Genomic DNA, 117,016 nt, shown 5'->3' with positions numbered 1-117,016 from the left:
GGGGAAAGTTTCATGCCACCCAGACAGGATGGGCTTTGCTTCAGGTATGTGTCATCAAACGGAAAAGAGGACTCTGAGGCAAAATGGTACCTGCGGTAAAGTAGTAGCACAATAATAAAAATGATGCCCAGACTCTTTCTACTGAGTCTAATTCGCAGTGGCTCACGGCCTTCATGTGCTCTTCAGAATAGGAATACACTCGAGCTACATAACAGCGGACGGAACACATTATGTGAGTAGGACAGGAATAGCAGAAGAGCAGGTGCCTTATTGAGTCATGTACACATTCTTTGGCCTAAGATGAAAAACATGAGGAAAATGATGAGGGGAAATGAAAGAAATTTCCAGAATCTATAATGAGCCTGGTGACGAAATACCGGAACATAAGTGAGATCAAATGCCGTATTCCTGGATGAATCATAGTTTCATCATTGAGAGGCACAGAGGACGTGCGGATGGATTGATCAATGATATTTTCATTCATACATTGTGGTTGGTGAGGAAGGATTATGGGCGGGGTCAATTATGGAAACAGTGACAGGCTACGACGAAGTAGGACGGAAAATCAACCCAGGATCGAATGAGAGCGATGAAGACGTAGATGGTCAAAGACTGACAGGGACCGCAATAATGAAGGAGATATCCAAAGAGACATTCGAAACATTACAAGCCCTTATGCCCTTTAAAAACACATCACACTGCGACATCAGATCAGTGGAGTGACGAATCAGTCAAACCTTTCCATATCCATTCATTGTCGGTTACCACTGCAGTTTAAGTACAGTGTGTTTCCTTCCTCTCGACTTTCTGGCCACTAAATGATTATTTACAGCCATCTAGTGGATGCAAATCAAAAATGCACTAAACGAACAAACCCAACATACTTTATCACTCGTTGACTGTTGTAAATGTAAAACGGTAACACTTAAAAACATCTGTTTTTACAGATAAAAATCGAGCTCTGCTGAAGACACATGTTGAGAAATGTGCATAAAAGTACATGAAACGCTTACCATTAATTACTCTGTCGTCCCATATGTCACTCTCAGAAATGTTATAAATGAGTATAAATGTTCCATTAATGTCTCTAAAAACTGCTATCGAGAATGAAGTAAATATGCCTTTATTTGAAAATCGAAAATGACCCGTACTCGCTCAAAGTGTCACTTCCCTCAAACCTTTTCTTTTTCTATCTGTCACTTTCCATTTCTTCTTTGAAAAATACTAATATGAATACACAGTCAATCAGCTACACACCTACATTCAAGAAAACAAGATCTTTTCTGAACTTTTGTGGGACAAACAGCAGCAACCTGCAAGTGGAAAGGCTGTGAAACCCGTGGAAACATTTAAGCAGCTGTGCTCCTGTCTCTACAGCAGGTGGCAGGAAGCCTCTGTGAGCAAGGCATTAGGCTGCCAACAACAACAACAACAACAACAACAGTTCAATTAGATTACAGCTGGATGTCTTTGATGTTATCTTCCGAATCAAAACTCTACAGCGGTAAACCACAGGTTCTGGATCAGTGAATCTCGGAGGATATCAAATGGCCGTTAAAATAAGCTTGCCAGATGGAAAGTTTGCTTTCAGCTTGTGTTTCGTCATTTGTCTGTCCCGTTGCACGTGTTTGTCTATTGGCAATCGGCCGAACTGCAACGGTCGATATTATGGACAAATCCGACTGGCATGAGGGGGAAAAGGCACCGCCACATGGATCCGTAAGAGCACATCTCCATGTTGGCCTGCTGGGGAAGGTTAAAAAAATGACTCTTCTAGTTTGTGCAAAAACGAAATCTCCTTAAATCTACGAATGTGGAGGTCCGGGGGCTGTAATTTGGGTCGCGTCCTCGTGTGGGTGGGTCAGGTTAAGTGGATAGGAGGAGGGTAGGGGGGATGGGGGGGGGGGGGGGGGGGGAGGGGGAGGTGTTACATCTCAACCATCGTCACACAGCTGTCAGGGTCAACGCGATCGAACATGCATCGATTTGGATCGCACAGCATTTCTCTGCGTCAAGTCACAGTCAACAACGCCGGAAACGCACGAACCCTTTTTCAAGCCGAGCTGGTGTCCGCCAGGCCTCGCGACCCGCGGCAGCGAGAGCGCACTTTATTTTGAAAGGCCCAAAAAAAGAGGTGTTCTTGAACCCGAGCGCAGCTCTCCGCACGGGACGTTTGGAGAGGGAGAGACCGCGGGACAAGTTTTGTGTAACTCAGTCGACGCTGGCAACGGATGCTCGTTGCCTCATAGAAGGTCCATCTAGCCTCCACCCCCTCATACCCTTAACCCTCCCCCCCCCCCCCCCCCCCCCCCCCCCGCACACACGCTCTCTCTGCTCACTTCTTTGCTTGTGGATGACAAGCGCGCCGCGCGAGGCTGAAGCCGTCAGACCGCGGGTGACATGGGGCTGCTGCATGCGCGGCGGACGGACTGAAAGACGCTTCGGGATCAGCCGACTCACGACGACGAACCCCGCAGTAAATACACACACATATAGATATATATATATATTTATATCTTAAATATACAGGCAAACAAGTTTCCATTAACTTGATTAAGCTAAAGACATGCAGAAGTTCAATTCCCCCGGCACCCACGGCAACACGCTGCCGCGGGACGCGGAGCTCCAGCTGCGGCTCGCTGACGGCGGAGGGGCCGGGGACGGAATGGAGAACGGCGGGGGGAAGCGTTTCCTCTCCAAGCCCGAGGAGGAGAGCTCGTTTTGCACCAAGAGGAAGATGCTCGTCGCTTTGGATTTAATTTGCCTCTTTGTCGGTAAGTTCGCGTCTCTTAAATGAATGCTTCCAAACGGGGTTGTTGTGTTATTACGGCGGGAATGCGCTTATTAATAAGACCACTTCATCACTGGCCTTTTACAAGTTTCTTGCATGCACAATAACTTTCTTTCAAAAGCCCCCCCCCCCCCCAACCCTCCCCTTCCCACACACACACACGAGTCTGTTGATTTGCACGCATGTGCGTCCACACGAGATCACGATCGAGTATTTGGAGGTCAAAAAGAGGTGGAACGAAAGGGGGTTTTTCGCAACAAAAACAAACAAAGAAAAACCACATTGCGTGTGGATTAGTTTTCCGCAGTAGTCAAATTGAAACCGTTAAAAACGGCTGAAAGTTTCAGCTCAGGCGGGTGGGAGGGAGAAGGGGGGGGTGGGGGGGGGGGGGAGAGGGTCAGCTGGCAAGAGCAGAGTTTCCCCGGGAATGAATCTGTTCCCATGGTAACTCCTAAAGTTCCCGCGAGGAGAACGTGGGAATGGGGGATATAAACATGCTTGACCTCTCTAACTGCAGCATCGTGTTGGGATGTGAGGGCTGTGCAGGATTATAATTCAATAACATTCACCCCAAAGTTTTCACAAGGACATTAAGAAACTTAAGCAACAACATGTTGACATCAACTCCAGCTTATCATGGTTACAAAATATAGAAAAGCAAAAGTGGTCGGAGTGATTATAATCGGCGCTCTAGGACTGAAACGCTTCGGGATCCTGATAAGATGTCAAATTTGATCACGGTTTGAATCAATATGAACCAGCACAATATCCATCTATTATGTTTGGATGACCAGTTGTGTTAGACTTGACAATTACACTTTCCCTCCTTTGGCCTTATAGCCGTTAATTTACTGTAATGAAGAGGTTCGACTTCTCGTTGGCAGAAAGTTTCTTGAAAGTTTCTAAAAACACAAGAATAATTCACAGTTCAAGTGCATAAAGTTGAGATTTAAATTTCATTGACCCGCAGGCTGCATATTATTGGTGTTCAGTAGGTCGAACTGACTCATGTGTTTTTAAACCCTAGCATTGCATCTTATTGGAGATTTATGCGTGGAAAATGAATTTGGCAAGAATCTAGTCACCAAAGTCAGAGAAGGAACAGGAAGAATATTTCTCTCTTCAACTGTCTGACACTTTAGAAATACTCGGATGGAATACCAGAACCTCAGAACCAGCCGCACTGGACTCTTTCAGCAATCAAAGCTCAAAGCATGACTTTTCCTTTTTCCGTGGGGTCCAATGGGGAAAGCCTGCCCAGGGGTGCGCCGCCCGCTCCTCTGGAAGCGATACCGCATGTGAAGCGCGAGGTTGTATAACTTCATCAGTTCTGACCTCGGCGTGTCTCACATGACTCTTTTCGCCCGGGAAGGGATCCCCGAGGGTTAGTCGAGCGAGTTGTTATCCGGACCGGCAGGTACGAACGAGAGAGGAGGAACCCGTCCAGGCAGCCTGGCAGGTCTCAGCCTCGTTGGCAGTTAAAAGCGTCCCAAACCCTGCAGCAGGCACAGCGACAGGCAGCCGCTCGGTTGGATGCTTTTTAACCCCCGGCAGGTGTGCTATTGGCCCGTTGGCTCAGCACTTTCTGCAGCGGCTGAAGTGACTTGGCAACCCGGCGTCAGCCGGCACCACAGAAGGAAACGGCCCCTCTCAGTTCTCCTCCTGAGACGCACGCCACTCGCTTTCTTTTCAGCCGACTGCGTGCCCCGAGTCCTACGCCTGCCCCCCCCCCCCACTCCCCCTCTAGGTCACAACACTTGAGCCACCGAGTCACTGAGCCTCCAGCTGGTCGCAGCCGAGAAGAGGGGCAGTTTGTCTTGTGACTGAAGTCCAAGGGAGTTCATTTTCTAGGCTTGATTTGATGGCTTGACACATCTCCATCTTCCTTTTAAGGCCACATTGTAAAAGTTGTAACGTTCTGAAAAAGAGAACGAGACAGAAACCGTTGGTACTGAAATGAGAGCATCGTGTTTAATCATATAGGACAAGAAGAACGAATGAATTCACCCGTTCTTGTCCCTGGAAATCTAATGACAGATCAGATTCCCTACAGATGTCTGGCCGCGTCCTGCCCGTCTCCGCTCTGTTAACCATCGTGTCAGAAATCAGTTGAAGCGTGACCTTGACTCATCTGCGGGCATTCGGCAGTGAATGCCAACACTTAGAGGGGATGAATCGAGCCCTTTATTTAGCTAAACCCGCTTATCTCTGACTAACTCACTTTCCCCTTGAAAATGCCATCCTCAGATTCCCTCAGACGGTCGACCAGCCGGCATCATTCATCCCGTAAAAGGGGCTCATTCACTAGTGTAACTGTGGAATTTGACCCTGAAGCATCCTCACCATGTTACTAGATAAAGAGGGACTTTTTCCCCAGCCTCCCTGCGTTTTACACTATTCTATCCACATTTACAGTGGCGGCATAAAGTTAGCACAATGTGGCATTATTAATAAACCTTACTTCGTCTGCTTTGGCACGCTGGGGTACTGAGGCCGCCTTGGCTCAGGTTCCCTGATCCTTCTCACTGTTGTTTGAATATGGCGCTGCTGTGACACGTGTGATGGATGCCACACAGAGATGGATTGCTCAGCTCGGTGTCGGCATCTTGCACACGAGCTGCAGAATGCGACCGTTTGCTTGTGCGTCCCCTTGTGTGTGTGTGTGTGTGTGTGCGTGCATTCCTGGTGGGACTGACCGAGTTTCGACATGGACGGGCCCTCTGGCTGGATCTAAGATCTAGAGTCCAGACACCCGGGCCAGGAGAAGTCTGGGGTTTGTCATATCTGAAGAGCATGCAGAGACAGGCCTCTCAGCCTGCACTGCCGTTTCCCTCCTGTACAGGTGGTCTTCGCTCTGTCATCACCCCAATATAGCCAGTTATTGGCTCGGTTAAGGGTAATTGGTAAATGATTGAAAGTGGCAGTTGAAAAGCCGCCGTTAGCTCATACAGCTTAGCGGTTGTGACATTATGGATGCCGCCAGGCATGACCTTCTTGTGGAGGTTAATTGGAAACTAGTTTCATACTTGATATGCACAAAATGTTAGGCTGAGTTAAAATGATACGAGTGAGAAGAAAAAAAAAAAGATGCACATCGTTGATAAACTGCATAAACTGTTCAAAACAAGTCATTTATTTTCTTCAGTAGTAAAACCCCCCCCCCAGCTTTTTGATCTAATAAAAAGTTAAATCTGCAATCAGCTATTTGCTCTCGAGTTTTTCTTTGTTCAAGACGTGAAGCGGCATGCCAGAAAGAGAAGGACGGTATCTATTTGACTGATCAGGGATCTGAAAAGGCTCCCTCCTTACAGCTTATCTCTTTTTTTTCCTTAGCCCGCTTCTCCTTTTCCCCTCTTTTCTTCAGACACACTCTCTACCGAGACTGAAGGTGTTCCAGCGATGCAGCGTTTTGTGTGTTTTGTGTGTATGCGTGTGTGTTTTGGGCGGGCGGTGGATTTATGATTCCTAGCCGTGTCCTCTGGCAGAGAAAGCTGCCTAGTGAGTGAGAAAGCAAGAGGCCCAACATGTCACAGCATGTCGGTTTGTATAGCGCCAGGAATATTAAATTGTCTCCTGTGTGCTTATTAATGCGTGTGTGCGTGCTCATGTGTTGAACTTGGAGTTGTGGGCGTTTGTGTGTGTGTGTGTGTGTGTGTGCGTCACGGCGGCTTCTAATGGGGACACCCTACAACAGCTGGCATGTGTGTGTGTCTGTTTGTTGACAAATTAGCTGGTCCTGTTTCGCTGAAGAGCTTTTAGGAAACGCTCAAACGCGCTCTGACGTTACGGAACACTGGGGCGTCGCACAGATGGAGAGCCATTAAAAGAGCTCAAACCATTAGTCAATGGAAGAAGAACTTTTTTCTCTCTCGCTCTCCCTCTCTCCCGTAAATCTACAAGTGCATCTCTTCCCCATTTCACGGCACCGCGGAGGTTTCCGGAATCCATTAGTTGCACCCTTCCTCACACCGTCTCACGCGGGCTCGTGTGCTTTGCGGGTCAATGCGTCCACCTTCGCCCACGAGCTCCCCGGAGCCAGCTTCAGGCCTTAGAGTGAGGAGGAGTCCTCGGGTGGGAGAGCGAAGAACGAGGGGTTAGAAGGGGGATTGGAGATCTACAGTAGGGGTCAGGGGTCAGACCCAGTGGCGCCAGAGGGATCTCTTCCACAGCTCTCTGTTTACGTCCCGTAGTGGGGAAGTAGCTCTGGGACGGATGGACGGTTTCCGACGGCAAATGGCTTTGAAATGTGCTTTTAACGAGGCGGCTGCAATCTTCTCCTGGATGACGGTTCCATAAGTGCTCGGGGTGGTCCATAGGTATAAGCCGTAATGACTAAACAAAGATGTCTATAGTGCTTTTATCCTCAGTGCTCATTAGCTAGAATGGATTTTTTATCGAGAGGCTTCCAATCAAAGTATCTCGCTGAATCTGAATGCAGCCCTTCTATCGAACTAATGATTGGTTCTGGTGTGTGTGTGTGTGTTGTGTCCCTCGCCCTTCCTCCCTCCCTCCTTCCTATAAGGAGATCGTCCCCCTTGGCGCCATGGCATTGTTACCCATCACCAGCACTTTTGTTAATCGTTGTATCACATTTCCCCTGCTGCAGCCTTCCCTTCATTCCCCCTTTAGAAGCTTCCCTATGATGTTGTCCAACCTGCACCCCCCTCCCCCCCATCCCCCTTCCCCCCCAAACCTGAAACGCTCCGACAAAACATATCTCAACTCTCGCCATCCACGCGAAACGACCACAATCGCGTTGCACCAAATACCTCCCCTCCAGTCTAGACCACACAGCCGTGTGTGGTTCTCACGTTGCAGACTGCCAGCCCCTCGCCCCTCTGCGCACACCCTAGACCTTCACACACACCGCGAGCACGCACAAGAGCTCCAGGTACACACCGCGGTGGCGGGTCCTTTAGGATCCGGCAGACACAGACAGCCCACTTCAGACCTCACCACTCCTGCCCTGAACTCCCGAGCCGGGCTCCAGGAAGCGAGTCAGTGAAGTGCGGAGAGGACAGAAGCAGCTGGGGGAAAGCATGTCTCCACTGGCCAGCTGTAACAGTAACAGTGAGAGGGGGTCGCCGCAGCCCTACTGGTGGAAGGCAAAGCAACAAGAAGGCAGCTGGAAGAGGCATTTTCGTTTCTTTCATTTTGAACACATTTAGACAAAGCAGAGGGTATCTGCTTTGAAGGGTTGTAGGGGGCCGATAGGCAGATGTTCAGCAACGATCCAAAACAGCCTTCAGTCCCACTTTGTTCTCCACTGATTATTTCACTGATCTTTGTGCTGCCATCGGGGCAGACAAAGCAGATGAGTCAGTGCAGGAGGGGGGGGGGGGGCAATAGTTATTCTGAATCCCACTGCTTTCCTTTACCTGACACGCCCTGTGAAGCTTTTAGGCATCAGGATGTGTGCCCTATGCCCTGTCCCATGGGCTATCCTGTTCCTGACTACTCGAGGTCAAAGCCTAACCTCGGTCCATCTTCGTATGGCCCAGAAAGGCAGCGGGATTCACAATTCACAACAAACTCATCATTATCCCACCCGTACTACCTGAATTGGCCGCCACGGATGAACAGAAAGAACCATCTCCCCGGTGAAACATGCACAACACTCTAATTAAGTTTGTGGCAGTTTATGGTTGCCAATGATAATCACAGTGTCAGTGCAGATGACTTCACCTCCTGTTCACTCGGACATGACAATACAACACTCTGTGTGTGTGTGTGTGTGTGTGTCTTCCATCGGTTCTTTTGTGCGTTTGAGCCTGTGTTGTGGTCTCTGTACTCTTCAAACAAAGACTTTTTTAAATATGGAACAGATGAAACTGTTGAAAAGACGTGGCTTTTCCTCTAGAAGTACCTGATTCAAACTAAACAGTGATTAGATGAAAGAAGAGATTAAAGGCTGGCTCATGTGGAGACACCTTTTTGCAGTTTAAGTCATGATGGCACAAATAATTGCACAAGCCCATCCGGCCCCAACTGGAGAGTGCTTTTTATGAGCATGTTACGTCACGCCGTTTCTTGTAATGTCTATCGTGCGCGGAAAAGATTCATATTACAACACTTTGGGGTTTTCCAAAGTTCTTTGCGAGGCTGGCTTGTAGGTAAACAACGGCCTGAAATCCACTGCGAAACATTGGCAACAAGCAAGCTGCTGAGAGGCCCGGCGAGGGTGCAGCACCCCGTAATGGTGCTGTAGCAAGCTGGGCTTCAGCCCCATGCTCAGCCTGGCTCTCAAACCTGTGGGCCGAATGGACCTCTGGCGACAGGTCACCCACTGAAGGTCTGTCCCCCAGGTCTGTCAAAAGGGCAGATCGAACGAGGCATGTGATGAAGCGTGTGATCATTAGGCTGTCACGGTAATCTATGAGGAGGCACAGGCTGTTTGCCGGAACAGCAGCAGCGTCCCCGACACAATCAGGTCTGTGATAATGAGCCCGTTCGCCTCAATGCATTCAGGATAGTTATGCACTTGCTCGGTGGATTCATTTTTTAAATTTTTTTTTAAACTGTGCTGGTGGGTTTTTCCTGGTTTGTTCGGTTGTCTATGCGAGTTTGGGTTTGGCTTGTTTGCATCCCAGTGTGGGTTTTTATGTTTGTGTGTGTTGTGGATTTCCTGCTGGTGGACGTGGAGTCGTGTTTACAGAGCGGCTCCCAGCAGAGCCCCGAATCTCTGACCTTCACATTCCAGAACCTCCGCTTATTCGCCTCCGTCTGCTGTTCCCTGCGCAGGAACCCTTGACCCATCTCTCTTGGCTCCATCTCTCCAGTTCTATCACCAAAGTATTACTGCCCTGCCCCCCCCCCCCCCCCCCGCCCCCCTCCTGTCAACTTGCGAGCCTCCTGGCCATACATTTTGGCCTAGATTACAGTTTGACACTGTGCTGATCAGCGGAGGTTACGAAACATGACTGCGAAGCAAGTGGGCGACTTAACGGCTCTGCCTTTAGTCACTTTCTCCGCACTTTCTCCTTCTTGTGTTTCTCGTTTTTAGTTGTTGTTGCTCTCCTCTCAGAATGAGCTCATTCATGGGCTGTGGTCATAGATGTGTAAATTAGAACCAGAAGAGTTTCTCAGAGTGAGGCACACAAACCCCTCTGCTCTAATTCCTCCTCTTTTTCCTCCCTCCCTCTTTTTCTTCTTCTCCCCCTTCTTTCGTTCTGTCCCTTTTGACTATTTGAAAGCATTCCTGCGCTGAGTGTCAGGCCCGGCGAGCAGCACATTCTGGCCTGGCTGTGTGAGCCGACCCACTCCTCCGCCTCCTCTCGGTTTGCCCTCACGGGCCTTCCCTTTTTGAGCATGTCTCGACCAGGTGTTAGGGTTTGCTCGCAGCTGCCTGACACGCTGATGTGAGGGTCTCTGGGGGGGGTTTCACGTCTTGTTGTGAAACCCGTTTGAATGTAGTTGTGAAGTGGGACACGGAAGCTTGTCATTTGTACAAGATTGTGAGGATACTGACAAGCTTTGCATGTGGCGTCTGGGATCGGAGTGTTTCGTCGGCCGGGTTGGTTTTATTGAGAATCTTAGCAGACATCTTTGCCACAGCGGAGGGACTTTTGGGTCACGGCAATACATTCTGAGTCTGTACCTTGACTCAATGCAATAATGGGGATAGAACACAAGCCGTCAGTACTGGAGGGTCTGAGGTCATAAAACATGCTGCGATGACCATGCATGGATCCCATTAGACATCCACGTGTGTTGAAAATGACCCTGATAAAATGTTCCTGCTGTAACTGCAGAGTGGTCCTTATTGGATAATCTGTCCATTACATTTATGGTAATGCAGTAAAATATTGATTATTTTTAGGGGACTTTCCATATTGAAGAATCAGACACAGAGAGAAGCTGTTATGGGGCGGTGCGGTAAGCAATGTTTGGAGCAAAATAATACCTTTGTAAGAAAAGGCGGCGTGTGTTAATTCATTGATAGTTGCATTGTCAAACTAAAAAAACTCCTTTATTCATTAGCTCAACTGCATGAAATGCACACCCATCTCTTGTTCTCTGTATGATCAGATGTTTACTTAATTCTGCTTCGTTCTGCGGCTCATTTCTATTCTTTTGGCTATTCATCTTTCATCTAAAGTAGAGCACTTCTACACTCAACAGTTCAGTCAATCTTTAGTCAGTATTCTGTTAATAAGTATTCCTTTGCATCTCAATGACGCACAGAGTACAATGCAGGAGGATTATTTTGTTATTTTGCGTCATCGTACTTAAACATACAGAGTATAAACACACAAGGATTCTAGTCAAACGTGTCTGGGTTTGTCATTTGCAACATATTTAAAGTGTCATTTGTATTATATTAACCAAAGAAAAATCCTTACCCACTCAATTTGATCAGGCCATATATCTGCAGGTCTCCACCAAGGGATGATTCACACAGATAAAAGGATTACAATTAGATCCGAGACCTGAGGGTAGTGTATGCAGGTGGGAGGAAGGAAACAGGAAACCATCCTTCAGGGCATTTATTTTTGTAAATAATCCAGAAAAAGACTCCCCTCAAGTATTTATCGAGTACTCCAACAATCTTTGCTAATGTAAACAGATATACAATGCGCCCCCTTTTAGTATGATAAACAAACTATGGTGGTGACACAGTGTGCACAAAACTGATAATAAAAGATGATAAGATAATAAAAGATTTGATGTCGAAATGACAAGCAGGGTTATTTTATTAGAACTCCTCAGATGATGTCCCCAATAAACTCATAGTAATGATTTAATGGTTTGACATGATTATACTGACATTTTTTATGAAGGCAGAAAATCTGACCAGAATCAATGAAAACTTCAAATAAAAGATGAACAGCAGATTGAACCTGTATGTGTAAATGTGTGTGTATAGTGTTGAGCGGGGTGCGTGGATGCCTTTCTGTAGGGTCAGAGCGGCTATGAGGAGACGCTTTTCGACGTGGCAACCGAATGAGATAAATGAGAGATTGGGGTTGTGTTTCCTATCTCTCTCTCTCTCTCTCTCTCTCTCTCTCTTTCTCTCTGTTGGCGTCAGAGCCGCTGTTATCAACGTGTTTCCCTCCCTCACTTTCATTCTGAAGCCCTTCTGTTTTGTCTTTCCGCTTAGGGCAGCTCGACTTTGACTGCAGAGGTCACCAGCACACTTACGACTACGGGACGTCTGATAAGAGTCGCCTCCTCGTGTGTTTTCTGTACATCAAACCAATAGATGGTTTCCTTGTTAAACTTTTACCAGTTGAGTGAGGCTGAATGGAGGGTGTGACTGTGTAGTGGTGATAGCAAACATGCCCATTAATAAAACTGAAACAAAGCCGATGTGGAAAACCGTGCGTGGGCGCGGCGTTCATTGTTCATTCATTGTTCTTCAAAACCTGTTTGCGTGCCGTTCTTTGTGTTTGAGTGTGTATTTGTGTGCTGTTCCTTGAGATGGATTTTAAGTGTGTATCCTGTGCACTAATTAGTCACGTATCCTACGAGCAGTGTTTTTTTGGGGGCCTGGGTGCAGGATGACAGGAAGAGGCTCAGAGGTTAATGGTTAGTCCCACGTTGTCTCTGCATTCCACGGGGTGACGAGGGGACACGGAGCACATGTGGCACTCAGAGGCTGAGCAGCACCGTTCGGGGCCATCAGAACACAGAACTAAAGCTGTGCAGCTACACGGCCGCCCCTTTTTCTGGGAATACAATCACACGGTTTTCCTTTTTGTCCCCATTAAGACGTTGCGCAACGTCTCGTCAGTGAACTTTCCCCATCAGGCCGGTTTGTTGGACCGTGACCCGCTTTTAATTAGTGACCAGCCCGGAAACGTCGGCTAAGTATTTGTAGGACAATGGTTAATCTCAGATATAATGGCTTGAACTAAAAGTCACTGCCTTTTGAATAAACAAGCCGTCGTTGCTACAGTGTGTTTACTGTCCTCTTTTGGCACACTGAGATGTTTTCTTTTTCCTCCTCCCTCATCCCATCTCCGCTGTCCTGCACATCCCCCTTGTCCGTCTGTCCTTCTGTGTCTGTCGTCTCTCCTTCTCCCTGCTCCTCTGATGGAAGGAGCTATTTGAGGAATGCTTCCAACCCCCCCCCCGGGAAATCTGGAAATGGTGTCACCAGATGACGGATGTCCTTTAAAGCTGCTCCCCTGATCCTCCTCGGAGGCCACCTTGTTGATGCTATCTCCAGCATCGTCGCTGCGTCTGACATCCATGCTCGCGGACATTCATCAAGCCATCTTTTGTTGTTGTGTTTTTTTCCCTCCGACATCCCATCAGCCTCCATCCCATTCTTTGCGTGCGAGTTGAAGGCGGTGACTCCGTACAAGCGAGGCTTCTTCTGTGGAGACGCCAGCATCACCTACCCGTACGAGCCCAGAGAGTCCATCCCCGACGACCTGCTCATTGCTGGTGGGATCATCATCACTGGTGTTACGGTAAGACTGTGACCCACCGTGGGTTTCTTTTGAAAAGAGTATAATGTGCTACTGTTTGGGCGATGCTAACCACATTTCTCTCGTCTCATTTCCTTCCCAGATCGCTCTGGGCGAATGCTACCGGGTGCGTTACCGAGGCGTTTACTCGCGGGCCTTTGTGCGGAACCGCTATGTGTCGTGCCTGTACAAGGAGCTGGGAAGCTTCCTGTTTGGTTGCTGTGTGGGTCAGTCCCTCACCAACATGGCCAAGCTGAGTGTGGGGCGCCTGCGACCCAACTTCCTGTTTGTCTGTAACATCACATATGCGTCCATCAACTGCACTCCGGGCAGCTACGTGCCCCACATCACCTGCCCGCAGCCTAATGTGAAGATGGTGGATGAAGCAAGGTATGTGTTTGTGCATTTTTATACTTTGCACTTCATTTGTTGACCAAAGGGAGGTGAATATCTTAGTTTGAGTCATGCAGTTCAAGGGTAACATCTTTTATTGATCTTTCTCTTTCAGGAAGTCTTTTTTTTCCGGCCATGCTTCCTTTGCAATGTACACCATGCTCTACTTGGCAGTAAGTCACACTGGCATCTTAAATACACACACACACACACACACACACGCACATAGACACACACACACACACACAATACAAATCTGGAATGTGACCTGAATTCATTCATTTCACTTATGAGGGTCAATACCTTGCGAACAGGAACTCTGTGTAACCAGTAACGAGATAAGCTAATTAAACATGCACAAACACATGTGCTGTTAAATATATTCACACTTCCAGTTCGGCAGGGAGGTGATCTTTGGGAGCGGCAATTCTCCAAAGGCATCCTGCTTCGAGCTGAAAGAGCTTGTGAGACAGAAAGCCGGGAGGGGGTGGTGAGGAGGGGGGGGGGGGGGGCGGGGGGGAATGAGGGAGTGAGGGAGAATGTTTTTTCCAGGGGGAACATGAATAGATGAAGAGGCTGCGCGGACAGAGGAGGCCTTGTTGTGGGTCTCATTTAGAGGAGGGGAGTGGAGGGCTGAATACGCCTGCTGAGAGATCGACAGGCTTCTTTCAGTAGGAGACACCCTCTCAACCCCCCCCCACCCCAAATCCCTTCATCTTTCTTTCTCTCCCACTCCACTGCCCAGTAGTCATGGGCACAGTGTGGGAGAGAGACGACAGTTGGACGGAGACAAAAAGCACATTAGCATCCCTAAAATGTCCACATTCCTCCTTATGCATTACTCCTTATTAGCCCCAACATTATAGTTCATTTATTGCCTTGTGTAAGCTAAAATCAATTAAATAAAGAGAGGATGTTGCTGTAAAAAATTAAAATAGGAACAAAAGAAAAGCTGTCCTTATTCTATTTAAACTTGTGTGCAATAGAAGTCCAAAAGCAGCTCCTCTCCAACAGAAAGAGACAAACAAGGACGAGAAAGGGGGGACTCGGTAAGAGGAATAAAAGGATAAGGGGTGAAGTGGTGTGAGAAAAAAACAAGTGTTTGGTGTTCGTCAGCCCTGTTCCTCCGGTTCCTGTCCACATCTCACAAACACAGACACACACACACACACACACACACTGCAGGCACAAACACACAGCCTGAAAGTTTACTAAACATTAGAGGAACTGGAGAGTCACACCTGTAGCCACATGCCACCCCGACCATGGCCAGTTACTAGTGTTTATGGCAGCAACAGTGACACCTGCTCTCATTTGGTTTAGGAGAGAGAGAGGGAGGGAGGGAGAGAGAGCGAGAGAGAAGGACCAGGTTACAGTCGGCCTCCTCACAGGAATGTAGGCCACATGCTCCAGACAGACCTCCAGCCTCTTCATAATGCGACCATCAGGCTCGCCCCGTGACCCTATTTTTACAGACACAAACATCCATTCTGTGTTCCGCGGCACTGAGGCAGGAGATGACGATGAACAAAAGAAGGAAATGGGTTTGAAAGTGTTAATGGACTCGTTCCAAGCTCCTCTTTCCCCTCTGGGAAGCAGGCTGTGGATGTCCATGTGTCGCTTGTTTAAGAACTGTCATTATTAGGCGTGATCAGCTCACGCATTAACACACAAATACCCACATGCTTGTGTTTATTTTTTCTGCAGTCACCCAAACAAGAAAATAACAGTATTCGTCCCACTCTGTAGTTCTACCTGCAGGCGCGGTTTTCGTGGCGAGGAGCTAGGTTGCTGCGGCCACTTATACAGTTCCTCTTAGTGATGATCGCCATCTACACCGGCCTGAGCCGCATCTCCGACTACCGCCACCACCCCACCGACGTCCTCACGGGCTTCATCCAGGGAGGGCTCACCGCATACTGGGTGGTACGTCAAACATTTCGCTGCTGTCTAAACAGTCTTCGACAACAGTTATCTTTGTCTTCGCGGGATTTGTATCCGTTTGCTCTCTTTTGACGGAGTCTTAAACAATAGGAGACGGAGACTTAGACAGTAGGCTCTCTCTCCCTCTGTTATTCTCACTCGGCTCCCTCGTGCTGTTTAGAAACAGAGGATGATTGACAGCGTGTGTGGTCCGTGTAGATGTATCCTGACATGTTGTGTGTCTTTTGCCTGCAGGCCTTCTACATCTCCTCCATGTTTAAGCCCTGCGCCCGTCAAGACATGTCCCCGACATCCATGTCCCTGGAGAGTCCACTGTCCAGCCAGCAGACCGTCTGTTAGCAGGCACATGCAATCATTTCACAAGTGGGAGGAGAATAGAAGGTAGACTTCAGAGAGTCAGGGAGGGAAATCTGATAGCACATGTTAGGAGCAGGTAGAGCGGGAATCCTTCTGAGAGAAGGACGGGATTCAAAAAGTACAATCTAACACATCTCTCGGGGCACACTGACACACACGCGTCCACGCGGTGACCTAATGTTAACACACTCACACATGTGAAATACAAGAAGCACATTTGACTGTAAGTCAAACCCGTCCAGTGAAAAGAACTGCGTAGTAATATTACAGATATTTTTTTTATATATGAGAAAATAAAATAAAAAAATTCTATTTTTCAAGAGGATTTCTAGAAGCTGCTAATGTTGATAGTTTTGGATGCTGGTAATGGAGGCATTTGGGTCAGTGTAGCTGGTAAGCTTTCATCAGAAATGGTGACCGTTTGCTGCAGGCTGCAGAGGAGGAAACGCCAGCCTCCTCTTTGTTTTGGATGTTGTGTTCATCTGGCATCATTCGGCTCCGTAACAAGCGGATACGGAACAAGCACTGGCTTCAATCTCTAACCATCTGTACCTTCTGTTGTGCCACGACTAGAATCAAACTGCCCTCCACAGCTACAACAATAACCTGAACATAAGCGACAAAAAAACAAACAGTATTTGAGCTGGAATACAATGTTATTCTTCTTTTTGTTTAACCAAGGTAGTAATGGTTAGGAACATGACCAAGTAACTTCCCTTCCTCACCACTACCATCTGTACTAACCACTTTGACTGTGTCTTAGAGGTGGAGGTTTGACTGAATTTTGTAACCTTTGACCTTTGTCCCTGGACTCCAATCTCTAAGCTGCACCTTGATTTATGCCACTCTGCACAGGAGCGCCCATGTGGCAGCCCTCCTGTGCATTTTTATTAATAGCACTTGAACGTACATAATGGAACCTTCTCCTTATAATCAATATTATGTATTTTATCACAAGTTTCAATAATCAGTGTTTATTTTTGTTCACGTAAGACTTATACACTATGTTTTTGCTACTTTTTAATGATAATTATTCAAATTGAATGTAAATAGCCATGTCATTTTATAAACCACACAGAATTTCAAAAGTATTAGTTCCAGTTTTTGGACAGTTTTTACATGTTCATTAAGTGTTTGTATTTACGTTTGATTCAATCAGGTACGGAGAGTTATTATTGTATCTGTTGTAACTACTAGACTGAGCCACAGATATTATCAGAAAGCTATATTTTATGTGTATCCAGTTATTGGTATTTGTTTGTTTTGTCTGTGAATGCCAGAAAGGCAAAAATAACCACTGTACTCAAAAAAACCAAACCAATAAAATGAATGTTGAATGTTCTTAACGTCTCTATTATTTTCCCTCTGTGTTGTCTCTCTCGCTACTCGCATGCTAGACGTGAATCATTTAGCTAGTTGTAAGTCAGTCAGCACCCAGCTATTATCTTTCATATGTATTTTTTTATTATTATACCAGACTCTCCTCTTAAGAGTTAAAGAAATTTAGGCAGAAACTAAATTGTGAACCCAGCACTGATAAGTGATCTAACCTCTGGTTTTGTTCATTCCTGTGCGCTCCTCGTTTTTCAATGCGGCTCTCCCTCGCTCTGCCCTGCTCTCAGTCCTTTTGGAGTGCAGTGGAGCATGATGGGCGGTTTCGGGGGGGCTCATGCTGCCATGGAGATACTAAGCCAGATACAGGTTGGGGTGTCTAAGGCGTTTTTGTTTCATTTCCTTTTTCTAATGCAAGGCTGAGAGAGACTGAAAAGCAGCCCAGATCAGTAAGAAAGGGCCAATGAGAGTGAGAGACAGACAAAAACATTTGGGCATAATGTTGAGATAAATGGAGATAGACAAGCAGGTAAACTGGTCCAGTAATGAAGGGAAGTAGTTATGGAACAGTTGGCATAACAGATGAGGCGGTTGGGGTGATGGGTGTGAGGTGTCAGGGTAAGAAGGAATGTGATCAGGGTTTGTTTCATAATACTGTAACTAAGGAGGCGAGATTCATTCCTGAGCAACATATACATATGCCTGTGCTTGTGTGGCAGGTTCTTGTCTAACCGTATCTCTACCTCTCTCCTTGTTATTGTCTCATGTTCAGGTGTGGGTGACAGAGCCGTGCGGGCGGAAGGCTCCTCCTACGGGCGCTCGGCTCATTACGCGGCCTGTCAAACATGACCTCTTGTTTACACTGTGACCGGTGTCCTCCTTGCCAGCCCTTTGACCCTAATAGAGAAGAATGGCACATTCTGTGTGTCCAAATTACTGAGGACCATTTACGCTGCTGTGAGTGTGGACACAGTGACAACATTAGACCTGCGCTGGTCATTTAGAAAGGGGGGGAGGCCTTGAACTCCTATCTGAACAGGTGAAATGCACGGCTGTCTGTTTGTCCACGTGCAAAAAATGGCTGAGCAGATGTTGAGAAGTGCTGATCGGCACACAGATAAGTGTGCAGCCGGTGGCACGTAGCTCCCCTGCAGCTCCTTTCCCACCCGTGGAAAGGACACTTTTATCACGTTTTGTTTTTTCATTGATAACATCATTGAGGCATGTGCAGCTCAGCCAAATTCCATTTAGGATCCTCCTTCGCCTTGTTTGAGTTGATGAAATAGTCCCTATAGAAGGCGGTGCAGAAAATACCTCGTCCTACAGGCCTCACAAAACTGTGAAAGCAGCCTAAGGCTGCGAATTGATTAAACTGCGGAGGGGAACAGAAATTTCCTTGCAAATTAATTTAGTCAAGTAAGAGCTTTTCGCTGTGGGTCTCCGAAGCCTCACAATCGTAGTCCCTGGAACTCTGCTAGACTCTTATCCAGCTGTGGTTCAATTCTTAATAGAATTAAAAAGGATTAATGGACTCCTTAGTTTGCTCAAGTTCAGGCTTGCTCCCCCAGCCTGAACTGTTATGCATATTTCTAAATCTCCCATAGTAATTACTCGCTGAATACACTGGCCCATTAGGACTGCAAGTGGGGACATTGTGTGCTGATGGGAGTCTGTTAAAAGTGTTACTTTGCATGTTCCTGTTAGATAAATCTCCTCGCTTCCCCTGTCTTGTCTTTCCATGGATTAGCATGTTTCAATAAACCAAAGCTGGCCCATTGAATAAGATCAACCCTCAAAAGCAGAGAGGAACGACAGGTGGACAGCAGGGAAACTCTGAAGTGTGTTTGTGCATTTCCCCACATACCAACAGAAAAATGCATACGTTATTTATCCGTCCAGCACATAAGGTATGTGCAGATAAGATAAGCACAATAACTGAGACATAGAGACTTAGACAGTTTTGTTGTCCTATCTGATGAGGACAGCATCGCTCGGCAAATACAAGCACCACACAAACCAAAAGGTCAGCTGCGGGGGAAGTATTCATATTTTCAGATGTATGAATTGCAAATAAGTTGTTGAGGGAGATGGAGTGAGAGACCCATCTGAGGGATGAAATGACCCTGTTACTAAGAGTTACCCTTAGACGTTCCTCTAGAGCCTAATTTCCTGTAAGCTTTTTAAAAAGAACAGTCACTCAGGCCTGAACATTTCACTGCGAGACCTGGTGTATTCTGTTGGGTTAACGGTTAATCAAGCCTCGCACCAAAGGCCTTTTCTCACCATAACTTGGCTGCTCAAAACCAAACCGAAAGTGGGGCAAAAAGTCTAATGATCTCCGACATAGTCATGTTCTTGTCTATGCAAGGGTGAAGTGTTACGGAAATACAATACAATGGGAAAAGGTTACCCGATAAGACCTGGCGCCGCAATGTGTGGTTTGTTTATTTAAATGTCAGATGTTTTGGGGTAGGGTGACCTTTGCTACCTGCAGCTTCTCTTCTCTCTGTGTGAGCACGAGGTGTTTCAGGTCAATGATCTTCCTCAGCTCTCTGTCAAACGCAAAACCAAACCAGACACAAGGGAGGCACGATGAAATAACTGACAGGTAAAGATCCGATCCAGAATGGTAACAAGGCAATTAGAGACTGTCATAACATTCTTCAATAAAACAAGCTCATCTACCAGGACCTAGACAAGACACATTGTCGAAAGGAGATACTGAACCACTTTGTTTGTAATGTGCAGTCTGCAGGATGACAGATGTGTGCGGGTGTCATCGTCTTTATTAACCTGCAGGCTGCTGATGGCAGACTAGAATACAAAAACAACATCATGGGAGTGAAATCAGCAAGGGCCTGCGAGGTGTCAGTGACAACTGCAGTGGGGAGGCTGGGGGGGGGCGATGTGCATTTTAGTGGTAACGTAACAGCGACATGACACTCAGCCCATGTGTAAAACCACCCGGGGAATCATGAAAACAGCTCATTCATCAGCCAAGCAACCCACAGGACTCAAGTGGACCTCATAAAGTAAGACAACGTATACAGCTTAGATCAGCAGAGATGATCTCAGAGTCAACTCAGATGTTTCTCCCAAGTGCATCGTCTCGAGAAGAGGACTTTTCTGTTTAATCCGTGTTTTTGCCTGCGTGTTTGCACGTTAAAATGCATGCGATTCTACAGCGTACACATCTGTGTGCGTATACCATTCAAGAGGTCGGATGAATCTGCTATTTTCCCACCCTTTTAGTTGCTAGGCCTAACAAAGTTAGAGAAAAAGAAACATGAGGGCAGTTTCGCTTAAGCGCCAGCCGGGGTTTACTGGGCGCAATGGAAGGATATATTCATGATGATCCAGTTTACTGAGGTGACTTTTTCAATGCTGGATGGCATGCACAAGAAAACGTCTGAGTGAAAAATGGCAGGGATAATTTAACAAAGTAATGAATGAAGCACGTTCACCAGAAACTAATTAGTGGAGAGCGGTGCGGTCGGGACCACAGGTTCTTCTCTCACCGCCTCTGGTCTGGGAGCAAAGAACTGTCCGTTTCTGGAGGCCCGGGCCACATTGCTGGGCCTGCTGGTGGGAAAGGGGGGGGGGGGGGAATAAGAGGTTCTGGTGCTTAGAAACTCTTTGTTCAAAAGGAACCGCTAAAATCAACACCACATGAGAGCTGCCTGTTGTAATTGTTACAATCTACACTGACATGTGTTGATGCAGATTTGGAGACGAATGTAATATGGCTTGCATAGTAATGTTACTTTCCCACAGGCATGGCATAGTAGAACAGCACACGAGAGCTTCCTTGTTTTTAAACTTGCTCAACTGTTTCACAGAGGGAAAAGGGGGCGGGATCAAGGAAACCATGAAGCAAAACTTGCACATTCTTGCTTAAAGATCTCGCTTTTTTTTTTCTCCTTTTCTGCAGTATAGAGCTGTCGGCCAAGTTCAGCATAACAATTTGAGTTAACGTACTCTAACTGTGTGTATGTGTGTTGCACAGGGAAGTGCATGCTGTATGAGCATGTGATAGTGAGGATGGTGTAATCAGGGGAGTGCTGGGACTGATTAAAATCCTTCCCAGCAACCTTTGGGGCAACAACACGGACAATCAACCTAACGTACACGTGCAGCCCTGCAGTGCACCAGTGCTCGTTGGATCAAAGGGAAACTGTGCACCGTGTGCATATGTTTTTTCATCTTTTCATCTGCACTTGTCTGTCATGTTAGTATGAGTTTATAGTTTTATGAGCATACTGTGTGAACAATAAGTATATATAATCTTCCTTAAATGTCCTTGTTATGGGCAACGTTGGACTTGTGAGTAATTTGTGTGTAATGCTAATCCGCTAACATCACTTACTAATGAGAGTGTGTGTAGCTAAAGAGCAGTAAGTAAAGCACAGTAAGTAGCAGACATTATCTGTAATGGCTGATAATAACCACATTATTGTTCTTAAATCATGATCAAACGTGATCTACTTTTTGGCACTATTGCACAACAGACGGACTATGGCAGCTTTTACAATGGATTGTTTCCGGGAATTTGGTGTAACTTCCGACGGCATCTGCTTACCATTGTTGTTAGTGCTAACCTTGGTGGTGGTGGGGGGGGGGGGGGGGGGGTGGTGTGGTTGCCCGTGTCCTGCAATTATGTCTCCTCCTTCCCCTTGTTTGTGGTGACAGATGATGCCGGTGAAGGAAACCTGCCGTTGGAGGGTGGGGGGTGATGGCAGTGATACAATCCCAGAGCTGGAACCTGTCTAGACACTGCACAGCTGTCTCCTAACGCCGGGTCCACAGATCATTAACTGTGTCAGACACATTGACAAAATAATGCCACATTTTGGTGCTAGTTATGAGTTGTGTGCTCAGCCGAGCCTCAAAGACCCAAGAGAAGGATTCTTACACTTACACATAAATAAATAAACCAAAGGGTGGCTCCACTCAATATGCGCATGTGCAGTAGGCCACAAGTGGAACGCAAACATTTCAGCTTCACTAATATCAGCTGAGCTCCTTTGTGTTTTTCATGTGTCTTACATTTCTGCTGTGCAAACGGTCCTTTTTTTTAGCATCAGAAATAATTCACTTTTTAAGTTTGCTGCTGTTGTTTTTTGCAGTGTGCTGCTTCCCTGTTCTTTTCTACATTCTCCTCTCTCTCCAATTTTTCAGGTGAGTGCGCCATCGCCCCACTGGCCCACAGCACAAGCGAACACACGGCTTTGTTTATTTAACAATAGGGCTCAGCCGAGTGTGAAAAGCTACAGAAAAGCTGCCTTAACAAAACATGACAGTGATACACACACTGACTTAACTGACATTTTACAGCAGCGTAGCAGCTCTCCATTTTTGCATCCCTGTCCCCAGCACCTCCTGTCATGTCATCGTAGCTGAAGGTGGCAGAAATTAAAAATTAAACACAGAGGGTGATTTGGCGTGAATTCCTTGCATACTTTCTCATGAGTCCCCTCTGTGTGCGTGCCGGTGCTTGTACATGTGCTTGTTTGTGCGTCAGAACAAAAAGATCCCAGTGCTTGTTGTGTGTTGTATTGTGTGTGTGTGTGTGTATTCGCGAGTGCGCATTTTTTACCCGCATGGCTACAGGAATAAAGGGCACGGTATAAAAATCCTTATTGTTTCGGGGGGGGGGGGATTATCCTTTACAATGTAGGGCTTTATCAGACGTCCTGGACTGCTGTAACAAGACACGCTGGCCCCGGGTCTGCCCGGCCTAAGACTCACGCCAGCAACGGATCACACGGGGGAAAAGAAATGAAGGAAAGGAAAGGAAAAAAATAAAAAATACACAATGGTGAAAACAATAGCGAAGTAAAGTAAAAAGCACTGAGGGATAAAGAGACGGCAAGGGGGAGAAAAGTGGAGTGAAAGAGAAAACAGAGAAGATTAAAACGGCAGGAGTGGAGCAAGTTTAACCGGAGGCCATGCTTCAAGCAGAGTGGTTTGTTTTCTGACAGAGATCCCTCTCAGGACATTGAGCTGGAAAACATATTAATAGAGGCCGTCCAAGTTGCTCGCTGATATTGCACAACATGTGCCTCGGCAGCATGTGAATACAATCTGCTGTGCATTAGCCCATGCAGTGCTTTGACATGCAGTGCTCTGTGTGTGTGTGTGTGTGTGTGTGTGTGTGTGTGTGTGTGTGTGTGTGTGTGCGTATTGTAGCTCACAGTATACAGTATATGAGGCACCCCCACCAAGCTGTCAAATACAGCCAGAAGTTGGTCTGTTTTGCAGAAATGGTCCAAACCTTTACTTTTTCGAGGTATTTTCAAATTGCGCTGTTTTATGAGAGCACCTTTATAAAACGTTCTCAGCAGGATGAGGTTACGGTGCCCAGTCTAACCAAGCTCTGTAAAGGGGAGCTGTGGTTTTGGAAATAAAGGGGGGAGGGTTGGCCCGCTGTGGCAGGGGCTTGTATATCTGTGCGGAAGGTGTAGGTGGGGTGTGGGTGGGCATGTTATTGTGTGGTGACATTTTATATTCACAGATTCTCGTGACTCCACTCATGAAGAATCCTCTATCTGATTTGCTAATTCTCTTTAACTAGCTGTAATCTTTATTACAGAGCAATCCAGGGGTTGGGCTCTGGTGAAACCCATATGAATGTGATAACTGTGTACATATTTCTCAATATGTGGGTAAATATGTGTGTTGGCTTTGGTACATTTCCTTTCCTGGAAATGCGTAGGTGTCCCCTTGTGATACCAAACTGTGCCATTTGGGGTTTGAGGCTTTATTAAACTGAGGCTGTAATAATCCCAGCTCGATTTGCCCTTTTCTAAACTCACGTTTCTTTGCTCTTGCTTTCTGAATGAGGGATTATGCTTCTCATCAATTAACTTAAAATCGCCTTGCTTCAATGTTTTTGCCAGCCACGGTGCAATCACTTCTAAGGTCAGGGTAGTATTCCAGGTAATTGTGTAGTTGCTAAATCTAGGGGGAAAGGTCTTAAGTCCAGGTTTGGACATATGTTTGTTTTGTTGCGGTCGACTTTCTACCCGGTGTATCTAGAAACCATCGAAGAGCTACAAAAAAAACTGGCAAGCAGGCCAGAACTATTGTTTCAGAGCCACTCAGGATTCTCCGCGTGTTGCCTCGCCTCAGCTTTGACTCCACAGCTCACACGCTCTGAATGGTGCACCCAGTTTTTGTTCTTAGCTGGCCTTCACAATTGTTACTTGCACAATGTTAAAAGGTTTATTTTACCCCTGTCCTTCTTCTCTGCCCTCATCCCCATGCACACAGAATGAGGTCTTGAGGGGTCGCAGGGCGGTTTGTCTCTCATCGCGTCTCTTCTAAAAGAAACAAGGAGGGATGAGTTGAGACGGATGGGGAGTGCCCTCAAAAGCAACAGGATTTTAATTATTTACCCTAAAAGTCCAATTGAGACGGGCTGGAATTTGCTCCTTTCAGAACGGGACGCGCCGTGTTTGTGGGAGTGCGGGAGAGCTTTGTGTGTGTGTGTGTGTGTGTTTTCAGGCTGTTCTGCGTCACTGCTGCTCTCTTGTTTATGCGGAGGCTGAGTGGATATGGAGAGGGACGGTGGGATATCCGAGCCTCCCACTGTCACCTGATATCTATGGAAAATGGATTGGATGATTGGACAAGTCCTCTTGCACTCAACTTTCCACCGAAGCCGAGTCCCTTTTCCCTCACGTTGCAAAACTGTCATTTTCATTAAGTGCTTGGCTCTTACCAAGAGGTGACAAAACAAACTCATAACTGGTTAATCCCACCAAAGTGGCCAATACGATCATCTGCTTCTCCTCGATATCCATTCCCACATCTATAAGCTAATGTGAAAAAGATGTTGAAACTTTTGCCTGCTCACACGCAGGTCGACGAGGGAGAATCAGAGAAGGGCAGACGAGAGGCCGGGTGAGACGGAGGGGAAGCAGCGAGGTCCATATTGAGTTACACAGACGAGGGTCTGTGTATTCTCGGTGGACCAGGGAAGATGCAGGGTAAATGAAGCGTGCTGTAGCATGGCGGCTTCTGCTTTATCTTTGCACTGTGTGTGTGTGTGTGTGTGTGTGTGTGTTGGACAGCGGCCTCTTTGAGCACTCTGCTCTCTCATGGTTCTAATATGTCGGGGGCCCCCGCTGTCCTCGGCCCCTGACCGATCTCCAAAGATAAGAGGATTAATGCAACCCAAAAGTGAAGAGGGATGAATACAAATGCATCCACATGATGGACTCACCAAATCACACAATCCGCACTGTGCAGAAGGATATGCTTATGCAACAACTCATCTGTTTCATTGTTTCAACATCTAGGTTTTGGAATTGAGGCGCTGTGATGCTCTGTGTCTCTGCTCATGCAAGTCTGTGACCTATAGCACAAGGGCCTCCCCTTGTGTTGTGTTGCAAAACTACAAATCTACTCATTTGCAAAGAACTTGTTCAATATGAATTAAATCAACAAAACATGAGGTTAGAAAGTTAAGTCATTCATTATTAAAATCTTGAATTTAATAACTGAGTGACGCAAATGGACTATGCTTCCTTGAGTCTTGTTTTTGGTTATGTTGACCTTGAAAACTATTTCAATATGTTTACAGGAAGCTTGAAGTGTATACACGCCTGCGCGTTACAGAATGCCCTGTGACAAAAACTTGCATGAGAATCACATGCTTGACAATGTTGCATTTTCATTCAGTTTTTGACTTGGTAGTTGTTCATACTTTTGTTTTTAAAAGGTGTTGTGCTACTGTGCTACTTGGACAGAGAGAGGGGGGAAGGGAGGAAGGCAAAGTACAAGTTTCAGATTTCCAAAAACTTCATGACTGTAGTTCTTCACGGAAAACCTTTTGTTTTTGACCAATGGACAACAACGTGTTGGAATGAAGTGATTATAGGAAACTATTCAGTTGGTACAAGAGACTGCTGAGACCTGCAAGTAATGCAGTGTTAGCATTGTCCCCTTCTATTTTAATATGTACTTCTATGAATTGAATCAATGAAATGCATTTAGTACAATACCAACCAAGCGATACAGACTTTTCAGGGAGTGTAAAAGATCTGTTATGATTTTGTATTGACCCAACATCACTAGATCAGTCTTTTTCGAAATGGAAGTCTAGACTGTAATCTACTCAAAGCTTTACCTTGGTCTCCACAGCATTGATCCTTCTGTGCTCCTCACTACTTGAGTCTGAACCGCAAACAGGGAATCCAGCTCCCTTGAAAGGGGAGAATGAAAGCTGTCTCTTTTGTTTGTGCCTGTAGCTCCTCTTTGAGGATTTAGGTGAAGTCCTTTTTACTGAAATGAGATTCTTCAGAGAAGATTCAGAGCAATGCTTATCTAGTGTTTGTTTCGCAGGGGAGGGGAGGGTCACTCTGATTCTCGCTGGGCCTCTATTTATTGAGGCTGGATGGACTGTGAGTATGTTTATTGTCATATTATTTTGTATTATTGATTAATCAATACACAAATGTGTACAACCTCTGCCTCCGGAGATTTAGGGGGAGTGAATGACAACAACAGAAAAGCCATTGTTGCGTAAGTCTGTGATTTGTCAATTACAATTCCAGGGATTCTTATTGATTATTTAAAACAAATTAAAAACAATATGTATAACTAGTATTATTAATGGAATTTTTGGGAGGGAGCTCAAGGCGTGCCGGAGCCAGTGTGGAGATGTGATCCCTCCACCAGGTCCTGGGTCATTCCCAGGAGATGCCAGCCACCCTCCTGAAGGAAAACTATTTTAGCCGTTTTTTACTGGTGACCTGGTTGTTTTGGTCTTCACCCGTCCTTCCTGACCACAGGTGAGGGCAGCAACAGTGGCCGGTGGCTGTGGGTGAGCTCAGTGCAGGGATGTCCTCCTGTTTCACATCCCGTAGCTGATGTTCAAAGGAAGCTTCCTAAAGCATTGGGAAAAAGTATTTTCAAAAGCAAGTTGTCGTCAGCTGGAGCCGCTCCCAGTTGGCATTGGCCCCAGGGCACGGCGCATCCTGGAAAGGTCAGCCGACTATGACGGGGGCCGACACATACAAACAGACATTCACACACAGCTACTCCCACGGCCAGTTCAGAGTACACAATGAACCTGAAGCTACACGTCTTTATCCTGAGAGGGAGCAGGAGAACCGGAGAGGACCCGCTCTCTTTCTGCGAGGCTCCACAGATCGATGGCAAATCGAACTGCACGAAAATGCACAGTTCCTTGTGCATCTTTAAATGGGTTAACACCAGTCGGAATTTCTTTCGCACTGTTGCTGACGGTGGTCAAGGGGACACACTCGCTCTCCGTTACTCATAACGGAGCACAGAGAGATTTCGCTGTCACAATCCACTTACCAGTCTCCCTCTTACCTTGTTTCACTTTGCCTGATGTTCAGACGGCCGTCAGGAGCAACTTTGTGAACAGCCCCCCCCCCCCCCCCCCCCCCCCACGGCTCCACAGCCAGTCCGACCTCGGGACTTGTCTGAGGTGTCCTCGGGTGTGGGAGCATTAACTAGGCCTTGCTGATGCAGGCTCACGTCTCCCTTCCTTGTTGTTGTTTCGGTCTCCAAGCTGCCAAAGCGATGTTTCGACATGACAGTGAAAGCCGTAGCTCTGGTTTAAAAGCGCTCCGACCCAGACCAGGTCAGCAGGTGGGATACTCTTTATTATGTTTTATGGCTTATTATCTGCCTTCTTGGTGCTTTTAGGTTTGGCAATTGTTTTGTTTGCTTCGCGCTGACGATCAACATGAAGAACTGGAGTACTGGAATGATTAAAGATTAAAGAATACATAAAGAACAAATAAATGAGGATATGCGGTACATTTTAATAGCAACTCCTTTGGGATCAGCTTTTGTATATTTATGCCATCCCATGATGCTTTGCATGCTCTGTTTTCTTCTCACAATATCAGATGATATATTGTCTAAAGATCTGACGTGTTCTATCATTAAATCATTGTGATGACATAAGCAAGAGATGGCGTTCTATGGCGTTGCTTTCAGCCGGTTTATTGGCTTGTGATCAACAAATCAGACATATTCCTTTGTTTTAATACATGCATTGGAAACAAGAGGAAAAACGAAAAACCCAAGAGCTGGTTTGTTACTGAGAATATAAAGGATGAGAGGATTAAAAACATTTAAACTAAAGTGCCACTTACACAGCTGTACTTCTATAACAGGTATAATGTATAGAATAAATAACTACATTTTGGGAACCCAGCCGTTTTATTTTGACTTGATCGTGACTCACTGTAGAGGCAGAGGCAGGCAGTATGTAATTTCTTTTCTTTAGTCTTCTAAAATAATGGTTCTAATAAATGCAGTATACATGATAAAATGATCAATTCTTGGGAAAATGTTTAAATAAACTGTTGAATCCATCTTGGAGTTCAGCACTTGATCATTTTTACCTTGGTTTAAAACAACTGAGGGCAGCTGAGCAGCTGTCCGTTTCCTACCACATGGGGGCAGTAAAGAGCGGTGAGAACAACGCCACCAAAACCCAAACAACACAATGACGCCTCTTATTACTTTTGTTAAATGATGCAAATGCATTTAATCATTTCGCTTTCACTTACAAACCATATATTTTACATACTAAATTTATATGATCAAACACACCGGTTGGGAATGAAATGCTTTTGTTTTAATAAATGAAAGCCAGGTATTAATTTATTGAGTAATGATTTGCATGTGTTTTATTTGATCTCTCTATTTTCTAGAACAGGGCTCTAATTTATTTATATATTATTAAAATATTAGTTTGTTATAATAAACCAATAATAGGACAGTAATTGAAGGATTTCTTGCCCTTTGATGTATGGTTTAACAGTGCACTGTTTGGGCTGAATTTAATACTCTCTTCCTCTGTCTCTTTGGTTCTGCTCAGACATGTTGTGACTCAATTTCCTCTTCTATTTTAAGTTTCCCCAAATGAGCGATGACCTCAAAAAAAAAGCCCCTTTTCTACCCCTCAGACGGACTGAGTAGCAGGAGGAGAGTGTGCCGGGGTTGTTGTGGTTGTTGCTCGTGTTTCGTGCGTCAGTGTGTGAAAGCGTCACTGTACTGCCGATGGAAAAAAAAAGGGTGATCGAATGGTCAAGGCCGCGGCGCCTCCCCTCCCCCCCCCACACCCTCAGGGAGTTTCACGGAGGGGACGTGAGCGAGGCGGGAGGGGGGGGGGAAGCGGGCGGATGGCTCATCACGCGTCGCCATACATGTACAACGTGTGTGTGAGTGTGAGGAGTGGGTGGAGAAAAAAAAGAGCCAGAGAGAAGCTGTAATCATGGATGAATCGTGTATGCTCTGATGCTCATAATAATGAGATATTGGCTAATTAGTTACTCATCGCACTCGGCTGTCAACGATCTCATGAGCAGTCAAGGAAAACCAAACTCAGTGGGAGCTGAACACTGATCACAACACTTTGCGCGTAAGAAGGCTTCAGGGATGCTAGATGGGCTGCAATAACTCAGACACTTAGTTGTGATATCCCTAACTGATTTCTCGTTGATTACAATGTTTTGTTCCTCCTCCGGAGTGCACTAAAGGTCGCCTACAGTTGTGTGCTGCTGTGGCTTAACGGACAGCTGCAAGCCAACAGCGCTGCGTTCGGGAGTTCAGTACGCTGTGCTCGCACGGCAGTTATTAAAAGATTACATCGGGGGGAATCACGCCACGCTGTATGATTAATTAACCTTGACTGATGCTTTGTAAGGAAGAATCCAGCCGATACCCACGGGTCTCCATGTACGTACACGTGGGAAGGTTGAAGGCATCTCCATGGTTGGTTAGAAACAAAGCCCGGATTAGTATGAGACCCGTCCCCCCGTACGGGGCTCGTTCTAGTCCCCTGTCCACACCCCGAGGCACCTGTACGGTTTTGTCTTCCTAAACTGACATCTTGCTTTGTCCCCCCCCCCCCTCCACCTCTCTGATCACTTTTGGCCACAGACCGGTATTTGACAGAATCGGCCCCCTGACCACCGGGTTAAATCTGCATATGCATACAGTTTGTAGATCAAAGGGGAGCTGACAGAGGAAAGGGGCTCGGTGGCTTGGCTCCAGTCTCCCTGCTTCCACTGGTCCGGGGATGAGCAGCACGGTGCTGACGTAACCTGCAGCGCGGCCCATGAATAAAACATGGCCACTATTAGTGCTTAAAGGACCCTTTTGCTTTCCAGTTTGAATCACGAGATGAGTTGCAGTTTATATGCAAACGGCGCGGCGAAACATTCCCTTTGAGATCATTTCTGTGTGCTTTCATGCTTTTATGTGTTAGCACACAATCAAATGGGCGGAACATTGGCTCACAACCACAACAGCAACAACCACAACGGCGACAATTGAGCTGCTTGAGATGTTCCCAGAGAAACCCGAAAGCACGAACAGTGTATATTTTCAATACTTTTTTATTAATATGTGCTGATACAAGGTCGCTCTGACCTGCGATGACACAAACACTCACAAAAAGATCATCCCCTTTGGCCCAGAAAGCTGTCAATGCAACGAGAGTGAGAAAATAAACCAAAAAGAACAAATTAAAACATTATTTCTCAAAGAAAAAAAGAAACAGAATCAAGGTGTTATATTGACCTTGCTTTACAAATGTCTCAGCGGTACATATAAATTATGTATTTCATAGAAAAGTCACAGAAAGCGCTGACAATGGTGCTAGAAGTAGAACCCCACATGACACAATATCAGCACTTGATTGTTTCTACCAATGCCTACAACCTGTTATGTAAAACCACTATTTCAGGGATGTCCAATACTGCCCCGGTTCTACTTTACAGAGCTAATTAATACAGCCCTTAGCTGATACTGAGAATACCCCACTCACACCTGCTATCGCCAGCTATTCTACCTCTTGTGACGGACACGGCCTCGGGCAGCGCGTGCGATCGCGGGATGGACGTCACTACAGCCGGGGGGACGGGGGGGGGGGCATGCAGCCACAGTTCTGCTCCCCCACGCTCACGGGGGCCGGCGCACCTATCCCGACTGAGGAGGCGCTATGTCTGTGGGGCAAAAGGTACGTTGGCTTTGGTCTGGGGCCTTGGGGTGTCTGTGTGCGGTGTGCCTCACACGTGTTGGTAGAAGCCAGTCCTCCACAAAAAACCCAACCTGTGCGTCAGAGATGGCCTGAATTTGCTGGCGCAGCTTCCCCCGACACATATTCAACACACAAGAGAAACGGCATAATCCTCATCACTAGGTTTATGCCAATACCCCAAAATATTCTTAAAACAACTCTATAATTATTCAGTATTCATGTGGACACGTAGCAAGGGACCAATAACAAAATAGTACTACTTTATCATTGTTTACATTTGCATTTCAAAAATCTGTATGGGAGAATCACCCTGTGATCTGTGTGAAAGCATCTCCCTTTGGACTCCTTTTCACATTTTCCTCATAAGGAAGCATCAATTAGATCAAACGGCAATCTAAGCATCTTTGTTTGATTCCATAAAGAAACTTAGGATCTGAAAAGCCACCTTGATCAATTCAAACCAAATAAAGTGAGGACCTCTGGAATGGAAACCACCAGCAGAAAGTAATCTGAAACACAAGCAGCACGTCGGTTGTCCTTATCTGCAGATCCCACCCTGCGCCGCCTGGCTGCGATGCCCCGGTCGCCCCCCCCTTCTCTCTCTCCAACTGCCCATGGCTACAAACGTGTGTGACGTCTGGTTCTCTTCGGTCAGGTGACCTCCTCTGCTGCTGCTCAACTCACGGACCAACCTCCCTCCTGCCCTCCTGGTGTGATATGGGCCACACAAATCACTGGCAGAAGATTAAAAATAAAGAGAAGGTCCGTGTGTGGAGGGGTCAACTGTGAGTAAACGGAAAAAGGGCCTGCCGGGACCTGCGCTGTCTGATGATAGACTCAACAATGCCGCAGCTCACCCGCCGCTGACACTAAGCTGCAGGGGGGAGACAGCACCGTGTCAAAGGTTGAGCGTCCCACCTTATAAACAACTTCACGCACACATCAGGCTCGCCACCAGGCGTTGGAGCGACACTTTCAAGCAGAGATGGAAAAAAAAATATAAGAGTATAGAAAAAAAAAGGCAGAGGGCGGGTTCACTGTGGTAATTCAGTGGCCACCGTGTTATTGTTGTAATCACAGGTTTGGAGGGCTTAAATGGCGGAGAACCTCCCACTGTGTGAGCATGGGCTGCAGACCTTCTGTAATCACTATCATTTACCACAGTAGAGCACTCCTCTGTTTATTGAGATATTAATCTGGGATAAACAAAGCTTTTGGCAAAACAAATTAACATTCTCAAGGAGGTGCTGCCCTTAATGGAGTCCATTGAGATTGATATTAAAAAATGCGGGTGAGATGCGGGGGAGCGGGGGGGGAAATCAAGGGTGGAAAGAGGTCCTGGAAAAAAAAAAGAAGAAGAACAAAAGAGAGAAGCAGGCCCAAGGTGACGCACATTCCTCCTCTCGAGGGGAAGTGCCTGTCTAAACAATGTCCCTCCCCGGGGGGGGGGGGGGAGCTGTCCCGGCTGAGCAGTAGATATCAGCATCAGCACATTATGTCAAATACAATGAGGCAGGAATGGAGCTAATGATGATGATGATGATGATGGGTATAAAGATGATGATGGCTGTCTTGCGTTCCCCATTAACACTTACGCCGTGGATTGAATTGTTCCATCGTCAGTCCTGCTTGTTAAAATACATTCAGTCGTCCTCGTTTGACCCCGTGAGCGCTGCCTCGCCGCGGCGCCCCCACCGGCGAGCCGCCAGACCCCAGCTTCACGTCGTCTGTGGCACATACAAGCGATTTGAATAACAAGGATAAACGGTGGCGTATCCTTGTAATCCCTCTCCCTTATCTGTCGTTAACTCCCTCTTGCTCTTTCGGCCTCCGGAGCCGGAGTTAAAAGCCGTCCTCTGGGTTCTCTTAGAAGAGGGACAGCCAGGCCCTCTCCAAATGTCACACTGCAGTGGACGCATCTATTTTCTGCTCACGTTTCCGGCCGCGCTCTTCGCTAAGCGCAGGTTTGCGAGGGAGACAGTAAAAAAAAGAAAGAAAACCCTCCCAAAGAATACAGAACAAGGCCGAAAATAGATCAATGTGAATAAATATTCAAATAACATACCTAAAGGATAAATAAACCATAACAAATGCAGCGTAGAAGAAGGCAAACTCTGAGTGCTTTTTTTAAAGGTCAGAGGGATTTCAGCTGGATGAAAGGAGCCTCGTGAGCATCTCTCTCCTGACAGCTAATTTCTCAAATGTATCGCTTGCATAAGGTGGCATATCGGAAACATGCTCCCCTCGATCCATCAACCCTGCTCGTCATTTTCACGGTGTATTGTCCGTCGCCCCCCCCCACCCCCCCCTCCCCCCAGGCGGGCTGATTTCTCCCGTCATCCTATAAACGCCACGGCAAGAGCAACTTCCATTTGAGTCGGAGAAGTGTGCATCCCCTTTGTGTCCCATGAGCATTCGAGTCACAGAAGAAGGAAAAAAAAACAAACAACGTTCAAGTGCGGGCACATACACACACACACACACACACACACACACACGGTGCGCACCAACAGGACACTTCAACACACACACTATCGGCCATTCAGACACATTCATACATTCACACTCACACAGGAAATGAATGAACTGTCATGTGGATAAATGCTGATTCCGTCCTAAATGCAATATTCTCTGACAGCTAAACAAACGTCATTGTGATTCATGCTGAAACCCATGTTATTAAACGCATGTCATCTGTTTATATCTTCCAAATAATAAGAGGTCGAACCGAATCACTTTGTGGACGCTGCCGGTCGCCCACAATGCTCTTTGGTGCCTGTGAGGCACACAATGACATTTGACAACATCTTTGTTGCTTGCCTCACACCCCCCCCGCCCCCACCTCAACCCCCCCCCCCCCCCCCTCCACCTCCTCCACCTAAACCCCCACCCACCTCAACCTTTGTAAATTCCACCTTGGGAATGCCAAAGGTCAAACATTATCAACATGGAACGGATTATCTTACATAAAAACTGTGCAGGGATATTTTTTTCGTTTTCTTTTTTTAAAATTTGTATAAATAAGATCTACGACACATTTCCATCTGTCTCTCTCTCTCTCTGCCTTTCTCCCTTTTTTTCCCCGCCGGAGGCACAGAGGAGCAGGAGAGCGAGCGATCAAGCAACTGGGGAGAGAGAGAGAGCTCATCATTCAGTTCACAAACTCCAAAACATTTTATTTTTTTCTTTTGTTGGTTTGTTGCAGTACAAGAAGTCATTTTTCATAGTATTTGTTACTTTTTGTTGCTTTTGATCATCTGGTGTCTTTATTTACATAGTAGGAATAAAGTAGATTCATGTGTGGCTCCTTATGTACACGGCTTTACCAATTGGTCGACCAGTGAGTTTGCGGTGTTTACAGTCTTGTTTGTCACAACCACACACAGGAAAACAAGTCCACTTCGACTGGCTAGGCTCTAACAGCAAAGTACGGGGGGGGGGGAGGGGGGGGGGGGGGGGGGGCGCGACACCTGTCCTCCGACTCCTTTGCGGCCCCCAGACGATGCAGACCCAAAGTCGACAAATTGAATACTTTCTTCAAAACAATAGCAAGGCAGTCATTTCACTTTTTAAAAGCCTGAAGCAAACAGCCAGAGAGAACGGTGGAGATGATTGGCCAGTCTCATGGATGCAGGTGATGCTGCTCTGGAAGGGTGGTGCAGCGGCTCCTCGGGGGCTTCGCCTCTAATTTTGCTCCACTTCTGTACATAGTCGAAGGCAACTACTCTGAATCTGCTCCCACTGCCTGCTTGAAACAAAGGCTCCTGTTCCCTTTTTACTTAGATGGAGTACTGTTTTCACTTTTGACGTTGAGTAATGAGTACTTCCAGATGAGTGAGCGTGTGTGTGTGTGTGTGTGTTTTTGTTCGCCTTTTGAACGCTCTAGTTTCGCTTCTGGCTCAATAAATGATATTTTTGGCAACAATGAAGAGCTTTCCGTGAGACATATTTTAGGTTATAATAGTGTACTATATTCCTTGTCTCCAACGCTAACTACTCCGATCAAAATGATTCATCCAAAAAGACCTGTGGATGGTACGAAAGGGAAATAGGACTAAATATAAAATTATATTTCCATCTCATGAAGCAGGTCTGAAGAGAAATTACATAAAAAACATTGACAGAGTTTTAAAGTTTTGAAATATGTGATGGTAAAGTGGGTGGATCGGTACATTCAGAGTGCTGGACTTGGTCTTAGGGTACCAAAGGAACTGGGAAGGACGGGTTTGGCGGCCGACTGAATGCTCCGCAGAAAAATACCCATCACCTCATCTCGGTGAGACGAGGCAGGGTTCAGGATAAAGGCTGAAGGCTGATTCTGCAGAGTCAGCCACGACTCCCCCCTGAACGTCCCTCCGCTCATTTGTTAGCGAAATAAAAGTCAAGACAAAGAAAGGCAACCAAACAAGCAGAGAGAGGAGAGACACGAGCACGAGGCAGGCTCTTGGCCATCACATTAGTCTCCGACTTCCTCCTCCGGGCTCCAGTCACAGGCTGGTGACCAGCTGCATCTGTCCGTCTCCCTCACTGTGGGCAGGCTCCGGCGCCTGGTGTCCCTCCCCGCTCGGTCTCCGGGGCGGAGCCTGGTAGAAGGTCTGCATGGGTGCCCCGCGGGATCCCAGGGCGGGCCTCCCCGAGCTGTAGTACAGCTCCTCGGGGGGCTGGGCCGAACGGGGCACCACCTCCAGGGGCTCGGGGCTGCTGTCGGGGTACGGCGAGTCTCGCAGGTTGGTGATGCTGGTGTACAGGGAGTCACGCGCCGGGGAGTCGGGCGCCCGCCCGCCCGCCTGCCCGCCGGCGCTCTGGCCGCTGGTGGCGCTGTGGCCGAGGCTCTCAGTGAGGTCGGCGGCGTAGCTCTCTGACTCCTCGGGGTCGCTTTGGTAGAGGACGGACTGGGCCCGCTGCAACAGCAGGGGCTCCTCCAGGGCCTTGTAGAGCAGCTCCACATCCTGCGGGGTGCGCTGCCGCCCCTCCCTCAGGAAGTCCTCGTCTTCATCCGTGCTCATGGACAGCTCGGGCCCGGCCCCCGGCGCGCCCCGCCCGACCCCGCCGTGGGGACGGGGCCCCCTGGCCAGGCTGCCGCACGCCCGGTCCGCCGCGTCCCCTCCGCCGCCCCCTCCGCCGCCGCCGCCGCCGCCTCCTCCTCTCAGGTTGTTGTGCACGAGCTCAGAGATGATCATCTTTTCGAAGGCGGCGGCGTCGGAGAGGTTTCGGCGGACGCCTCCGCCCCCGAGTGCCTCCGAGCCGCGGGGATGGAGGAGGGGCGGGGGACTGTCTCCGCCCCCACCGCCGAGGAAGTCACAGCTGCCTCCGCCCGCGCCCCCCGGGCCGCTGCGCAGAGAGTAGCTGTTGTTGAAGTTGCCATTCAGGGGCAGGGTTTCCATCCCGCAGGGGTCGCGGGCCTTTGACAACGTGCTCTCTGGACCCAAACACAAGTTAGGAGAGACACAGGAGACGGAGGGTTTTTTGCTGTTATTATGGTGCAGTCAAAGGAACGTGTCGGTAAGAAGAATAAATATCATTAAATGACGTGAACCTTCACTTACTTGGATCACGGAAGGTTCCTTTGAGTCCCAGAGAAAGTCATGTGGAGTGAATAAAATGAGAGACACTAGTCAGTAAGTATTCTTTAATGGTGTAACATTAGGTTGATTTATTCATTATTAAGACATTTAAAAGGGACCATGAACGGAATAAAAAATACCCTTCTCCATCGGCCACTTTTCTTTTCTCTCGGTCTGTTTCAGTCTAAATATCAAACCCTCCAACTCTTACCACGTGCACTATCACATGCACGGTCACATTAACTCTGATTTATGCAAATTTGGATCTGTTTGTTTGACACTATATTCCTTCCACATTTACATCTACGCAGAAGAAAATACTCTGGGTATTTATTTACCACCGGCAGTGATACTCCACATAATTCATTAAAAAAAGAGGTACGTACAGCAGTAGATACGTTCATGTCCCGACTTTCTTTTAACACACCACAGATGCTGCACTTTTGCTACCAAATAACCATCAGATGTTAAAGCCAAAAGCCCCAGCCTTCAGGAAAGTTAGTGATATTTTTTTTCATTTTCATGCATGTCTTCAAATCGGAGTTCTTCACCAGTGGTGTGGGTAATTAGACATTCTAATGAAGTGCTCTCCCTACTTCCTCTCCCACTCTCTTCTAAAAATGTCTTGGCTGCCAAGCCCTTGGCCATCAGGCTTGACGCATTGTACAGAGAGGTTTTAAAATATTTAACAGAAACGCCGCCTTAAATTTCAGTCCTCAGACACTAGACATGATACACTGCGGATGAAAACTCATCCAGCAACACACGCATTCATAGCTCTCCGTTACCGAGTGAATATTAGTACTGTAGTGGAGCAATTACCAAAACATTCAGCGGTATACGCCTCAAAAGTGAGGAGTAGGGATGCAGCGATGACTCATGGCCAACAGGCTGTTTTAAGGGGAACCTCTTAAACGCACGCACACACACACACACACACACACACACACACACACACACACACACACATACAAATGTCCTTGAGATGGTTCTGGCAGCTGTAGCAAAACTTCTAAATCAATTTGTGGCTTTTCTCATGAAGATTTGAGATCTCAGCAGATGGCTGGTTAGTTTGTAAGCGCTGTTTGGCTCTGTCTAGCAACAAAGTCTGAAAAACAAACACATAAACGGGCACTTGCACGCACACACACACACACACACACAGACAAACAAACAAACAAACAAACACAGCTAAAGCTAAAAGATGTATGCCAAAAAGGAATGTTGAGATTATATGATTGGTAGTATTTATTGATCCTTTTATTTTTTCTCTTTCTGTGCGTGTTCTTCTCCTGTAGCAGCAACAGCGTGGAGATGATGAATGAGACTACTGGGAATTCACCAATTCACCAACAGCTCTACTGATGCAGGACAAAGTCATGGCCCATATCAGTCCTCAGATTGCCATGGAAACAGAATCAGCCAAAGTCCATGAAATAGCTCTGGAAATCTAGGAAACATTGTGGATCAGATGCATGCTTTGTAAGGAACTCACAAAAGAGATCCGAACACAGGTCACGTCAGCAACGAGTGGAAATAATATATATATATATATATATATATATATATATATATAATAATATATATGAAATGTTCTTAAAAGCATCGCTATACAAATGAAAGCCGAGTTTGACCGTCTGAAGGAGCTTTCTGACTGACTGATCTGCGGCAGGCTGTAAACCCAAAGCAATAAAATGTCTGTAGCTGTTCTTTATACCAGCTTCTTTGTGGAGAGGACCTTCTTAGAGAAACCCAGGAGAGCACTAAACAGGGACGCCTTCTAAAACAAAACCAGTCACACCTCTGTCCAGAGGAATCGACGCGTGGACTGTGTCAAATAACATCTAGGGCCACATTTTTAAAGGGGCTGTGCTTAATAGTTCCAAGCTTCAAAAGGGGTGCAGATCTACACAGTACCCAACATCACCGACCATTCAATTCATATTGCAGTACTCCCAAAGTTGTGTTGTTCCCATTTGTTTGAGGGGATGTGAAAGCAAAATATGACAAAAACTCATTTAAAGCCTTTTTCGTCCTCTCGATGAAGTGAAAAAAAAGACATATGTTACAGCCGCAGATTATTAATTAACTTTCCCTATTTAACCGGTTTAGTGGTGTCGGGTATTAGTTGTAATGCTGGGAAAAGATGAAAACAATAACTCGATTAATCGCAAGCTTTTCTGTGATTAACAGTGATTAATCTAATTATGCACAAAATCCAATAATACATTAAAAACTAGTGTACTGCATGATTTTTTTGTTCTTCACTGGTGACACTAAGCACACCTTCTTTGTTATTTGTCCGGCTAACTAATAGTATGTTTTAGCCATATCTTATTTATATCCATGTGTAATATAACGAGCACTCAAATACAGTGATGAGTCAAACTGACAGTGAAAGTGGCTTAAGGACAACTAGTTATGTTATTTTCACACGTACACACACACACACACACACACACACACACACACACACACACACACACACACACACACACACACACACACACACACACACACACACACACACACACACACACACAAAGCGACTGGAATGTTTTGGAGCTAACCGGTAGAGTTGAAGACACCAGGTGAGGGGGGTGTGAAGCTCTCAGCCAGCAGAGTGTTGTAAGGAGAGGTGCCAGTGCGGGTCTGTAACACCGGGTTGGTCAAAAGGTGGTTGCCCATGGTCGCTGCAACACATAAACATTTGAGAAATGAACACTCCGAAATAGGCTCTTATCTTCGTCTCAGGCGCAGGCAAAGAAATCACGTGCAGAAACACAGCACAAGATAGGTGTTACGCTCGGAAACTCACGTTGCCAGTCTCGATAACAACATCTGGAATCATAAAAATATTTACTGTTTATTCAGATGGGGTTATTTGTTATGTTATGTGTTATGCCAGTGCTTTATGGAGTAATGCATTTTACAGTGTTCTCCCTAGTGTTTATTGTAACCTTTGAGTAAAAATACAATCGCAGGGGAAAGGTGCTGTTTGGAGCGTTGCCACTATATTTTTTTCTCCCCTTTGACAATAAAGTCAGATGTGGTAGAACAGTAATGCATGCCATTACGCAGTCTAGGGATGCAGCCATTGAAACACAGTTAATTTCCCAGTGCAACGTGAATGCCACTACAAGACAAATATAATTCAAGAGAATGGCACACAGAATGTTGTATAATGCCCATGTATGGCTCCAGCCTGAGGCAACTCCAACAGAAATGCCATGAAATTAAAAATAGGACAGCATGACGGAGAGTCGTCCCAGGCAAAGTGCAAGCTTCAGGTCTCACGCCTACCGTTCATCACATAGCAGGGGAGCAGGGAGTTCTAAAAATAAAAAAATATGGGCTCACACACAGCTCACACACAGCTAATTTATTTGTAATTTTCCCTCCTCTTACACTTCTGCTGTCCATCTTTCTGGCATGTGCCACAAACCCCCTCTCCTTCTATTCTGTCTTGACAACCACATTTCCTCAGTTCCTTGTGCCAGGATAGTTACAAACAGCACCAAATTAGCCGGGATTAGCTGCCCATGTGTACCTCATAGGAATATCTCGTAGAAAATAAAAGGAACTATCTTTAAGCGAGAAAGTAGGGCACAGGGAATCATAGGAGGCTGTGTGTGTGTGTGTGTGTGTGTGTGTGTATATTGGTGTTCTGGACACATTACTTTACTCAGGAAGAAATTGCGGTTCCTAAAGTATTGAAGTGGAGAAATCAAAATGATCCAGGATGCCAGTTTTAGCAACGCAGTGTCTCTTCTCCAAATTTGGCCTCTTTAATTACTCCTCCACGATAACGACTCCCTCCCTGCCTCCCTCCCTCTCTCCCTCCAGTGCCCCCGTTCGTCTTTCATTTTCTGTCAACTTTTTTCAGAGGAACGAAAAAATAACAGTTGCTTGTGTTTGACAGCACAACATGGAAGGATGCGCATTGTGTGGTGATTGCTCTGTTGTGACGAAAAGCACCGGAAACTGCCCTGCACGTACACACACACACACACACACACACACACACACACACACACACTATCTATAGATACATGCACCCCCTACCCCGTGCAGCCCACTCATAGCTCACCCTTCCTCACCCCCTGCCTTGCTCCTGACGCTGCCTTCAATTAGAATAATTATCCCCTGTTCATTCACACGCTAATCAGTTCATTAAAAACAAAATTGATGAAATTAGCATAGAGAGTGACGGCTGATTTAGCGAAAGGCTCTGTTGCCATCATCAACACCGTCCCCCCATCCCCCCCCCCCCCCCCCCCCCGACCAGGAACCTGAGCAAACCTCGGGCGTCTCGCTATCACTGACGGCTGCAGCGGTGACGCCACCGGTTGCCGAGGCTGAGACAGGCGGTGACTTTTTCACTTTTCTTGAATAATTGCCAGTGCTGCTCATGTGCTGTGAGGGGAGGGCATGCGTCACCGCATTCAGGCAAATAGCAGATGGATGCAATTGATCCCATGGCAATATGAAAAGGCTGAGAGGACAGAGTTCAAACTATTAGTGCTAATCTCGGGTTAACTAAGCAGCTATAACAATATTTTTCTATATAGCGATGAATCACAACATGGGAAATTCTGTTATAGCCGCGCTTATATCATCATGGTGAGAGAACATAAATCCCTTCTAACGGGGAGGTGAAGTTACGCATAGAACCTGTCCTCTTGTTGTGTTGTTGTGCCAGAGTCAATCTCCCATACACTTGAGATGATAAACTGTTATACCAGGAGCTAGCGCGCTAGAAATATCGTCAAAAAATGGAAATAATAAAAAAGGAAAAAAATCTGCACATGAGGCTCTAGAAAATGTAGTAAAGAAATTTTCTATCACAACTTGCTGTAAAAAAATTCTGGTTATCATGGAAAGTTGTTAAAATGAACAACACCCTGTGATGGATGTGACATGATTTGGCCAAATCATATTATTTCTCTTGGTGTCTGATGCTATGCACCATCCGCCATGTCAAGTCAATTTACTTGTATGTCTAACATACTTTGCCAATAAATGTTCCTGATTCAAGCCCCTTACTGCTGCTAACGGATATTTTTCTGGCTGCCTTTCTGGCCGTAAAGTGATCTGAATCATCAGCTGACCTTAATACACCAGGAGTGGCAACATTATTATTTAATCATCCCGTCACACGTGCTTATTTCACACTGAATAACGGTGCTTTGCCTTGGCCGTGTGCCCTATTCCTCCTTGTTCAACAAGTCTCCATGAGTGCGCGTTTAGGCGTGTGCAGCTCAACACTGGGGGGGGGGGGGGGGGAGTAGAGCAGCGCTAGAAGGAGGCCTCACCGCGGTTCAGCGTCGGGGTGCTATTGATGTCTCCAGCCATGAAAGACGATTCCGTCTGCTTTCGAACCGTGTCGTTCCACATCCTGCGGATCCGACTCTGGAAGAAGGAGCAGAGCTCGGTGAGTGGCGGCAAACACACAACGCGTTAAATATAGCAACGCAACGGGGACACTTTGTAACTCAGTGGGGCAGCTGTAATCAAAACCGTGGCGCCCGCCCCTAATCCGCGCAGAACAATAGGCAAACACGGCCGACAAAGAGAGTGAGACGTCGGATAAAGAGGCGCACAGCCATGTCATGTAATGGGGGGGGGGTAATAAACAGGAGATGTGTAAGACATGATTGCAGCTGCCAATACGATTGTTCTTTGGAACAAAAGTGTGGAAGCTTGTTTGTTGATTGTGAGGATTAACTGTCAATGTGTGTGTGTGTGTGTGTGTGTGTGTGTGTGTGTGTGTGTGTGTGTACAGTATGTGTCATAGAGCAATATGCCAGAGTGCACAGTATTTCCTGATGTGTCAATATGTACTACATACTACAGTCTCATGAATGAAGATATGTTTATTGAGGAGTCACGTACTAGTAATGGGTGGAAACATAAAAGTTGAAACTGACGACAAAATCGATTACGATCTGACTTCTGCTCCGTCACCGAGAACAAAATGTTTTGTGAAAATACTGGTTCACTTGCCGTTGGCCAATGAATACAATTTGGCTGTGTGGTGAAAAGTCATTTAAGTAATCGGTGAGTCGTTTGTATTGATCAGGTGCACTCATGTTGTACTCTAGAATCTTACATAAGAAACCTTTCTAAAACCTGGGGAAAATAAAGCAGCGGGGAAGGAAATGTTCATTCTTTCCAAAAGCTGTTACATTTAATCTTTCTTTTAACACCCTTTTTCTAAGAAAAGTCAGATTGTATCAAGAGTCCGGGCGGCGGATTTCCATTGAAATCATGTCGTCAATTTTTTTCATTTGTTGAAAAAAATTACAATTTTACAACGCCGCCGGCACTGCTCTGACTAATGTCTCGCGTTGGCCAAGCAGTTTCAAAGACACACCTGCGCCCTGTGCCCGCTGCTCGGTGCTGGGCCATCCTTAACGAATGTGGGCCTGTCTTTCACGCACCTGTCGGTGGACGGCTGCGTGGCGAGCTTGGCTGCCGCTGTAGTAGCGGTTGTTGGCACGTAGGCCCGAGTTCTTCAGGGAGCCGTGGGAGCTGGTGGTGGAGGTGCGGCTGCAGCAGTAGGAGTGACGCAGACACTTGCTGTACTCCTTATGGACCTGTACAGACACATTAAAACCACGGCACACGGGGCAGGCTTTTAAAAAGTCCCTTTTACGCGCAGACACTTTGTTTACTTTGCAAACACAGGTCTCGCATTGTTACCTTCTTCTGCAGCGCGCAGTGGAAGATGAAGATGAACATCCCCTGGAAGGCGTTGAAGGTGGTGAAGAGGTAGGCCATGATTACCGTGTTCTCGTTGATGAAGAGCAGACCAAAAGCCCACGTCATTCCCAGCAGGAACAGCAGAGCGACGGCCCCCAGAGCCCACGACCTGATGGAGTAAAACAGAGTTACTGATTACATTCGGAATCCCTCTGAAAGTCGGGTTGATTTTTTTTTTAAGTGATTGAACAATTAGCACCGACCTGATGTTATCCAGACGACTGGAGTCAGGTTTGAGTGCTGAAGAGTTGCGTATCATCTTGTGTAAAGTGATCATGAGGAAGATGAGGTTGAGCTAAGGGTGGAAGACGGGAAGAATCACATACATGTGTCAGAAACCTTTACAGCCTGCACCAACAAGTACTGCCTTTCAAACATTAATAACCTCATAAAGCAAGCACGGTGAAATACTCGGTCAAACCAAATAGAGAGGGAAATATCACTGACAGTAAAGCTAATACCATAATAACAAACGAAACGGGTCCAATGAAGCTCCAGATGAAGTAGTTATCCACTCGCAGCCAGCATCTGGAGTGGCACAAAGGAGGAGACAGCGTTACACACAACGAAGCTCACCGACACACACTCAGACACACACAGGCGGGCATGCGCACACTATTTCCCCGTCTCAGCGGATTATTTTATGAAGGCTAATCATCAGGCTTTGGCGAAGTGTGCTCAGAAAAGCCAGTCCGCAGGGAGGTGCAAGAGCCGTTCACACAGCACTGCTGCGTATTACATTTCCAGCTGGGGGAATAACATAATCCTACTTCTCAATCTGCAAGTGCAAAAGACCCATCTTCACACGTACGCTTTCTTGGTCCCATAGCTTCTGTAGTCTATGGCCGCCGAGATGCCCACCACCAGTGCGGGGAAGCAGTAACCACACAGATAGTAGTACTTTTTGCGGGAGTACTCGCTCTCAAAGACCTCCACCAGCATGAGATAGAGTTGCACACCCTCCAGACACATCCAGGAGAAGGCAGCCAAGAAGAAGAAATGCAGAAGGCCAGCAAAGATGGGACAAGCAATCTGAAGAAGGCACAAAAGGGGAGAGTGGAGAGAGAAGAGGAAGAGGAGGATTGAAATGTTGGAATTTAATAATGGAAATTATTGTCGAGCTGACAAATAAGAAACTGACCGGACTAAAACCCCAACATCTGTCAGTCGGGTGGGTACTCACATGGTATTCCGTCTTGTCGATGCCGATGAGGAAGAGCAGCTCGGCGATGAAGAGATTGATGCAGAGGTTCTTGTGGATGGTGTTGCGGTCAGTCTGCAGTCCCCGCAGGAAGCAGAACGTGGAGATGCAGATGGCTAGACACACGAGGGAGATGACGATCCCCACCCAGGTGATCACAAACAGGATCAGTTCGTGCATTCGCTCCTGGTACTGAGGTCCGGGGGGGGGGCGGGGGGGGGGGGGGGGGGGGGGGGGATCGGGGGGGGGGGGTCACGAGGACGGGGTTTGAGAGGGTGGAGGGGAAGGGGGTAAAAACAGAGGGCAGGGAGACACAAATACAGAGTGGGAAAAATACATAGGGCAAGACAGGGGGATGGGACATGATGAGTACAAAGATAAATGGGAGGATAGTGGAAGGAAGAAACAAAAAGGGGGGGGGGGAGAAAAATAGTTTCATTTAATATTTGTAAATATATGCAAGGAGCTAAAGTGTAGAGACAAGATGTCCTGAAAAAAAAGACATAACATTCAAATTCATGTGAATGTCAGCTAGAAGTAGCGGGACATGAATTTCTAAGCAGGTGCCTCCTTGAATGTCGAAGTTGAAAAATAGGAAATTCAAAACAAAGAGCTTGTCAGCCTTGAGACGGCACGTTAATGTGCACGCGTGTGAGCGCTAACGCTCGCGCGAGTGAGCGTCCGCATAAATTAGCCGCCTGCCACGCCCCGACGCGTACTCACATCGGGCTCGCTGCGAGCCATGAGCACGGCGAAGTTGGTGAGGTGGCTGCAGGAGCAGGTGGTGTGTGTGTTGTTGGTGTGCAACAGCTTGCAGCCCTGCGACGACCACTGGCCCGTCATGGAGCGCTCCGAGTAGTTCCAGAAGGAACAATTCGGGGTGTTATAGTTCTCCGGCTGTAAAAAAAAACCCATTACATGGCATATTGTTTAAATCGAAGTTCATGAGAATGGTGAGAATGAAGTGTATATCATGGACTGCATTGAGCCACCTGTAGGTGTTTGAGAGTGAAGACCACCGGCTCTATGAGGAACACCCTGCTGGACTCCTTGTTGATGGAGGCGGCGATGACGTGGGAGTTGACCGCCAGGCGCTTCTTGTCGAGGCTCGGCCCGTCCACTTCCATCTTCACCGTGGCGTTCTCGGTAGACAGGAAGGATCCCAAGTTTTTATACAGAATGAACACCACCTTGACTTGTCCTGCACAGGAGGAGGAGAGAGAGAGAGAGAGAGAGAGAGAGAGCAGCACGGAAAGATGAAGAGAAAGCGAGTGAAGGGAATAGCAAGAGAAGAAAAGGCGGACGTTATTAGAAAAGGGAGATGCAGACAGGCCGATAAAGGGAGGAGGAGGGGAGGGGGAAAAAAAGACCAAATACAGAAATGGGGGCATAATATGGTAATGGCAGTAAGAGTGACAGAGATAGAGAGTGGGGAGTGACAGGATGAGCGAGAGGGAGACAGAGAGAGAGAGTTAGTGAAGGTTAGAATGATGGTAAGGACCGTTTCATTTTGACTGGTGGAAGAGAGCGAGATTTAATGTGGAGGGCAATGGAACATTCATCCCTCAAGCATTCACAGATCACTTATTATTCCATATGAATATTTCATGTGCGTTTGTTTCAATCATTCTAATCTCGTTCCCACTGCAGAGCCGAGCGGAGACGGAAAACAGAAAGGGGTTTGGGACGAGGGGCGGCGGGAAGAGGGGAGGGAGGGGGGGGAGGGGGGGGTGGGGGAAGCGGCAGCAGTGGGGGGTTAGAAAACAGGAGAGATGAGAGAGGGGGGATAAGATGGGGATGGACCGTGTGGGGAGTGGGGGGGGGGCAGAGAGGGAGTGCTGAGATTGCTCCGTCAGACTGGGGCCGATTGTAATCTACACGCCTTCCCAGCGATTCTATTAAGACTGCTGTTAAGAAACCATCAAGAAAACGAAATTGTCTCAGCACTTTTGCTAATCTGATTAGCCTATTATTATGAACCAATAATTTAGTCAACTGCATGCAGATTGCTTAAAGTTGGCATGAAATGGAAACATGACAGAGCGGCACACGGGGCGGTGCTGACCGTTGCGGCTGTACTGTTTGATAGTGGAAGCTGAAAGCTGGATGCTGCTGTCGCTGCCGTAATTCTGTGGGAAGGACAAGTCCTGCAGGTCCATCTCCGTGTTCAGGACGTGCACCTCCAGATCTGGCGGTGGAAACACAGCATGCAGAATAAGTCAAAAGAGGACGTGAAATATGCAAAATAAATAACACAAGAAATGTAGATTTTTATAGCTTGGAGGTTTATTTCCACAAACTGGGGTTCATTCATGAATTCCCTATAATCAACACACCATCAAGGATGTTTTCTTACCAATGCTGGGCGCTCTGTCAGAAAACCGGTTGCCATACATGTTGTTGGCCAGCAGGAAAGCTCCCTTTTCCAGCACGTCCAGTAGCATGGTGGCCGTGTGCGCCTGCTCTGTGGCGTTCATGTCCTGCCACGACTCCAGGGCCTCAGGACGCAGCAGGTTGTCCACCGTCTGCACCACCGCCTGGCACATGCAGGAGAGACACGGCATTCTTTGCTATTACCGAGAGCGCTTTAAAACAAAAAGGTACACCAAACTCAGAGGAGTGTGCGAAGGGAAGGGAACGAAACAAAGTGGAATCCAACCGATAACGAATGAATCGGTTTATTGTAGTTTCAGATAGGACGTGAATATTTAAAATACATTCAAACGCCCCCAAACACGGATGTTTTTTTGTTGTTGTCGTCCTTGTGTAATTTGGGAAGTAATAGCTCTAATGTTTCTGAGCTATTTCTTAGTCCCCTGGGATTTTTTAATTGTAAGTAACATACTCTACTGCACAAGAGGGGACAAAACAATCCCTTGGTTTAAACACTTATTGTTTTTGTTTCGGTATGCAAGTGTAAAGAGAATGAAAAAACGTGTCAGAAGTAATAGCTAATTACTTGACACTCTGGAGACAACCTGTTCTCAGTTTTTGGGAAGTGATGTTGGTTATTAATCAGGTAATTAATCTAGTTTTCATAACTGGGTGCTTGATTTGTTTATCACGCGCACTCTGCAATAACTCCCACTTTTACGCGTTAAAGTCACCACAATTTTACTGTAATATCCGAGACACTCACCATTCCTCCACACTACATTTATTACTGTGCTATGTCAGAGATATTACTTTTCTATTTCACACTTACAATTCATTTAATGGCAATTTTGATGGTTGCATCAGCCATCCAATTTATTGCAGTAGCCTGCTTGATGAATCATGTAATACTCTTGCTCAGGCCTCTCAAAATGAAGGATTGACTGCTGCACAGAATAAAGAGCATCGCTGTTAACAAAATGAAACGGGCATCCGAATGCGCTCTGTCGGATAGAAAAGACAAAGACGTGGTGGGGGGGGGGGGGGTTCATCTTCTGAATGGTACGGCTGACAGAAAAGAACACTGGTCAGTTACACACTACACAGCAGCTCTTAAATCCATCCTGCACTAACAGAGCTGGGAGGATGTGGTGTCATGTTGCAGTACGCTGCAGACAGGTTCGAGACACACGGCAGACGTCGCGCCGCAGGGCACCGCGTTTTATCATCGCAGAGAGGCACGCGCGAGGCATTTCATGATGCGTTACATCTTTCTCCCCAAACCAAAGAAAAGGATGGTGTAGTAACACAACCTGTGGCCTTTCACACAGGACTACGGTCGATTTTTGATTTTCCCCACAGCCACAGACATTGTACCTTTGTGTGCAGTGCAGTGACGAAAGGCCGATATTATACATTTAGGCACAATAATAGTCCGAGCGAGCTAAGATTACGTCAACCACAGATGACCTATTTAAAATACGCCATGATCAATTGGAAGAAAGTACCAATTAGCTTTCCCTGCTCAGAGTTATACCAAAAGCTGCTCTCACTGCTCTTTGGGGGAATAAGCAAGACATTCTGCAAGTGATGTTTCCAAAGGCAATATCAGTCAAAATACAGAGCACTGAGCCATAGGAATCTCATCCTCAAACCCAGTCTAGCCGAGGATTTATCTTCTCCCACTTATTCTGAGTCGCACAGCAGTCCTACTCCACCGGCATGTAAAGCAGGGAAGAGAAAAGAGAAAAGCTACCTGGATGTAGGCCCGACAGGTCCGCTCTCGCTTCTGGAGCTGGGAGGTAGGAAACAAAGCATGGATTAAAACAGCTAAACAAAAAAATATATAATAATAAAAGAAATTGCGTAAATTGAAAAGTCACTCGTCCTTTCATGTGCACTCGGGGGGGGGGGTAAATTCGCATTAACCTTGTCACCCCTTTTCTAATGCATCGAATTAAACATGCTCATGCGTGTGTTTACACTTTGCTCTACCTTGTTGTAGTTTCGCGCCGCGGACTCCTTGTTGGCGGGCCTCAGGGCCTGAAGCTGGGCATCCAGTATGTCCAGCAGCTGCTCGATCAGTCGCACCGACGAGCTGACATCTCCGGCCTGGATCCGACCCCGCGTGTGGTTCACTAGCTCTCCTGCTATGTTGGCCGCGTTCTCGCCGCTTTTAATCTGCAAGTGACCGCACCGCAAGTGCATGCATGTTTTATACGGAGGCGGCGCGTCGGTAATAGAGCCGAGCAGCTTTATTACGTGAGTCAATATTTAAAGCGGTGGGAAAACTCTTGCATCGTTGTAAAGGAGAAATATGAATCTTTGTGAACTTTGTATGCTCCCTCGTGCTATTTGACTTGCAAATCCCACCCAAATGATTTTTACCAAAGGCGAATGTATTATGGATCCACTGTGATTCTGCCTTCCCTTCAAAGCACATGGACAAACTAAAAAGAAAACTTTGACAGAGCCGATCAAGGATAGGCATGGCTTAAACAGATTTAACCTTAAGTTCACATTTAAACGTGTGTCCGTGAGCTCAGGTAAAATCATGATGTTTAGCCACTGCACCGGTGTAGTCTAATATATGAGACTATTATTATATGAGAAATTTAAATGGGGGAGTACTTTGCACGCTGCGAGGCAATGAGCCTGACTTTTTTCTCTTTTTTTTTTTAAATTAACCAACTGTGATTAGAGTGTTTTCCGGAACAAAAGAGAGTTAATTAAGTATCAAGAGCGAATGCCTTGTAATGAAGGGCCAGTTGAAATGAGTCTGTTTTAATCAGGCCAGCCTTGGAGATATGTTAATGCCTGTGTGGAGGTGGACAGGGAGGGTGGTCGGGGCGGTGGGGCAAAGGACGGGGACGGACCCTTGGCTGAGGTGCACGGCTCCAGGTCTCACCTTCTGGGCCACCTGGTTGACCCACGGGGAGGTGCAGTTACTCAGGTCGGGACCCCGCGGGTTCCACATGACCTGCTCGACCATGCAGTGGAACGAAGCAATGCCTGGGGACATTTAGACAGAGAGAGGAGAAGGAAGTAATGGAGAGATAATAAGCATTAGGAGTATGCAATTAAAGAGGACAGTGTGAAGGAGAAGAATGAGCAAAAAAAAAAGGTGTGATCGAATTATTTTCTCTACCTAAGAAAAATGAAATGAAATGAATTTTAAAAATGCAAAGTGTTTGAAGATAAGAGGTAAGAAGGAGGTAGAGTAAAAATGGGTTACAAGTGGAAATGGTTCAATAATGGAGTGTTGTGCGGCAAGCGAAATGGAGGAAGAAGACAGCGGAGCGCATGTTGTGCTAAAAGGAAAAGGTTTAAAAGCAATACATGCAGACGTACCACATGTTATTAAATGTGTGCCCACTGATACACACAAACGCACACTCCAAAAGACATGATACCTCACTGTGAAATGAAAACACCTAATGTGAAGCACCCTCCACCAACTCTCATTTCCAGTGTGATTTCTCTTGTTCCGTGGGTTCAGAGAAAGGACACCACGCAGGGATAAAACCAGAGAATGGGTCTAACACAAATAACCCACGCCAAGTCACAAAGACAAGGCTGGGAAAAGAGGAGATGAAAGACCACAGCGAGAGAGAGAGAGAGAGAGAGAGAGAGAGAGAGAGAGAATGAGAGGTACGGAACGGAAGAGATGACAGACAAAGCGCAGCGCCTCACAGTTGCAAAGGGATAAGAGCAGATGTGGCGTTGCTTTTTCATACCGCCTTCTTCTCTCCCTCCTAATGTTGGTGGGGGGGTTTTTTCCCTCCTGTCCCCGGCTTTTCTTTCTACTCTCTACTCTCCATCAACCACGGCTCTGCCAAGATGCGGCAATTATGCCAGCCGCTAATTTAATGCTTCTGCTGTTCCCAGAGAGAACATATAGAAAATGGCAAAAAGGCGTTGTCGGGGGAGACCGAGCTGTGTGTTTAGAGGACTGTAGAAAACGGGTATGAAGGTGAAGCCTTTGTTGTCCAGAATTTCATTTCATTATTTGCCACTTCCAATCAGCTCTGTTTCTCTGGGAGATGAGCCTTTCGAATGTGGAGGACGGGCTTTCATCTGCGGGTCCTCGGGGGGGGGGGGGGGGAACGTTACCGCTGCTGGGACCGACGCGGGGGACACGGGACGAGTGGAAAAAAACAACCGCGGGCGCACAAACATGCTGATCGCTTGGGCTCACGCTTAGAGATGTAGCGCAAAAAAAAACCACCCCCCGCGTGGCACGGGTGCACGCTAACACGATAATGATTGCTTAACGCAGATGAAGAAAATGCACACACACACACACACAGGCGTAGACGTCCTCACCTAAAGACCCTTTGGGACACGGGCGGTCTACCGTCTCCCCCCGCTGCGTGGCGGGCCATCGGACGCCGCGGAGCAGCTTGGCCTCACAGACGTGGTCCTCCGGGGCTTGAGGGGGGCGAGGCGGCCGGCGGGTGACGGGCACCGTGGCCGTGATCGGGCGGAGATCCGGGTGCTTGTTGATGGAGCCGATCGGGCGCGAGGTGGGCGCCAGGGGGCGGGCGGTGGACGGGCTGGCACTGGAGGTGAAGGACTTGGCTGGAGGCGTGGTGGTCACTTGGGTGGTGGTTAGCGGGCCTGAGGTAACCACCAGCAGGGCGGGGGGGGGGGGGGGGGACCAGACGAGACCCGGCGTGAGAGGGAGACAGAGACACAGGAGGAGGTGAGGGATTTGTTAGTGAGCAGCGAGAGACGACGACAAAGCCAAGAAATACCAAAGGAGTCAAGGACACATGCGTGTTGACTTAAAATGTCTTTCAGAAGTCGAGTTCAAAAGTTAGCGTGACAATAATTGGGGTGACAAATACTTTCTCAAAGCCTGCTTTCTAGAAAGATGAGAGAAGCCGGGGGAAGAGGGGTAGAGAACGCTTCTTCTCAAGTCAGAGAGGAGTAAATAATTGATCAAATGTATCAGAGAAGTCACCATCACTAACAACTAAAATCTAATGCGAAGATAAAAGCCACAAATCACAACTACAAAATCCTCGCTGATCAAACGCAGAGGCACTACTGAAAGTTGCTGCCCGTGTCTCTGGCTCTTCTCTCTCTTGGCCCATAAAGCTTCATACGGGCTCAGATCTGGAACTACACTACATCCAAACTTCCCTCTCATAGTGATGGACTGCCAAAATGCAGTGAGGTGTCCGCTTTTTATCCCCCCCCCCCCTCCCCCCCCCTTGTTGTTTCGGAACTAATTTTCATTATTCACGACACATGAGAAGTTGATAGTGCTGCAGCGGGCGTACCCAAGGGTACCCATTTACCGTATAACTACGATTGAGGGATGGATGGTACGAATTCCGGATGAGGAGTCACAAACTTTGCAGTGTGTTTTCCGTGTGTTCTCAGCGGGAGGGGGGGGGGGGGGAGTCGGGGGGGTCACTCCTTACCCACGGTGGGGTCCGGCGGTCCAAACTCCAGCGGGTAGCGCAGCACGTTGTAGTTGTTCCAGACATAGAGCTGGTTGTCCCGAGGGTTGTAGTCCACGGACGAGATGTACTGGTAGGGGTTGGGGAAGGGGATGTTGACGGGCTCCTCGCGGGCTCGGTTCGTATTGTAGGCGTACATCACCAGGTCGCCGCCCGATTCGCTGTCGTCGTCCTGGTAGACGGAGCGAACCGCGTAGAGGACGCCACACGCCATGAAGGCGTTGGATGCCATCCTCTTGTCGAAGCTCGTCTCCCAGGTGCCTTCGAAGCGCAGGGTGTAAGGGTTCACCTGAGGGGGCAAAGAGGGAGAGGATGAACGCGGCTTATTGTAGGATCCATCAAGCGTGGAAGATGAAAGAGTCCTTAATGTACTCTGCCTTAAACGCCTTCTCTACTAAAAGAGGAAGTCTATTTGTATTTGATTAGGTCCTTTTCGTATTTTGACGTATGCTGTTTTAAGTGTATTAAACTAAATTATTTGATGAAACATTTCATTATTGCTCATGTTCACATAAGCTCACAACAGCGCCAATGATACTTCTGTACAATAATATTTAGATTCATAAGGAATTGGAATCAAATTCAGAAAGTAATTACATTTTCAGCTTTCATTTTGGAGAAGAGATATTTCTTTGCTTGTAGCAAGTATGAAAAAAGAACAAAAACATTTCGAGAACGAAAAATATTCCTTGATGATGAAATTGATCCCTTTCTTATTCATGCCGGGTTTGATATTTTAGATGGATAGCTTAACTTGTATACTTTCAAAAAAGAAAGACAGTGAATATTAATGGGACTGGGAGTGTCTGATTGCAACTTTAACATATGGATATTAAAATATTGATGTCTTAAGGTTTGAAGAGATGGATCGTGTTAGGATTTTGTCAAGTAGGCAGCGCAAAGTAATCAGATCAGTTTACAATGCTGCACATATTGTTTAAGTAGACACCTAAACATGTCACATTTCCATCCACCCATTATCTTTCACTGCCTATCCCCAGGGGGGCAGAAACCACCATTCACATTCACACCTATGAGCAGTTGAGAGTAATCAACAAATCGAAGAGAACCTGAAAGGAACCAACACTGAGCATGTGATATTTCCAGCATTAATCCTACAATGTTTGCAGCCATAAAGAAACTAGTGTTGCAAATACAAAACATATATTAAAATAAAATTTAACTTGGGCTCGACCCTTAGCAGATCTTTTCATCACTATTTTTTCAATAGTGAGTCATCCATGTGTTACACATGACATGTGACACATTGAGATGAGATTGAGATATGACACACATCTCCTCCCCTTCGCTGCGGCGCTGCTCTCCCACCTGGCTCACTACCAGTCGTCCATTGTTTGCCTCGGTGGCGTAGATCACCCAGAGGCCGTTCTCATCCACAGCCAGGTCGATGTCCGATTTCCCTCCCCAGCGGTAGGGCGAGGTGTCGTGGTAGTTGGCGTTTGTGATGATGGCCTCGCCGCTCTTGATGCGCGTGCGCAGGTCATACTTGACGATGTTCCGCGTGCGTTCCTTGTTGTAGAAGACCGCGCCGTCATACACCACAAACCCCGTGCCGTCAACTCTGTTGGGCAACCTGTCGGGTGGGAAATCACATGAGTGGAGCAGGAATCGGGCTGAGTGAATCAATTAATCTGCTCCGCATGAGTGTCGTGACACGATCCTACACGATGGCCACACGGTGAGCCAGGCTGACACCGCAGTGGGGTCACCGTCCATATCCACTTCAAAAGCCAATAAATCAATACGGCAACAGATGCTATTTGATCATCCGGGACAGTGGGAGGCGCCCTCACTTGTAGGTGGTGGTGGCCCGGTTCTGTTTGAAGTCTTCCCAGGAGGCGTACTCATACAGCATGTCCGTTCGATAGGGGGTCCAGGGCATGACGTAGAGGCGGTCCCCAGACTGCAGGGGGTCCTTACACCACGCCCCCGCCTGGTGCTCCGCCTCTTGCAGAGAGCTGGCCGCCTGGAGCCGCAGCAGCGTGCCCGGGCACACAAAGACTGGAGCGTGTTCCAGCGGAGAGGAGCAGAAGAAGGGGAAAGAGGAAAAAAATGGAAAATTAAAAGAAGGCATTGTATAAATGAAAGAAATCATGTAGATGGCAGAGGGAGCCGGAGGGGAGGTGGGAAATAGCCAGAGACCATGAAATATAGAACAGAAGAGAAGGACATTTAGGAAACAGAACAAAGATGTGAGTAGATAAAGTAAGTTAAGGCATTAAAAAGAAGACAAAGAGTGGGAGGAGAATGGGAGCGAGCGTGGAGTGAAGAGAGCTACAATATCAGATGTAAACTAAAGCAGCCTATCTTAGTAGAACATCAGTATTGTGGCCGTAAAGCGTCTGGATATGATGAATGGGCTGCAACAGCGCCTTAGTTGAAGTCTCTAATCTAATTTATCATGGCCTACTTTTATTTGATTGTGCATTTTCTATTTCAAAGGCCTCGGCTACTGGGTGGTAAAGCGGTAATTGCGTAGCTTGTTTTATTAGGACGCAAATTTGGCTCTCAGTCAAAAGTAATGCCTTGAAGAAAAGAAAAAAGCATCCCTGGGTAAAGATGTGAGGCTGGCCGGGCCTCCCCTTCTTCCACACCCCGACACTCGGCTTCACACACCTACTCACACATACTCCGACACAAACAGCAGCCCCGACAGCAAACACCAAACAGATGCACACACAAAAACCCCTCAAACACAATCCGTATGCCGTACAAGGAAACACACACGCACACACAGAGGGTGTCTACTTTAGGCCGGTGGAGGTCATCGCTTTGGGACTGGTGTAAATTGGCTGCCGGACGCACTGTGTCCCTTTCTGACAGGAAGAATGCCCTGGGAACACTGGGCATGCCGGGTGATGTATGAGGAAAGCTGCTGGCATCCTCGCCACTGACGTCACAGTGATAGTGGCAACAGAGGGAAGAGAACAGCTGAGAAGTCTCCACATCTCCTCTGCCAACTTATTTACGTGGCTCTCTGGCTCGGGGTTGCGACAGAACCAGACACCTGCTGGTCAACCACATGATTGAACGTATCTCTGAACTAATTGGACACTGCAGGGGCAATAGGACACTGGATGAAATACGGCATACACGCACACACACACACACACACACATCCTTACACAACCTTCCCAATGCAGGATAGTACACGGCAATGCATGCGAAAGCTGACACACATGCGCACGCTGTCCCACAGTGACTGTTAAGGGTGATGGATCGGTGTGGGCTCAAACTGCCTTGAATATTGCATGGAGTCTGGAGCAGGAGGAGAATCACAATGGAGAGATGGAGCAGCTTCAGGCTTTTTGGAAAGCCAGCTTTCTCTTTCCGCTGCCCGTCGTGCTGTTGTTGTTAGTGGCTGGTGATCTGTGGTGCTGGGGCCACTTAGGAATCAGCCTGTTCGGTCTGAGGGGGTCCAACGGGGATTGAGGCCGGCAGCCAAACAGGCATCGAATCGAGCTCAGGCAAAAACAAACAGTCTGAAGTCAAACTCTTCACGGGGAGGAGGCTTGTCACGCTCCATTGTCGACCCAAAATGCTCCCAAAAAAACATGGATGCCTGAAGTGTTTGCTTGACAAATGTGGACATGAAATATTGGTGGGAGTAATGGTTAAATCTGTCACTTTCACAAAAAGCCGAACAGTATGAACACAGCTGCAAAAGACAAAACAAACGGAAGTTAGCACTGTGCTCCAAAGCATTTTACATAGCGGCTGTAAAGGGTGAGGTGTAACACTGCCTCCAAAGTACAATGCTACTGGAAATAGAAAAATAAACAACATGCAGGTAGGTGACCCATAAACAAAGCCGGGAACACTTTGCCTCAAGGTAGAATAAAGGACAAAGAAACACAACCATGCCGGCTGTTTCTCTGCAGTCGCAAGAATGCACGTCCAACCAAAGAAACGTAACTATTCATGTGGATGCCACCATTCCAGCTGATCTGCTTCCAGGATACAGGGCGCATGAGCTCTCAGCTAACCTTTTTCCCCATTCTGCTGGAATCATCCCAAAATGAATACAGACCATCCTTCATTTTAAATCTTAACTTATTGGTGTTAACTTCAGTATCATTAGTTAAAAATCCTTCTAAGATACCATAAATATAAATTGAAGATCAGTCCTGAGTACAGTACACCAAGGGATAACTTTCACACTGTGCTTATGCTACTTCACTGATGGCTGACCTTTTTATGCTAAATATAATTGATCAATTGATGCAATTCTGTAAATATACTTAGGTATATTATTTTAATACGCAATGATAATAGTCTTAGACAAAGAGACATAATGTGGCTATATCATGTAGTAAAGAGGCCAAGAACAAACTACAGTCTGCAACAACTGGTTGTCACTATAACAAAAATATAATTGCACCTAACCCCTTCAGGCCTGTCCTAAAATGGTAGCAGTCCGCACTCTAACTGGCTCATCATTACAACAACACTGCGGCACAGCACAGACCAACCTTCTGTGGCCTCCTCCTGCTGCTCCTGCTCCTAATCCGTGTTCCTCTGTGCCTCTCCCCTCCCGTACCGACCCTGCTGGCTCAGCACGCCTGGGCTATTCTAACGAGCCGGCCGTTGGGTGGGCCCCGCTGTTAAAGGAGCCCATGGAGCGGCCTCCGGGCTGCACAGACACACACACACACGCACGCACATACATACATACACACACACACAGGCCAAACAGTGGCCACGCTTCACACCCTGCAAACCCTGCCTAGGGGAGAGCAGGCTGGGGGGGGGGGGGCTCTTTCTGCCTCTCCTCCACTGTGCCTCGTTCTCTCTTCCCTGCTAACCGTGAAGGGCGATTATAGTGGAAGGAAGCAGCCAAACCCTAAGAGTAGTGATTCTAGTACGACTATTAAGACTATTATGAACACAGTGTGAATGAGGATTTAGGCAAAAAGGCATTAGACATTAGGCATACATCTTGAGATTAGGCATTATCCTTGTCTGGCTAGAGCAGGTTAGCTGGAGTAAGAGCCATCTGGGATCATGTGAGATAGTTAGATTAATAGATTAATTCAAACGTTGGTGTGCGTAGCGATTGCAGTAATTGAAGTGACTAGGCAGCATATTCATAACACTTCTTAACCTCACAAACTAGCCAGATGGCAAATGAAATTTACCTTATCAGGGATTAAAACCCAGGCTGTAGCTATCAGACTCTAGCATGCCAATTACTGCCATACATACAGGGAAATAATGCTGTAACAGTGGACCATTTATCTCCATAATCCCTTTCCCAGGCACAGGTCAGCTGTTACTTGTCAATATGAGGCTGCAAATGATTAAAGCGCCGGTACTTTTCAGAAAATGACAGTAAATATCTCCCCCGTTTTGCTGTAATTTTTGAGCGCTGACAGTGAGGGCTGACAGCTTCAGGCTAAATTTAGCCTTTTCACTTTGGTTGTCTCCTGCAATCCGTGGTGTTTTTATGTTTCGTATGACAGCGGCATGCTGATGGTTAATATAAGACTTTGATGATCTAAATACCCCCTGCCAATGGTTGGCAGCTGATTCTAAAGTGGTGTTGACGTGGTTGTTTGTGCTTTTTTTTTAATTGTTTTTTTTTCTTTGGTACAGGGATGTGAGAGCTCTTTTGGCCCGAGCCTCTGCCCAGTTCACAGTCATGGCCTGCTCACAGGACTGACTGCTGAGAACATGCTGCTCTAATTGAATCCCACACCTGTTACTGGCGGGTGCAGCGTGCAGGCAGCAGGGGGCAGAGTAGAGCATGGCGTCGATGCTGGACAGTTAATGGGCTTTAAGGGTTAGTGTGTGTGCATGAGTGTGCAGTTGGTCTCCTGACCGTATGTTGATATCCATTCATCCAGCCCATTAGTGTTTGTAGCCGTGGCTGCGTGTGTGTGTGTGTGTGTGTGTGTGTGTGTGTGTGTGTGTGTAGAGGTATAGAGATAAAAGGAAAGGGTGAAGGATGTGAGCTTGTTCTGTGTGTGCAAACAAGAAGAGAGAGAGGAATGAGTAAGAAAGAGTAAATAGGTTATTTCCTGTGAAATGAGAATTAGGAGTGTTAGGGTTGAACAATTGTGAGAGAGAGAGAGAGAGAGAGAGAAGAAAGAAATAAAGGAAACGGAAGGAGTTCCCATTGTGTTTCCGCTTCCTTTTAGACTACAAGGGGGTCAAGTCATGGGAGTAAAAACACAATACAGAACAAACAGCCGTGCAAAGACGTACAGACATACTCCCTTAGGACGCACACAAACTCTCTGACAATGCACATAGACACACACACACACACACACACACACACACACTGTCGAGACAGTGGAAGAGGCAGGTGTCAAACTGGCACCTTTATCAACCCAAACATTCTCCCCTGAGAATAACCTTCACTGAGACCAAAAGCCCGAAACAGCTCGAAATAACGCCCATTGAAAGCAAAGTCTTATCTGCGTTGGAGGGACTGTGACTCTGAGTGACAGGAAAGTTGGTTTTGACATGGCTGCGGATACAGTAAAGGACATGGGGGGCAATGGGGGAGGAGGGGTAGGGTGTGGTGTAAAATATGGACTACTGACTACTGCCCTTCCTCCCATCTCTGAATCAGGCCTCCAAAAGTCTCTCCATAAAGGCCCTGAAGCCAGTAGCTGGGATTCATATTCATGACCAGCTGCCTCCACCACCCCCCCCCCCCCCCCCACCCCGTGTTCTTCTGTTCGAACAATGCACCGACTTCTGCACGTACAGTCAATCCCCACCAGCACTCCTCCCTATCTCCCTGTGCCACTGCACGGGGTGTCTGCACCGCCTCGGTCACATGACTGCGCTTGTGTGTGGTGGGTCATCCCTAATGAGGCGATGCCGCCTGACTCATCGTCTCCATTTGAGGCTGCTCTCCCTTCCATGTGCAAGGAGAGAGATCTCTGTCTGTGTTTTCCTGTCACACGGTTTGTCACTCGTTCCCTCTCACTTTTCAAAAAATGTCACAGGTAGCGAGCCGCCGCGTGGGTTCCTGCGTCGCCGCCTGTTACTTTAGAAGCAAACAGACTTCGAGGTGAGAAAATTTAGCGGGCACTAGTTTGGTCCTGTCAGCAGTGATGAATGGAATACTGTAATGATGTGGGTAGTGCACTGTGCTAGACTGTCAGCAAAAACGGTGAGAAAGGGGACAGAAGGAGCGATGGGAGGAAGGCAGGCGGCTGACGCCGACATTGTCTTAAAATAGCCCAACAGTCGGCAGGTTGACAGAGTGTTGGACGTTCATTGAACAGGATCTCCTGCATGTGACGTCATCGCCATCGCGCGGTGCACGTCGTCCCAAATCCAAAATCTGCCGAGCAGCTAATCAATCAGTGAGAATCATTCTGACAGACACAGACAAGACACAGGTCTGGAATGTTAATTCAGCCATAAACATAGGGGGGAAATATGTATATAGCCAGCAGTGGAGGGATGGAGTAACAACAACAGACAGAGGAGAGGGGTTTTCATCTCAGTGTTAGTGTGAGGGACAGTAGTAAATAAAAATAACTAGTCGGGTGAGGTGGCGGCAGGAGGAGGAGGGCGTTTTGTTACTTGCTATCCCACAAAGGAAGAGTGAGCTAAAATGGCTGCTAGCGGTGGGGGGAAAATGTTAATGAAAATGGACACGACAACAGACAAAGGGGGACCATAAGCCATCAATGGCAACCTCTATAAGAGTTAATTCCTCCGACATATGGATGGGGCCAGACAGGGAAATGGCTGAGGCTGAGACAGATGTAAGTAGGGAGGGGGGGGGGGGGGGGGGGATCAGAGAGAGTTGAAGGGAGGGTGAAGACCTGAGAGAGGGACTTAAGGCTCATTGGGGCTCTGGCCCTGATGGCCACTTCTCCCACGGTGACCTTGGCTGTGGGTCAGCTCTATCTCTCCTCTTTTAGAAGCTAGTGATTGAGGTGCCATGCTGATTGGGACTCTTCAGGAGACCTGGTGGCGAGGCCCTGCTGTATCCGATTGGGCATTACGAGAAGCTGGAGCACTCCCCTGCAGGGGATACACCTCCCCGTCCCTCCCCCATTGCCTCCTCTCTCCTCCCCCTCTGGAGCCTCATTGAACACGCATGGAACCAGGAGGGATTGACTGATGTGGATGGGGTATGAAGGGGGGGGGGAGGGGGGTGTCACACAAGTTCACAGTGCATTTGCAATAAAGAGAGCAGAGACAAACAGAAGGAGAAGAGAGAAGGAGGAGGAAGAGGAGTGTAAGAGATGCTCAAAAGAGCCTGCAGCTGCTTGTGATGGCCAGATGTGATCTGAGAGATAAACCAATCAGAGGATGGCGAGAGAAAGGGAACAAGAGAAGAGGATGAGAAACTGAGACAAATAAGAAGCAAAGAGAAAAGGAGTTAGATGGAAGTGTGATTCATTGAAAAAGAAAGAGAAAGACAGAATGAGAGAAGGAGGACACCGAAGCACCTGGAAATGGGATACTGTGAAATGAAACTGAGAGACAATTTGGCCAGTTACTGAGTTATCCGAGAAAGCCCCCAAAAAAGGTGAGGAGGTACAATGCAGAGAAAAGGAGCAGCTGGGTAATAAGAGAGAGATCTTAGATCTGGAAGGGCAAATAAATCGCAAGAGCGAAATGAGCCGACAGATAATGAGAAATGTGAATTATTAGGAGTATGTGAGGCAACAGTGTGTGATAGTTTTGGAAAGACATGGAAAAGAAAGGGAGACATTTGCCATCCGTAAGATGATGAGAATGCATGTGGTGTGTACATTTAGGCTGAGATGCACTTGGTGCAGGAAAGGAATGACGCTAATCTCTCGTTTATCTCTCATAAACACTGTACCGCCCCCCCGCCCCCATCATCATGGTGCTCTTTTGTGAGTCTGTGTGCAAGTGTGTGTGTCTGCGTGCATGAGTGCAGGTCAGGCTGGTGTCATCAGAACCAAGGAGGAAATCTAGAAGGATTTTAGAGTTTTGGTTATAGTTTAAAGAGAGATAGAAAGACGAGGGCAGGGGAGGCGATTAGGGATCAAGAGAGAAAAGGGAGGGAAATCAACATCAAACATGACCACAACACAAGGTGCTGGGTTAGGGGGGGGGGGGGTATGGGAGGAGGAAGGGAGAAAAGGGAGGAGGAGAAGGGAGGAAGGGGCGAGCTGTGGTTGTTATGTTCATTGTGGTCTTTACCTTTTTGATCCACTTCTATTCAAGCATCGGAAAAAGGAGAAAGAAGGAGATAGAAAGATAAAAGAGGAAGACAGTGAAGAAGAGAGAGAGGGAAAGTGAAGAGAACGAAACAGGTGCAGGAAAAAAGAGAAAATTTAGATTAAATAAAACGCTGTCCTTTCTCTTTCTTACTCTGTCTCTTTTTAAAGCAAGTTATCTCTGTTATGGTTGGCTACTCAGAGAAAGGATGGCTCAAATGGAAAATGAGGAGGGGAAATGGCCTGACCTGGGTTTAAAACCATTACCATTTCAGATTTATTAATAATCCCCCAACATCACAATCCTCCCCCAACCACACACTCTCGACCCCACCTCCAGCCCTCTTATTGCCACATCCCACTTTCCCTTATGGCCGGAAAGTGCCGCTTCAGGAACCTATTGGAGAGAGAAACCGAGGGCGAGCCTCTTTGCGTTGTGGTCCTCTTCAGCTGTGGGAGCAAATAATGGGAAAAGTTGAGAAAAAGAGATGAGGGGATGGTAGATGGAAAGGTGAAGATGGGGATGTCTGAACCCCTCCCTCTCGAAGTACAGTCTGGGTTTACAATAGAGCGCCCCTTGGTCTAAAGGAAGCAGATATAGAAGGCAGCGAAAACACGACCCATCGACAGTCTAATCAATGGGGAGCTGCGGGTCTGCCTGACCGATGCTGGCTCATCAAAGAAAAAAGAGAACAAACAACAGGGGTAAGAGGCCGCTTGACGGTGTGGAACGCCTCAGAAACCCACAGAGGATCTAACGGACACGGTCTGGGAGGGGGTACCAGGGGGGAGACAAAGAGAGACGAGAGAGCATTGTCTAGAGCGAGCTCCTCACACGCAAATCAATAAGGTTGGTGCGTGGAGTCACAGAGATGGGCCTCACCGGCAGGTATGAGGCACGGCTCCCCCCCCCCCCCACCCACGGAGTCGCCTCCTGAGGGGAGGTCCGCCGAGGATCTCAGCCCCTCACGCCTCTCACGTAAAACGGCACGCGCCGCCGTTCACCCGTGTGTCCGCCGAAGGCGCCAGCGGTGGGCGAGTGGATCGTCCCGACAGGCGGCGCGCGCCCCTGCTGCGGGCGTGATTGGCATGTGTGTGTAGAGGGATGACTGATGTCCCCCGGGGAGCCCGATGAAATTGTCACGACACCTCGCAGAGTTATCCGCAAAGAATGAATAAAGTGTCTGTGTGGAGGGGGGGGGGAGAGAAATAGAGGAGCATGAGAGCCATGTAAAGAGAGGGGAGCGTTAGCGGGGACAGGGGGGGGGGGTGGCCTTACATCTTGCCAGCGATACAACAGACGCAGCGTCGGTATAAGCAGCACCACTGGTCGCTTATCATCCTGTGCCAAGATCAAACTAGACGGTCGCCTATTTTTCGGCGAAGGGGAGTAAACATGGCAAAGCTAGGGATGAGAGTCCTGTGAAGCCGGGGCAGGGGGCAAGAAAGCATTAAATCCTCGCCACCAACTGCGAGTGCAATCATTAGCTCTGAGATCAGGGAACGGCGGCACCGATCAGAGAGCGCCCTCCTTTCATCCTCGCTAAAACAACTGCGGGTGGACGCGGTCGGGGATTCGGGATTAAGCGGATCTCGTGAACATATGGTGCTTTTCACCAACTCATCTACTGACAGCAGAGCATGTCCACTTCATGCTAAGTGTTTACTGAAACTTCAAAAATGTTTCCCTGAACAGGAGAAAACGTGTGATGCACAGCCGTGACTTATAGAGAGAAAAAGGGAGAAAAACATGAATGAGAGAAAGAAAATGTCCTGAAGCAGAAAAGGAAGAAGAAGAATATCGATGGAAGACTGTTGACGAAGATCTTCGGCTCTGGGTTGACCTGAAAAATAGACACTAAGCGCACACACAAGATCAACACATATAGCGTATAAGGACACACACAGAGAAAAGAGACTCATCAAACTGTCCTCTCGGTGAGCAGGAGGTTAGTTTAAGGCCACCGTGGTTGTTTGTCTGATTCATTCAGCATTTCTTTTTCAGGGCCCTTTTGAGAAATAAACCACTGCCCTCCCTCCCCTTAATCACTCCGCTCAGCGCTCTCTACAACCCTATCAATTACTCCCACACTAATGAGTACAGCTAGAAACACACACACACACACACACACGTTGTTGTATTGCAAAACATCCTGAGCCTTGTCTGTCTCTTGCAGTGTTTAGAAAGTGTGTCCTTTCGAGCATCCTCCGTCTTCTTCCTTCCCCTTTGTCCTTTTCTCACTTTAAAATTGTCGCGGTGAAGAATCATCGCTTTCCTTCCCGCTGCTGAGCAAATCAGCCTAGTTCCCATTTGCCAAACATTTCTGAGCCCCACGTCTGAACGTGCCTCTAAACATTTTAATAGGAGAGTTTATTTTTCTCCCGCTGAGAACTTGTCACATTACAACGCCATTATTCCTTCCACTGACAAACTCTTCCCAACATGTCAACCATAATTTACAGCGGCTTAGTGTCCAGAAGGCGTCGTCTCATAAAGAATAGGCAGCGCTGAATACATTTGTGGGGGGGGGGGGGGAAGAATCAATTTCATGAAGAGAAATGGATGTATAAAGTGCAGGATATGGATTTACCTCTGGGGAATCTCCTCTGTATCACCTCGGTAGGCGCTCGTACTGGCAGCTCTTAAGCTACCTGCACTGTGCATATCAGCAAGAGGAATCGCAGCTGATAAAGTAGCAGAGGACACAACTCGAAGTCTAATGGCTCCGGCGCGGCCAGCGCGTGCAGGCCCGAGTGGAAAGCGTTAAGGAGTCAATAATGATGTAGTGCTGTGTCCCGGAGCGGGAGAAGGGGGGGGGGGGGGGGGGGGGGTGGCTGGTTTGGCGGCTGGGGCAGGTGGAGTTCTCTCGCCGGGTGGATTTCCTTTGACTCAGTGTACATCTGTGCTGAGACTGCGGTTGGAGGGTCTCCGCTGCAGTGAAACGCACGCCGTGGATCTGTGATGTCTTAATGTAACCCGGGAGTCTACAGCCGGCTGTGACAGTGCAAAATGAGAGTTGTGTTGAGCCGTTTTGTCTTGCTCTGTTCCGCCTGGCAAAAAACAATGCTTTGTGACGCGGAGGCCTCGCAGGGCTTTTTTGGCTCGATGAGATATGATTTGACTTGTTGGCGGATGTTGTATTTTGCCAAGGCAATCCCACGCACTGCAACAAACACCCGCGCTCAGGACCCGTTTTGGAGCTCAGCTGAAAGACATGTGAGTGTGTGTGTGTGTGTGTGTGTGTGTGTGTCAACTCGGCTCTGGCTGTCACCTCTCCGTTTCAGGTGACTGGTAACATGGTGACACGCACACAGAGGACCCTGTCAGGAGTCAACATCACACGCAGACATCATCAACGTGGCCGCACACCATCTCGGCTGCTGTGACACGCAACCTCAACACATCATCTCTCTTTTGTTCACCTTTTTTTTTCTTTTTTTTTTTTTTTTGTCGAGACCACCGATGAAAAACATGCGGCGGCCTTGGGTGATGCCAGAGGGCCCGGCGTTCCCAGCCAGACGTGAACGATGGGGCATTACCAGAGCGATTAGTAGCAGCAAATTCAATTAATCTTGACAAATCTCTGCTGAGGCAGAACTGAAAAGAGCTACGCGCCCCCCCCACCCCCCCCTCTCCTGGTAATTAAAAGTGGCCGAGTGGAGAGGCGTGCGGTGCGGCGGTGACTAGGTTTTGGGACAGGACGGTTTCAGCTCCGAGTCTCAACGTGTCGAGTCGTACTTACTTTGTGAAATGGGAACAAACGCGTGGTACGAGCTGTGTGCCCTCTGGTGTGTGGGCACTTGTTTTCTAGTCGTGGGTGTGTGAGTGTGAGTGAGTGAGTTGCTTGGGAGGAGAGTGGCAGCTGACATGGGTAATTGGCTCTTCTTTGTCACCTCGGACAGGCAGGACTTTTCATCATGGAGGGATCAGCGTTCAATTTTCTAAGCAGCAAAGCACCTCAATCATAAATGGGGTTTTCTTTTTAAACAGGGTGGGGAAAAATGCAAGTCAGCAGCTATTTAACCATCCCTTTGATTGCCTCGCAGAGAGAGAGAAAAGGCTCCCTCGTGCAGTCAGGAGGGGGGAGAAAATAAGGTTAAAATGCACGAGGGGAGAAGGCAGGGACAACCTCCATGACAGGACACCAGGCTACAGACAACAACTGGTCTAACAACCTGAGGGGAGCTTGGAGAGGGTCAGTCTGACTGCAACTAACATTGACTCAGAGACAGGTGTAGAGGGCAGATTAGACTTGAGACGAACACTTGCTGCCACTTACGTCCACAGTAAAGAATAATTCCCAATGGAAAGACAACTCAGCTGACTTCTCATCTGTGACTGTGGCTGCAATCTGACTCAACAAAGACTCCCAAAAGGTAAAACCAAGTCCACAAAAGCACAGAGCAGAGGAAGGTCAAAGATTGAAAGAGGTGCTTGGAAGTCTCTCTGAGCTTCTCCATCCGAGCTGGATGGTTGGACATTTGAATATTTGTCCCACCTGTAAAAGAAAAATAAAGACAGAGAAAGTGCAAGACTGAAAAGAATGAGAATATAATGTTGCGAGTTAGATAAACAGAGCACAATAGAAGAAGAATGAGATCATTTGTGGTGGCGGCTGAAGATTAAAGACCTCAACGTGTAGGCGGGAGGTGAAATACAGATAAGCAGAATATAGAAAGAGAGGAAAAGTGGTGATATTGACTGAGAGACCTCAGTGAGCAGAAACAAGATGGAGCAGAAGAAGAAGAGAATAAAGGTTAGCGCCTCTGCGACAACTCTGAACCGGTGGCTCGCCACGGCATCCGCGCCTGAGGAAAGAGCAGAGAGAATCACCCCATATCCCCAACGTAATCAATCAAACAGCCCCCCCCCCTCGCTCCACAAAGACCCGTATCTTGCATTATTCCCACCACCCAAACACCCTCAATCGTCCTTGCACCCCTTTCCCTTCCAATTCTGCTTCTGTCTGCCCCTCCCCTCCAACCAGGTGATCCTGCACAGTGAGAGGGGAGCGGGGGACGGGGGGGGGGGGGGGGAGATCAATGCTGAGAGTAATAATGGGGGGGGGGAACTGAGCAGAGATTTTCACATGGACGAGAATCAGCACAGCGCCATATGATTCTTTGTGACTCTGCTGCCTCGGCTGCGTGAGCGTGCTTCGGTCCGTGTGTGCGCGTCTGATCAGGGGAAGAAGAATGAGAGCAGCCGTGTGTCCCCCCTTTTTACAAGCGCGAGGTAGACTCGCCACAGTGCCGAGTATAAGTCAGCCGTTACCATGGGGACATTAAAATGTGTGGCGCTCCAGGTCATGTGGTCTAAAATAAGCCCTTTTTCTGTTTGTGTTAACGTTCCTATTGCAGCACAAGCGCGACGCCCCCTGCCTCCCAGTCTCACAGCGCCTAATTTTAATTTTTATTGGAAATCAGAGGGACAGCAAAGGTGTTTGGCACCTGATAAACTCAGTTGTGGGCCCCTGGGTCAATCAATGTGTGAGTGTGCGTTACACCGTTGTGATCCCCGGCAAGGGCTGAAACCGCGTCTGCAGTGGGTCCGAGTGAAGTGCTTATCAGACCCCGTGTTTCCTTCCCCCACGTGAAAATCCCTCTCAGCCACTGTTGCGTTGCTCTGTCGTTGAGGAAAAAAGGTTTTAGCGCTCGGTGCGTGCGTGTCCGTGCATTGTAAGTGTGTGAGGGAGGAAGAAGAGAGAGATGGGGAGAGAGAGAGAGAGAGAGAGACAGCTGGAGAGACTGAAAGCGGGTGAGGATGGCCGTCGAGATCGTGTTCTGTTTTGCACGTGTGGAAAAAAAAAAAAGCCTGTGTGCACGTGTAGGTGTAAGGATTGTAAGGATTGGGGCGGTTGAAAAAGGGGGTAGGAGGCTCTGGTTGTGGCGGAAGGGGGGGATGGTAGAGGTGATGGCTGGAGTGAGGGTGTTGGGGAGGTGGGGGGGGGGGGGGGGGGGGGGGGTGGCAGGGTCTCAGTACTCACTGTAGGGGACGCACTCATACTGGATCTCCAGATACTTGTAGGTCCCTGGGCAGGGGTCTGGGAACACATCGGACCCCGCTACCACCACACACTGGGTGCGGTTATTACACCTGTGAGGGCAGACAGACGGGGGGGGGGGGGGGGGGGGAGGGAGAAAGAGAGAGAGATTGGAGGAAGTAAGTGATGCCGTATAAAAAATACAAAATGACGAGTGCCATTGAAAGAAAGACGAAGAGGAGCGAGTGCAGAAAAAAAAGAACCTCTTCAGGCTCTGAAAGACGTGCAGAACGGTAGGGAAGGGAGTAATTTCACACTAGACTAGATCATGTGACAGCTGCACCAGCCGAGGGGAGGTGGGAAACATAGAGGGAGCGAGGGAGTGAGGGAGAGAGGGATGAAGGATAGAGAAGGAGAGGGGGAGAGAGCCAGGGAGAGGGCGGGTGACGTAAGAGGCCCTTCTCCTGGGGGATGTGAGTGAGAGCAATTAGAGGTGAGAGAAGAGGGAAGGACGCAAGGGGCTAAGTCAAATACTCCATCCTCACACAGACAAGGAAAACATTCATAAGCACGTGAGACCTATATCGAGGCTGCACCGCTGCACGGCTTTTCACGTTTAAACACCCAGAGAAACTCCCAGATGAAAAGATGCACACACACAAACATGAGGAAAATCCTTCCCTATCAAGCTTTTAGCATTTCTCTCCTGCACAGTCTCTCTTACTCCCTTCATTTCAAAAATCTCTGCTGAACTCACTCCATCATCCCTTCATTTACAGCACTCTCTCTTCCACCTTCACCCCCTCAATGCTCGACTCCTCCCCTCTGCCACTTCCCTTCCTTCCTTGCTCCCTGTCAACGCTAGAACCCCCTGCCTCTATTACTTGCGTGATGGATAGCTGGAAGAGGGGCAGCCATTGATCTGAGCTTGGATGAAGCAAATGCTGAGGGCAAACACAGTGAGCAGCTGCATGAAGCACAACAAACCCTCTTGCGACTATTCTGAACGTACACATCCACATCAAGACGCACACCAATATAAACCACCACAGGCCTCCAAAGAGGGACGCTGGGATGCTGAGTCCAGTATTTCACAAAATACGTCGACACCTCGGGAGAAAAAGCAGCAAATCCTGGGGGAATTATGTTGTTTCCATTTGGCCAATCACATGGCTCTGACTGCACAAGCACACGGAGCAGATCAATAGTCACCTCTGGGACATTATCTTGAAGGCGTCGGGCAGGTAGCACTGCACATTCTCCATCTGGAAGGGGTCTGCGTCACAGATCTTGTCGTCGGTGCGGCCGTAGTTGGCCGTCTCAATCATGATGACATCACTTCCAGGGCAGCGCAGCTCGATCGGGTAGCCTTCACACGCCAGCTCTCGGCGCATCAAGCCGAAGGGCATCATTGACCGGCTCAGAGCTGGAGTGGAAAGAGGGAGAGAGGCAAAGTTATTGATAATTCAATGAAGCTTAATACTTTTAGGAGGCACTTTATTACTCGACCACATTGTAAATATGATGTGTTGCATTTGACAAGAGCAGGTGGGATGAAAGTGGTTCCCATTGTCCTCATGTAAAACACAAATGAGCTATTATCGACTCGCTTTCTCTGAGCAGTTATGTTTCACAACCGCTGATGCACAGCCTCGGAATCTGGCTTTCTCATTGGAACACCGCATGATCACATGATCGCACGATGAATTTGCAACCGGACGGGCTCTCTCCGATAAGATATTTTACCACTTGTGAAACAAACTGTGAGAGTTTCAAACGTTAACAAACTCCTACACACAGCCAGGCATCCGCTTATCCCACCGAGAAGAACTGCGTGTCTCTGCACGCCCCCCTCCCAGTCTACTCCACCGCCTCGGTGGAGCCGTCAGAGCAGCGCCTTAGCATTCACTCTAAACAAGAGTGGACGTCTGTGTAGGGGAGGTAAAGAAAGACAATTAGTGTCCCTCTACACCTTCACCTCTGGTGTGCACAGTCGCTATTGTTAATCAGCCACACGAGAGTGCATGTCAATGCACTGCCGTGGCAAGCAGTGAGGCTCTTTGTGGAGATGGGTCAGCAGGGAGAGCGGGGTTTTCAGGGTTAATCGCTGAGCCAGGCTGAGAGGCATGAAAGAGGGCTGCAAAGAGGCTCTGAGAGAGACACTCGTTGTCCACCCAGCTCTCGCCATTGCTGCACACCTATCCATATTTATTCAGCTACACACACACACACACACACACACACGTACACACACACACACACACGTACACACACAAATGACAAAATGGCTGCTGGCTTCGATTCCAGCACCGGTGGAGACAGGGCCACGGACACAGAGTGAAGTAGAGACAGAGTCACGATGGCGTGGCGGTTGCCACTGTCACCTCACAGCATGACGCGCCTGGGTTCAAAACCACCCAGCGGCCTGTGGGTGTGTGGAGTTTGCATGTTCCCCCTGTGTCCGTCTGGGTTCTCTCCGGGTACTCTGGCTTCCACCAAGTCATGCTCTGGCGGTAAGGTTAATTGGTCACTCTCTGCCCGTGAATGTGAGACTGAACGGGTTGATTGTCTCTGCGCCAGCGCTGCGATTGGCGGCACCCCGTGTAATCTGGCGGCGAGCAATTTGGTGGTATTGAAGAAAAGCCACTGTTTCTCTGTGCTGAGACTTATGCCAGCAACCGTGAGAGGTGCTCTCCGTGGTCCTGAAGTGACATAGCCTCTTTGGGGAAAATGACTGCCGTATCAGAGACTGGTAGGCGCTATCCGCTGTCCTGAAGGCAGAGAGGGCTCTGCTTTCCATCGTCCGTCGGGAGGGTGTGACACATGTTATGCCTAAACGGAGCAGTTCTCGCGCCACATAAACACGCCTGAAATTTAGAGGTTCTTTATGAACTGAGGCTCTCACTGCGCAGCATTCCCCCCCCCCCCCCCTGCCAGACGTGCTCAGCAGCAGACAAGGGCACTGAGTCAGCCCCTCTCTCCCACTTCTGTTAGTGCTGGAACCCACAGAGCGGGGCCGTTTTCACTCCCTGACACTGAGCTAGCACTGCTTTGGTTTCAGCCACTGTCCATTCAGGAGAAGTGCCCATCTGGGTCAATGTCAATGTCAGTCATCCCCAACATGCTCCGCAGCAGAGCGCTACATGATTCACTGCCATCTGACTTTCTCATATTTCTAAATGCCAGACATTTATGCAGCAGGGACTTGAGTTTGGTTGTGTAACTAACGCCATTAAAAGCTGAATGACTTGCAAAGATAGACTTCAAATCTTTTATGCCTTGCCAGCATGCAGTGCCAGTGCCAAATCACAAAGGCCTGGGTGCAAAAACTGCATACTAATTAAAGTGTGCAGAGATACAAACAGCAGGCGAGGCCAGAAACACAAATCCACACACTAATGCAAAAACCCACACCGAAAAAATGAGCACATAGCCGGACACACTACTACAAGATAGTGTGTCCGGCGATAAGCGCACACATACTTCTATTAGCTAGTAGCTTGGTGCTACAGTGGGATTTCCATGCTAAGTGTCAGTGTGTGGTCTTGTTCTCCTAACTACCCTGTGGTGTAAGTACAGAGCGGCGTACAGCTGGCCAGCTATTAGATTGAAGCGGACCACCAGGAGTGATCGCGCTCATTCCACTTAGCCCCTATCAAACCGCCACACGTTATACATAGAGGAAAAAACACACCTAATATGTTATAATAATTTCCGGCATCTGTGATTCCATTGAAGGAAGCCTAGGGGGGAGGGCTCAACTCTTAGCCTCAACAGCCAAGGAGGCATATATATAGATATATCTATATATATATAGCTATATATATATAAAAAAATATTGAGTCACAACAATGTAAATATTGAACAAAAAGAAAATCGCTAGTCTAATTTCCCGCAGTGCCATGCATGAACTTCATTCCCTTCCAGGCATTTCTTTTTATGGACCGACTGTTATTGAGATAGTACACTTCCATGGTAACAGTTACCACCATATTTAGCCTATTTCCAGCAGCACAATTGCAATTCTTTCCTTTTGTCATATTATATTATATTACATCTTCACTGTTTGACGTGTTCTAGGTTTTACGTGTAATTCGCCATGTAAATTCAGAGGGATGTACACTACGTTTTGCGAAGGGATTTTTGAATGGCGAACACAAACAAGCATGGGGCTTAACGTCAGGGATTCTCTGCCTGAGTGTGTGTGTGTGAGAAAGAGAGAGTGTGTGTGTCTGTGTGTCTGTGTGTCAGCCAGATGGCTTGAGGCCTAGGTGGAGCCGTGGCTGCCTCTGAGCTGAGCTGAGATGAGCAGAGGATAAGCTTGGACTGGCCATGGGCTACGATTGTCCTTCACTCTGCAGGAATCCATTAAGGTTTCAGGGTCTCTTTAGCCAACACACGCCCACACACACAGACGTGCGTGTGGCCATTTAGTCGTGCCTGTCAGAATCATAATAGCTAGATGATAGAGTGTCTTTCTCGGCAGCAGCCATATGTATAGGTGGATCTAATCCCCCACTGTAAGGCTATGACTCATCTCCTCTGGTATATAACATTTTGTTAATACCTGTCAACCGCAAAAAATGGTTACCAATCATCTTCCATACTGATAGAGTTATGAGCCAATTTGATAATTACATGAGTGGATATGCACTGTGTGCAAATCTTTTTCTCTCACACACACACACACACAGGCTCAGAGAGAGAGAGAGAGAGAGAGAGAGAGAGAGAGAGAGGCCTGGTGTCACTCCAGGGCAGCTGGTGTGAGGGGCTAAAGCGGTTGCCTTCATAATAGAAACTCCTTACAAATTAAGAGCAAGAGAGAGAACTGATTCGATTTGACTTGTTATCCTGACACAGTAATTAAAGCCTGAGGGTGGATAGATGTTTGGACCCTCGGACAAGAACATCATTGTACAGTCTCCAATATTTGCTGAGATTCAACATCATTTGGAGATGAGTAGACATAACCTGCAACCAAGAGTTGTGACCAGCACTTGAGAGAGGTTAAAAGAAAATGGTTTAATATTTTAATAATACTACTCTTAGAGAGGAAATTCTGAAAAGTTCACAGTACAAATACAAAATATATTTCCCTTCATTGAAACATGATGGCAAAAATGTCAGTCGTCAGTGGTGTGCTTTCAGCATAAAATCCCTTTGAATTAAACATAATCTGACCTTGAACTTTCTATTGGGTGTTTTCTCATAAATAATTGAGTGGTAAGATTTGGCCTCACAGCTAGCCACTAATCAGAGACCTCAGCAGCTTTGCAATTGACTCACAATAAGAGACCATACGTGTGTGCTCTGTGGCCCTAAGGCAAACGTGAGAGAAGCATGGCGGACCATCTTTTGGAGGCCAAAATGTGATCAGCCACTCTTAGCAAAGTCTCTGTCCAGCAGTTTTCTCCTACTGTTACCCATCAGCATTGCACTGAAGCACGGTGCCAGATCATTTTCTCGCCAAGCAGGCTCCTGGTAACGAGGGATTCCTGTCATATCCCCATCCTTTAAATTAACTTGAAATGGCAAGGCCCAGAAATGGTATTGTAATATCACAGTTGAAGTATACTTAATACATCTATATTAAGCCCTTTCAGTCAGCTCTTGACAAAATATAAAATTCCCTCACAAGTTTCAAGTTCAGTTCTTAGTAATCGTGTCAAATGGATCAACTAATTCAACAGCTATCGGACAGAACTAAGAGTTATCAATAACCCATAACCGAATTAACCTGACCGATTTCTCGAGTACATTACCAGCTTAGTGCTGCGTCTTACCGGCTCATTTGGCACTGCTAGTTAGTGTAATGACTCGCTGGAGCATGTCCTGCCAGCACCGACAAGCTGAGGCGATGCGGCCACAACCGTCACATCCCCGCAGCCTTCAAGCTGAGGAGTTGTGACAAAGTGACATCCTGAGACAAACCTAAAGGCCTAACATGAGGGAGCAGGGGGTGGGGGCTGTGTGTGTGTGTGTGTGTGTGTGTGTGTGTGATTTGATGGGGTTGGGTGAAGCTGGCCTCAAAGCTACGACGCTATCTCTACGACTCCTCTGCCCGTCTAAGCGAAGGAGACAGGGGAGATGAGATGGGGGAGATGAGATGGGGGCGACTGTATGGGGAGTCACCGTTATTGGTATAAGGTCAGAACACAAAGCGGTGGCCAAATGACACACATCCTCCGAGATGGAGTTGAGTCGAGCTAACACACAGGGATGGGTAAATGGAACGGCGGAGCGTTTCAGATGGGCTGGATGGTAACAATAGAAAAGGGTAGGAACCATCAAACCAGATGCTGGCCAAAGATGAACATGACGACACAAAAGGTCACCGACATAAAAAGAGCGAAGCAGACATATTTGTGGGAGAGAAGACCTCTTATTGCCCTGATCCCACTCAGCACACACAGCCTCTCCCCTCAGCAGCCTTCTAACTCATCCTAACTACAGCACAGCCCATAACATTACATCATCCATAAGAGAATTTAATGTGCCCCCCCCCCCCCCCCCCCGAAAAACACACCCTAATACAAGCCTTGACAAACCTTGCTGTGGGGGGGAACTAGCAGGCAAACCAGAGATCAAGATAGGCGGTTAAAAAGCCACTGAGACACGAAGCAAAACACACACACACACACACACACACACAGACGGACACACACAAACTTGAGGAGGGAGGCGAGACATTGCGTGCTCATACTGTTGAACAACTACATTTCTGGCCCTGGCGCCTAATTATGCGATAAAAGCGCCTCAGAGGGGTGAAAGCAGCATAACCCAAAATAAGAATCCTCCTGCCGAAAAAGTAAGATCCACCTGCATTGGTGTAAAATATCCTCCATATCCCCAGGGATGGGAGACGTGCTACAGACCCAACACAGCTCTATTCTGTTCGCAGCTTCCAGCACAATTCACATGGGGGAGGCCAGCAGACAGTCAGTCCTAGATTCTTTTAAACATTGTGGTGGAGTAAAACTGCAGGGGATGCTGGGGAAGAGCCACGGGACACAGGGAGAATAGAGAAGCAGGGAGAGGAAAGCTATGAAGGTGGTTGGAGACTGAAGCAAATAAAGTGATAAGAAAGAGGAGTGGGTGTGAGAAATACAGTGTGAAGTAGTGAGGGGAGGTGGGGCGGTTGGGTGGGTGCGTATGCCGCGCGAGAGGACTGCTGTCGGGAAGATGCGTGCGCGCATTCGCAAGTCGCATCCAGAGACCAGTTAGGAAAGATGAGTGTCAAAGCCCGGCCCTGCCGCCGGATTAGACACTTAATTAACCTCCGTGTGCACTAAGCCAAAGGCTCGGGTGTGTGGACAGGGTGTGTGTCTGGGTGCGTTATTCTGTGCATGTTTATGAGCGGATCGATCGGTTCCTCGGTAGGTTTCTACAGTGTGCAGCATTTCAAGTGCCTTCTTAGGAGTGAATGCGCACAACATGCATGACGCATGCACACAGGCGGCCTTCACGGACGCACAATCACGGACACACAGTCCTTCACGGCTACAAAGCCTCAAAGATACGAAGCAAGGCCCTGAGAGGAAAAAGAGGCAGCTATCACACGGCGGCACAAACAGCATTACTGGCACCATTCCTTTAAGTAGGAGCGTGTTTGCGGTACACAAATCAATGTACACACACAAACATGACCCCGTTGCACGCAACTACAAGCAAACGCAAACACACAAACCAAATGGGCACACACACACACACACACACTGGTACACTGACACTGAACCAATGAATACACAAAAAACACATGAGAGCACTGTGCGTCATCTTCAAAGGGAGGTTTGAAAGAACACACCGGCACTGGGCCCCGGCCCCTCCCTCCTTCTCTCCCCCGCCCGCCCCCGACTACCAATACGTGTTCAAAGGCCATCCATTAACCTTTCACTCACACAGGCCTCTCTGTGATCTACTGCTCTCAGCCAAGGGCTTTGAAGAGCACAGCAACCACCAACGGCGGGATGGGAGCCGAGAAGGTAGCGGAAGACAGAGACGGGGGGGGGTAAAACGGGAGAAAAGGAAAGGAAAAAAGGGAAGGAGGAAGGAGGGAATGATAACCACAAGAGATGTGCCCCATTAACAGATAGTAGTCAGAGGGTAAGGCAGAGCCAGGGGAGTGACACTTGAGGAGGGAGGCTGGATAGAGAAAGGGGTGAGGCAATGGGCAGAAGGGAAGGAGGTGAAACAGGAGGTGGGAAATGGAAGCAGCAGAGGGAATAGGGAGGGAAGGCCAGCAAACAGGGTGAAGGGGGAGAGGGGGCGGGGGCGGGGGGTTGAGAGAGGGAGTAATCGCTGAGGTGTTAGGGGAGGGAAAGCCAAGAGATTGGATGAAAATATAAGTGCCAAATGAGATATGAGATGAGTGAGGAACGCTAACTGTTGCTGCTTTGGTAGAGACGCAAAGAACATACACAGGAGGAGGAGAGGGAGAAGAAAAAGGGTTGACTGCAGCTTTTTAAAGGGCTAAAAGAAAAAATGATACGCTGCAGTATTCACAAGCCTCTAGATTAGCAATTAGTGTCAGTTAGGGCTGTGGATTTCAGCTTTATGGCAGTCAACAAACATTATAAAACATATTCAGGCCATTTTCAGACAAAATGAGAGCATTTACTTTATAAACCCATACATAGCTTACATGTTCGGAGTCTTTAAAACACAATGCTATATATTAGCAACTTGAAAATATGAATTACCAGTTTTTTCTGAAATTAAAACAAGTCGTTTACTTCGTCTGTCTATGATTCTGCAGCTTATACTGAGCTAAGCAACATGCAATTGTACCTACAATTTGTTGTAATTGTGTATCTTGTGATTCTTAAGGATACTTCCCAAATTAATTACAGTGGTTGATGATAAAGAATTTTAACAGCTGCAGGTGCATCACCTAAGAGCAAAGCAGAGCCCCAACCTTACAGGTGCTTAAGTTCACTATTCTGATAGCTACAAAAGTGTAGAGCTTCAAGTTTACAAAACACACATTAAGGCAATGTGCTGTTCAGCAAATCATACAGCATCAAGAAGCCAAGAGCATGTACAGTAGCAAGGTTAGCAGCAGTATCCCTTTATTGCCTCCTCGGGAGATAATATACACAAGACTGTCAGAGAATCAATTCTTATGAATTAGTGAGTAGGTTGCAATTTTAAAATGATCATTTTAATATAGTAGTTTTGCGGGACTGAAAGTCTACTCTCCCTCTGTGCAAGAATTAAATATGGGATGTGGTTTCAGGTCAAGTATTATGTTATTTACTTTGAGCGACACTTAGATCCAAAATAACTGCCGGTGCGGTCATAAAAAAGCATCTGGCTTGCAGAGGCATTGTGAATTCTTCATGTGGCTCTCTGTGAAAATAACTGCCTACCGCTGCTGCATTATAGAAAGCAAAATTCTGCATCGAGATGAGCCGCCGTTCATATACTGCCACCGTCCCAGGACAGCCGACAGACCAAAGCACTTTGTTGAGAAGATGCGTTATTAAAAAAGAAAAGAAAAGCCCCAATCCCTAAATAATAACGCGCTCAGGAGAAAAAGGCACTCAAGGACCATGGCCTTTGCACGCAACTGATCTGAGAGCAGAGGCGTAAATAAAGGGGTGACGAGCACAGATTCCACCAGTCACCTGGTACGAGTGGTGCAGATGTAGTCACACACACAGAATCATTCAACTAAATTCCTACATTAATGTACACACTTATAAATGAACACACCTCACACACATTAACGGACCGAAACGTCCCACAAGCGGGTTCATTATGGTCTCGGTTTCACCGCTGGTGCACATTAACACACACACACACACACACACACCGATGCTTGTGCTGTGCTAAATGAAAGCTCTGTGTCAGGACTTCATCATGTACGGCGCAGCTGCCTGCAATGCCTGCCACATTAAGCAGGCCTAATGGGCTTTCAGAGCAGCAACACTACGTACGAAGGCTTGTACATTATCCAGCAGTGTGGAATCTGCGGGACATTTAGATTGTCGGCCCGGGTATCGTGTGTACTGCAAGAAACATGACTTTATTTGCCTCGGTTAATTTGAGTTTGCGCTCGTTCATAAAAATGTGTTTTTTGTTTCACTTTGCCATTGCATTTCAAAGAGGAATGGAAATTGAGATTTAACAAGGTAACAGGACAGGTGAGTGAGGACTGTGGGAAGAAGTATGTCTTCAAAGCCCGTTTGCATTACCGAACTGGTTCAAGAGGAGAATAACCGTGTGAGCGGTACGGGTAAATATTTGAATGTGCAGCCAGGAGTAGAGTGAGGTTAAAGCATGGCAGATTAGTCCGGGACACGCAGATGGAGCAGAGGTACACATTAGACTGTGAAGCCATGTGTGATGATCCAGCAGGTTACTAAATGAGCTCTGATTAGCCTGAGAGGGATTCGGTGGCTCTCGCCCCATCAGAAACCATGCCTTCTTCCTTTAGACCCCCCCCTTTTTCATTTTCTTCTTCTCTCCTGCTCTCTGATCCCACTAACAGCATAAAAACATACATAGATTACAGCCAAAATTCAGCTGCCAACGTTATGATCACCAGAAGGGTGTGGGTGTGCATGCCCCTGTGCTTGATTACATTAGAAAAATATGAAATGTCATCAAATCAAATGTTCCGCCAGTGCTTTTGGGGCTGAATAAAGGATAACATTAAATTGATTATTAATGCATTATTAATACCCCCAGTGCCAGGTCACACAGATAGTTGGATTATTTACACACCCACCCACACACACAAACAAACACGTAGCCAGAGGGCAAATGTGTCCGATGGAACAGAGCGTAAGCTCCTCATTTCCAATGTTACAAAGGAGGCCAAATTAAGATTCATCTAAGCGCCAGCACCTACTCAAATCGGAAGTGCACCTGGCTAATCAGAGCTTACACAGAGGGAAAGCTACAACCACTGCTGACACAGGCGTACACAGACACATTTTTAATTTTAACCTCCCTCCCTCGGTTTCGTCCGCTCCCTCCTGCGTCATCACCAGCCCCTCCCTTTAGTCCCAGGGCCTCCACCTAGCGCTCCTCCCCCTGCTCGTCCGAGCCGTCGTCCATCACCCAGCAGCTCGTTGGCACGGAGATGACTGAGAGCGTACAGCAGATGGTGTGCCGCTGTCTGTGTGGCAGGCCACTAGCAGGACACCCGACAGCCCCTCCCTCCCCACCTCCGCCCTCCGCCTCTCTCTGCAATCGCCGTTCCTTCCCTCCTACACATTCGTTAACACACACACACACACACACACACCCACACACACAGACACACACCCTCCAGCATCACTCCAGCCCAACCAGGTCACCTGCTGCCCGGCTAACAGCTATTACACACACACACACACAATGAAATTTCTCATGGTACACGGCACATTCAAGGGGGTCACACATATGGCGCCATTACACGCACGGATTACCTTCTTATATTCCTGCAACGCTCCAACTAACATCAAGATGACAAGACATTTTATTGACATTCACTCACACTCTAGCTCACTAGCTCACTCCATCCCCTGCAGAGGCCGTTTAGTTTAATCAAGTACGGTGCTTTTCGCCTGGTCAGCAAGACAACAAATAATACTTAGAACCTTTATCACGTAGCTGGGGTATAAATATTACATCCTCATTTGCTACAACCTGGTCAAGCCAAGTTACAGTGAACCCCACATGATTTTGTGCGCTGCATTACAAGCTGGCTCAGTGGAGCCACACAACGTTGTATGAATATGTAAATGATCAATGTTAAATAAGGAAATACAAATACAAGAAATTTTTAAATCTTGATGAGGCACCTGGCGAGGATGGAGCAACGTTGCTGAAAGCCACAGCACAGGTGAAGATGACCCAGGCTGCCCGAGCCATGTTGGGGGTTGAGCAGAGGGGAGGGCAAGGGGGCGGTGCTAAAGCGCAAAGGCGGTCAGCAGGCACAGGTGAGCCGGGCGGCACGTCCTCAGCTTGCGCCCCGCAGGAGGGTGATCCTGCAGAAAAAGAGGGATAAAAACACGAGGAAGGTAAGGGCCAAATAACGATATGCATGTAACTGTACGTTCATGAAAAGCAATTATTCCACTTTTCTGTTTTTCAATTTCAACGTTCTCAGTATGGCATTCGATTTAGACGGTGTTGACTAATTTATTCTGCATTCACCACTGCAATACAACTCTGCACAAAACCAACTGGGTCTCGACTGGTACGGCATACTAAAAGGTATCAGAGGTAGCAGAGGAGAGGCTCCCCCTGTGGTGGTCAGGTATAATGATAGGACAGGGAGATCTGAGGGCATTTTGTGCATGATGGCATGGCAACAGCTGTTACCAGCACCAGCTCATCACTCTACAGCGTTTGAACGCTTGATTTAATCAGACACGCAACATATGCTTTATAGCTGTAAACGTGGCCATATACATCATGTATTAGAAGACACGTATTTTATGTGTGTGTGTGTGTGTGTGTGTGTGTAGATGTGCGTGTATGTGTGTCGTACATGTTTGCGTGGAGACATGTAAACAAAGAGGGCTCACATCTATCAGTTGCTCAATGAAATGAAGCATAATCTGGAACTTTAGCTCTGATTTCTTGTAGAAACGACTCTGCCTTTGCACGGGCTGAATGAAAAACAACTAGGAACGGTATTGTTGTGGATTGAGTTCCTCCTGCTGAGCCTCCTCAGGCAAATTGGAGTTAGTCCGACATTTTGTTGGAAGAGTATTTACTTTGATCAAAGCTCAAACCCATCTCCTTTATTTGATTGATCCTTGCAACTTGGAGTATAGGAGGCCATAATATAATAGGCTGTTTGCACGCACACACACACACACACACACACACTCACAACAACAGGTTTGGCTTCTATACAGGATGTGAGTTTACTTTGAAATGACTTCATTCATTTCCAAATGTTGAGTCCTTTTCAGCTATAATTACCACTTCAGGATACTTAAAAAGCTCCAACTTTAAACATTTGTCCCTTGCCAACACACCTTTTCAGAGCCAAATATATTCGATGGGGGAATATGTGTCGTGCTTAATCCCACAAAACAACATATTCATAATGTTTCTTTCAGCAATAAAGAGTGATAAAGCTTACATATGCTGGATTGATCACATGTGGCAGAATGTGTGAAAAAGTGTGTCAAGAATTCAAAGAAATGTTAACACTTTCTTGGTTTTAAACTCCAAATAGAAAGTTGAACATTTGGACCTCTAAAACTGTCAGAATACCCCTTGCATTTGTGTAATCTTCTGAATGTTTGCTCAACAACACACAGATCAACATGCAGGGATGGCAAAGCCTTATTCTCCTGGCAGCCACGATGGCTGATCCTGAGTGACTGGGTGCCCCCCCCCCCCCCCTTTGTCATCACTGATTTGGCTTCCCCTCCACCTCTCCAGCCCCTCCCCTCCCTGACCTTCTCTGATATTTACCCTCTTCCCCAGAGTCGACGCCCGGCCCGCAGCCACCGACCTGCCGGGGAGTCGCTGTGTGGATTAGTATGTTGGATGTGGTGGAGTTCGAGCAAGACGGAGGAGGGAGGAGGGAGGAGGCGTAAGGCAAACAGCAAAAGGGGAGAGCGCGTGCAGAGAGGGGTACAAAGCCCTACCGCAGGAGCTGTTCTTTACACCATCCTTTATTTCTATGATGTGTACAGCAAACACAACCTCTGCTCCACTGCAGCCGGTGCACCTAATTTGTGTTTGTTTGCGACCACCCTCTATGACCAGAAGCTGAGAAGAAAAAAAAAAAGGACATGCTCCGAGGGAGAGCAGGAGAGACAAAGACAGAGTAGAAAAGCAGTAAACAAATAGCAATAGACATGTGGTGCTGCAGAGGCCTTGGCGGCGGCGCCCTTTTCGGGGCCTTTTCTCTCCCTCCTCCGCCCCCATCCTCGCTGTGTTATTAATGGTCAAAAAAGTGACCCTCTCCTGTGCGTGACGGGCTGTCGTTGTTTTTCTTCAACTTCTGCGGGTTTTAATCAGAAAAATGTGTGTGTTTCTTTTTTCTTTTTTTGTCTGCTTCTGTGTACTTTTCAACAAAAGCTCTCCTGTGGTCTGCAAAGATGAGATGGTCTAGAGAAAGAGCAGTGAGAGAGGGAGGAAAGGTTCTGGATTGAGGTAAGGAGGGAAAGAAAAGTGCACGGCGGATAAATTGATTTCATTTTGTGACAAAAAGAAGACCAGCGTTACACAACACTTATGTATTTGTATCTGGAAGGAGAACAGCAGGAACAGAAGCAGAGCAAAGAAGGATGTGGCGGTGGCCATAATGGAGGAAAAAAAGCCACAAAGGAATGAAAAGAACGACGGGACCAAAAAAAAAAAGGGTGAAAGCATCAATCTGCCTGACTAACCAATAAACAAGGGAGAGAAGGAGAAAAGGAAGTAGGGAGCAGACAAAGCAGGATAAGGACAGCTTTCTGTATAATTAGAATAAATAAGACAGAGTGGGAGGAGAAACTGCTGAAAATGAGAAAAGTGAGCAAAGAATAGTAACAAAGCAGGAAGAAATGTCAGAGGAGACTGTGAATACTAGTCTGTCTCTGGCGGGAAAAGGTTCGGAGTCCTCGCCGGGTGTGAGATGGGTGTCTTCAAACTCCACGCTCTCTCCACTTGGTGGATGTTGCCCACCCGAGGCCAGAGGCTGACCTGCGCTGATCACATTCACAATCATTATCATCACTGTTCCTGTTCCTAACGGCGTGGATCATCGTGCCCCCCGTGAGACCGGAGCACGCAAACCGGGACGAGGGACCGCAATTGCAGCGCGCTGGTGGCAAGGTGAGGAGGGTAAGCAATGGGAAAAGAGGGAGACAGGCCGATGGACAGAAGCAGCGGCAAAGTCACACTTATGAGCATGGCTCCGTTGTCCTTTTTTGGGATGCTGCCCTCTGTTTCCTTCAGCTATTAAAAGTACAGGCTTTCTTTGATCCAAAGCCTTATCATGCGCTTCTATTGGATCATTACGGTAATGGCCGTGATCATTAAGGTTCTGTTTGGTTTTACAGACACGCTCTTCCAGGACAGGGTGTCACAAGTCCTTTTTCATATAGGGGTTTATTTTTGCCCCATCAAGCACATATCTCTGTACAGAAGAAAGCGGCATTTAGGAACATTACCCGAACCGGAATCAAAAGGAGGGAGAACAAAGAGTTTACGTCGACGGTTTTGGCCTGCATAATTAGCAAAGCCGGTGTAACTCTCAGCCGCTGTCGCTCAAGCTCTCGCTTTTTCCCACTCCAAGGGGAATCTGATATCAAGGTGGGAGAGACAGTTATGGTACGTGTGAGTCAACTCGGTGCATGGATGCGACAGGGTGACTGTGCAGCCCCGTGGTCAGAAGCCTAGAGAGCCTAGAGCGGCTGATTCGGATAACACTGCAACACTGGATAACACTTTATATATGTATTTGAAGAAGAAGTGAGTTGTATGAACAAGTGAAAATCCTGCAGGGCAATGTCATTGGTAAAAGGTAATTGTGCAAACACAAACGGGCTAATTTATTTGGATAGGAAAACACTTGTGCTGGATTTAAAGATTTGCCAGTCATAACTTGTGACCGTCTGTTGCTTCATGCAAAGATAAGTCTTTGCGTCCTAAAATGAAACACAAGCATTTCCCCTGCTATTAGGATTATTGTTTATGCCTCAGATGCTCCAACAACAAATAGTTGGTTCGGTAGCAAGCTCCCGCTCTGAAGGAAATGATTGCCTCCTAGCAACCAACACAGTCAAGGGTGCGAAATTGAATGGCAATCACATCTTACTTACAAATCAAAAGTGAGGCAAAACGCTGCATAAAATATTTGCAATCAAGTAAAATTCACTTCATATAAACTTCCAACATCCATTTAAACCCCCCCCCCCCCCCAAAAAATGGATAACAAGTACTTATTTGTCAAATGCTGTTGTGATTCCCTTTCAGTCACGTCTGAGACAGGCCCTTTGTGTGAGAGCAGAGGATCACGAGACTCAGTGAAGGCTAGCCATGTAGTATTAAAGTGTGTGATGAGACTGCAGAGAACGACAAAAACGAATGCGTCGCCTGGGGGCCTCTAAGTAATTCTCCCCCTGAATCATCGGTGCTGAAGCTTTGTCACACTCGATACTCTTTTGTACTCTCTTGAGCTGGGCAAGAGGGAGCTCTACAACAGAGTGTAACAATAAATGAGAATGAAACAGAATTAATTAATTACTTTTTCACCTCCATAAAAACCAATCACTCGCCAAAGTGAATATAATCATCCTGCTTTAACTTTTGAAAAGTAACAGACAGATGATGAAATATCATTACCATTACCATCTGTGACCGATCTTTGCTGAGTGGGAGGCTGTGTTTTTACCGCCAAACCCTGCCTTCAAGGATGCAAGAGGTATGACAGGCAAATGAAATTCAATGATTATTCAAATTAGCCAGAGTGATGATTTGGACACAATTCCACTTGCAGTGTGTGCGCGTGTTTGTGTTAAAATCCCCCCATTAACGCAGCACATGGAATCCGCTTACTCTGATTATGAGAAAGAGCTTCAATTACTGTGCAAAAAAAAATGACATCAAGTGCAACGGCTGGCACAATCTCACATTGTTATCTGTGGAATTCAAAACAGGAAGTGTGCCCTTTCAGCATTTAATATCCTAAAACTCGCAGGTTAAACAACCGCATTTTCTAAAATGCTTTACGATTACACATCTGTACACACATGCCAAAAACAAGATTGAATCAATGCCACTGCAAATAAAAAAAAGACAGCAGCTTGCGTACCGGCGTCCTCCCGCCCCCCTTTCCCCGCTATCTTCCAGTTGGGCAAATCTCTAATCTCTCTAATCCTTTTTGGTGAGGCTATCGCTCGCAAAGGCTACATAATAGTATTAGATATTATTCCTCCACAACAACCTGTATTACATTTACATCGACGCTCAGCAGCCCACGCGGTCTCTCGGCCATAGTGCGCACTGTCCTGTTAACACGTGAGCGCTCTTTCAGGATGGATAATGTTGTTAAGATAGCGGCGACTACACAAGCGCATTCAGGTCAGCTCATTTACCGGGGTGGGTGGGTTAAGGTCGGTGCTCTTCTGTGGTGGTATCTCACTGGCTGCAGCAGCAAGGCTGTTTATATAATGACACCATTGTGCCGGCTGTGTGCAGATGGAACATCAGAGCTCTGGTAATGGCCTGTGTATTAGGGCCAATGTGTTTGATGACTGACTCAGGGAGAGCGGGGATAGGCTGTGTAGTCAACAGGGAATAAGGCTCCTTCCAAAACAGCAACCCAGGGAGAAAAAAAAAAAAAAAAAACTATTTGAAGAAACCAAAGGCGAGAGGGAAGAGACAAAAAACAGGGGGGAGACTTTAATGGAAGTGTGCTTTAAGGGAATGCAAATTAGACAAGGGAATCTGCAGAGCTGCAGAACACAGCGGAGGGATATCAAACACGGCTAGTGTGGCTGTCAAAGAGGTAAAGGAAAAAAGAAAGGGGCTGGAGAGAAATCCCGACTCACTTTATTCAATAGACACTCCTGTACCACTTTCCCTGCTTCGGCATTTGCCCTCAAACTGCAGTTCTCCACAAACCCACATGCCTCGTCATCTCAGGAGTCTGCACTATTAGCTATCAAAAGGGTAGTAGGCCCCACTGCTATTAATAGGTCTGTAAAGCACCCAGTATGAAAGTTCTACTAATTCTACTAGTTGCTAATCAGAGCCCATAAGCATCTGAAAGGGGGTTGGCTGTGTGTTATAACGTGTCCTCGTCGCCGAATGAGTGATACAGATTGTCTGCCCCAAGTCAGCCCGTCCGTCGGTTAGTCAGCAACGGCACCACCACGCAGCCAGCAGACAGAGCGTGCTCTCTCCGGCCTGGTCTTCACTGTCTGCTGTGTGGCCTGTGATTTATTGTGGCGGCAGAGAGCTTGTCACTGTTCATTATAACTGATGCAACAGGAGGCCATGCCACCACCCATCAATGATTGCCCTGTGATGCCGGCCACAGCTGCCAGAGGAAGTGACCTCAGCACCCACCTGTCTTCCAACACAAACACTGGCTGCAGCCCCGCTCTAATGGGATCAGATATCTTGCAGGGAAGTAACCTGTGACCCAATCTTGCAGGCCAATCACTTCCCCAAGTTGAAAAATTATTCGTTAATTTAGCATGAAAAACGCAATTTAGCACTGACAAATGTGACGCGTCCATTTTTGTCATATTAATTACATAGAAATCTATTTTAGAAGGAAAACAGTTGAGCGGCCCAGTTGTGCCACATCTGTCTGAACAGATCCATAACTTTAACCCGTTTCTGCCTTTTTGCCTTTTTTTTTCTCACCCGTTGTCCCTTATTCCTTCTCCCTGCGTCCCAGCCTCATAGTCAAATTCGATATACTCCATATCAGTCATCCTGCGCTGTCAACTTTGTCAGCACAAGTTGCGTTGCGAATCAATTGGAGCCAATGAATAATTCACTGTGACCATTGAGTCTACACAAAGAGTGATAACTGCCGGCCACGACATTAATCCTACGAGCCACCAACAACGCATTACGCTACAACATGATAATGATATGAAATCGCACTCTCTCTCTGGTGGATCTTGCTCCCTGCCGCCCTTCGCATTCAGATGTTCCCAGATGTCACCTGGCTGTGACTGGCAGGCTGCCACCCCCCCGAGTGCCTGCGCTCCGCCAGGCTCCGGCCGGATCCGTCTTCATTAAGGACTTAGAAGCGCTGTGAGTTGTGTGTGCTGTTATCAGTGTCTATCTATTAATCTGAACGCTCCAGCAGGGCGATCCCCTGCCTCACTGACGCGCTACGGCTTGCCATGGCCCGGGCATACGCTTCGCACACACTACACAACCACATCTCTCTCTCTCTCTCTCATAATGAGCACATCAATAGGCCTAAATCATTTGCGGATAACTCATGCTTGCTAATAATTGGGGGGCAATAGACAATAATTACATGAGAAAACCCCGCCTGATTTTTCTGGGGAGTTCCTCCTGTGTTGATGTGGGTGTAAAGTAACCCACACATGATCATGTCCCTGTAAGCACTTACAGACGTGTTCACCCGCATATACGCGCACAGACAGAAGGGCCCACCAGGGCACCACATGTGATGTTGACCCATTTTAGATCCGTAGCACAAAGTAGAGCAGGGATTCAGAACAAAAAGAGACGGTGACATTTAAAAATAGGTTGACATTCTTTTCATCTCATTGCTGAGGCCCTTACAATGAAAGTATTCGTCTTTTGTGTCAGCGGCACCCTCAACTAATTATTCCTTCACATCTTTAATGTACAACGTCAGAGCTCCACCATCTGTCCAGGCTTAGGTTTGGTTTCATTGGAGCTAGTTGGACGAGGGTCCGACAGAGCAAAAACCAAACCGAGACCGATTGATTCCACTTTCGAACAAACCATTAATCGTTTCTTGCTTGACCAGTCCAGGGATATCTTCTTATTAATCACATTTACAGAGATGTGTGTGGGAAGTGGGCTGAGAAGTTGGAACGTGTGGATGTAATGGAGTGATTTTTGTTTGTTTTTTTATTCGCCATTTGTTTCCTCCTCTTCCCTTGATATTGAGTTCATCCCTTCCAATGCATTTGTTTTAAAAAAGTGAGTTTTTATGACAAAAGGAATATATCTACATATATCTATACAGACATGTATCTATATAGATGTCATCAATATTTGATTTGTTTTTTCAGGGTTTAAATTTCTGGCCCGTTAGCTTGAGAGTGCTGTTTATTTGCAGTACTCCTAATGTCACAGCTTTACACTAACTTGTAAAGGAACACCCCCCCCCCAACACACACACACACACACACACACACGCAGACACACACACAGCCATTTGCATTCAGAGCGCCTCATAAGCGTATTTCCTTCCAGACTGTAAAGCTAGTGAACATAAATTACACCTTAGATGTGTATCTGGATTCTTTTCAGCCCAGCTGAGCTTGCTTTTTTCTCTCTGTGACACTGGGCACAATAGAGAATCCATTTCAGGGCAACTTGACCGATTCTAACAGCCAATTTTCCCTTGACTCCCTGTATCTGTGTGTTATCCGATGATTTTGTTTCGCTTTCCAAAGCACAGCAAGTTTGCTTGTTTGTGCGTACGCAAATATTTCTCCCTTATCCAAGTGCACATGTGAGTGAGTGAGTTGTGCTGTGCAACGGTTTGCGAGTGTGTGGTTCAGAGTGATGTATCTGGTTTGATAGCAGTGACCCCAATCTGCCTGGCAAGGTTATCCAGCTTTACGATAGGCTGAGTGGGCAACATGAGATTCTGACACAGCAGGCACGGCTGACATGCCCCAATTCTGAAACATGGCTGTCATTCACTTCCGTGCTTCCAACCTCCCACTGTCTACCGTTGTCTGTATACGGCATGCGCCCCCCCCTCACCTGAATGCACGCCGACGCTGTGCCACACACAGACAGCACAGTAGCTGCCTTCATAGCTACTCAGGAACAACAGGAGGAATAATGTCTACGTACAGACATGCAAGCGCCAGCAATTCCATGCAGTCTTATTTAGCTGAATCTGAAGTTGATGCTTCTTTATCTTTCAGTTTTAAACTAATGAATAAAAAAGCAGAGGTGTCAAAAATCAGAGACGGGTCTTTGGCACAACAATAGTAAGTCATCACACGGCAGCCAGTGTATTTTTTCAGCTGTCTAGCGCCCAGACAGGTAAGGCGAAGCGCCTCCGGGCAACGTGTGGAGCTACCACTGAAGTGGCTGTGGAACATCTCCTCCTTTGTCCCAAACTTCTCTTCATCTGCCTTTTTTTCTTCTTATTAATGAATAACCCTCATGATCACACAAACACTCAAGTGTGCGCGTCGATGCGGCGAGTTCCCGGGGGGAAGGATCGGCGGCGGTGGTCTGATTATCCAGAGGAGGAGCCGTGGGAGTCACAGCCCAGAGCCCAGAGCTCAGGGCCTCAGTCATTCGGGCTGTAACAGGTGCTGCTTTCCACTGTCTGCCCCTGTTAATTACCAACAGCACGAGGGCTGGAAACGCTTTGCCGCCATCCGCACAGGGTGAAACCCCACCGTCCCCCCCCCCTCCCCCTCCCCACTCCACACACCCCGCCGGCATACGTGCAGAGAAAAAAAACAACACGCGTGTACCGTAAAACAATCCCATGCATTCATTTCACACACACACACACTTTTTAGGATTTAATGAATCCGCCCTGAGACATGTACCCTCCTGGCAAACAGCTACACCCACACGTTCTTATTTCTGTATACTAATTTTTCCCTCCATCTCCTTCTATCCCTGAGGGCCTGAGTACATCATTTCTTCCAAACATTTCTCGTTCTGGTCGGTGGTCTCCACGGAGCCTACTGTTCCACGCGACCTTTTCGCCCCTCTGTTCCCGAGGAGTCTCGGGCGTCTGGTCGTTCTGAATCACACCCTCTGTCTGCCTTTGTTCGGCTAAAAAGGTCCGGTGGAGAAAGAGAACCGAGCGGATAAAGGGAGATGATTCAACAGACATCTCACGGCGTCTGCTGCTGATATCCAACTGAAGGATAGTACTGTTTGTACTCACGCACCTTAGCACCCCTCCCCCTTAACATATCCCTCTGCTGCTTCACTTCTTTGCTACGCCATACCCCCCCCTCCCCTCCCCCGCCCCCCACACTGCGTGTTTTGTTCTCAATGCTCCCTTTCTCCCTCCGCAGCTCTCGTCCCATTCTTTGCATCTCATCATCAGATCGCAGTTTGCTTCATTCACATCAATAATGGAAGAGTTTATGGCGATGAGTGAGAATAAATAATTCTCAGCCAATCAAGCGGGAGCTTACAGGCATTCCACCAGCTGCCGTCGGCCAATGGGGACGAAGCTTCGATGGCTCGAATGAGATCAGATGTGCGTCGGTGCTCCGTTCCCATAGAAAGGAAAAGTAAATTATTCAGGTGGCGCTCTTTTAATGGCGACCCCCCCTAAACTAGCACAACCGCCTCTGCTCGGCGTCAGAGAGCGCTGAGTCAAAGGCGGTGCTGTTTTTTCCCCCCGCACAGAAAAGCATTTAAAATGCAAATAGGCAGTCACTTACACTATAACTCTGGTCATAAATTGAAACACCCTGAAAGATAACTAACACATGCAAATGAGCTGATAAGCTAAATATGCATACCCAGTCATTATTTGCATTTATATGTTAATTGGCACAGTGGTTCACTGTAGATTAATTGTATGTATTAAACATTAAGTATAGAATAATCTATAGCAATTGATAGAGATAAAAAGATAAGGACAATAATTAGTTGCGGTTGGCACGCCTCTCCGACCCGAGTAGCAAATTGAAGAGTTCTAATGTTCAAGAAGCGGAGTAGAGCTCCTCTGATGGATATCCACCAAGTCAAAGTAGATGGCTGGCTCTGCATTCAGAGAGGACGGGTGAGGGGGGGGAGCACTACTAGCTGTAGGCTCTGTGGCTCTCTCTCTCTCTCTCTTCTGCTGTCTCTCATCCCCACCGTCTCTTAGTGCTCTGACCTGAGAAGGGCTCGCGTTTGTGACTCCTCTCTCAGCAGGTAGCCAGCCGATCGATGCATGGATCCGACTCGATAACCCCTCGTGCACATCCTCTTCCTCCGAGGAGGGAGCGCACATGCGCGCCAGTAGTGGAAGGCTTTTGATCTGCATGCGGGTCTTGTGTGCTTGCAAGGGATGGTCTTTGGGCATTGTTGGCAGAGCTTGCCGTGTGTGTGTGTGTGTGTGTGTGTGTGTGTGTGTGTGTGTGCCAGCTCCAGTCTCTCACCCCGGGGCCTAGAAGTCACGGCAGTGAGAAAACAGATTGATTTCTCCTCTCCCACGCACAAACAATTAACTACACAGCGCTCAATTAGACTCACGCTGGAGACACCTTCAGACAAGCCTTGCCTTGACCTGGGATCTGTTTCCCCTCGAACCGACCTACAGCGGCCTACTTCTTCATCACCCGCCCCCCCCCCCCCCCCCCCCCCGGGCACCACCCCAGGGTAAGCAGAGGTTTTAGAGTGGTGGGAGCCAGCGAGGTGACGGTAGGAAGCCGTCTATGTGCCCTCTTCTGGCAAAATGAGCTCTTCCTGTTATTCACTGCATCTTCCTCGGATTATGTGTCCCAGCACAAAATGAGGCAAGATTATCTTTAATGATGTCGACGGTGTGCAATTTCATTATCGCCTGCGTTCGCACTATGCTCCACAGCTAGTGCCGCCGGCTGAGTGAACAGAGTTAGGATGCTAATTAAGGCGCTGGGGGGATTCCAGTGGAGGGTGGAAGCCACTGTATCAGCGGCCCCCGGGTCAACCTTCGGGACCCATATCCGCGTAACACATGTTGATCATCCAGTAAAGGACAAACAAGGTTCTCAATCCTCTGTCCCTGAAAATGTCTCTCTCCTTTTTCTTTAATCCGAGAAGCTTCTCAACAGTGTCCTTCTACTGCTTCAGTAAACAAGCCTGTATTTGTTGACTGACTCAAAAATAGATGTCCATAAGCAGTGTTGTGCCTGAACTCGTTCATATTTTGGGCGAATGTGAACTAAACGTACTGTATTAATGCCCAGTGAACGTCACTGTGAACTCGTTCATTCTGGTGTCTGTGAACGGCGCGTTCTTTCAGGTTTACATCGTTCAATGGGGTGCCCGATTTCTATAGAAAACACACCGTAAACGCGCCTTAATAAGTAGCGGAAAAAACACCCGATCTGGCAACACCAGCCTCCAGCGTCGCACATCAAAAAAAAGAAATGCATGAAGCCGACAGCTGCGTGTAGCAAAGAGACAACGTATAATAATTAAGAGTTTTATGAAGTTACTGACAAGGTCGGTGAGGATGGGAGGAATCTGACCTTTCTTTGCAAACATTTGCACCTTAATGATAACTGTCGTGTTTTTATTCCTTATTTAAAAAAGACCATTCAAGCAGCATGTGTTTGAGAATGTACTGTAGGGGTGAATGCTGCAGCTGCTGCTAGTGTGGAGTGAATGGACAGCAACATTAAAGCAACAATCCCCTTAATGCTAATGTAAACCCTGGTTGGATAAGGATTCAAAACTGGATATGAAGATGAAATCTGATGCATAGCTTCAGTGTTAAAACTGATAAAATAATTGCTGTCTGTGGTTCTGGGCTGTGGCAATAATTTTGAAAAATAATAGCTCGCAGCAACATATGGAAAAAAATAACTGAACTAGTTGGAACTGTGAACTTAGTTCAAATATTTTGAAGTTTGAACTATGAACTGAACTAGTTCATGTAGAAAGTAAACTTTCCCAACACTGTCCATAAGTTATGTTTATTAAAGGAAATAAAATGGAATTTACCATCTTTAATCCTTATCTTACAGTCAGCCTGATTTAGAGCCGTGTGTTCAATTTGGCAATGGAATCGTGACAAAATCACAGTCATATATGAATAAAAAATTACGCCATAAATGCTCAAAATTCTCAAAATTCAAACGATGTTAAATCAAAGTTTTGTCCTAATCTTTCTCTACTAATCTACTCTTTTCATGTTATCCGTATTAACATGAGGAGAACAAATTCAGGACTATTGATTTGTCTTTTTTTTTATCACACAGGAATATAAAAAAGAAAGCTATTACCATGTTATTATTTCAGATACTGGAGACTATTTATTCAATGAATTACAGAAAACATGTAAAAGCCAAAAGATATTTGTAGGTAAAAGATTTAGACCATATCGCCCAGCCACACTGGAATAATCCAACGGGCGATTCAAATAATTAGGTAATAATTTCTATCCATTTTCATCTTTTCAAACATCCGATCGTGAAAACACTGTAATTAGTCACTAATTCTAGCCATTTAAATAAATAAACACATTTGCGACAATGGCCCTAAACAAATGAATAATTCTATGTTAAATTATTATTTCATACTAATAGTAGGGAAAACGGGTCACCAGTACATTAAAATTGAGCTGTGACAATTATTTCCACAGATGCTGGTGTTAACGTTAATTGTGATCCACTGCTGCATGGCCAAGTCATTCCAGGCTTTAAGTGTGTCATTCATAACACGGGCTGAGGGAGATAATAGAACATAGAGAATGTGTGTGTGTGTGTGTGTTTAGACACGCTGGAGAAAATGACAGAGAGAGAGAGAGAGAGAGAGAGAGAGAGTTGGAGAAAGAAACTCATGGAACAACAAGCTCCACTGAGTGTTAAAATTTCTAATTACCCCACTGTCACGGCTAAGAAGATAGCACCTGAAGTCACCGTGGCGGCAGGGTGGGCACACACAGAGTGCACAAACACAAACGCACAAAAGCTCACACACCTTCCACCTCCTGCACCTCTATGCTGGGCTCTCAGATTGGTGGCTGCCTCCACCTCTCGCTCTTTCTTCTTTTCTTTCTCCCTCTAATTTCATTCTCTTTGTTGGACTCACACTCTCCGTATGAGGTGTTCGGCGAGGTCCGGCTGGGGGGCTCTCCCCTGTTTACCAAAGGTAAGTGCCGATTTCAAGATGCTGCTCTCGTCTCAGCCCTGCCGCCGTTGTATATGTGCAGCCAGGGCCTGCAAAACGTTGCGTGTTCCCATTGATGTTTATCCTTGTCATGCCCATTGAACACAGCTTATGGCCTGTGTTTGACATTAAATCCCATGCTGGGGGAGATGGGGGGGTGGGGGGGGGGGGGGGGGGGGGTTAGCTGGTTGCTCCACTGATCAGATAAGCACCAGAAGGAAGGAGGGTGGATTTAACTGGTTTTAGTCTTAACAGTACATCCCCCTCCTCTATCCAGGCTACTGTACGTCTGAGGGATTTGCATTTAATACTGTAGGCTAGTTTGGACTCTGTCACCTTATAAATGAAAACCCTGAAGCACAAGACAATATGAGGCTTCAGTGTACAGTAGCACAAGCCTTTCTACTATAGCTGCCCCACCATTGCACGACATGCTGTATTCCACAACTGGCTTAAGGGCTGATGAAATATTCACAGACCCGAGTGTTAAAGCAATATATGGCGCTGTGAAGCTTTTTAAGGTCATCTTTCACTGAGACTCTCTCTTGTCACCCCTGTCCTGTTTCCCCTCTGATGCCCTGCAGAGGGCCTTTCGGTAGTGACAGCAGGTCTCCCGAGACTTCCCGCTCGCTGTCACCCAGCCGTCCGCCACGCCTCTGGCCTGCTAACCGCAAGTGGTGAGAGAGCTGGGAACAGTTCCGCTGCAGGTCTGGGTCAGGGTGACTCACTGGGTTTGTGCTGTTTGAGACTGCTTAAAATGATGGAAGCATTCACACCGAGGAGAGCCTTGAAATATAAATCACGTTAGAATGAACAGGGCTGTCAATCACACCAGTGTATTGTCTTCATGCTCTAACCACGAGGGCTCCAGTGTCCCCTGCCGTCATCTGCAAATTGAAGTGGGAAGAGAGAAATGCAAATTTTCTCCAGTAAACACACTGGGAGCACAATTATGTGTACTACACAGCTCGGGCCATGAATAAAGAAGGAGCTTGTGCGCAGGCCAACAATTCCTTCTTGTCAGTAAAGACACACAAACAACGCCTCCCACATTTTGCAGGCGCACAACAGCCTGGTTTTCGGTGACCCAGCATCCTGGTCAGTGGCACAGTTCGGCCCCCCTCACGCCTCATCATCCAATCCAGTGAAGCTTGCATTGCTACAGCCCGACAGTCTGCTGCGTGGCCCTGCTAGCTGGCTTCACCAGCACGGCGGTCCGATGTGATTCATGGCATTTACCCCTCCCAGCTCACATGAAACCCAGAGCTCTGCTGCTGTGACATCACAGCCAGGGCCCTGATTGGTCACCAGATGGCTGCCCTGATTGGATTCGGGCCCAAACTGTGCAGGGCTGAATCGGTGGCTCAGTGCAGCTCTGGATGCTTATCCAGCACACCTGCGCTGCCCCGGCGAGCACACACACAAATTTGCAGGCGTGCACACAAGCAAAGAGACACGCACGGAACGATTGTCAATGACTTTCAATTAAACACACTCATTCATAAAGATACGTCAATTAATTGCCAACAACTACACCTTCCTCTCAATCTGTCTTTACCTTTTATATGTCTTGTCAATTGATTTTAAAGCGCCCCTTTTTGAAGATTATGGCCCTTTTAAATCTAAGTGCCCTTGTTTAACTTAAGCTTAAACGACCCTCCCTCTTGCTTCATGTGTTAGGCTCCATTTCAACATTTCTGAGTACTATCCTGGGAGACATAAAGCGAATGAGAAAGCAAGGGCGTTCAAAGAGAGAGTGGGAGAGAGGTTTGCTGTTCTATGTGCCAGTCTCTGAGTGTACCAAGGCTTCCACGCATGTATCTACTTTTGTTCACCGTCTCTTTTCTGCCACGTGAAGCAATAAGTAGCCCTTAAGTGCATGCATTCTCTTTTAAATGCACCACGAATGGACGTTAGCTTCCACTTGAAGGCTTGAGAGGTACTCCTAAAGCTTTCCAGAAGGTCTGAAACCACGGCGGTCCTTGGTTCCCTCCCCATCCTGCATTCCCTGAGGGCTGCACGGAGCGTGCCCCCATGAAGACACCCCTGGCACACACATCTGCACCAAACACCGCTGCAGGCTCACTGCAGTGTCCGTTCAACAGGACCTCCACTTCATTTCTGGTGTGTCCAGAAACACAGAACCAATTGCACCACCCGCTGTTGTTTTTCATTTCAGTCCTGCGAAAATCTCCATCCGAATTTTACCCCTCTGTTGTTTCAATATCTCCAGTTTTCTTTCCATGCTCTTTTGTCTCACTCTCTCCCGTTAGCTGTTCTATCGGCAGGCTGATCAAACACCTATATCTGCAGCTTTCTCATTCCCCCCCCGGAAGCAAAAGAGAGAACGCACAACCCACTCATAAGCCTAAAGGAAACAGAAGCAAAATATTTGGCAGTGGGACAATCCCCCCCCTCCTGCACCTGTGCCCCTTCAAGCAGATCAGTCTTTAGCTGAGGCCGCCTGCTGCCCCGGGGACAATGAGAGGGGATGGACGGATGGACCGAGGATTTGAGAGGAGGACTTGGACACCGTTGCCCACCCTGTGTGCCAGCGGTATGGGTCGAGTGGACCAAATGTCTACTCGCCTGGCACTAACGCACAGCTGTTTGGTGATCTGCCTGTGGGCCAGCCCCACACAGACACACACACACACACACGTGTGAGGAGAAACATCCGACATCTCGTTGAATGTTTCTCCTCATCTCCTCTTTTTCTCTTAAGAAGAATAAGACGGGTGTGTGGGGAGCGGTGGGATTCAAATTACTGCTTCAGTTAACAGGCACTTTCAATTAACAGCCATTGTGTGAAAGGAATATAAACAGGAAGTAACAGATTAAAAAATCCAATACGACTATGCGCATTGCAACTTAACCTCAATCATATCGCCATCCCTCGCATTTCAATGAATGCCGTTGAGATCCATCCCACGCTCTTTCCCCCCGAGGTCGTCATTACAGCAGAACAAGCTTTTGCTCTAAATTCAGAGAGAAAATGTCACTGGTGGTGCCAAACACTCCCCCACTCCTCCTTTCTAATATTTAAGAAAGCTGTTGAGCACACCTGTTCCCGCTCCACCCTTGGATGTGGGAATTACAATGAAGGGAATGGCGCCGAATGTGTTATCCGCTTAGGAGCTGTGACGCTGTGTTTCTATGGCAACACTCCACCCGGTATTGCAGTCACTTTGCTCTCTTTTCTTTCACTGCCAGCTATTCTGCGAGACAGTCTGGGTCCTGTAAAAAAAAAAAAAAGCAGCAAAAGGAGTAATGTTTTTACTCACTCAATTTAGCTATTAAAGCTAACTTAAAGAATTTGGAAAGGTCCCTGAACAGTCCACGTTTACAGCTTATTGTTGACAAAGATTGATTTAATTTATGAGTCCATTCCTCTGTTGACTAAGAGCTATGTTTACCTCATTATGCACAAAACTGGCATTCATCAGAGTGGCGTTTGTTTTTGCCTATGTTTCCTCTTGAATTAATGAACACGCATGGGCGCTCGTGGCGACGCTCCCACACCCTCCCATGGGAGCCAGGGCTCCTACTGGGACGTAGATCTGCATGGTGACAAACTGTTGTTCTGATCGATACGGCCCATTATCAATCATTCGTTGATGATCAATGTCGCCTCTTGGTCTGTATCATTACGGCAACAAGACATTAATGAGCCCTATATGGTGCTCTCACTTTCCAAGCTTATGTACTCTCTCTCTCTCTCTCTCTCTCTCTCTCTCCCCTTGTATTTTGCACCAAAACGTCCTCACGCTGAATAAGCTCTGAGGCACACAAAGGGAGGCCTAAGATACATTACGTGCCCTTTAATAGATTTTATCATGACATGTTCAAGCGATTACAAACGTGGCTCCGTGTGCACAAATGCAAACATTCACACACAGTTGCTTCCAAAAGGTAAAAATATGGCGGTGGATTCTCTAGCGGGATAATTAACTGGACCTCAGTTCCCACGGGGGGGAGAGAGATGGCGAGTGAGAACAGCGGAAGGAGAGGCAAGATGAGAGGGGAGGCTAGAGAATGAAAGGCCAGTGGAGATGCACACTAGCCATATCATACGCTGTGGAGCTTTGCTGCAGAGCGGGGAAGGAGAAAGTGTGTGAGTGAATGAGAGTCAGGTACGAGGGACTGAGCCTACAAAGGGCTGAGGGGGGAAAGGGGCGTGCCGCAGAGAGGCAAAGCTGTGCACAGACGACCACCTCACTAACTCCTTTTCACTTTAACCCCCGTCACTGAATACCAAAGCATATACAGACATGCTGAGGGCTGTATGACAGACAGTAATGGAGACGTGAGGAGAGGAGACGAGAGAGAGACAGCAGCGCAGAGGGGGGCCTGATGGGAAAAGACAGAGATGAAGGGAGGGAGGGGGAGATGAGGAGGGAGATTGAGAACATACAGTTGTAATTTAAAAGAAGAGAGTGTTACTAGAAAAAATGTGCACGCTGAAAGAAGGAGAAAATCACAGAAACAGTACGGATGTGGAAAATAAAGTGGGAAGAGTGTGTGTATGTTGGAGGGGGGGCTCTAAAGGACATAACAGGTGGCTAGAGAGATGGCAGCAGAGAGGGAAAGGGGAGCTGATGAAGACGGAGGAGGGCTGGGGTGGGGAGGGTGGTCTTTAATCAAAATGTTTTTCAATTAATTTTACAATTAGGGCGCTGCTCGTTAGCTTTGGCACACACATGAGATGACATTGCTAGCATTGCAATGCGTGTCATTAATATAATGATGACAGATTGTCCCTCCTGTGGGACTGCCTCTGCTCCGTGACAGCTGGGCCCCTCGAAACAACATCACCTGACCTCATTCAACATGGCTGCCCCTGTTACGCGGGACATGGCCAGTGAACAACAGCTACTGCACACCCGTTTGGCTCAATGACACAGGAGAAACTGCTCTTTTTCTTCTCCTTGCCACTGTGCCTCCCCCCGTCACTCATTCAAGGACATATGGGCAAAATAAATAAACTCCCGCCCACGTCTTTAAAAGAAATGCCAACTGTGCACTTGTTTTTACGGTATTGTACTGTATAGTTTCTCACAGACAATCAATCACTTGAAGAGCAGAGCACGCGTACACACACACACACACACACCACAAACTCTGCTGGAGCCTTACTCCCTTATACACTGTTGTCATGGCAACCCCATTAAGGGAGGACACAGGCTGCAAATGTGGTGAAATCAGCCTGTCTCTCTTGTACCTCTCTCCCTCTCCTTCACACACACACACACACATCTTCTTTTTCTTTCTCTGCCAGCCACTTCTATTTGTCTCCCTCCATTACTTTCTCTTCCTCGCCCATTGTCCTTCTCCTCCTATCCTTGCATCACCCTTGGCGTACCTCTCTGCCCGTCTCTCTCCATTACTTTGCTACCGTTTCATCTTCTGCCCCTCTCGCCTCCGACTTCCGAGGCAAACGTAAATATGTCATCTTACTCCTCAAATCGTCATTGTATTTATCTTTTGTTTGGACTCCACCCACACATTCTGAGGACTCTGTCTCTCTCTCTCCCTCTCTCTCTCTCTCTCTCTATCCATCCTTAGAGACACAGAATACATTTGTGATTGAGGCTGCACCTCTATTCTTGTGCCCTCTCCAATTAAAGGGGAGATTTACAGGGGGAATCAGTCAGAGGGCAGCCTTGGAGGACAGCTTTAATAAGGGCTCCGTGCTGCACCGCACTCTTTTCCATGCTCTCTCTGCTTCTCTCTTTGGAAGATGGCTTGCCATTTAGCAGGTGAGAGGACAGGAGAAATGGGTTACATGATAACCCTCCCTGACAGGAACATTAAACAGTGGCCCGGCCGTTAGAAAGCCACCCAACCAACAATGATCAATGCCAATTTGCGCCAGCGCAGTTGAAATGATCAAACAAAAAGCAAGCTCAAGAACTTAACTGCTAAGCCAGATATTAATCAAGCTTATGCCTTGAGACTCATCTGCCACATTAGTTCCAGCAGCTATGCCATCCATCTTGCAACTCAATAGCAGTTGGTGGGTCCCACTAGGAAGCTTCACAACTTCATGATATTGATGTTTCGACTTAACAAGTAATGGCTTGCTGTGTAGAAGCCATGCCCGTCCAGAAAATATTGCTATAGAAACGCGAGCGTCCTCATGCTTTCGCACTTATCGCTGTTAGTGCTCGTCCCTACGGACCACCTGTTCGCCACAAGCCGGAGAATCGAGCATCATCCCCCACCCGCCCTGATCCACTCCAAACCATTTGATAAGCTAGATAACACAGTATGGTGGAGAGCCCACACAAGGATGCCCCCCTGAGAAATAATCTGGAGACACAACGAGCGAATACAGAGGATAAGCAGCAAGCAGCCAGTCCGCTTGATGAGAAGAGAAGGAGACTAAAAGGAGAACAAAAAGGGACAGAGAAAAGGAGAGTTTGGGACAACATAGGGAGCGAGTGAAGAACGGGGAGGTGGCTGAATGAAGAGGAGAATGAGAATGGAGGGCAGATGAATTTGGGGGATGTGAGGGGGGGGGGCGCGGTCTTCATTAAAGGAGGCAGAGAGGAGAGCAAGAGGGAGACAGGGGGGGGGGGCGGATGTGAGATGTAGGGAGCGAGTAGGCGGTAGGATGCGAGTGGAGAGGCAGGGAGGAGCGGGCATCAGAGGGAGACTGAGGCATCTGCTGTTGCTCCACATGGCTGTTTACCCAGCCTGTAGCTTCCTGAGAGACAGTTCGCTCCCCCCCCCCCCGAAAGCATCGTTCCCTGTGCCCCGTGCGTTTGTATGCGCACCGAAGTGATGCGTTCCCGTGCCTTCCGCTCCTCGCATGTACTACACACCGGTGCCAGTACGTGTGCCTGCGCTGTGTGCCCTCGCCTGTCTAAGTATAGCGTCGGTGCGTCTCGTTTGCATCTGTGCTAGTTCGCTCTTCCCCCGGCCTCCGGCTGGGTTTCAGCGTACCGCAAAGCGGTACGACCCCTTCAGCCCGGTGGTTGCTTGTGCTGGGGCCCCGGGGGTGTAGGAGGAGGAGGAGGAGGAGGAGGAGGGCTGGAAGTGGATGGGGGAATGGCGGCAAAGAGTGTTTATATTTAGCTCCGTGGAGTTCCAAGGCCAAAACCGACGACTCGAATCCCCGCTTCACACTCACGGTACGCACTGGTAATGCACACCGGCCAGAGTGGTCGTCTCAGGGAGAACAGGACGGCGGGAGAATTGCCTCTCGAAATGGGGAGGCTGCGAGCACGGAGCTCGCCGCTTGGCTGTTATGAATATTTCAAGGGGCCATATCGCTGGGCTCCTGGTTTTTCCTTAAGGGGGAGAAACATGGGCGCGGGCACAGAGAGGTTGGCATTACATAGAGGCCGAGATGGAGGGAGGTGGAGCCGGGGGTGGGTGGGGGGGGGGGTGCGACAGGCAGTGGCGGAGGCAGCGGCCCATCCTGAGGCTGGCAGCAGGCGGCTCAGTGAATGAAAGCAGGACAGGTCATGTGTGGGTGGGGAGGCGGGACTCTCCTGCTGCTGAGACAGATGCCACGGTTGTTAGGCTTAATTTCTTCTGCCAAGCACCACCCAGCACTGGCCAAAAACAAACTCGAATGCTTGTGGCCAGTGTGTGTGTCTGTGTGTGTGTGTGTGTGTCAATAGAGAGACGGTTCACTGTTTGATTCAGTATCAGGCTCTACCAGGAGCGCACTAGAGCAGAGCAGTAATCGTTTACTGTTCAATTCGGTCCACCTTCTATCTCCTCCTCTGTTCTCTGAGTGTCTTTCTCAGTACTATCTCCATTTCTCAACGTCCATCTCCCTGACTCTTTATACTCTCTCCCTCTGCAGCAAAGCTGGCTCCCACTGCAGTGAAAAGGAAAAAGGCAGCGGGAGTGGGGGTGGGTGGGAGGGGGTACAGAAAGACTGAGAGAGAGAGAGAGAGAGAGAGAGATAAAGAGCAGCGTGGTATTTGGCTCACTGTTGCATTATTGGCTCTGGTTGATCTGATCAGAGCAGATTACAGGAATACAATACTCACAAATCACCGTTCTGCCTCTTGAGCCTCACACCTTGTCACTTGCTCGCACACACTAACTCCCTCTCTCACTCTCTCTCACTCACACACACACACACACACACACACACACACCTTCACACAGGCTCACAACCTCCGCTGAGCCAGCACCCACACCTGTGGCCTGTCTAGCAGTTTTGTAGTGTCTGCTCACTGCCGCCCTGGACAAAAGGCATCACCCATGCAGCAGGACGCAATCACGTCTCAGCTAATAATTAGTCAAATTAATACAGCAGCAGAAAAGAAAAGCCTCCATAATGTGTTCATTAAAACGGATTTCTTCTCCCCCACACGCTCCGTTGCTTTTCTTTCTTTCCCTTGTCTCCTTACTTGACTTCTTCCAGAACAGCCGAGTTTGATGCTGTCAGGGAGGAGGGGCGAGGAGCAGCAGCCTGTGCACAGGCCAGTGCGACATGTTTTGACTTTTTGCTCCTACATTAATTCAAGTATTGATCATGTTCTTTTTTTTTTTTTTTAAGAGCGACAAAAAAGAGAGAGCAGGGAAGCCAGAAAAAGAATTCACCAGTAACCACATCCACAATTGCCACTCAATCAACAAAAACGCTGCCTGTGTATCAGCATGAGAACACACAGTTGGCACACACCTCTCAGCAGCACATCGTACAAATACATACACACACATATGCAGCTGAAGAGGCATCAGAGCAGCTACGAAACTAAGCTCCAACCTACCGACAAACACACACACACGCAGACACCTCTACATGTATTTCATCCGCAGCACAGCAGGTCTTTGGGTGTCAATCCATAGACATCGATTCCCGCTTCGACGGCACTTATTCATTCGTTTGTTCTCGTTCAGTCGCTCAAACATTTGGCATCAAAGTGACAAAGTGTCATCTGCCGAGGCTCGAGTCCGGTAATTGACTCCTCTAGGAAGTCACCTCATGAGAGCAAAGTTTCCAATTGCGGAATACTCTGGTGCTCCTGTACTGACTGAGACAATAACAGACTTCACATCCTTTTCTTTCTTGAATAAAACAAGAGCCAAACTGCAGCACACTCAAATTGCATCGCTTTACAAAAACACAACACACACCACATTATACAAGTGCTACGCTTGCCGCGTGCAGCACACAGCAGTAATCTCTCTCTCTCTCTCTCTCTCTCTCACACACACACCCACGCACGCACACCACACAATGGTGAAAGCACTACTACAGCGTCATGGTGTCTGGGTGGTAGACAGGCCTCGGAGACAACAACGGTGAAAATTAAATTCCATTTAAGGATAATCCCATTTCCAACCTCTGCTGAGTCTCACTGCTGTTGTGACAGTCAAGGGAATCTGTCTCAATTGCTCCATTGCGGGAATTGATGGTGAAACTCTATACAGCATAAATAATGGAGCTTGATCACCAGGAGACAGGCCCTGAAGGAGACTACGACCGGGTCGGACAGGCATGGTGCAGCCGAGAGCGGCGGCAGAGCGCGTGAGCCCGCTCTGACCGGACGGCGAGAGAGACAGGCGTGCAGAGGAAGTGAAAGGTTTGAAGAGAAGAGGGGACAGTCGGCAATGTGTGTTCATTTATGCAATGCTAATTCTCTTGACATTCCACGGGCCACTATTGTTTTGCCAAGTTGGTTGCTGACAAACACGGGGGGGGTGGGGGGGGGGGGGAGCAGGGGATAGGATTTGAGTGCAGGCTGCAGGACAGACAATAGCCCCGTCCCAAACGATGCTACATCAACACGGCGCCAGTGTCACATCAATAAGCAAACGCAAGCACACACACTTCCTTGGTGTTTAAAGAGAAACTGCCGTTGGTGGCACAGGGGGAAGGAAGAGAGCGGGAATAAATGATCTTGCACCACTCTAGTAACTGCTCCTCTCTAATCGAGCACTCGCATCACTTAGTTGTTCCTCTACCTGCGCAAGTGAATATGCTCATCAATTACACAAAACAAAATGGTTACCAGTTACAACGTGCCCGAGAAGATTGGCAGTGTTATTTAATAAAGTAAAATCTGAATCGGGAAAAGAAACCTTTTTGATTATGACAAGAGGCACGGATTGAGGAGCCTCCCGGGGTCCGGCCGGCTGAAAAAAATTAAATTCCTGTGCCAAAGAGACTTAAAAGAGGCTCATCTCCTGGGCTCATCTAAAAATGATGATGAAACCGACAGGAGACGGCCACATTGAGACGGATGCACAAACATCAACCACCTCCTTCCCCAATTTGCATTCATTTCACATCCGACTCTAAATTACATCCAATTTTACAGTCAGTTCACGTCCAAGCTGGGACTCAAAATCAGCCACTTGTGCGTGCAGCCTGTGCACGCGGTCAGTGTGGTTAAAGCTGACACTTTCTGTCAACACACCCATCACTACCCCCCCCCGCCCCCCATTACTCGCTCACTTAGTCTTTTCCATCTCTCACTCATTCATTTGCCAGCACGCATGCCTGCATGTGCGCAGGCGCCCCCGCAGTCTGCCCAAACATACACAAACACACAGTCATCACCCACTCGTTTGTTCACCAATTTGTTCGTTTGCTCAGGCTGTCACTTGATCACAATATTCTCACCCACTCATTCCTTGTCCCAGACACTTGTTTCCTCATCTGTTCCTCCAAATCTCAGTCACATGCTGCCCCGTGCCTGCCGTCACCCGCTCACTCCTTCTACTTCTCGCCAATCGTTCCCATACACACTTATCGCTGTGTCTGTCACACAATGCCCCCCCCCCCCCCCCCACACCCATCAGTCCCTCACCTTTCCCCACCGTTCATCCACCATAACTCTGCCCAGCTAAGACTGCTTTTGGCTGCTCTTTATGGATTGCCCTCCGCCAATTCCAATAAAAGATTTAAGAGCTCCTCTAAGTGCTAATCAGGTTGTCATGCGCGCAGCCAAAATCAGAGGGTTGATAAATAAAGGCTTGTCTCTGTTGGCTATCGGCTCAGTGTGTTTAAATAGGTGACACCGGAGTGCATTCTGAGCCCACCGGATCGATGCCAGAACCCCTGGGGTCCCCTGAAACAGTGAAATGAGACAAAGCTTAGCGCTCAATAATAATGCAGGAATAGTCCGCTGGTTCCCTATTTTCGGAGGAACGCTCCCTGGGCTTGCCCTCCACTCTCGGCACGATTTTATTTTCTTCTCTCATCCTCTCATCACAGAGACGGGCTATTTTTCAACTCGCCACTTGGCAGAATTGCATCACCATAAGGATTGAAAACGTTTATTGTCGTCCGTTGCACAGAATGTTAAGCTGTTGCGAGAAAGAAGTGCATTAAAAACAGACACAACAAGCCTTTCCTATCTTCAATCCCCAACCAGAACACACTCCGCCACCCAATCATCCCATCACACACCCCTACGGCCAATTTACCGCCATGCACAATCTCTCTTTGGGAGTCAAACTGTTCGCCATCCCTCAGAATAGCATATCCTCAGCCATCGCCGTCACCCGTCACGCCACATCACCAAAACCTCCACCCTCGTCCAATATATCCAGTACCAAGCCCGGCTTGACATTTTGCCGCCACTGACCCATGACAGTCCTGCAACATGATGTGCTCCTCATTATCTCTCCTTATCGGCCCATACCTCATCTCACCGTCCACTTGCATTTCCTCCCATGGAAGCGCTACGCCCTGTGATGGTAATATACGGGTCCACTCCTCTCCGTGGTTATTTTCCCTCTCTTTGATTTTCTGTCCATCAAGGGGGGGGGCGTGGATTAGCGGCCTCTTGTTTATCTGCTCGTCAGTTTTATCTATCTATCACTAAGCCATCATCTGCCCTGCAGCGGCCTCAGCACTGCATTAATCCCCCGCCATCAGCCGGCCGGCCATCCATCATGCCGCTGTCCATCACGTCAGATCCATCATCCGCCCATCTGTCTCGCACTGGCCATGCTCGGAGATGATCTCCTCAGAAGGCCCCACTGGCGACTCACAGAGGGTAGAGAGGGACAGTGTGGCAGGAGGAAATAGGAGGGAGACACAAAAACAGCAGACGGAGGTTGAGGGAGGGAAAATTATACCCTGCCCTTCCTTCCCTTTGTCAGTCTGAATGCTGCTGAAAGCCTTCTCTATATGTCACCATAGGCTTGTTAAATGTTGTTTTGGTTTGTTTTCCTCGTCTGCTAATTACAGCCTGTGGCAGAAGTGCAAGTGAAGGGAGAAGTAGATGGAAGGGACGAGGGTCACGAATCCCAGAAAGCCCCAATGTAGTGAGAAGCCCTGGCCCCTTCTTCCCCAGCATGTTGGAGCAAGGAAGGGATATTGTCTTAAGCCTTCAGCTTTAAAACAGCTCAATATCTGGGTTCATAGGGGTCAATTGTATTTCCATCCATATCTGCCAACATCAGAAGGTGAGTGAGGGGAGCACATAAGCAGCAGAGGGCAACATTTACAACAACGGGGAAAGAAGGGGAGCCTGCGCAGATGTTTGAAAGTGCAACATAGATAAGTGTAAAAATGCACATGTTGAGAGAAGCAGTCACCACTTAGAAACGAAGCTCAGTAAGCAGCAAAAGGGAAGTGTGCACCGCAGGTTTGCATGTGGGCGGACGACTTGGAAATCATTTAGACCAGTCGAAAAAGAGTAGGCAGAATAAATTGTTTGGAGGACAACAGAAAAGGAGGATAATGTAGATACTTAGAGGCTGCGGGGTGTGTGGAGAGAGGATGCTGAATGCGCCGGCAGCTTTGCAGAAGCAGATCTGTGTTAGTTTAAACGCACACTATAACCTGTGTGCTGTGAACACCCCCCTTGAGCTGATTGTACGATCATGATTTGCAGAAACTGGATTTACTCACTAGCCGCTGTTTATTATGCGTTTGATAGTAGTAGCCGAGCAAATAATCTTGTTGGCCCCATAAGGACAAGTGAGGGCGTACATGTCCACGTTTTACTGTGATGATGAATTCACATAATTAACACGGACTCCATCGCTTCAAGAAAGCCACTTTACTGTTGTCCTAAATTGTGTTTCTCTTTTGTTTTACACAGCCATGCAGCTTTTCACAGAAGAAGACACCAAAGAGAAATCACAATGGTGTTTGAAAAAGTGCAGCTAAATCAATTTTGGGATCAGACAAGTCAGTCATCCTTTCTTCAATTGTGGGTATAATTCAACAAAAAAATAAGGTTAACATTGCTACATTGCAGCCAAAAACATTTGAGTACTGCCTTAATCTCTCCGGCTCTTTATTTTCATAGAATAAATCATGTTTGAATGCTGCTTGATGCTGAAGGTTCTGTTCATTGTGCCTAGAGGCAGATGAGGAGTTCCAGGAATCCATAGTCTACACATTATGCTTTCTAGCAATTTTAAGCGGCTTTTGTTGAAAAACCTCGACTGTACAAAACACTATTCAATTTAAATATTTGGAACTAAATGGCAGTAAAGTACAAGTAAAAACGTTTTTTCATTCAATTCAATGAGAACTTTTGACTCGTACTGTATTCCCTAACGAATTTGCCTGTAAACACATGGATCACACCTCAGTGTTTTCCCTTACCATGGAACAAAGGGGAAGCCCCCCTTGAAGTTGTACGGTAATTATGAGCTTTGGTCCATGTAATATCAATATATGAACACATAGAGAAGGAGTAAAACGTTTTGCAATGTTCCATTAAATGGCTGAGTTTGCCTTCCAGTGTCACTGTTCTCTGGATAGATACCAGTATACACGTTACAATAGCATACAGCGTTAGGATTCTACTGTATACTTGCATGCCAATGGGCTGGACATTGTTGGCATAGAGAAATCATGACATTGAAAGTGATCATTTCTCTTTGTGGTGGATCTCCTGGTAGCATTAGAACTGCACCAAGTCTGGTGAGTAGAAGTATCTCAATGAACGCATACTGTCGAATGACAGATGGGATTCTCTCCTGTTGAAGGTCATGTGGGCGGTGGTCTTCCATTACACATGGAATATGGCTAAAGAGATGTGTGGAACTTCTGATTTCATTCATAATGAGTCTAAACTTCAAACCAATGTTCTTCTTTTTCCACGTGCAGCCGCATCAGACGAGACAGCTGTCACAAAGCATCCATACCCATCGTGAGTTAGCTCTAATTGGAGAACTACAGACCCTCCTCAGGCCCTAAATGACACATACTGCTTAACCACCACACCGGTGCTAAACACTACTTCAGCCATACAATATACGCCATGCAATAACAGCACATTTCTGCAGTTACACAGTACTACCTCACACCCCGCAAGCATGAAGGCGCAGTTCTCATACATGCATTCACTACTGTGTGCGTTTGTGTGTGTGCACAATGTTCCCTTGTGCAATAATGATAAACGAGTAAATGATGTGCTGAGGCTGCATGTAACGGGCCATTTCATAACATACAACAGTAGCTTGCTTTTGCATTGCACAGAAAAGAAAAAGAGTAGATTGTAAATGCCGTTTTCCAATACATGGGTAAGATATCAGATGCAACTACCAGTTGTGCAAATATACAGAGAGAGGGAGACACACACACACAACGTAAACACTCGTACAGACTCATAAAAGCACACCTACATTGTTTCATACGCACTATTAATCAGCTCTTAGACAAATGGCTGAATAAAGAGTGAGGATAACCAGATCAATATTGCACACTCAATTCATCTGAGTTCACAGAGATGTCAAATTCTGCATAGTTCTGTAGCAAACTGATTAAACTGGTCCCACATTAATTCAGTAAATCAATAAAACCAATCTTTCAAATAAATCAAGTCGCGTGGACAGCTCGAGCCTATTGTAGGGCAAGAACACATTAAAATTCCATTGCTAAAACTGCATATCTATGTCATGCAGGCAGCCCACTTTGCTATGTGGCTTCCACAATTTGTGGAATACAAATGATTAATCCATGAAACAATAACAAGGGTGCCAAGAACGCACATGGTAATTCTATAATGATCAAAGACTCAATTAAATCCTTTTCCATTCTGTTCCCTAAATTCCTCGCGTGTGTGAGTGCACAGTAACTGTGTGTGGGCCTTTTGGTGGTCACTTTTCTGAGGGCGCTTGTGTGTGTGTGTGTGTGTGTGTGTGTCTTTGTTTGTGCTGCTGTGAAATGAACAGCGGTTAAGCCGGGGTCTAGCAAGGGTCATTTGTGGTCAAATGGCGTGTGGTTCGTTTTCATATTCTAATAGCACTACAGGATTGGAATGCAAGTTGTGTAATAGTAATCATTATTGGGTTATCATTTAGATTTTTTTGTTCCTGTTTCCCATAAGAGGAACTGTGGTGTAATATTTCAATACAAACTACAAACACACTGAGCACGCATGGTAAATGACTGTGACAGTCTATAAATGTTACTACTATGTGCACCGGATTTTGCATCGAAACAATGCATACAATGCATACAATGCATGCAATGCATGCAACCCACCACCCGCTTACTGCTCAGCACCAAACGACACACTGAAAAAAGAAAACTGACTAATAAAATGTAGTAGAGCATTTTGTGAAGCAGATATTTTGAGGTTTGAAATAAAATGGCACTCATTTCTCTTTAACGACAGACCACAGTTTCTGTCTAATTACAAACATTAAGGTCTTACTATACCCCTTAATATGCAGGAGGCCCATGTGTCACAACACAACAGCAAAAAAAAGAAGCAAAAACCAGCTTGATACGCCAGTGCGCTCATTCACGGTTCTGTACAGTGTCGTGGGAGGCAGACCTATTATACCACAACTGCGCGTGGTGTTTTCCTGTAGTTTGTATCCGTATGTGCGGAGGAGCAAAGGGTAAGGCGATTTGCGAGGAGCGGCGAGGGGCAGTCTCAGGTGAGACATGCATAGTCCCAACATAATTATAATCCTTAATTAATCCACTCCGGATGCTCTCTCTCTCTCTCTCTCTCTCTCTCGTGCTTTCTTCTGAAGTTCATTGCTCTGGGTGTGGATTTTTCCATCACGGTGCACCTCTCCTCTTTCCGTCTCATCTGGCATCTGCCTGCTGCACGTATTATGCTCTGTGTGTTTTTGCAGCTGTTTATGACCGTATACGTGCCCTTTCACACCTTCACGTAGGAGCTGCTCCTCCCGTGCCTTCCCCCTTCCTCCCCTTTCTCTTCTCTTTCCACTACCGGTTTCCCTCCAACTCCCGTACTGGCAGATTGATGAACAAACATCTTATTTCGGTCCTGTGTTGTTTCTTGGTGTTGCCCCTTCTCGCGACTTGGAGCAGTTACACACACACACGCACACACACGCACATACACCTGGGAGACACAAACATCACTCACACCAGTGCAACACCAGATACTCCAAGGGGAGCACTACTGACACAAATACTAACCCCACTAGAGCCGTCCTCAGTGGACCGACTCAGGTGAGTCTCAGGAGAACATCGCTGCCTGTGACGGCCGGACACACACACACACACACACAAGAACGCACAAATGGCGCTCCCGTTTGTATACACACCTCCTGTGATGAACCTGCCTGAACAGAGGTGTGGAGAGACGAGACCACGTTACGCTGTGTTAGTCAGCGAGTGTGTGTGGGGCACACGGTGAGAAGTGGATCGAGTAAAGGGAGCCGTAATGAAGGAACATAAAAGCTCCCCTCGCTGCGGACGAAAAGGCTCGTACAAGGCACTAAGTTGAAGGTAATGAGGACCAAGGTGTCAGTATTGACGCCGGCGGAGTGAGCGGACCAGGTGTGAGGACGGGCGACAACTACTGCTGCCATTACCACTCAGCCTCCTGCTCTGCTCGCTCTGGCCGAGCCAATTAGAGGGGCTCATCCGCCACTCGGGTCTGCACCCTCCGTCAAGCTATCAGAAAAAGAAAAAAAAACATAAGGATTGATTGGGCAAGCTATTAGGTCAATTGATCCCTGTTTCCTTTCATCTGGGTGCAGCTCCTTTTTTTTAGATGGACAGATAAGACGTGGAAAGCTGCTCCAATTACCCGAGAACAAGGGTTAACCAAGATGCCCCGATGAACCGTCTCTCTCCATCTCTCTCTGGTGTATGGGGCTTTTACGCGATTTGAGTTTTTGTGTAAATTTAGCACTTCATTTGTGCCAAAAGACGTCAGATCCATCAGAAATACAACTGTTATTCTCTGACAGTGCCGCTGAAGGTTGTCTTTGCTTCATGTTTCTGAAAACAGCAGATATCAACATTTGTACGTTTCTCTCATTGTGTGTGTGTGTGTGTGTGTGTGTGTGTGTGTGTGTGTGTGTGTGTGTGTGTGTGTGTGTGTGTGTGTGTGTGTGTGTGTGCTTTGATGCAGGCGCAGAAAGATCAGAACCCATCTAACCGAGCACCTTTGCCATTATGCACCTTTGGTATGAGCTGCCATGTCTTATTTGTTAAAATGGCAGACATCAAGGAGTCAAAGATTATATTGATTTGGGATCATTATTCCCAAGTGCATTCAACATTGTATCCTGGCACAGAGCTTTGAATAGCCAAATACATATTAAGAAATGAAAAATGACAATCCCGGAGTAAGCTAATAACTAGTATTTGAAGTTGCTTTTATCAACATGAATAGGATAATCACACAGGCTCAAAGGGGCAATCAACGGCGACCCTTACAAACCGCGGTTAGAGGTTGGGCGTCGAAGGCGGCAGCGACTCACTTTTTAAACACCAATTCGGAGTCTCCTTCTCTGTGACTGTGTAAAACCAAATGAATTGCTGGTGTGGCTGATTGGTCGCATTGATTGAGCATCAAAGAGTCTTTTCACTGCCAAACCCCTAGTTGTCTCCCAGTCGATAGACCGACCCAAATACACCAGGCACTCAATCCAATGTGTTGCTACATGGGCCCATGCAGCTAATTTAACACCCACTCAATTTATGAAAAAGAGTCCTCATTGATTTTTTATTTTTTTTCTGTTCATGTGCTGTTGTTGCTCCTGCTCATTTTCGCCATGCCGGCGCCTACGCATGCTCCAGCCTGGCAGCAATTGAATTGAATTAGTGTGTGGTGGGTTTTTCCTGTAAGATTGGCTACTCAAAGCCCGCACCTTCGATCTTTCTTCAGATGAAGCAGAGAACAGCAGTTATGGACTACTGTGTGCATGGCTTCACTCACACAGATCTCAGCAGCACAAAGAACCACAGGCTTCAAAATGGCAGCATGCTGCCCATGGCTTCGGCACCTCGGCACCAAAACAAAGCTTGTTGCTTTGTGCCCGTTATGTACCTCCCTTCACCTTGTTCTATTCCCGCCTGCTCGTTTTTCTCTCAGGCTCTCGTCCTCGCCTGGTCCCTCTCTTTCCAATCCGTTATTGCATGGTCATGCTCCCAACATTTAATCGGCCATTTCAAACGGAAACATAACGAAAAGCCTTCGAAAATAGGGCATTTTTGATTGCAATGATTAGTCCAAAAAAAAGCTGTTAACACCCATTTCCTCTGTGTTTTGTCAGCAGTGAGGAAACACTAAAATCAGAATGGCCTTCTTGTCGGCCTAATCAGGCTTGTGACGACCACCGAGCTGCCAGGTAAACAGTGTTGCCTACGAAAGGGAAGCAGTGAGGAAAGGCTACCTGGCACTGTGTAGTAAACCTGTTTCTAAGTCGCTTCAGCAAAAAACTTCCCTACAGAGACATTGCATTTTTACATAACTGAAGGGCTTTACAGATTAGAAAACAAATCCTAAAACTGGCATACCATTCATTGGATACTTCCATCTTATGCCATGGAAAATGTTGAAGAGAACTCGCGGATCACCCACAAAACTGAAGCCAATCTCAAAGCCATTTTGATTAATATCAACCAACACGTTTCTATTTTTTCAAGCAAATGCCAGCAAATTTGTACTGATAGCGTGGCAAATGTTGTTCCAAAATTTTCATGTAAATGTTTAACAGGGTTGCAGCTACAGAATTTGAGGGCAGTGCCAAAGGGACTTTTGGAGAAAAAAAAAAAACAGTAAAAAACTATCCAATCTTGTAGAGGGTTATTTTGAATGGATTATATTTGAAAATTATCCTTAAAATTCCAGTAAATAAATGTGGACTATGGACATGATTATTCAAAATAAATTCCCCTGAACAAAAAGGTCACTAAATCTTTTTAAATTCGGTGAATGTTTTTCTCTCAACCGACACTGATGCAATACATTTAATTGTCCTGAGGGTATAAAACATTATAGGTCATTTTTTTTTTATATTCATAGCAGTGTTGTTTCTTTCTGCGCTTTTTCAATTAACATATTCATTTAGTCAGTCTTGTCAAAGTGCTGCAGGGGGTACATGAATATTACATAACGGCTAACATAAATGCAAAGGAAACATACGAGTCCTCACTCTGGAGACAGCACTTGGATTCCTATTCATAAAAAAAACGTGTGTGTGTGTGTGTGTGTGTGCGCGAGTGTGTGTGTGTGTGTGTGTGTGTGTGTGTGTGTGTCCACATGCATTAACACTCATGTAAGCCTGAGGCTCTGTATTTGTAGCGTGCACGCCTGCACAGAACACACATTTATTTAAAAGTAAACGCATTGTTCTGCATCTTCTGCATAAACTATTTCCTTTACTACAACCGTCGACAGAATTAGGCAGTTGAAGCCTGACCACAGCGTGTCCCCCAAAAACGCTCAACTCCGACTGAAATAAATCTAATTATGATTAGTGACTTATTAAAAGTCTGACGAACCATAATGCCATGCTAATGTATGACTATTATTCACTCATTGAAAGCCGAGAATAATTTTTCTGATGTTGATGTGACACACAGACAAGGGGGAAATAAATCCTTCTGTCTTCCCGGGGAGAGTATTTGGCGACGAACCAATTCCGAGTCTGGCTTCTTGAATGCCCAGATAACGCAATCAGACAGTTGCAATATTGCTGTTTTACCACCTGAAAAATTTGAATTTCATTCAGCCCCTTCAGAATAGTAGACACGCCAATTTTTCCCTGAGAATTGGCAGGACAAACACAATGCACCCCGGTGAAATGAGGAAAAGGCTTACTAGCAGAAAATAACTGTTTTCGGGGTCTTTCATGTTTGCCTGCTCAGGTTCAATTTTATCGTAATATCACACAAAGAAAAATAGTTTTTAGGCAGTTGATGCATTTTATTGCGTTTTTATTAGATATGTTATTAAAATGGGAATTAGTTCAGAACAGTAACAGAATAAGGGTCGCCTCAATTCCACGCAAACCCCTAAACATCACAGAGTCACCTTTGATATAATGTGGGTATATGAGAGGATTGTTCCTGCTGTTGTTTCACGCTGTTATGAGTTGATGCATTTATTATTTAAGACACAAACCCGTGAGGTTTGCTATTTCAATGCGTACTCTAATTGAGATTTCAGATTAGTTACATTTGAGGACAACCAAGCTTAGCCTCCTTTTGTCGGGGACTACATTCCTCAATGGCTCCTGGGGGTCCCCAGACCCCTGAGAGCAGCTGGTCCAAAGGTAATGATTTTACAGGTGCAGGATTAATGGTGTAGTCTGGGACATGGGGGGACTGGGCAGAGGAGTTCACTTTGAGGCTGCACACTTTGCATTGATTCCTCTAATAGTTGATGGGATAACAGTATTAGTAATGTCTTTCTCTCTTGAAAAGAACTTGTGCTCAGATGGTGAGAGGGATGCACGTGGAGCCAACATCGTCATAGGACATGTTGGCTATAACTTCTTATCGGGTTTTTTTTTCTAGTAAGCAATTTGGAGAAAAAAAAGAGTTCATCACATGGTTATTCAACAGCCTCATGCCTTTTTTTTTACAATTGTCAGTCATCTCCCTAAATTTACCAAACTGAACATGTTTTCCACCATTACGTTACATTACATGTCATTTAGCTGACGCTTTTGTCCAAAGCGACTTACAATAAGTACTGTTTTCACGGGACAAGAAAACACACATTTTGCCCCCTTTCCAAAGACCGTACATTTGTGTTAATTAATACACCGAAAACATTTGATATCGCGAGCCACGGTGCATAGGCCGAAAAACGGGATCCCGACTCTGAAATCCCATTAATTTAGATCATCTGACACGCATTCTGACGCACCGCATACACACGAAATGTATCTCTGTTGAAGCTATAAAAAAAATATATGAATATATAAATCCACCTACACGCTGGAACACTTCACGAAGCCTGACACTGGAAGCATAAGTGGCGCTCATTACGTGCTATTATTGTCCCGCTGGCATCACGTGTACTAAGAACATATAACATGTAGACTGTGCTTAGCTCCTACCTGGAATCCTCCGATCTCCTTTTCCTTGTATTCTTCAGTGTGTCTCATTCATTCTCGCTCCCTCTCCTCACTCGCCTCCTTCTCCTTCTCCTTCCTCCCTCTGGTTATCACTCGTTCTCTCCTCTCTTGTCCCGTCTTCGTGCGGATGCATAAGAATTAAAAATTAATAGCCTGCTATCTTAAAGACAAACTGACGGGACGGGGAGAAGAAGAAAGAAAGAAAGAAGAAGAAAAAAAAAGAGCAGCGGGGGGAAGGAAAACAAAAATCCACCCGACTAAAGATATGATAAAGTCGGCGGGTGAAGATCCTCAGGGACGGGGCAGATTCTCGCGAAAATGCGCCCGTGTGGGCATCAAAATAAATAACAGCGACGACACCATTGTCCTGCTAAACAACAGTGACAACATGCGAGTTACTGCAGCGTTCTGCGGCTGTCGGGTATCTCGAACGGAGGTGGAGGCAGGACACACATCGGAAGTTGCGCCCGCGCTGTCCGCCCGTCGGGGAGCATGTGAGCGCGCTGAAAAGCAGTCAGGCTGTCCGCCGTCTATTCGCAGTCACGGGACGCTTCCATCGTCAGATTGAGGACCCCTTCGTGTTCTAGTAGTCTGAGGGAAAGAAGAGGAAAAAAGAGGGTTGGGTGTGTGGGGAGGAGGAGGTGGTGGTGGTGGGGGGGCGGGGGGGGGGGGGGGGGAGGGGGCTGTAGGGTTTTTAAATCAGCCGACGCAATTCGGATGGTGCACGCGGGGCAGTCCGCTGCTCGTCCTGACGCGCCGTCCGGGTCGCATCGTCCGTGTTTCCCTCCTCGTCCGCAGGCAGCGGCGCAGCACTCTCATCAGGACCGTCCGTCTCCACGCGGTGCTCCGCCGCTGCAGTTCTGCGTCGGGCCTATCGCTACCTGGCGCACTCGTCCTTTCACATACTTGGTGGCCCAAGTACGGCTTCAGGACAGTTTTTTTTTTTTTTTTTTTTTATAGCCGACCGGCTCTTAAAATGGGAAACGCCACTTCTTCCCGCCCACCTGATTCCTCTGGATTTTTTTTTAAACTTTAGTTTCCTAACTACTGCAGACTCCGGGACTATCAGGCGTCTGGAAAATGGGCATATTTGGCAGCCCACCACAGATTAAAAGGGTTTAGAATTGCTGGAGTAGTTCCAGAATTGGTGCAAATAAACAAAATAGGGCTACTTGATTCATAACTGCCCCCAGTGTTGGTGGCACAACAGTGGCACATTAACTCGCTCACATGCTCACAGGAGGGCCGACAACCCGATGTGTTCACACTGTTGTATCCAAACTCACTGTGACACATTTAATACTATACAGTATTTATTACATACATTAAAGCTTTCTAGCTACTTAACTCTTCTCAAATGTGGTTCGCTTTATATAGGCTTCATGTTTTAAACAATAAAACAGACGGCAGTACTCTAATGCAACTATTTACTTACCATGTTTTCAGTGCATTACCTTTGGATGTGAGTGCAGCTCATGCTTGGGTTACAGCTGTCAACACAGCCCAGATCGTTCAGGTTCCCCCTCAGGCCAACGCTGTTAGTTCTGACACTGTTGCCGTAGTTTGCACTGTTAGCACCGTTAGTCGTGAGCCGCCGTCTGGGCCGTCGCCATGGAGAGGGCCGTGTGGACGGCAAAGATTGATAGAACCTCTAATCCCTTTTATACAAATGTGTTCTTAGCAAGTTGATAAACAAAGGTCTGTGTTATATATATATATATATATACACAACAGTACAACCCCAGCAACTTTTAGACTCCATCAGGTGCACCATCTTGATTTTAAATTTTAGTATTTTTTAATTAGTTTTACAGCACTTCAGGCAATGTATAACGTCAAAGCGCAGAATCTCATAAGGGATACAATCTTCATAAGATAGCCAATGCCTAAATGTATTTTTCAGGTATACTTCCACTGACTTCCAGAGAATTAAAACGACTTGAGTGTCGTAAACAGTCCAAGGACAGAGCGAAGACTGAAAGTAATCCAGGGAATACAAAACCTGTTACTGGAACATGACTATCTGTACTCTACATACGCCGTACGAGTGAGGGGGTGATTCAGGGAAGGACACACGGCAACGTTTTCTGGCAACAATTTATTTTATGTGTTACTCCTCAACATGCTGAACCACCAATTATTTCTTCATTCACTTGTGGGTAAAATCAAAAAGTTTGTATTTGTGCTATATATATATATATATATATATATATATATATATATATATATATATATATATATGATTAATTAGTTGGCATGTTGTATGGTATACAGTATTTTATGAGACACTGTACTGTAGTGTACTTACAGGCCAAATACTGCAAAGCCTTTATCTCCACTTCACCATATGTGCGTGTAATGCACCACATAATGGCATATACAGTGTGTCATGTACGGTATTGTGTTTACCATATAAAGTACTATAGTACACCAACATAAAAAACCAGGGGATAGTGTAACTCCAGG

At 47.2% G+C, this 117,016-nt stretch overlaps 2 protein-coding genes across 5 annotated transcripts; one reads left to right on the top strand and one right to left on the bottom strand.

Annotated features, from left to right (window-relative positions):
* Positions 1-2,309: 2,309 nt before the first annotated feature.
* Positions 2,310-17,241, top strand: ppap2d (phosphatidic acid phosphatase type 2D). The gene is made up of 7 exons (XM_037475715.2): positions 2,310-2,476; positions 2,559-2,774; positions 13,052-13,209; positions 13,310-13,596; positions 13,715-13,772; positions 15,349-15,525; positions 15,778-17,241. The coding sequence occupies exons 2-7, from the start codon at positions 2,567-2,569 to the stop codon at positions 15,880-15,882; spliced, it is 993 nt and encodes a 330-aa protein (XP_037331612.1). The 5' UTR covers positions 2,310-2,476; positions 2,559-2,566; the 3' UTR covers positions 15,883-17,241.
* A 16,903-nt stretch (positions 17,242-34,144) lies between these two features.
* adgrl1a (adhesion G protein-coupled receptor L1a) lies at positions 34,145-115,188 on the bottom strand. 4 transcript variants are annotated; one of them, XM_037475574.2, is made up of 26 exons: positions 114,533-115,188; positions 79,606-79,791; positions 69,026-69,239; positions 67,817-67,926; positions 61,813-61,827; positions 54,456-54,663; positions 53,971-54,235; positions 52,603-52,930; positions 51,497-51,790; positions 50,079-50,182; positions 49,166-49,351; positions 48,927-48,965; positions 47,154-47,334; positions 46,863-46,985; positions 45,790-45,998; positions 45,521-45,694; positions 44,780-44,989; positions 44,408-44,628; positions 44,058-44,124; positions 43,800-43,891; positions 43,537-43,705; positions 43,275-43,430; positions 42,147-42,243; positions 39,402-39,524; positions 36,814-36,831; positions 34,145-36,686 (listed from the first exon to the last, which is right to left on the bottom strand). In XM_037475574.2, the coding sequence occupies exons 2-26, from the start codon at positions 79,673-79,675 to the stop codon at positions 35,755-35,757; spliced, it is 4,605 nt and encodes a 1,534-aa protein (XP_037331471.2). In that variant the 5' UTR covers positions 79,676-79,791; positions 114,533-115,188; the 3' UTR covers positions 34,145-35,754. The 4 variants fall into 4 exon arrangements, with proteins under 4 accessions (XP_037331471.2, XP_037331473.2, XP_062421928.1 ...); XM_037475576.2 differs by lacking the exon at positions 61,813-61,827; XM_062565945.1 differs by lacking the exons at positions 34,145-36,686; positions 36,814-36,831 and adding an exon at positions 38,070-38,281 and having other exon boundaries at positions 114,533-115,187.
* Between the last annotated feature and the right edge of the window lie 1,828 nt (positions 115,189-117,016).

This window comes from Pungitius pungitius, chromosome 12, assembly GCF_949316345.1.
Source record: "Pungitius pungitius chromosome 12, fPunPun2.1, whole genome shotgun sequence".
Lineage (NCBI taxonomy): Eukaryota > Metazoa > Chordata > Actinopteri > Perciformes > Gasterosteidae > Pungitius > Pungitius pungitius.
This window is presented reverse-complemented; position numbering and strand designations above follow the sequence as displayed.

Coding starts and splice junctions, on each gene's coding strand:
- adgrl1a (XM_037475574.2), bottom strand. CDS start 79,675: ATGGCTCGGGCAGCCTGGGTCATCTTCACCTGTGCTGTGGCTTTCAGC. Junction 54,236..54,455: donor CGGGCCACCACCACCTACAA/GTGAGGGCGCCT, acceptor CCCACCCGACAG/GTTGCCCAACAGAGTTGACG. Junction 47,335..48,926: donor CCTGTCGGGCCTACATCCAG/GTAGCTTTTCTC, acceptor TGCATGTGCCAG/GCGGTGGTGCAGACGGTGGA.
- ppap2d (XM_037475715.2), top strand. CDS start 2,567: ATGCAGAAGTTCAATTCCCCCGGCACCCACGGCAACACGCTGCCGCGG. Junction 13,210..13,309: donor TCATCATCACTGGTGTTACG/GTAAGACTGTGA, acceptor TTTCCTTCCCAG/ATCGCTCTGGGCGAATGCTA. Junction 15,526..15,777: donor GGCTCACCGCATACTGGGTG/GTACGTCAAACA, acceptor TTTTGCCTGCAG/GCCTTCTACATCTCCTCCAT.